At 41.3% G+C, this 144,179-nt stretch overlaps 4 protein-coding genes and 1 long non-coding RNA gene across 7 annotated transcripts; 4 read left to right on the top strand and 1 right to left on the bottom strand.

Annotated features, from left to right (window-relative positions):
* The first annotated feature begins 19,282 nt into the window (after positions 1–19,282).
* CIBAR1 (CBY1 interacting BAR domain containing 1) lies at positions 19,283–38,504 on the top strand. Of its 2 annotated transcripts, XM_032181834.1 has the most exons (9): positions 19,283–19,339; positions 20,276–20,510; positions 22,151–22,219; positions 26,704–26,805; positions 28,641–28,646; positions 30,981–31,085; positions 31,962–32,075; positions 33,325–33,444; positions 37,370–38,504. In XM_032181834.1, the coding sequence occupies exons 1-9, from the start codon at positions 19,308–19,310 to the stop codon at positions 37,451–37,453; spliced, it is 867 nt and encodes a 288-aa protein (XP_032037725.1). In that variant the 5' UTR covers positions 19,283–19,307; the 3' UTR covers positions 37,454–38,504. The 2 variants fall into 2 exon arrangements, with proteins under 2 accessions (XP_032037725.1, XP_032037726.1); XM_032181835.1 differs by lacking the exons at positions 33,325–33,444; positions 37,370–38,504 and adding an exon at positions 32,175–32,480.
* Positions 38,505–41,692: 3,188 nt separating this feature from the next.
* RBM12B (RNA binding motif protein 12B) lies at positions 41,693–48,193 on the bottom strand. The gene is made up of 3 exons (XM_032182490.1): positions 48,129–48,193; positions 45,447–45,492; positions 41,693–44,727 (listed from the first exon to the last, which is right to left on the bottom strand). Exon 3 carries the CDS (start codon positions 44,697–44,699, stop codon positions 42,585–42,587), a length of 2,115 nt encoding a protein of 704 aa, XP_032038381.1. The 5' UTR covers positions 44,700–44,727; positions 45,447–45,492; positions 48,129–48,193; the 3' UTR covers positions 41,693–42,584.
* Positions 48,194–50,242: 2,049 nt separating this feature from the next.
* Positions 50,243–78,132, top strand: TMEM67 (transmembrane protein 67). Its single transcript, XM_032181145.1, has 28 exons — positions 50,243–50,411; positions 52,414–52,502; positions 54,002–54,095; positions 55,555–55,654; positions 56,666–56,735; positions 56,827–56,901; positions 57,858–57,920; positions 59,080–59,234; positions 59,355–59,463; positions 61,901–61,987; positions 63,381–63,446; positions 64,211–64,367; positions 64,746–64,869; positions 66,124–66,229; positions 66,562–66,618; positions 66,713–66,811; positions 67,316–67,414; positions 67,771–67,857; positions 68,249–68,348; positions 68,449–68,588; positions 70,979–71,119; positions 71,605–71,685; positions 72,770–72,886; positions 74,110–74,226; positions 74,316–74,420; positions 74,776–74,878; positions 77,118–77,260; positions 77,677–78,132. Exons 1-28 carry the CDS (start codon positions 50,243–50,245, stop codon positions 77,755–77,757), a joined length of 2,934 nt encoding a protein of 977 aa, XP_032037036.1. The 3' UTR covers positions 77,758–78,132.
* A 15,817-nt stretch (positions 78,133–93,949) lies between these two features.
* On the top strand, positions 93,950–101,342 carry PDP1 (pyruvate dehyrogenase phosphatase catalytic subunit 1). 2 transcript variants are annotated; one of them, XM_032181469.1, is made up of 3 exons: positions 93,950–94,027; positions 94,378–94,412; positions 97,311–101,342. In XM_032181469.1, the coding sequence occupies exons 2-3, from the start codon at positions 94,382–94,384 to the stop codon at positions 98,960–98,962; spliced, it is 1,683 nt and encodes a 560-aa protein (XP_032037360.1). In that variant the 5' UTR covers positions 93,950–94,027; positions 94,378–94,381; the 3' UTR covers positions 98,963–101,342. The 2 variants fall into 2 exon arrangements, with proteins under 2 accessions (XP_032037360.1, XP_032037361.1); XM_032181470.1 differs by lacking the exon at positions 94,378–94,412.
* Positions 101,343–105,448: 4,106 nt separating this feature from the next.
* On the top strand, positions 105,449–120,434 carry LOC116486901. The gene is made up of 5 exons (XR_004253016.1): positions 105,449–105,536; positions 106,032–106,221; positions 117,295–117,434; positions 117,594–117,696; positions 120,269–120,434. It is a non-coding gene; the product is annotated as an uncharacterized LOC116486901 (long non-coding RNA).
* The last annotated feature ends 23,745 nt before the right edge of the window (positions 120,435–144,179 follow it).

The raw sequence follows: 144,179 nt of genomic DNA on the forward strand, positions 1-144,179 counted from the left end.
CTAAAAAGCAGTTCTGTATTCAGCTTATCCAATATCTTCACAAGTTCCTAAAACTAAATCATACCCTCACAGCTTTCTTGTCTCCTGTTTGAAGAGCCTTGTCCGTATAGTTTCTCCTCATAAAGTGTCTACTCCATCTTCTTATTCATCTTAACTGTCTTCTTTGTATCTTCTCTAATTCCACTGTTCTTGACATGCAGAGACCAGAAGTGCTTTCAGATGTGGGTGCTCTGAGGTTCTATACAGTGATAAAATATCTTCTCCTTTATTCTGAATACCCTTTCTGATGGTTTCCAACATTTTGTCAGCTATTTTTGCTGCTGCGTATCGATCCAATAAATATATAATTTTTCTTGAGTTTAGTCATTAAACAAAAAATAATAGTCCTACCATGCTGAATGTTTGTCCTTCTCAACTATACTGTATTCTTATTGTTTTACCTCAGATTTAGTCTTGGTACCATCAAATAGTGTCACATTTTGAATAAGTTTGCAAGTTCATTACAGCAATTAATATCTTTTTTTTATTATTATTATGAAGTGCCCATGATAATCTTGAGCATCCTTCAGAACTGATACAGCAGGAATAAGAATGAATGTATAGTATGAAATGTGAACTATGGTACTTTTGGAATAATAGCAAGTATTTTTGTTTACTAATACCAGAAGGAGAAAAAAATGATCTTTTTAACTGATCATATGGTTGATCCTAATCAAAGGCATCAACCCTGGAGGTGGTTTTAGAGAAAACTGGGATTGAATCAGCACTGCTGCCAGTGGTACATTCTGATTTAGAATGCTATGCATTATGTTGGTTCCCCTTTTTCAGGAAAACAGGAAAATATGCTGGGAAGGACTAAAAGAACAATTGGGAAAGAAAGCAAAAACAGCCAAAGACCTTAGATTATTAGTCCACCAAGCTAAAGATGAGATATGGTTACTTTCTCGGGATGTAAAAGGGGCAATGTCAGATTTGGAAAGAGCTACACAACTCAAAAGAAAACAGTAATATAAACAGTTCAGGAATAAATTTACATGGGAAATTGAAGAACATTTCTAAGCAGAAGGAAGGGGGCAATGGGTTGCTAAAGGAGGATTTAATGTGTCGTAACTTATAAAAAACTGTCCTCTCTCTTCAACATATTGCAGACGAAGTTGGACAGCTCCTGAGAGCAACAGTTTGCCAGCTGCCTTCCTCAGCTGGGGATAACCTAGCACGTTGACTCCCTTCTCTGTCATGACAGGTTTAACAAGTACACAGAGTTTTCTGCTGGGATTGCTGGTCTCACAAAGAGGCCCCAGCAAACATTAGACATCTAAAATTCCAGCAAGTAGATAGAAAAAAACTCTCCCACGAAAGATTACAAGAAGGTACAAAAGATTCAGAACAAGATGGATATTTTTAGCTTAAGGACTATGGATTTTGTCAATTTGCCAGGTTGCTGCTGTCTGTATCTGCCCTGAACTTGATCCTCTCTCTAAAAGCGATGTGTGGTAGAAGAATTCTGTTCAGCAACAAACCTGATAGGTCTCAGCTGGAGAACTTTGTTTAACTGCTTTTCAAATGATTGTTGAGGGAGTTCAGAGAGAAGGCATGCATACACACACAAACAGAAAATCAGGTTTGGAAAGTATTCTCTCATAACAGGTTAGGAGTGGTACACCTGCCCACCCTTGGGAGAAAATCTGCTCACAGCCACTGGCAACCAGGACATCACAAAAAGAAAAGCTCCTCGGCAGCAAGATGGCTTAACTTCTTCCTTCTGGGTGGGAAATGAGATGGTGACTTGCAGAATGTGCCTTCAGAGGAAGATGTGAGGTCGCTGAGAGGGGAAGAATCAAAGACCTGGTTCTAACAGTTATAAAGTTAGAGTCTCAGTGCATGTGCCAAAAACAAAGGTGAAGTCCTGCTTTTCCTTTAATTATTTTCTTACTGCCTGCAAGGATCATTTTTCATTCAAAGTTTTCACAGGTCAAGTATAGAGAGGAGCACAAAGTTTGCTTTATCCCAGCCCTCTCACTTCAGTGCTTATTCTGGAAACCAAGGAGTGCTTTAAATAAAAATTTTGTTCCTTACAGCTCCCAGTGATGTTACAAGAACTTTCTGAACACTGTGGAGCTTCTGGAAGAAACCAGGAGTTTCTGTTGATTCATTTTGCTCTTTTATTTCAATGCCTTGCCTTCTCATTAGAAATTATTGCTGCAAAACTATTTCCACCGCAAAACTGCTTCATCATTTTTTAAGCCCTGTGCCTGTGTGTCTTTTTGAACATAAAACAATCCTAAGATAAACATTGGGATGCCAACATTAGCCGGTTAAAGTCTATCAAGTGGCAATGTAACTTGATCGATCAACTTTTAAAAGACCTGTCTTCAAATTTTTGTTTATTTGGTATTGCTCTATTCATTCACTTCAAGAAAAGCATGAAAAAATAATGATTATACATCAGTGAAGTGCTTAAAATGACTCCTTCCCCATGGCCTGAGGGGGAAAGGCAGATCACTGTACTATGAAACTTCTCCAAAATCCTTCTTATTGAGAAACATAAAATTTTTATTGAGCATGCACAGAGATTCCCAGGAATCGGACAGTTCTGCCTCTCGGCATCTTTTCAAAAGTTACCAACATCAGGCAGAAGGCCAAAGTGTTATGAACTGGATTAGGACAAACCCTTCCAGGACAAGAGAAAAGCTTGAGAACTCACGTACATGACCTACAGGAGCGCTTTCAGATCAAGATCCTTCTGACTCATTTCTGGTGTCAGCTCAGAGCAAGCTAATGATCACTTTGACTTCTCTAAAGAAGCTAAAATTTCTCTCAGCTGATTACTAGAGCTACAGATTGCATATTATTAACCACATAAAGGCAGTGTGTTTCTACCTAAAAGTCCCAGTTCTGCCACTGGTTGCCACCAGCCTTACTGCTGTACCTACATCTCATAAAAGCCATAGGGGCTTCCTACAAACCTAGAAGTCTACTACACGGTCTGCACACGACAGGATTTGGGACTCGGTAGGCTCACTGACCCCTCAGGGAGCCAAGCTCAGGTGTGGTCTCCCTAATTGCACCTTCCCACTGCTACAGAACTGTGACTGACACCGGTCATAGGACACAAACTCAATGAAAAGCAAAAGCTCAACCTTCAATTTCAAAGTTATCCTACACCCTGTTGCCTTCAAAAGAATTCCCAGGAGCTGGATGTAGTATAGACTGTTTTCAGCTATAATTTCAACCATCAGCCACCTTTTGTTACCCAGCCCACTTTCCCCCTACTGCACTTAGCTGAAGACCATCGCTGCCAGCTAGGTCCTGCCTTCAGTTTGTGCCAGCCCAGTAACTGAGGAGGTAAATATTCACAGCCATGTCTCTCCTCTGAAAAGACATGTACATGTATACACAAACCAGGTGTAAGACTCTCAGGCTTGGGGACCTCAAAGAAACCAAGAGAAGCCCCCTAAAGCTGCTGCAGATATCTCTCCCTCTGATCTCCCTGGCCAGCTGGGACTTCAGCCTTGTGCCTACCAGCCTTGAAAGACAAAGTTCAGGGGGTCTTTTCTACTGTCTTTCTCAGAAACTTGATGACTGATTGGATTTGGAGCAGGAGTGAAACAGGAGTTCTTCTCTACCTGAAGAATAGACCCAGTGCAGAGTCATTTCCTATTATTTTATTATTTGTTGACGTATCCTCTCTATTTTTATTTCATACTATCCAAATAAAAGTTATTAACTTTTTAAACAAGGAAAATCACAGATTTGTGAGCTGAGGTGGTCAAAAAAAAAGTAGTATCTCCCACTGGCATTAATATGTTCCAGATACAGCAGGTCCTGGTCTGAGGATAAAGATTCTCCTCAGATCAACATCTTTGTGTGTGCAAACAAAACAATCATTTAAAAAATAAGGAGGACTGCTTCACTTTAAGGAACATTTTATAAAAATATGATTTATTTTAGCATATCATGCAGTTTTCTGTTAAGTATGCATTCCTATTACTATCAGATATAAGGCTAAATTAACACAAGCATCAATTAATTATTTAAATGATACTTTGCAGTTGTAATATATTTCATTCTCTTTTGGCTTTCTAATCATTTCTTAGAACTCCTTATGTATACAACCAAAATTAACTTAATTGAAGCTCAGCTTTAATAGAATCAGTCTTTAGCAGATTTCTGTAAAGTGTCCAAGTATGTTTGCACTAGGAACGTATCCTCCTGCTGCTGCACTAGAGATAAGCAGGGACTCACTGGCTCCCAAAAACAATCATACACTCAACTGAATCTCCCAGAACCCAGTTCTATCAGTCTTCCATCTTTTGTGAATTAGCATTGCTCCAAACATATTTATAATTTATTAAAATGTCAGCAATTTTTTTTGCGACCACTTTCCGTTTTTTTTTTCTCTTTTTCTCTGAAGTGTGCTTCAGAGTGTGCTCTGAAGAATGCCTATGGCCAAAATTTGTCACAAGCTTTTTGTTGTAATTCACCGTTCAACTAATGAATTATGTCTTAAGCTTCAGCACATTAAAAAGAAAATGCTTTAATATTAAGAGTGTATCCATTAGCACATTTTGAAAGCAATGTAAGTAGTATACTATCACTAGAAACATCTTTGCATTTTCCTTATGTTAATTTTTTGGAAAAAAAAAAAAAAATCAGTTTTGCAGTCCATGCATAGCAGTAATTTATATAACCTGCAAAACATTTTAAGTTTCTTTCAACTGCAGAATACAGAATTAACCACTTTGTGGGGATATGCTCCATTATTTCCTCCTCTTCTTGGCTGACAAAATTATCCATTTGTAACTGGATAAAAAAATTTAACTTGTAACTCTTAAACTCTTGTAACTCTTGTAACTCTTAAACTCTTTGACAGATGCAGTAGAGTACATGAAAACTTAAATTACATAACCTCAAGAATAAGTAATAATGCAGCTATCAAAGAATTTTCTCTATTATGTAGTACATGAACTAAATAATTAGTTGAAAACAAATAGTCCTTCCGATTTTCCATAAATCTGTTTACATTTTACTTCAGTGTTATCTGTTACAAATGATACACTATCATGAGGATACATCATCAAAGTTCAAAGCTGGAGTATGTCTCTTAGAGCTGGAGACAGTACTAATGGAGTATTACTAATGTCTTGAAAATAATCATGCATATGGTGGATGAGTCTTCTTTAAAAGGTGTAATTAAAAATAATCACAGGAAATATTTTCGTATTTCCATGCTTTCGGTTGCAAGTTTAAAACTTGCCTATTTCAAAAGTTTTTGTTTTCTCAACTGAAAAAAAAAAATAGATTGTTAATGTACTAAGTATCACTTTAGTTAAAATAATCTTGGAAAACGACACTACTTTGTCATTTGGCAACACTTGTCATTACTAAGTGAGTTGTGTGGGTGACAAAAGTACTGGTGTTCATGGTCTGGTTGGTGCTTGAGCAATACCCTTCTGACTTTGTCAAGCTCTCCCTCACCTCTGTCCCCCTGTGGCTTGAAAAGGGCTGTAGCTGGCAGCCATGCAATTCCCTACCTAAGTTAAACAAAGCACAGAGGCCAGGCATACAGTGTTTTAAAGGGCAAAAATAAGCAATAATTTACATTTTTGGTGTGAACTTTACTGCAAACTTAGCTAAAGACACAAAGAAAATCTTCTACTAAATTTTTGTAGGGTTTGTGATTTTCTTCCTAGTTTTCATGTCGGCGTTTGTTGAAAGATTTGGGTTTTTTGGGCTGACGTGGTCACTGAAAACAAGTTTTAACCAACAGTTCCAGCACTTGCCATTGCTCTTTAGAGGTTTGCTTGACTGAGTCAACTTGAACATTACTTAAAAATTACATTAAAAATGGAGTTAAAATAAGGAACCTGCAGAAAAAGACAGTGCACTATGACTTCTTTATCTGATAATGGTATCTCAAGAAGAATTTGAAGTGGAAGCTCATAGAACATATAAAGCAAAGTTATTTTCAATGTAATCGAGTAAAAATGTCCACTTTTAATAAGTTTCCAATGTCTGCTTGAATTGGCAATTACCTGTAATAGTTCTGTGTGCCTGCCTGTGTGCATGCATGAAAGTTCAACACACACAAGTGGAGAGTTTGTGCACCATTAATGATGATGAGTTTATTGCAGCTCATGTTATACTACAGCAGGATCGCCTCCATATGTGCTCTCAGTGAGAAACTGGATGGGTATTTTAGCAAATTCAAAGCAGCAACAAAGTCTAATTTCACTGATTCAACTCTTGTCAATCCGAAGAGGTTTGTTCTTTTTTTTTTTTTATTGCCTTGTAAAGATGGCTGGTTTTATTAAAGTAGAAGCACCAGCTTCCTGCTTGTTTTCAGTTTTGTGCAATAAACTGGGAACCGATCATAAAAATTTCTGTATGTGAAAATGAAGAGACCTCCTGCCTAAGGAAAGGAGCCTGTTGCAGAGCCTTGCAGGTGAGCTGACCTCTGCACAGCCTGCTCACATCTGCCAGCATTTCCCAGCTGTGACACACCACATCTGGGGCAGCTCTCAGAGCCAGCACCGTGCCCTGCTCCTCTCCTTGCACTTCAGCTCCACAGGCTGCACACAATAAGCCATCTCATCGCCTTTTGTGCCCACAGCATAGCTCTGCCCTGATATAGCTGTAAGCGGGGAAGGTATTGACATCTCTGAACTCGGTCTCAAATTTTGCTTGGTTATCTCAGCCCTTAGCTTTCTGATTGCTTTGCGCTGGGGCCATCAGGCTGACTTATTTACCTGTCTGCTCAGGTCAAAATGAAAGCACAGCATGTTTAAAATGACTGGAAACAAAATCCCATTGCATGAAACAAAGCAAAACAAAACAAAGTAAAAAACCCTACCTCAGTATAATCATACAGAAAATGCATTCTATATCAGGAGAAAGAAAAACACGGCTGCAGTTCCCACATTGTTAAATTATCCATTTGGATTGTGTTGCTGAAATGGAAACAAAAGACTGAGTTGGTCTACCAAGATCTATTTAAAACTTTACTGAGAGTTTAACAAATGATAACTGTATAGAAACCTCAGCGGAGGCAGACAGCCTTAGATGTAGCTCCTTAACACTTTATCACATGGCAGTACACTCACCCTCAAATACACCACATGCTTGCATGGGCACTGGCTGCTGCTTCTGCCCTGCTAACAGGAGGACAGACAGCGAAATCTATTTTGGTTAGCAGTCAGTTGTGATTCAACTAGCACAAGGAACTTATTTGTTGAATTAGTAACTATCCTCTTAAAATCATCACTCTTCAGAGTGGAACCAGAGTTTAAATATGGGAAATGTTATTTGCTGTATATGCAACAGTTATTAAGCATAATTAAAATTGAAAGCCACAGAACCACACTCAATGCTACTGCAAGACTATAGAACATTTCTGTGGCCAACACAATAAAGTACCATATGCTGAAGACGTAAGCAGCCAAGAAGTAATACACTTAGTAGCCTAAACTGCAACATGCTGTGGGCCAGTATCTATGCAAATATTTCAGAAATGAGAAATGAATAATTATTCTGAGAAACAACCATGCCACTGCAAACGTCACCATTTTTAGATACACAGATTGCCAAAAACTAAACATAACCCTTAAGGAAGAACAAAAATCCTCTTTTTATGAGTGAAAAATTCTACAGTATTTCCCTGTTTGAGCCATCTCAAAGATATTATATCTAGCTAAGGTATTTCACCTCTTGACTTTTCTAGAAGCCTTGCTGTGATTTTTTCAGGCACTAAGTCACACAGAATATTCTATGTTCCCTTTGTGCACTTCAGAAGTAGACAACAAAAGGTTTTGTGTTTTTTTTTCTTACATTATGTCTTATTCATAACCATTGAAAAGAAAAAAAAAAAAATCAGAAAAGTCAGTCTTTAGACTTGTCTCTATTAGAAAACTGTATCAGAAGTGTAAATGGTTTCAGACACAGTCCGTTCCCCAGGACTAGCACTGAAAACAAGAGTTTTCTAACGCAGAACTGGAAAAAAGAAATTCCAGAGCAATTTTTAAAAATGTGATTGAAATGAGAACCGATTTGTACCAGGGTTGCCAGTGGAATCATTCAGTGTTGAAACAAGCAAACAATATCTCCGAGACAAAGAAAATAGCCATGGGTTTCATCAGCCTCCAAAACATCCACAGCACACAGTATGCACCTTCCTTCCTTGCAGCAGTCGTGGATCCCCAGCACTGGAAAGGAGTGAATTCACTCAGCAATAGCCAGCACTGTCAAGGGTGCTACAGGTGTGATCCATAATGGATTTACTATAACCACAGGCATCAGATCTGATGCTCTGAGATGTTTCTCAGCTAAAAGAGAGTTCCTCAGTCTGTATTTGAACAATCCCATTTCTTGACCTGCATAGGACTGAAATTATGACAGTCATGGCCTGCTGCTGTTACACTGACTGTTATTTATGATATTCTAATATTTGGGAAAAATGCGTTCTGGGCCAGAGGATACACAAACTGTGTTCCCAGCCAACAATGTAAATTTTGCATTATTTTTCACATACTGAACGATGGTTGTTTTCAGCCTTCTACTTTCATAAGTAGCCACGAGGAATAAAATCAATATTAGAGAAGCTCCACAATCCCATCAGCTCCTATCTGCAGCCAGGTTGTTCCCTGGATATATGAACAACACAACTGACCTTCTTCCTAAGCAAGGGGCCAAAGAGATAAAGAGTCAAGACTCACTCCCTAAAGAAGCTGCTATCTGATCAGTTCCCATTCCTCCAGCACAAATTCAACTAATATAATTTTGAGAATAAATTGTGATTTTTGTTTGTTTGTTTGTTTGTTTTCTGAGAGAAGAGGAAGAGGAAGAGGAGGACATCTAGCTGAAAGTAGCATGGGGGCTACAAAGTTAGAATAACCTTTATAGAGACAGACCATTGGCCAAGAAAAATAAAATGGTTATGAGATGTTTAGCTAATTTATCACCATTTTTACAACATTGCTGGTAGACACTTATATGTGCTACTGTAAGGGGGACTATGGAAAAACTGATGCATAAATAAAAGTGAATTACATTTAAAATAAAAATTTTATTTGGTCTTTTACTTTTCTTGATCACATTAAGAAACACGTGAATTTATCATTGTTCTTTTTTTCCAGAAGAGGAGAGCACCTCACACTATTCTCACTTACCATGTGTGGGCAGAGGAAAAAATAACATTCACATTCCTCTAAATACACCACAAGACAAAACAGGTTAAAAAACAATGAGTTATTATTTAGATATATAATATTATAATTATGTCATGTACTTTTTTATGTCAGGTGAATTGTAGCCATAGGAAATTAATAAAAAACATAATGCTTGCACCCATAGATCATTTTACTCTGTATTAGAAAAATATAAAAATAAAAAAATAATGGCTGATAGCAGGAGTCAATGCATTTTATATACCATACTTACCCGCTTATAAAGTGAGGTGGAAAGAGAGCAAGGAAAGCAACAGGGGCCTGATCCCGTTCCCACCAAAGAAAATAGGAAGCTTGCCATTAACTACAAGATGCTGGATTGTGCCTTTGGTTTGCTGGTAAAACTATGTGAATTTTGAATTTTCTTCTGTGGCTAAAACACAGTCATTTGCTGCCCTCTAAAAGCAGACTACGGCATATGCTTCAGTATTCTCCAATACAGGCCTGTTCCTAGACACACTTTTTAAAAATATATATATATAAACAATGCAAAGAAACGTTGAAACATTTTACTGCCCCTGCATAAATGTTAAAATACGTGACTTTATATAAACACAACAGATTGATTTAATGATCATGTATTTCTACGTTGCAGTTCACTCGGTACTATGATAACAGCTTTCAAATAGAACAAATAAAAAATGTGATGAACTACAAGGTACTGAGAATTTTGAAGTGTTCTCTCGTATCAGAGTATTTTGATAACGTCTGATTATTCTTGTAGAAGCCTGGAATATCATCGTGTGTTGTTCCTGGGATTATCAAATAGAATTAACTTCCCAGAAGAAATTAACTCAGATTGTTTCTTTACTCTTTTTAATAAAACTGAAAATTAGCAAAGGAGAATCATTACTGTATTTTTCTAAGCATAACCCTCACCACACTGATACAAAGCACAGAGAAGAAAGGGAGATTCACCTCGTCATGCTGGAATCATCACCAAATGTCAGCAAATTTGAATTATGCGTAATGCGCTAATAGTCCATTTTTTCTTGCCCCCCAGAGTAGGGATCTCACTTGTTAATAATGACTATTTGATTATCAAGTTTTTAGATCTTTCTATGTTTTTGTGGGTTGTTTTGTTTTTATTTGTTTAAAAGAAAGTTCTAAAAGTGCTGGGTAGTGTCTGGTTTCTATCAACTCTCCAATGACATAGGAATGGCTAATGAAATTTCCTTTTAAATATAAACATAAATATTAAAAAAGACAACCCTCAAGTCTTTTAACCTCAGATCGAAGAAAAATTTAAAGAACCTAGGTGTGAAAGCAAAGAATAAGATTCAAATGCTATCTAGCACTCAGTTATCACACCATAATGCAATTAGATGACGTGTAATTTTTTGTAGGTGGAGTAACTATTTTTTATTTCTCTACCATCACAAGTGGATTTCATGAGTGAAATACTCAAAAGTAGGACTATTCTTCCAACACTATTCCACAAACTGCCAGTTGCCATTTATTTAGATCTTGCACCATGTTCATTATTATGTTTCCCAAATTGACCAAGGACAATGGATGTCTCTCTTCTTGTAGAGCAAGTCTCAAACAGCTGAAAAGTTTTTCATTCTCCTTACATCAGACAACACCACCAAGCACACTGCACCCAAGGATACCTCCACCGTGCTACTGAAAATCTGACAGATTCATAATTTACCAACCACATTAAAAAGTCTTGCCTTGCCTGCTTTCACAGTACTTTGACAACAAAGTACTTTCCCGAGACTATTTCTGAGAATTAAGCTCAACAAGATTCTCATGCCACATATAATTTTAGAAAGAGAGACCTCTAAAATTAAGATTTTGGTTAGTGAAATATGTTTTGGATTTTGATGTGTCACCTAAATGCCAAAAGTTATGTAAATTGAATCTGTAGCTGCTTACACTGTATCTCCTCCTAAACCTTATTAGTAATGTTAATGTTACACACTTCAGAATAAGCCTGAATATACTTCCTTTGAAAAGTGCAAATCAAAGATTCAAGAGCTCATTTCAAATACACTCTCCTCCTAACCAGATATATGTTATTTTTGTTTCTAATCAATTTATCTAAAATTAAAGCTTGTTTTAAAATAAGGTACATGACAAGGGCAGGACCAAAGGATCAGGAGTTTCTGCAGGTTTTCTGTGAATAAATAGTTGTCTTCCAAAGACCAATACAAAGATAGACTTTGCTAACTACTTGAATTATTTGATTCAACTGAAACGTCCACAAATGTGTATACTCCCATAAATACAAGCAGAGGGTGGGTTGTGCATATGCCAAGTCCAAGGCATACTGGTAAAGGCTAACATAAAGCCGGCTATTTTAAATCCTCACAAAGAATGCCAAGCCAGGAATTCAGAAAGTTTTCTGAGCTTATTGGTTGTAGGGCTGTCAGCTAAATAAAGCATGGAGTGGATGCCACCAAGCGGTGGCTGTTATCACATACCAGTATGTTGAGCATTATCTTGCTATACGCTGCAGGAAAATATTCCTGAAGCAGCACTTTGTTGGAAACACAAGAGCACAACTGTAAAAAGATAAAAAAAGTTTGCTGAGGATAACATTTGATTCCTACCGCTAGTGACAAAATTGACAGAGACTTAAATTAAACCAGTATCAACTTCCTTTCAAAGCGTTGTGTTTATAATATTCTGTGACCAACACCAGGACACACAGAAAAACAGATCGGCAGTCCATGTAGACAGCAAACCCACAAGAGAGTCCCTGAGGTGTATCTGGAAGCATCCCTTCCGAGTGTGAAAGATTGTTTGGGTATATCTGCACTGCTAAATGGTATAAGGCCATGAGACGGAACCAAGGGTTGCTGAATTATTTCATTATTCCCTTACTCCGGTCAGTTCCAAATTGTTCTCTCTCAGACAAAGTATGGGCACAATTCTGGGAACAATATTCTCCAGAGAATGATCACAAAAGTCATTGTGGTTGGAACTGCATCAGGTTTGCTTCTTCCACTCTCCAGTTGACTCCCTTCATTCTTTACAATCCTTCAACTTTATTGCAGCAAATTTTGCCCCTCGAATATCTCATAAACCACATCCCAGGACGTATATAGCCTCGGTTCCGTGCTATAAAAACACTCAGGAGGGCTATTTCATGCCTTTGCATTATTTCAGCCACAGTGGCGCCGCAAGAGGCCCAGAGGAGACATCCAGACATACAGTACGGATGCAGCCAGCCTGCTCTAATACCAGAACTGTGCGAGTAATTACACTGAGGGCATGAGACAACCCCTGCCACTTGCTGTTGGGATCTCTGGGAAGCAGTTGCTTATATGAGTTGCAATTTAGAAACATGCCCTGAGTAGAATCACATTCCTAAAGAGCAGCACAGACACCACACAGGAATCCTGCCACAGACACCAGCATGAGCCTTGCAGAGAAAATATGAAGAAACCTCCACCAAAGGTATTGCACCTGGGATATGTTACAGATGTCTGGTCCACTCAGGTGAGTTATGCTGATCTCACAATTCTTCCAACCTCACTCAGTTCAGTTTCAAAGGATCTAGGAGAAATGTCCTACCTGCTGAATGGGGCAACAAAGAGCCCTCTACTCTCCAATCTGTTTTTAGGCAACAAAGGAGCTTGCCACAAGTTTCATATTATAATAAATGTGAAATTGAGAAGGAAGAATTCTGAGTTGCTTGTTGACTCACACTCATTTCAATAATAAAATTTTTGTAAAACTACTTATTATGGTTATGTCCCATGTTAATAATACAAGTGCCTAATTAACATATTATCACAGTTATCTGGAGGCAAAAGACAGTTCAAATTGCTTCTGGCACCAGCCTAAGGGGAATGGCAAAACAGCCTGGCTTCACTGCCTAACTTCATAGCCCAGAGCCCTGGAAAGCCAAGGGGGTTGCTTCAGTGCCACTGCCACTGAAGGTACGAGGGAAGATGTGGCAGAATGAGCAGTGCGCTAGATTTCTAGCACTTCCTTTCCTCACCATCCAAACCTTAATTTCAAATAAATCTTTTGCTTCTCGGTACAGGTTCCCGTGGAGAGATGCAGTACTAGTCTCCTTCCAAGGCTCCCCTCTCCCTTGTCTTTCCAGCAACACAAGTAGATTGGAATAGGCTCTTCATCTTCAACATCAAACATGTGCCTGCACTGCTCAGGAAACTTGAACAGGCTTTGGTAAAGCAATTTGACTGCCTAATCTAGGATTTCTACAGCGCTACTAGCAGTAACATTAACTACAGATAATAATGTATAAGAACATTCAGAATAATCTAGACCATGACTCCAGGAAACAGATATTTAACAACATATTTTACCTGAACCAGTACTCACTACACGTAACTGAGATTGTGATCTGCATCACAATCACTTGCCACAGATGATGATGATTTTAAACAGACTATCAGACATCATAAAACAGCATCAATATAGAATATCTTCATCCATCAATATCTAAGCAGTAGGTCCATGAAGAACTGGTTGGTGACCTGCTACGGCACTTAGATGTGCACAAGTCGATGGGGCCGGATGGGATCCACCCAAGGGTACTGAGGGAACTGGCAGAGGAGCTGGCCCAGCCACTGTCCATCATTTATCAACAGTCCTGGCTATCGGGGGAGGTCCCAATCGACTGGCGGCTAGCAAACGTGACGCCCATCTACAAGAAGGGCCGGAGGGCAGACCCGGGAAACTACAGGCCTGTCAGTTTGACCTCAGTGCCAGGAAAGCTCATGGAGCAGATCCTCCTGAGAGTCATCATGCAGCACTTGCAGGGGAAGCAGGCGATCAGGCCCAGTCAGCATGGCTTTATGAAAGGCAGGTCATGCCTGACGAACCTGATCTCCTTCTATGACAGAGTGACGCGCTGGGTGGATGAGGGAAAGGCTGTGGATGTGGTCTACCTTGACTTCAGCAAGGCTTTTGACACCGTCTCCCACAGCATTCTCCTCAAGAAACTGGCTGCTCTTGGCTTGGACTGGCGCACGCTTCGTTGGGTTAGAAACTGGCTGGATAGCCGGGCCCAAAGAGTCGTGGTGAATGGAGCCAAGTCCAGTTGGAGGCCAGTCACTAGTGGCGTCCCCCAGGGCTCGGTGCTGGGGCCAGTCCTCTTTAATATCTTCATCGATGATCTGGACGAGGGCATCGAGTGCACCCTCAGTAAGTTTGCAGATGACACCAAGTTAGGTGCGTGTGTCGATCTGCTTGAGGGTAGGAAAGCTCTGCAGGAGGATCTGGATAGGCTGCACCGATGGGCTGAGGTCAACTGCATGAAGTTTAACAAGGCCAAGTGCCGGGTCCTGCACCTGGGGCGCAATAACCCCAAGCAGAGCTACAGACTGGGAGATGAGTGGTTGGAAAGCTGCCAGGCAGAGAAGGACCTGGGAGTGATGGTGGATAGTCGGCTGAATATGAGCCAGCAGTGTGCTCAGGTGGCCAAGAAGGCCAACGGCATCCTGGCTTGTATCAGGAACAGCGTGACCAGCAGGGCTAGGGAGGTGATCGTCCCCCTGTACTCAGCTCTGGTGAGGCCGCACCTCGAGCACTGTGTTCAGTTTTGGGCCCCTCGCTACAAGAAGGACATGGAGGTGCTTGAGCGGGTGCAGAGAAGGGCGACAAAGCTGGTGAGGGGCCTGGAGAACAAGTCCTACAAGGAGCGGCTGAGGGAGCTGGGCTTGTTCAGCCTGGAGAAGAGGAGGCTCAGGGGTGACCTTATCGCTCTTTTTAGGTACCTCAAGGGAGGCTGTAGCGAGGTGGGGGTTGGCCTGTTCTCCCACGTGCCTGGTGACAGGACGAGGGGGAATGGGCTTAAGTTGAGCCAGGGGAGTTTTAGGTTAGATGTTAGGAAGAACTTCTTCACTGAAAGGGTTGTGAGGCATTGGAACAGGCTGCCCAGGGAAGTGGTGGAGTCACCATCCCTGGAAGTCTTCAAAAGACGCTTAGATGTAGAGCTTAGGGATATGGTTTAGTGGAGGGCTGTTAGCGTTAGGTCAGAGGTTGGACTCGATGACCTTGAGGTCTCTTCCAACCTAGAAAATTCTGTGATTCTGTGATTCTGTGTAATACAATCCTTCAACATAAATGAGAATTTAGAAGAAAAAAGTCTTGAAACTCATATACGTGATATTAAAATATGTCAGTAAGACAACACCTTACTTTCTTACAGATCACAGAAAAGAAGAGACATCAAAAAAACCTTGTATAGCACCATGTTCCAGACATATTTTGCATTTCACCTTTGAACTCAGTTTGCATACAGAGAAGCACAGACGCAAAAATACTTACCCAAAGGTAAGCAAGGAAGCAAACAAAAGAATTCCTCTCAGCTTATAAAACATATAACTTCATAAAAGCATGAGTCTCTGTAATGAATGAGATCAAAGATCCTGCTAGCCTGCTACCTCTGACAGTGGCCAAAGCTCTTTTAAAGAATGAAGGACACAACAGGCAAATGCATAAATCATCAAGAGGCGGATAAACTCTAACCAGTACTGACAAAATGGATGACAGAAGGTTATACCTGCCTACGGGTATTAGCCTGAGGAAATGATGTTTTACTGTTTTTTTAATTATGTTGTCATTTTTTTTTCTCTAACTAACTGATTTTTAATTAAGATATCCGGAACTTGTTATTGGAGAGTTGTGCATTAGGGAACAATGGTTCCCAGAAACTGCCTCTTGTTCTTGAGAAAAAACAGAGAATAAGAGGTGGCCTAGTTCCTGGATTAAGTAAGGGAACTGCAGACCCAAAGCAGTGAAATTACAGGAAAAGAGGAAATGTTCCAGCAGAAGAAAGCTCTTGAAATTATTAAATCTCAAAGAACAATCCCCAATCCACTATGAGCTAAACTCATATGCTAAAATTAATGTTTGACATCCAAGAACTACAGTGACTGCCCTTCTAATAATGGGGTTGGATGGCATAGGTGGAAGTGAACATGGAAAGTTATTTAAAAAAAAAATGTGAAAAAGTGCTATAAAGTAACAAAATATGCTAGAAGAAAAGAACTAATCACACAAACATACTCAGCACAGATGAACCTCTGAACTGGTGTGGATCAGTTTGTAATTAAACAAAATATGAGACATCAGTTAATTCAAATAAAAGTGGCTGAATATTCTGCTGGTATTTGACATATATACCTAGGATAAACGCATTGTTGAAAATTCAATCCAGAAAAAATGGCTTTAGTTTCAGTTTTATTAATCAAGTTCATTTAAGTCGTGAGGACTCCTTTTGAGAGGAGAAAATTCCATGGAGATTTCTGGGTGAGAACATTTCTAAACAAGTTAAGACAGACACAAGCTATCATGAGATAAACAGACATCATCATAAACCCTGCTATTTGATTATACTCAGGAGAAATATTATAAAACACTGTCAACTGGATATTCCAGAGCTTTCTTATCTTTAGAATTTGCCATTAATAAGATATCATCATCTTTAGTATGTTATTCTGGAAACTTACTTAGAGGTAATAAGCAGGAAATTTGACATTATTTTCAACATCATCCTCCGTAATTATTTCTAAGTCATAGTATAAAAATATTTTTCCACTCCATGATTTGTGCAGCTTGTGCTCTTGTGCACACTCTGATGACTCAAAATTTCAATAGACCCTCATGACATTAATTTTTTTCAATGTTTTATGTGCAGCTGAGGCTGCTGGGCTATACATTCCAGGAATATCTGTAGCATCATATTAAGAACCATTAAGTCAAATCACGTGCAAAATCAGCATTTACAAATTAAGTTTTTAAATGTCTATGCCAAGTCCTATACTTTAGGATTGAAGAAGATTTAATTTGCAATAGTTGAAGATTAGCTGTCATTCCTCTTTTGTGTCTTGTTCCAGTAACAACCACTTCTTTGGTTTTAATCACAAGTAACTTTTCCTTATTTTGAAAGTATTTTACCCGCTCATTAAATGCCAGCCTCTGCCTCTCATGAGCTAGTAATTTGAAGCAAATATTTTTTTACTTTTGCTTACCATGTAGCACTTTATACAACAGCATTCTGTCTTTAATAAGAATTTGAGGGTATTCTGGCACTTGCTTTGCTTTAGTTTTCCTGGGTGACCACGTTTAAATAGGCTTCAGATAGCAGAATAGATGTTTTCAACTTTCAGAGTTCTTAATGCAACAGAACTAGGTGAGAATTTGTGAGCTAGAGATCCAGCTGGAGTACAAGTGCTCATGAAAAGACAGGACGTCTGCAGGAAACCAGGAGATTGTCCAAAGATGTCAAGGACAATGATTTGCAATAATGCACTTAAAAACAGGAAGCTATGTGAGTACAAAAACTGTGAGGGGGAAACAAAACAAAACAGGATAAGCCTTGTTGAGGTATGTTGTATGCATATAGGATAGTGGTCATATATAACTGGAGCTACATAGAGGAATGAGGACTAAAGTGGCAGGAAAAGTTGTAGAAGGTGTACAAGATACACGAGACATAGACAGTATGAACCAGATAAATGCAGGAGAATTTGGGGAAGAAACTTTACAAGGCGACTAGTACCTAGGTGATCATATCAGTAATCCTATATAAAAACTCAGATTGCCCAAGTAATAGTATCAAAATCACCAAATTTGTGTGCAGATGTAGCAAAATCAGGACCAATAAAGAAAAAATAATTAAGGATGGATCATTTATTTTCAAGAGGATTGGGCAGAGAAAGGGAAGCACACGTGATTTCCAGAAGACTTGGTATGAGAGAGTAGAACAATGACAGATAGAATTGCACCCCAACAATAAGCAGGGTGATAGCATTGTAATTGTGTGTAATTAATATGACTTAATAGTGAAAAACTCAAAAATTTCTATAAGGTGAGAAATCGTGGAATTGTACATTAATAATAGTGATGTAATTATTAGCTAGGTCATTTAATGGATTTATTAGATTATTAATAGTGGGATGATTAACCAATAAATTCTATAGCCTCTCATGTCAAGCCTGCGGTCAAAAGGAGAACAGTCAGGCCTTTAGGTAACAGCTGATCTCTCACCCCTGGGTCCTCCGAAGGACATTTTGAGATGATATGTTTTAGTCCATAAGGGCTACAAACTTTGGCGGTGAGTTTTACTACTGATTTCACAAACTTAACAGCTATAAATTGATGAAGTAGCCAAATCCTTAACTGGATCACTTTCAATTCATAGACTCAAGGACTCAGGTAAACCTGTAGAATTTTCTCATATATGAGAACATATGTAAATGCTTAACACTCACGCATTGCTTTATTTTGGAGTGGGTTTACCCTGGATACAGCACAATTCATGAGTTTCTTCTTTTAGAGCCTTTTCTGCACTTGTTTAGCACAATACCCATTGGGCCTTTGCCGTCTCTCTCTTTTCTCCAGCAGTGAGCCAGGGCAATGCCCACACAGCCCCTCTGAGTCACGTTTCCATGATAGCAGCTTTACAGAAAGGGTTTTTGTTGCTGTTTTGTGGGTTTTTTAGACCCTTCTTGGTGACCCACACCATTTCTCCCCAGGCCTGCCTGTCATCAGCAGCACTCCCTGTGAGGCTGCAAGCAGGTGGGCTGTTTCCACACTACTGCTGGTGATTGCCAAGCCTAGAGGTTCAAAAATTCGAGAGAAGGGAGAAAAAGAAGAAAGGAAGGAGGGAGAGAAATGATGAGAGGGAGAGAAATGATGAGAGGGAGAGAAAGGAAAGAAGGAGAGAAAGGAGAGAGAAGGAGAGAAGGAAGGGGAGGAAGAGAGAGACAGAAGGAGTGAAAGAGACAACAGTGCACACAAATGAGTTTATTTCATTAGCTTTTATTTTTAAGAGACAGCCCCGACCCTTTGTGCTCTGCCCATGCAGAGGCCGGGCCCTGCAACTCCCTGAGGGCCATCCGGGCCGGCGGGCTCGGGCCTCAGGACCCCCGGGGCACGGTGGGGATCGTTCCGCCGAGGGGGACCCCGATCCCTGGAATACCCCAAGGCTCCCGAGCGGACCCCGGAGGTCCCCGAGGCCTCAAGGCCCCGCCATGGGCGGCGAGGCGGAGCCCGGGCGGGCGGTGGTTGGTGTCCAAGGAGACCGAGTGTACGCCGAGCCCGCCCGCCCGCCGCCCGCCCGCCGCCCGCCCTCCTTCCCGCCGGGCCGCCGCCGCCATGATGATGCTGGGCCGCGGGCTGGACGCCAGGTAACGGCGGCCTGAGGGAGGCAGGGGCGGCTCTGGGGGGCCTGTGGCAGCGAGGAGGAGGAGGATGAGGAGGAGAGGAAGGCTCCGTTGGGCCTAAGCGGGCGGGTCCCGGTGCCAGGGTGTGGGGTTGGGGGTCCCTGGGGCCGGCCCGAGCCCCCAGATTGCAGGAGGGGATCGGCTGCTGCCCTCAGCCGCCTCACGGAGCGCCGGTCGCTGGTGTACAGGGCGGAGAGGTGAATAATTTGGAGATTTTTGTCGTAGTGTGGAAGAACAAGCTCTCTTCTCAGCGGTCTGATGGGGTGCTGGCTCTGAAGCAACATATCTGGGTTTTTGCCCATAACAACTTTTTTTCTAAAATATTTTTTCCTGAAGAATTCCTGAGGAATGCTGTTCGCTTGACTGCATTGCTATTAAGTCTTAAAGTATTAAATTGCTTCCTATTCTTCTGATTTTCATGCGTTGCGATACAAAGATTCTTTAATACCTTTACAGATTTCCCTTCTGTTGCCTGGTTTCTCCAACCACTGACTTGTTTCTGTAGATTACAGGCACTTGCAGGAAGCTGTCTAATCCTGCCTTCTTTGAGACCTGCAGATTTTGGTAGTGTTATGTTAGTAATTAACCCTAACGGTAACAATGAGCTTTTACAAAACCACAGTATGAAGACTTCTGAGGTGATTTTTGTGATTCATGTTTTCCCCTATTGGATCTTTAAGTATAAATCCTACATTTTTGTTGTTGTTACTTATATAAGCACATGCTACATTAGACCATTAGGACTCTTAACTTTATCTTTTTAAAAGTAGGTTTGTTTTGCACTAAAATGAGATGTTTAAGTCACTTACAAATTATCCACAATGTAATTATACGGGTTTTATGCTGTGTGTGTTGTAAACATTTTTCCCCTTCTTATTTTTCATTTTCTTTGGTATCTAGGGACAATCAGACTAGACAAATACAAGATGCCGTTTCAAATGTGGAAAAACATTTTGGTGAATTGTGCCAAATATTTGCTGGATATGTACGTAAAACTGCCAGACTACGAGACAAAGCAGATCTTCTAGTAAATGAAATATATGCATATGCAGCCACAGAGACACCAAACTTAAAAGTTGGACTGAAAAACTTTGCAGATGAATTTTCCAGACTTCAGGATTATCGCCAGGCAGAGGTACAAAATTAAAGCTGTACATGTTGTGTTTGCCATCTGAACTTTTCAGTTACTTATCTGTGATTAAAAGGGGTAAAATACGCTCTGTAATCTTAAGAGAAGCATGGAAGAAATCACTTTTAAATGTATCAGTGGCAGAGCGGGATAGGTTGCCAAATCATTCATAGTTTACTCTGCTAATAACTTTAGTGAAAACTGCCTGCAATTAACCCTGTTGAAGTCAGTGAAAGTATGCACATGAATGCTTACAGAATTTGAGAACAGGGCAAGCCATTTATCAGTCTCGCATTCTGGATTACAATATATGGTTAATTAAGTGTTCTGGTTTTAGTTTCGTGACTTGAGTTGTGTAGCAACATTTTCCTTTTGCTGAATCTGTTACCAGAAACAGTGTGGAAGAGAATTGTTCACAGGGCACTCTGAGAGCCAGTCTCAGGTGCTGTCAGGGACCATGGTCGATTTCTGTGAAGTTGCATTTCAACACTTGAAGCACAAACTTGATGTGGATGTGTGTCAACATGGCCATTCATAGTTTTGAGAAGCTAAGGAGTGTTATAATTACGTATACAAAAGGAAAAGAGACTAAAGTGTTTGACATTCTTGATGTTTTCACTTTTTTTCAAAAAAGGAAACAGTTCTACTCTTTCTATATTAACAAACATAAATTAAGACTTTTTAATTAACTTAATCTGTGAACTATCTAGTCTATTAAAGAGAGCATTTTTAGAAAATAACCATGTGTCTTTCACATTGTACTTAGGGATGGATATTTAGGAAGTAATACGAAATCCAAGGATGTAGATAGTGTGGGGTTTTTGTTGTTTTTTCATAAGCTTTTATGCTTCTGGCTCCAACTGAGCCACAAGTAAGCTATTATGCTTTAATGAATAAATTGCTATCATACCAATCTATTAATAGGGTAAATTTATATTATGGCTGAGGATATATATGAAGTTGTAAAGCATGATTTCTTAATCTGTTTTCACCTTTAAATGATGACTGTATTTTCAGTCAATGTTAGGTACCTATGCAACAATTTGAGTTTGCATCTTTACATTTCTACGTGTGTTTTTACAAACTGGCAGTTGGCCTAAATCCTCCTACTGTCCCTGTTCTCAAGCCACCACCACGCTTCAAATGAAAAAAGGCAGAGGAAGAAATAAGAGCTTTTAGCCATTACATCAAGTTCTCATTTGCTGGTGGAAACCAGCTCAGCAATCTTTGTCCTGTTTCTTTTGTGCGTCAATGTAACACTTTCCATATGCATTAACAATGTAGGCAAGAGAAAATCAGTTTTTAAGGATTTTCCATTTCTGGTCTTCAGCTGCAGTGCTCTGTACGTAAATGTGAGGTTCTTACACAACAGGTGAAAGCACAAGCAAGTGAGATGGGCAGATTGTTTGGTATGTCTACGTTGTGTGCTTCATTTAGAGACTCTTCTGCTATCCCACTGGTAGTTTAAATTACATTGTTTGACAGTGCACAGGTAGAATGGAGTAAAGGAGGTATGTTTGCACAGCCAACATAGATTTTGGCTGACAACATTCCTAATGAGTCTAGTGACTGGTAAATGAACCATCTCCTGTTTCTGCATATCACACGTGCAGATGGTTTTAGTGCCCTTGTGTTTTCTTTTGTAGGTTGACAGGCTTGAAGCCAAAGTTGTTGAACCTCTGAAAAGTTATGGGACCATAGTGAAACTTAAACGGGTAGGTTAAGCATGTGTTTTCTCTCAAAGTACACTGTGATGCTCTGGCCACTCAGTTAAAATTTCTACTCTGCACTGGGGGAGTGGTTGTGATTTTTCATATTGCATTAACCAGTGTAAATAAAAAATTATATGAGGATACATCTGGACTGAAGCTATCTATGTGCTGGAGGAAAAAAGCTTTGATGTGAGGTCAAGGATATTCAGATTACTTGAGCCCAAGCAAAGACTTTGGAAAAAAATATGGGTAGTGTGAATGAAGCTTCCTGGATAGTGCAAATTCATGTGGAAGATGTTTTCTATATAAATACTGTCTTTTTTTTTTTTTTAAATCTTAATATTTTTATTCACAGTTCCAAATGATGGATTATGTGTAATGCTTTTGGCTCCTAGTCATCTGTATGCTGCCCTTAACAGCTTTTCTAAATTAGAATTGTGCACGGAAGTCTGTTACATAGAAAACTCCTTTTGAAACTGAATAAATAATAAAAATAGGAAATAGGTAGTGGTGTGAATCTTGTTGCCATCGTGGGGAGTCATCAAGATGACCTGAAGAATCAAAAATAAGTGAATTCTCTTTATTCTGAATATAGTGTAGCCACAAAATGGCTGTAAAGTTCTTTCCTCTGGTTTTCCTTGAACAAGTAAATTTTAATAAGCAGGTACTAGCTTATGGGACAAAAGTAAGTTCTTTGTAATATTTGTATACTAGATACATTACATAGAGGTTACCTTCATCCTGTAAACAATCTATAATTGACATGTATATCTTTATCATAGTCTGTATAAATAGAAAAGGATCAACATTTGATGGTATTTTATGTACAAAAAAAATCTTAGTGTGCTCATCATATTTAATCTGAGCACGCTGTGGCATTCCGTCTCAAGCTGTAGTATTTTTCATAGGTTTTTGTTCTTTGTCATATGGTGAAGAGGTGAGCACAGTGATTCCTTCACTGCCTAGCTATCCAGCTTGGTCGGTAGAGAAACAGTTGTGAAGGATACTTCATGCACCTGTGTGGTACTGCTTGTGGTCTGTAGGAAAGTTGTAGACTACAGTGAGAGACATGTGACGTGCAGAACACCACTTGAAATCCTGCCCTCAGGTGTCCTGCATTGCCACTGGTAGCCTGTAAATGCTGAGGACAGCACCAACTGAAGCCAGGTCATGCCTCAGAACAATGAATGGCATTTCCTGTTGTCTTTGCCATTCAGAATGCTAGAAACTATTACGTGATGTTTGTCTTAGCTACAGTGAGGAGTCCAAGAGCATTCCTGAGCTGTAAGTGGGGTTAACAATTACAGCAACGCACCTTTGAACTAAGAGACACTTTGCTAAAGATGTAGGCCATGCTTTTGTTTTTCTTCCTGCCCATTACTGTAAACTTTGGTTAAAACCTCAGCCAGCTGGTCTTCTATCATCCAACAGTGGGACATTTTTAGTGAAAAAAAGAAGTTTTATTACATAAAACTAGGTGCAGGACTGGTTTACATTCACTGCTCAAGTAACCGAGGCACAACATATCATTATGGCACTTCTTATGGAGGGGATGTTCTTGTTGGATGTGTTCCACGGTATACACAAACTACTTTCATGCTGTATCTTAAAAAGAAGTGTTGCTATTTCCTAAGGTGCTATTTGCTTTAAAGAGGTCCAGGTCAACCAGAATGCATTTGTCCTTTAGCTGCTAAAGCAGTAAAATTGTTTGAATTGCATGTTTGTGCGTTTATAATGTTGAGTATCTCTTTGGGGAAGGTTTTGGCAGCCTCAGTGGAATTTAGTGTAGTATTGGCCTGTAATACAGCTTCAGTATAGGATTTTAGGATTTGTTTCTGTTTCATTGTTCTACACATCAATCTTCATTTTCTGCTTTTTGGCAATTCTGTTCCTGGTTCCTTTTCTCTGTATAAAACAGGACAGCCTAAAATCAAGGTGCTCCACCTGCAGAAGAAAGGACTGGTTTGCTTTAATAACCTCACTGACTCAAGCAGGTAACAGTACAGTGGCGAGGATCTGCCAGCTCATTGTCTGGTGGCTGTAGCTGTACTTCTGAATGGTTTGAAATGAGACGGCTGAACAGAGTGACTTAAATGCATAGTTTAAAGCCAGTGGAACTATGAGCAATTTAATATTCTCTGTATCCAACCTGTATCACCCTGGCAATTACATTCCATCCCATTTCTCCTTGGATGTAATTAAAGCATGTTTTCCAAAAGCACATCCAGTCTTAGTCTGAAGACACTGGGGGAGAACGTAGGATTGTTTGTGGTATTTAGTCAGAGGTTCGTTGATGTTTGTGGTGTTTTGTTGTAAATGAAAGATTTCTCATAATCTTTGGTGTTTATGTTCCACTAAGATTAAAGAGCTCTATGATACCTTGTTTTCTTCTGGGTGAAGGTATTTAGATGATAGTAAAACCATTTTTTCATTCTTTTCAGTTAGCTAAACATCTCAACTCCTGATTCTTTCACCATAATGACATCTTCCCCAGCTTTTGAATATTTCTATGGCTCTTTCTGCACCTTTTTCAATTTTCCTACATCCAGGATAAAATATGTATGTAACCGTGCCCTACCTTTGTATATCCAAAACATCTGTAAAGCTGTGCCACAGCAGCACCACATCTTTGTCAGTCTCTGGTAAGCACAAAAAAGTGTATCTGGTAGCTGTTCTTGCTGCAGAGAACAGAGGTAGAGAAGAGAACAGTGCAGTCTTGTAGGCATTTCCAAAGCTATTATATGCTAAAAAAAAAAAAAACACTGAATTTTATAATGGTAACTAATGGTTTCTTCACCATTCTTAAGTCTGCTTTGGAGTGAGGTCAGAGCCCTTTGAGCCTAGTGTTAATTCGGAGTGGCTGGTGTAAACAGGCCGAGGCAGTCAGTGCTGGTAACAGGGCCCACTCATTACACAACACCAAGCATTCAGCTGTGACTATGGGATTCAAAACGTCTGTGTTCTGTGGCAAAAATACACTTATTTTGCCTATTCTCTTTCTGTACCTTTAATTTGAAATGTAGACCTTTAAAAATATATTTATTATTGCTTTTCTTGCAGCTGCATGGTTTTCATAAAGGAGAAAGCCCTTTCCAGCAGTCTTTCAGATGACCCAAAAGGTGCTGTAACTTCCCTTTTGCACGAAGAGAAGCAAAATTAGTTTTGATAGTCTAAAGTTGTGGTTGTTTTTTATTATCACAGACCAGCTTTGCGTCCCTAAAGTTAAAGCAAACTAACAGTTGTATACATGAGGACATACGAACAGGCAGGAAGGATAAAAACTAAGAATAAACTGCTTATTGTGATTCTGACCTCATTACAGACTCGTTGAAGAAACACACAGCACTTTGAGATGTGGCAGGCTTGTTTTTGTCATTGACTAGTGACCTGGTCACAGGATCCCAGAACTTCGAAAGAGAGACATTCCTGGTCTTCCAGGCCCTGAGAAGGAGACGTGCAACCATAATAAAATTCTGGAATCCCAGGAAGGAGCACAGACAACTTCCTGAGATGATAGATTTAAGAGCATTAGGACACTTCAATCTACTCCATTCTGGAGGGCTAGATTAATGGGAAGTGTTCTTTTTAGAGGAACTGATGGCCTAAAACGTCCATCCACTGGCTGCCTCGGGTAGATTTGGTTAGATTGATTCCTTTGGGTTGTCTGCTTGTCTTAAGGTACAGTTCCTTTAAATTAGGGTCACCAAAATTAGTGACATCTCTCATACCAGGGCAGTGGAATGATACGTATCTGACTGAAAATTGTATTTTCCATGTATGCCAAACTGTTTGCAAAACAGACTTTTATAGCACAAACAAGAATTTCAAAGCTGTATGTAAGCATTCTGAAATCATCATGTATCCTGCTTCTCCCTCAACAATGAAGAGCAGAAATATTTTTCAGCAGTGTGTGCCTTTCCTATATCAGTGTTTCTTCTTCAGCTACATCATTACGTGGATGTATTTTGTTCCAAATGTATTTAAACACCTAGCTCACTGCATATGGAACTATGCAGTTGAACCCTTTCAGCCATGGATTTTCTAGGGTATCTTAAGCTCTTTGTAATGGTTTTCTGTTCTTTATTTCTCCTGTTTGTTTTTTTCCTTACTGGTTTGTTAGATGTTGCTTTTTAGTTCTGGATGCCAACTTTAGTCCATTGCTGAACTAGAATAGCCCTGTCTTCTTACTGCTTTGGGGGTCTCAGCTTTTGACTATGTACTGTACTTTTTCTGAAAAGCTGCAAAATTCTTTTTCTTCACTTTTAAATTGTACTGTGTGCTACAGAGAGTTAGGCAAGGCACTAAACTCTTGGTCCCCACTGTCTTATCTTTTAGGGGATCATTTAACAGGGTAAGATCAGTAAAATCTGGTTTTGTTCAAAGCACAAGTTTTGTTCATGTTTTCTAGGCAATCCCTGTATGATGAAAAATGCATTTCATGTTTTTCTAGATCTATTTCAAACATATCTAAACCATTGTATTTCTAGGATGATCTTAAAGCAACTTTAACAGCAAAGAATCGAGAAGCCAAGCAGTTATCGCAACTGGAAAAGACGCGTCAGCGGAACCCGTCAGATCGACACATCATTGTATCCTGCATTTCTAGTGACTATAAGAAGTATCTCTAAAATGTTACAGCAATTGTATTTAGAAAGCAGTAGAAAATTGCTTTTCAGAGGGACTATTTCAAATAATATTAGAGAGACTATGTTGATTTTGAATGTAAGTAACTTTTCTTAAACTTTGTGATAACGAGGTAAAGGTTATGATGGCTGCTTTGTTACCCAACTCCGTTTTGACTGAAAAGAAACTGAAGTATTTGATACGTTTATGCCAGAGAGGTAGTCATAGATTGCATCTAAGACATTGGCAGGTTTTAAAAGTAAGTGGAATCAGACACCTTTTTCACTTCTTTGGATTTTTATTTTTATATTTACATTTGCCCTTTTGGTGGTTGTGCTTCCTTGTACCTAGACAGGGTGCGAATTTGTGTAATGGGAAAAGTTGTAATTCTGCTGGAACAATACTCAACCAGACTACTCTTCCTCTCAAGAGACTGGTGACCCTCCCCAGTACATTATTCGGTATCACAGAGGGAAAAATTAAGCTTCTACAAAATTTCCATTAAAACATCACTGATGTTTCAAATTCTGAAACAATCAGCTTTTAGGAAATGACAATTTCCTGATCTTTTGGGGCAATCCTAGTTCAGTCCCCTTGTGCCTTTATATTATGATACAGCATTTAAGTTCACGACCACGTGCTGTTTATTTTTTCTTACGCTCTGGGGTTGGACTCAGGATTGCATAGTGAAGCAGTGCTATTCTTTGTAGGATTTCATCAACTTTATTTCAGAAATGATGATCTTTCTAGCAAGCGGGGCATGGGACAGCAGAAAAAGAGAAATGGTTGTGATGGTCAAACACCACCCAGGAGAATTGCGTTCTATTTTTCCCTTCTGCTGAAGAATTTCTATTTATTACTAATCAAATCAGTTAAATCAAGTGATGACTAATCAGAGTTCCTCAGGAGATAAGGACACGTGCGTCAGCTGTGGGGTTAGAATTTGAGCTGTGATGCAGAGTTCTCTTCCAGCAGGATTAAGGAAGTAAATCTTAGCAGTAACATATTATCCCCGCAGGGAAGCTGTTCCCTGTTTTCCTTCCTCTTGCACTAATTCCTAGTTGATTTCACATACATATTGCTGGCACTTCTCTTGTTTCTTCTTGTCTCTTTGCTACACCCTTCCATGGCCTAGCTTCTTGTAACACCTGTGGGTTTTGTACTTAAAACTTTGCCTGAAAACTTCAGTCTGAGTAGAGCCTATTTTTGGATATGCCCAAAGGCATGTGCCTTCCAAACACCGTGTGTTTGCATTTAAAGTGATCAGCACAAAATACTGGGAATCAGGAAGACATCGTGCAACTTTCTTCCTGGCCTCACAGGCTCAGCACTATAAACATTCTTTGCCTTGGGATAGAAAAGAACAGTACAATAGAGTAAGCTAAGTGTCAGACCACTGGTAAAGAAATGCTTAAAAACCAGGGGGGTAGTACAGCTTTGCAAAGAAAACCTTCTCAGATGTGTGTATATAATATCTCTTTTAATATAAAAATTATTTATTTTTTTTTTTCTGAAATGATCTAGCTAGGTTGTCTGAATAAAAAAAAAAAAAAAAAAGTAACTAACCAAAATGTAAGTCCAAGACAAACAGCTGTCCTGTTTATAATACAAAAGTCATGATAAATTGTATGACTTGTAACAGGAAGCTTCAGACAACATAATAGTAACATCCTCCAAGTACACAGAAGTTCTCAAATATCTCAGGTAAATATTTCACAATGTATAGTAATTGGAAGTAGAAACAGGTACTTTAATGAATATTTATTATTTTGCCATTTGTTTCCTTTACTAATATTTCCAGTCACAGGTAAGTGCTTCAGAAGAGGCAATTCTAAACTGCTGCTGTACAGACTGTGCAGGTTCTGCGAGTTTAAACATTTCACTCTACAGCAAACAGAATTCCTTTCCCAAATCATCTGCGCACATCTGGCCTGTCTAAGATGGATCAAGAAGATATATTTGATTATCATAGAAATAACGTAGTGTGTTTGCATGTGTAATGGCTGCTCATGCATAACAGCTGCCTTCTTTTACTGAGAATGAGTGATTGCAGTAATTGGGAAAACACAGTATGTCTTTTTTTACTCTGTTTCCCTCCTGTGCTTTGGACAAAATCAAGAAAAGGAGATGAGTACATGACCTGATGGAATACATTCAATGCAATACTGTCCTGGGCTACATCAAATGAAGCGTGGCCAGCACGTCACAGGAGGTGATTCTCTGCTGTGATGTGACCCCAACCTGGAGCACTGTGTTCAGCTCTGAGGCCCCCAGCATAAGAAGGATGGGGACCTGTTAAAGCAGGTCCAGAGGAGGCCACGAAGATGCTCAGAGGGCTGGAGCACCTCTCCTGTGAAGACAGGCTGAGGGAGCTGGGGTTGTTCAGCCTGGAAGGCTCCAGGCAGACCTCCTGCAGCCTTCCAGTACCTCAAGGGGGCCTGCAGAAAAGCCGGGGAGGGACTTTTTGTCAGGGAGCGTAGGGATAGGACAAGGGGGAATGGTTTTAAATTAAAAAAGGGGAGATTTTGATTAGATATTAGGAAGAAATTCTTTACTGTGAAGGTAGTGAGGCACTGGAACAGGTTGCCCAGTTAAGTTGTGGTTATTGAACACTCCCTGGAAGGGTTCAGGGCCAGGCTGGATGGGGCTTTGGGCTACCTGATCTAGTGGGTGGCATCCCTGCCTATGGCGGGGGGGATGGGCTGGAACTAGGAGGTTTTTAAGGTGCCTTCCAACCCAATCCATTTTATGATCACTACCAATTTTATTTGCCAAGTAATGGTAGAATTTTATGTGTGCAGACTTAACTTGTTTCAAGTTGATAAACCGGTAATAAAAGGTTAGCAGATTTTAAAGAAAAAAGTGACAGAACATGCATGTGTTTTTGATAGATACGTAACAGTGAAACCAGACTGTGGGAACTGGGCCGGTGATGTCTTATTTCCATGGCAGATCACTCAATTTAAAAAAAAAAAAAAAAAGTTCCTCTGAAGATACAGTATTGGAGAAATGGGAAGAGTCCCATTCTTCCCAATGGGAAGTCTTGATGATAGGACACAACTGGTTAATCCATTTCCAAATCCCTGGACAGAATAGATTCCTGATGATACTCTCAGGAAAGTAAAGACTGTAAGTAAAGGCTGTCTTGAGTAGTCCATGATGTTTGACCAGTAACTTATGGAAAATAAAGTAATTTTAGACCCAAATGTTGCAGTATAAGTGCAAGCTGTTAGATCTTTACATATTTTTTTTGTAATATTACACAGTTCTAAGACTTGAAGGTACTTATCCAGAATAGTTCAAAATATAATTATTTAAATGGTACTGCACGTTTTATGAAGTTCACTTATATCTAATTAAAATACACATCCTAAATGTTTTTTGTAGTAACACAATAAGAGGAACTGTATTTATGCATTAGTTCTTGGCTTGTGTGATCTTTTCTAACTGCCCAGTTGAATATATTTTTATAAAATAATTATATAAAATACATTTTGTATTAAAGATACACATGAAATGCTTTTTAACCTAAAAAATATATTGGCTCTAGTCTACAGATTGAGATACTTATGGGAGAAGTGCATTAGTTCCAGTTGCTCCTTTGCTGTCTAAAGAATTTATAAAACCTTAGACAAGGTTCAGTGTGTGGCAATAGAAGAGATTTGTTCTAGACACAACAGGTTGATCTGCACTGAAAAATAAAGGGTAATATTGTCTGCTTTTCCAGCAATCTGGCCTGTGCATTCCTGTCTTCTCCTTTATTATTAGCTCTAAAAAATTACCTTTTTGTGAAGTGTAATCCCTTGCGGGTTAACCCATCTGGGCTAACTCCCTGAGCCCAGTCACTGTGTGGTCAGATCATGTCTGGGCTGGATTTGCAGAATTAGCAGACAAGCATTTAGAAAATGGGTAGGGCAGTGAGACTTTCCTGATTGCCTGGAGCTAGTCATTTCTCATGTTTCAGATCAAAACCACAACACTATAGAAGACATCTTTATTAAGCTACAAACACATTTACGGATACAGTCATCCAGAAATGTAGTATTTTGAAAACCCAGATTCAAAGGTTTCAGAGCAATTAGATAGCAAATAGCTTTGTATCAAATACAGAACTAATTTCACCTTTGTGTTCCTTTACCAGGCTGAAAGTGAATTGCAGAGAGCTTCGCTGGATGCAACTCGAACAACTCGGCAATTAGAGGAAACAATTGATAATTTTGAGAAACAGAAAATAAAGGACATAAAAGTAGGTGTGCTTACATTTCAGGATATAACATCGTCTTCATCTTGCATAACATTTACTATAGTTACTCTTCAGCAAGATTAAGCAACAGTTAGTATTAATTTATGCTTACATAAATACAAAGCTTGTGATATTGACTATTTCATAATCCAAACATCCACAGCTTTGCAATTTGAAAATCAGTTCATTATTTTTACAGGTTCTCAAATTCCAAATTTTCATATATTAGATGGTGTAGTATCTGCAGTTTCCAACAGTTGCTGTATTCTACTTCACTGGTAGCTGCATTTCGTAGTAGAATGATGTGTGGATTAATATCAGCAAGATTAACAGAAATAGTGAAAAGTAAATAATATAGTTTACATGCCAGAATTTGTGTAGGTTACTGCAGCGCAGAAACCATCAAACGCTTAGTGACTACAAATACAAAGCTTTCATTTCTCTCAATCTCAAACGTCGAATGGCTCAAGTCCCAAAAACTACAGTAATTGAAAAATATTTAAATTATGTGATCTCAAATTCAGTTATAAAAATGAGATAGTTTTTATTGGAAAAAAAAAAAAAAGACTAAATTAGAAAGAATGGTGAATGGGAATAGGAGAGATTGTTGGGGGGGAAAAAAAAAACAGCCAGTATTTGATGTTAGATTAATTCGAAAAAGATTGTGTGAGTTCTGAACGTATCAATAAAAGCTTTTATGTCTTTTATTACAAACCAAAAAACACATAACTATCTGTAAATTATAAATATGTATAAAGTTTACAGTTAATCTTTCCCCATAAGTTAAAAAGATACCTATCAATAAAGAAAAAGTCCCTGGCATTTCAACTAGAATGTACTCTATAGCATTAAGAAAACTTTGTTCTTATTTGTTTTTAGAACATATTTTCTGAATTTATAACCATTGAAATGTTATTCCATGGGAAAGCTTTAGAGATTTATACTGCTGCATACCAAAATATCCAAAATATTGATGAAAACGAAGATTTAGAGGTAAGAGTAATTTAAGATTTGCTTTTCAGTTTACTTACTACATAAAGACAGTTTTCATACTTCAGTGGTATACATGTCCCATGCAACGTTACTTTTCAGGTTCCCAGAACAAGCTTCTCGTTCACACTAAGCCATTTTTTGCATTTATCCAAAAAAATAAAGGTCCACGGGTTTATATACTGTGAGATTTTAGAAGCAGACAAGAACCATGGTGACCATCTAATCATTCTCACAAAGACAGATAAGAGACTTCTCCTAAATTAATTGCCATTCCAAGCTCAGCTAGTCCCACTTCTTAAAGAACACTTCTGCAGTGAATCTTGCTGTAAAGATGCACAGTAAGACAGAATGTTATACTGCTCTGATAAGATCATCTAAAGACTAATTACTCCATTAAAAATCTCTATCTTCTTTCTGTTCTGAGTTCTGTTTTCTTTTTTCATCTTGCAGTTGTTATTTTTCATTACACTGTATGCCATAGCAATCTTGTACTGCTGTAGTTTCACAATTAAAAGGGCATGTGACACCACTTCAGAAATATTCCTTAAGTCAGTATTTTACCTTTCACAGCCAGGTTTCTGGTTTCATATTAGAGTTCTTGCTGATTTGACAAGATACGCTTTCTATACAAATACTGACTTACCATAATTCTACTCTCCTCCTTCACATTATTAATAAGGTCCTGCATGAATAGTTCTATTATTTTTAGTATCAGGCTGATAGTCCTACGATTTACTCTTTTTGGCTGTTGGAAAGAACTTGTCAGTATAATGGATACCACATTCTCCCCTGTGTTCTAAGGGTTTTCCAAAATAGTTCTTGAGCTGCAGATCACTTGAACATTTCAGACAAAATTCCTGACGTAGCTGTGACTGGCAGCAAGGATTTGCTTGTGAAGGGGCCAAGAGCTCATCTTCCCAAGAACTGGAGAGCCTGAGGTGGAGCTGCTGCAGTTTATAGCTCTAGCTCTGGGTTAGCCTGAAGCTCAGCTCTGTATTTTGATGGGAAACCACTGCAGTTTTTCACTTGTGAATCCCCTCAGATATCTGAAGAATGTTTACATTGACCACATAAATGTTTTGATAATGTCTTAGGTTGAGGAAGGATGTATTTTCAGCTAAATCGCTCCAAACTACAGCTGGTACATCTATCTAGAGCAGGGCTAATTGCCCAATGCTGAGTTTTTGTTAGCTTCAGTCTTGGTGAGGGTATCATGACACCAAAGTAACAGCTTTCTTCATTTGAACAGGTTTTTCGGAGCTCGCTTTACCCACCAGACTATCAGTCTCGCTTAGACATAGTTCGTGCAAACTCAAAGTCCCCCTTGCAAAGAACCGGCTCCTTAAAATCTTCATTGAAGACAGTACAGGTAAGAAAGAAAGATTAAATGCCAGCTCACTATGTTCATTAAAAGAATGTCTTAAGGAGAACCTTAGCTAATGTAAATGAGTCTGCTCTCTTCAGTGAATTCAGGACAAAGTGATTTCCAGTGATACCATTTCTTTCATTAGTGAACTCTGGCATCTTGTACAGCAAAGATCTAGGAGCTTCTTGGGAACAGAAGTGCTGTTCTTTAAGTAACATTTCCATTTTCTTTGTCACAGTGGATTCTCTACCACGTGGTGACTCAGATTAGCGATCCCTCCTAGAGCAAAGCAAAACACTGACCTACACACCTTCAAATTCAAATTCAAAGCAGATGAAGGAAAAGGAAGATGATTAAAAAAAAAAGGCAAAACAGCTAACAGTGTTACTGCTTTTGACCTAGCTACCTTGCAAAAATCTTTGACTGTTGTTTGCAGCAGTAAGCTTACAGACATCATCACAAAATGACTGAATTTTTTCTTCATTGCAGCTTTAATCATGTAACTGAGGTGATTCGTTAGCAGTGGTTCAGTTACCGAGATGGCCAGATATAAAATGTACACATCCCGTCTTCCTTCTTTGGATGCATTGGTTTTGTAACAGTGGAAAGTTTTCTTCACTGCACTACCCCTTCTCTGCTCCTCTCAACACTTAAAGGATCATTACAGTTGAGTTACTCTGTTAATGAAAGTGTGAGTCATGCCATTTGAAAAGATAAAAGAATCCTGTATTTCAGGGCATGGAGACCAATGTTAGCATTAAGATTCCCTACCTCTTTACCAAACAACCAAATTTCAGGTATTTCAGATTCGTGGGCTGTGTTTTGTTTTGTTTTGTTTTCCAGAAAGTATTTAACCATTCATTTTCTGAAGCCCAGAGAGAGCTGTCAGAAATCCGTTGCCACGTTCCTTGAGAATTCCCTGTGGTACCATAAAACTGTCCCAGTGTTACGGAAGTATTTGTAATTACTTCGAGGTGCCACAGCTAGCTGTATTTTGGGACTGTCTTTAGAAAAACAGAAATCTGAATGTGTGTATGCTCAGAGGTGGTGTGGGCTCCATTTTGACTAACTTGCAAGTTTACCTCTCTTTCAGCTATATTTAGGTGTTCACGTTCTCTTAACCTATTAATGAAATATCTGAGAGAAATGAGACCTAGGGGGAAACAATGCCATCTTACTGTGCTAGGCAACGGATCCAGAGCAGGGGTGGAGTGCCTTAATGCAGTCACTAGAGGGCAGTAAAAAGACGCAGACATCTTGTTGGGCACCCACACACACACACGTTGCCCTTTTTGGTTCTGTAGTTGGTATGCTTGCATCAGAACCGGCACCTTGAATTACACTAGGGGCTGCAGTCTCTTAAACCCACCTCCAAACATTCACTAGCAAAAAACGCTGCTTTCAGCAGAGCCTTCAGGTGAGTGGTTTTATCTTTCTGGGGATCTTCCATTCCCAAAATTTTCACATTTGTTTGATTTCATGCATCACAACGATATTTTACTGACTACATAAAGCAGTAGTTTGGAATTTACAATTTAAAGCAGTATAATATACTATTATATATACTATTATATATATATTTCCTGTGTCAGAAATCTGAAGTACCCCTAGAGCTGGATTCACTTTGGAGAAAGTACCGCCTCCTTTTAAAATTCTAGTGCCTTGATTTGAGGTCTAACTTGGTCAAGCAACAAAATAATTTGACATGTGTCCCATCACTTACAGGATGGCTCCCCATCATGAGAAGAACTTTTCAGAGAATTTTAAATATATTTTTTAAACGGGAGTATTACAGATATTTAGTTTTACAAAAGTGCTGAAAAGGCTATTTAAGTTTTTATAAAAATCCTTAGTGAATCCCTGCATTTTGCCCTTTCATCAGCAGTTTTTCTCTAGTTTTCATTGTCTTGATTCAGGTTGGTTTGCTGTATTTTAGACAAAACTATAGCAGAAAATAATGACTTCTAGGTACTTTATTCAGATTTAGCTACAAGGGTTTTAGGCACATGCATTTAACTGTTTTGCACCTGTTCTTCTAGGGCAGAAAAATATTTTAACCATGGCTGAAACTGTACGCAGCAAAGTGTTCCAACACTGCCCACTGTGTAAGACATGAAGAGAGAATGGCATGAGTAGAAAATTGCCATGCTTTCTGTAGCACAAGCAGTGAAGCATGCGGCTGAACAGCATGAGCAGGGGGACAGCCATCACCTACATGCAAACTTAGGAGCATTCATTTTCACATAAAATAGCTTAGGACAAGAAACAACAAATTATCAAGTTCCATTACATTTTTTAAAAGCAAATGAGTTTTTCAGGTACTGGTACGTTCTAGCTTTATGGCAAAAATAACATGCGTTTAAACTGCCTCATTTCCTTTCTCATTCTCCTTACTCTGATCCATTTTGGTTCTCAGGTTAGCCACCAGCTTACCTCCATCAGTGAAAGTATTTAGTTTGCTCTTTATTTAATTACAGAGTGGTCAGAGATACCTGACTAGCGAGTAGAAAGACCCCAAACGAGCACCTCATATTCCAAGAGAGGGGAAGCTTTTATTCAGAAATATGATTGAAGTTCTTGAGAACTTCAGATGCTCTTAAATAGAGGAGGAAGAAAAAAAAATAAAAAGAGGGGGAAGAAAGAAAAAAAAGAGCTTGGAAGATTAGTCTGTTGAAATGAAGCTACCTTACCAGGCTCAATTTGTGGCACTCCTTTATCTTCAATTCCAAATCAGTGTCATTGTCTCTGTCTTCTTTCCCAGAACGAATTGCTGCATTAGGCATTCACACTCAAGTTAACCCAGTTCCATCTAATGATTAACTCCATTTTCTGTTAAGTTCAAAAATTTGCAACCAAGTACTTGCTTAAAGCTGAATCATGTATTTCGTGAGCATCAACACCACTAAGGATTCTTCTGCTTTCGTTAGTTCACTAATTACACAGTTTGCTTTATGCACACACCAAGTTTTTTTGTTATGTACATAGCTGTATAAATTAAGAGATCTCACAAGTCTGAATTTAATAACCGGTTTTTAAGAACCCTTAAAATAGGAGGTTGAGAATAAAAGGGCAAGTTTTGTCTTCAGTACTGAAGTTTGTGTATGTAGCCACATGTGAGAAAACTCAGGAAACATTAGAGCTGCAGATGCCCTCAGAGAACTGCTGAACCCAAAATCATTTTTGAAAAGCATTCTAGATGATTCAGATAGCTACCTTTCTTAACGTTCCTTTTTCAGGGGGGAAAAAAGGTATTCTACTTTAAATTGTAAATGTTCCATCTTCTATGAATACTCTCTCTTTAGTAGGAATTAGAGCTCTCATTAGAAGAAAGTACTGATGGCAGAGCCTTTCAGATAAGATGAAAGCTTAGCAGCTGGCATTTTATTATTATTTTTTAATATTTGATGAACCATAAAAGGACTGAAGTTACCACTCTGAAGGGCAAGCACTGGTGGTCAGGGAAACAAGTTCATATATGAACCAAGACTTCTGGTAAAGTCTCTAATTTATTCTCAGAAACAGTTTAGAGCAGCACAGTGTTGAGCTTTTCATTTAACTGAAGAGGTTTGATGTCTTCAAGATTATGCCTTAACACTCACCTTCAACCTGCCGTCTAGGGAGCCAACCAGCAAAAACCTAACACCCTGTTGCTTTTTAACATTAATTCAATTACTACATAGCTTTCCCTGCCATGTAATAGCTTTCAGGAGTATGGGGATTTTTAGCTTTCAAGATTCATCTACTGATTTTCTAGTTGGTGCTCCGTTACCTTTCTGTTGGCATGCTGCACTTTACCATAAATTGCAGGATTAAGGGATAAAGACCACCACCAAACACCCAACCTACAAGACTTGAAATGCCAACAGAGACGTTTTCCTTCCAGCATTAGATACATACTTGATTTACTTTTGTTGTATTTTCCTTTTAGATTTCCAACAGCATGCCAAGGAAAGAGGAGGAGGAAGAGGAGGAAGATGATGATGAAGACGATGATGATGAGGAAGAACTTTAGATGCTACAAAGAGATGTAACAAAACTGTTCCAAATGTCTTTTTTTCTTAACTGACTGGAAAACAGAAAAGACTTCCCTTTACCTAAAGGTTTTTATGTATTAATTACAATATTAAAAACTTCCCTGAGGTTGTATTTTTTTAAAAATTCCATCAGGAGCAAGAATTGCTACTAATAGTAGTGTATTCTACAGACAACAAATGACCGGTTTCAAAGAAATGGAATTAGGTTTGCTGCAAGTGGACAATTTCAGCAGCTAGGAAATGAAAACTGTAAATAGTATCTTCTATTAGATATGCATAGGTGCTATATTGCAGTCACAGTTGCTTAAACTTCTATGACAAATGACACTGAAAAACTGCACGAAGCTGACAAGCAGTTATGAACGTAAGGGTTTTGCTTGTTACTTTGCCAATATATTGCCACATTCTCTAGCTACACACCTCTCTGTTCAGTAAATCCTCTAGTGGTACCTGTCCTAACTGGTTTTATCCATCCTAAAGTAGCAATCCTGTTACATTTCATTTCATTTTGTTACACACCCTGGATTACAGAAGGCAGAGCGGGGCATATTGTTCTCTCATTATTTTCCTGAGACTTGTCTAAGATGACTTTTGATTCCTTTATACACGCACAATGAAGCATTAACTATTAAGGGCCTAGCCCAGGATCTTGTTTTAATACTGCATTGCTTTTAAATAAAAGTGCCTTCATACTAAAATTAGGTAATATTTTATATAGCTGACATTTATTATGAATTGACATTCTGTATATATAGTTTGTTTCCTGTGTTTATTTGGTTGATTCAGTTATCATTTCCATCCAATGCATCAGAAATTACACATTTTGAGTGTAATTTCCAGGTCTAGTATCTGCTAAATGTGTAAGATTTTCATTACTACAAAAAAAATGAACATTTTTAAAGGTTTTTGAGATGTTAAGCACACGTATAAAGCCAGAATTTAAACCTGTAACTGGGAAAACAATTTCGAGTTATAAGCAAATACTCTCAGTTAAGGAAATAAACTATGAAATGATTTTTTTAATATTGATGCTGTGTGTGTTCACTGATGCAAAGCATGCAACACAATTGTTTTAACAGGTGAGAAAACAGGTTTTGCCAAAAATTAACATGAGGAAAATAGAAGTGAAAATGTCAGTATAGAGGGCTCTGGTTTAAACCCAGAAAATAGTTTTACCAATGAATTATGTACTATCATCACTTACCTACCATTGACAAGAAGCAAAATGCTAATGACCAGAAATAGCAATGACCAGAATTGGTAATGACCAGAATTTAGCAGAATGCCAAAATGCATTTAGGAAACGAATTCCCTTCTATTTCAGCAAGTAGGGCACTTAGATAGATATTGGTATCGTTACTGATCATTGCCACTTTTCCATTTCATATTCTGTCAAGTCATGTAGTGCACGTCCTAAATACCTGGTTCATTTAATGCCTTTATCAGTATGCTCTAGGTATGTGCGAATAGGAATTATTTCTGTACCGTATCTTGAAAAAGGGATTCTTAATAAAGAATGAAATAGCATTTACATCAACTTCCAACTAAAAGATCGGTTTTAAGATACAGAAAGGGTTTTTCTTTCCTGAGCAGCTTCTCTACCTCACAAGAAGTTTACTTTAAGACCTACAGAAAGGGAGAAATATCAGTGTCGGGCAACTTTGTTCTCCTACACGTATGTCTAAAGTTTGAATGATGGACAGAAACTTTGTGAGCTCGAAACTAGGGACATAAAAGCCAATACACGAGTTAATGCATTTTAAAACCACAAGAATTCAGAATGTAGCTACAGAATGAAACATTACCTAAGGATACTTTTGCAAAGATTATTCTGATGAATTAAGTGCTTATTTCAAGACTCAGTACTCCCTTTGTTCATGCACATTTTTGTCCCGACACCTAGATGATGCAGGCTCTTATGAAGAGGTTTTTTTCAGACTGTCATAAGTTACGGCTTTCCTGAATGCCTCAAGCTGCTTCCTATGTGATCAGTATTACTAGTTTTTGAAGCCACAGACTGTTCTTTAAATATAACTTTTGGACAATGGTAGCAAAAGCAACCACAGATTAAGTGTAACTAAGGCAACTAGATGGATTCCAGATCAACAGCACAAACTGCAGCATTTCCTTTGTTCTTTTACTGGATGGATGGTGCTTAAAAAGGAAGAGCAATAATTCACACCGTGTAATTACACACTGCTGTCACTGATGTGTCCTTTACTCTGAGTGCCTCCAAAGCTTAAACATGTGAACTATTTGCAGCAGGGAACGCCATCAATCACCACACCATGCACTTGTACCAGCCTATGCAAGCAGAGACAGAATTCAATGCAAACTAGATACACCCGTCCCAGTTAAACAAAAATACTAACTGGAAAACGGGTAAAAATTGAGAATCAACTACCCTATTAACCTTACTAACTGATGTATTGGCATCCTTCTCTAATTTCCCTGGGCTTCAGATCATCTACACATCCTTTGAAGCAGAGCTTTATGTACCTCACAAAAATGAATCTGGCCTATCAATTAGACATTTTATAGATTAACCTAGAGCAGTCATAAACTCGCATCTGTAATTTAAGATTAAGTAGCCACAGGGCAAACAAGGAATGCTTTAAAATACCTTAATTAAGATCTCTGCCATTATAAGCTTTGGGACTCTTTTCATGTATCCACTAGGGTAAAAAAAAAAAAAAAAAAAAAAAAAAAAAAAGTTACCATTCCCCAAATTAATAGTTCTTTGTCAGCAGTTACTCAAAATTTCTTGAGAGCAGACAATGCCCTTGGAGTAGGCTTTTCCCAAAACAATCTCACACCTAACCAACGAATGACCCACTAAATTACCTTGTCCTTCCAGTCTCCAAATCCTGTTTCTTACAAAAATGCGTGTATGTGCACTTGTGCATGGAGCAACGCTGCTCTAGAGGCACAGTAAAAAATTTACCGATTTATATTCAGGATTTGACAACCCCCTATTTCGGTGTTTTTAAATTCTTCCAGCTACTCCACATTACCTGGAGGAGAAAATAGTCGCTTTCTTTCTTTACAAAACAACAGCAGGTAACAGAGGCAGGAATTAGTAGTAAAAATGTTAGCTTACAGAAAAAAAGTTTTCAACGGCGTGATTAGAACATGTAACTTTATTTTGAGGATCCCTTTGGCGTGCTATTATTTTCCCTGCAGTCTGTTGGCTTTTTGATCACTCTTATAGCAACTCTGAAGTAAAAGCAGCAGGTTTTTTTTTATTCCATTTAAATTCAGAGGAGCATTCAGAACAACACACTTCTAAAGTTCCTATCAGTCAGCAAAAAAGTATTCAGGCTTTTTTAATTTGGCCATATCAAAGTTCTTCTGCTGAGGAATCCACACCTACAAACTCAGCATTACCATTCTCATTTAAAATGCTTTTTTCTGAGCACTTCAAACAGAAGACAAGTCATATGCACAAGAAATGAAGCTACATTAGCCTTTTAACAATTACAGATGAAAAAGGGGGGTGCCTTGTTAATTTCTAAAGAGCTTACATGAAATTTAGTAATGATGATGACTTTACATAAAAGAACTAAGGTGTGACCTCCAGCAAGGGTGATCAGGAACTAGAACAGGCTCCTCCGAGAGGCAGTGATGGTCTCTGTCCTTGGATATTGGAAAGCTAAGGCACAAGACCTTGATTAATGTGTTCTAGTTGACCCTGCTTTGCGCAGTGGGGCTGAATGGGAGACTTCCAGGACCCTCTTCAACCTCAACTCCTCTATCAATCTATAATTTTTTTGGCATTGCCCACGCAAAGTTTAAAAGTAGTTTTTGTCATCAAGTAGCAAGTTTGCCATCTTCATTTCAGAGGTAACTACAAAAATGCCCTAAAATTCTTTAGTAATCCAAGTACTACCTCATTCCAGTTGCAATTGCCAGTGTATTCACACCAGTTTCCTACTAAGCCTGAATTTTGAAGATGCAGAGGATTTTCCTCAATCGGGATAGTTTTTATTTCTTACTGAAGTTTGTGTACACTGGTACCAAACCAGTCAAAGCATTCCAAACACTGAAAGTTTATTCTCTTGTACAAGAAAAAAATAAAAAAGCTCCTCGTGAGCATGGTTGCCAGGGACACATTAGTTAAAACTGATTATACATTGACCTGGAATGCATCCAGCCACCATTAGCAAGTTAATATTCATGTAACAAGCATGTGGAGATGAACTAAAGACCAGTGAAAGTTCAGGCTGAAGCCAAAATTCTTGCTGTAATTTTAGCATTCATTTTCTGCCTCAAAGGTACTACACTGAGAGAAGAGAACAAGAAAGCCTATCCACCTGATTCATGGAGATCTCGGAGTCTTTGTGAGCTGTGTGTTCACTGCAAAGTTGACAAACTTTGAACAGTTCAATCTTTCCACGGAAAGCAACCAGCATTGTTCTAAGACCCAGGTACGCTGCAGATAATAGTTGACGTGAGTAGCTAGACAAGTTTTAATTATAAGACACACACTTAATAACAATTTCATTTTTATTTAAAAAAAGTTGCAGAGCCAGCAAAGCCAGCTAATGTGAACAGATCTTTTTTTCTTCTAACAGGGATGCCTGCAAACACATGAAACCGAACAAAACCTGAACAGCTTACACAAAAAAATAAAAAATAAAACCCAGTCTTTTTTAATTTCATTAAGCTAACCTCAGTAAGAACGGTTACTGACTAATGCAGATTGCACTGAAGTTTTTGTCTGAACCGTTTGCTGGTTGGTCAACCAGCACTTACAATTTGATTTGATGCAAAGTCAGGGGACAGGGAATTAAAGCAAACAAAAAAAAAATAAAAAAGGAAAAAGAAAAGAAAAAGCATTAGAAATTCATGCTTTTATACCTTGCTGTAAAATATTCAATGTCCTCCGGAATTTCAGGCTCTTCTCTGCCACAGGAAGTAGGCACAATATATTTCTCAAATCTTAACCATCAAGGTATTTCAACCCAGAGCTAAACACCCAAACTAGGTATTATTTACAACCGTTGATGGAAACCATTTCTTCTTCAACTTCTAGTCATTAAAAACGTAAAAACAACTGTCAATACTGTCAAATCTAGAATGTTTTATTCTAGAGCATCTCTTCCTCCTTTACAGCAAGCTCAGCTTAACTTTTCTGGGACCAATCGGCCTATCATTCAATTCATTAATAGCAGCCATCGCTTCCTCATAGTTTGTCATCGCCACAATGGCATCACCCGAAGGCAACCCTTGTTCGTTATACTGCACGGAAACCGACTCCGGTATGACTCTGTAGCCATAGAAAAAATCCAGAATCTCATTGGGAGTCGCTTTAAAAGGTAAATTTTTCAATCGAATAGGAACAACCCGGTCAGAACCACCACCACCACCACCACCACCACCGAAATTTGGGTCCGGCATAAATCTGCCTTCTGGAACGTTTCCCATTTTGTTATTCCCAAACTCCATTCTGCCAAAGTGTTCGCTGTCACCACCAAAATCCATGAGGGGTGGCGGGCCTCTAAAATCCTTAGGAGGGCACATGAAGTTCTCAGGGGGGTGCCTAAATTCTGAAGGATGCCTGAAGTTCCCAGGGGGACCAAACGAGTGCATGGGTGGCCCTTGCGGTGGTCCAGGTGGGGAACCAACCGGACGGGAGAGCTCACCTCTGTCATACGTGTGCGAATGCCCCTGCATCTCGTTTGGGGCAGAGAACGGAACAGTGACACCAAACTTCTGCATCTGCTCTTCAGATATCAGTCTCAGCAACACCTCCGTTCCCAAGAACCTCCGACGATTTAAGTTTTCCGCTTTCATGGCTTGTTCTTCAGATTTAAACTTCACTAAGGCTTCTCCCAGCCCAGCTCCTTTGTCGTCATAGAGCAAGTAAATGTCATCTTCATCGATATCAAATCTCTCAAAGAACTTTTGCACTTCGACTTTTGTCACATCAAACGGAAAATTCCTCACATAAGCACACACCTTAGGGCCAGAATGACCTTCCCGGTAACTTTTTTCTGTCATGGCCTGGCCAGGAAGATCTCTTTCCTGAGATCTTCTCCTCTCGTAAGAATCAATTATTTTCAACATAGACTTTCTTGCAATTGGAAAAATGTAAACGGGACGATTGAGAAGAACCTTTCTATGGCACTCCAAAGCAGCCTGATAATCTCTCTCACTCCTTAACATCACAAAGGCATCTCTAGTCCTCCTCTGATGCTTGTCCGTTAGAAGCTTGATTTGTTTGCTGCCTATATCCAGATCAGGGAAAAAATCTCTCAGATCTCTCTTCTCCACGTTAGTCGAAAGATTCCTTAAGTGTATGTAATATTCCTGGCTGGGGGGAGAACGAGAACGCGTTCTTTGTCTCCTTGGTGATCTCGAATGAGAATGCTTCCTTGCGTGCATGTAGCCCGAACCTCTCGGGGAGCGTTCTTTGAAGAAGTGATCCATCTCATTCGGCACGTCTACCCGCCCGCCGTACTCGATCCACCGCTCCTCCGTGGTCGGACGGATTTCTATGAACCTCTGCCCCATGTACTGTCTGTGGCGTTTCAGTCCCTCTAAGGCATCGCCAGGCGTAGCAAATTTTACCAAGCAATCACCGTTATTTAAACCGTTACGGTGCTTTATCAGAATCACCCCGTCCACGCGGATTCCGGAAAGGAACGCCCGCACCGCATCTTCTGTCGCAGAGTAGGGAATGCCACGCAGGAACAAGTACAGATCATCTGGGTTAAACGCGTGGGAATCCTTTCTCGACTGATAGCTTGATTTAGGCATGCCTACATCACCGTGTCGCGTGCCATTGGCATGGAACCCAGCCTCCGGGTGATTTGGCGGACCGTAACCAGATTTATTTATTCCTTTCGTAATAGCCGCGACTAAATGCGAGATGTCTCCGACACCCGATGCACCAGAACCATTAGCACCTGCTCGTCTAGACCCAGACAGAGTTTCTCGGCCCCCACGGTCAAATCGTTTCCGGCTCATCTCTATGGTGTTCTGCATCTCCGCCTTGCTGCTGAGAAAGAGCTCTACGCGGGAGTCCTTGATAAACCCTCCCGAACAGCTCATGGCACGCCGTGCGTCTTCATCTGTTGCAAATATAATAAAAGCCTCCCCAATTTCTCCTCCAATAATATGCACACCTCCATCGGGAATATTCAATCCCAAGAAGAAACGACGAATATCTGCAGGACCCGCAACAACAGGAAGCCCCTGCAAACGGATGACTACAGCCATGCTGAGCTCAACCCACAGCAAAAATCACCTGCAGACAAAAAGGTACACATGATAGCACGTCTTTAGTACTCAGCTGTTACAGTATCTTAACACTTAAGCCTTTTTAATGAATGCCCTTGTCTCAATCAAGAGAGAAGGCACGAAAAAAACTCACACGTTCACAAGAATGGGATTAAAAGAAGATTCGCTGACAGTTGATTAGTCAGAACAATTATCTACTCCACCTGCACACGTGGACAAGTCTATCAGTATTCCCTATCCTAAGGGCAACAAAATCCACCTCAGTCACTCCTCACCATCCACGGTACCCAAAGAACACCTAAAGTCTTTCGTGGCATTGTTGCTGGATGCCAGAGATCTCTGCCCAGTCCCGAGGAACAAAATAAAATCCTGTTTGCTTTTGAACAGGACATTTGGGAACATAAACACCGAAAACGCTAGATGATAAAAGGAGAAAGGAAAAAGACTAATTGCGACACTGGGAAATGAAGTAATTCACCAACACTGATGACTTTACTGCTTTGACAAGTTGCTCTAACCAGTGATCGGTTCTGATCAATACCGTACGTTCTCTCAGTGTTCAAAACTGTTGTCTCTTTCACGTAGTCAGAGTATTAATTGCAGCAGCCACATGCACTCAGGAGAGCATATCCTAGCTCCCAGCCACAAGACTGTGAGAAAAAAAAAAGGCTGTGTACGATCTCGTCACAATACTCAGTGAGAAGTGTTAAGCTTTGGGCAGCTTACCTGTTTCTGCTTGGAAGACCTGATAAATTCTGTAAAATCAACTTAACTGTGGAAAGAAAATGAAACACAATTAATGGCTGATATCTGTACTTTGGTTTACAAACTGTGCTACATTGCTGCAGCTCATCCATAGCAGTGGCTAACATTAAAGCCAGGCATGTAATGAAACCACAATCTGGGATACAATGAAGAACTCCTTCCGCGTTCCAACATGTTATGCACCGCATCCCTGTGTTGCCATTTTAGAAGCAAAAGAAATTCAAAAGTTAAGTTGACTTCTGCAAATGATGAAAACACGATGAGGTTATTTGGTCATCGATTGTGCCATACTGAGCTGTTGAAATCAAACAGACTGACAGTGAATCGAGGGGAAAACCCTCAATTCTTTGAGTCCTTGAAAGACGTTCAAGTCCATCTCAAGATTACAGTACGTGTCCGTTCTTCCAAAATTCACCTGCTTTCAAAGCTCACAACAGGAGTACACTACTCACCAGTCCAGCACTGCACTTAACATCCACAGTGAAGACTATCAAAAGAACAAAATTAGGCAGCGAGGAGAAACTACAGGGCTTCAATTCACAAAGCAGAAACTGTGTTTTCCCTAAATGTGAACTGCCTTTCACAAGTAAGAACAACTATCGCTTCATCTGCTGACTTGACCACATCCAGATTTTCAACATGACCATCTGATGTCACACAACACAGAGCACAGTACCCTCAGAACAAAGACAAGCTCCCAGAACAACTAACTACATCCCTCTAAAAAAACAAAGAGTCCAAGGCCCTGATGACAAGCATTTGGGAACATGCCCCATACAAAACCCTTGCTCAATAACTGAAGCACTAGATCCTGATGCCAAGTTACCTATTGATCACAGTACCTAGTCACTCTGCGTAAGCCCAGCAAAACGAGAGCAAAGACCAAGTTCTGAGTCACTTCTACATCAGCACTTCGTAAGCACAAACCCAAACCAACTGCCTGGTTAATACCTGCACTGAAGACCATCAGCTCTCCGTGTGTTTTTGGGGAGTGTTGACCCCAGCCAGCACCCACATAGTTGACTCTACCCAATCCTCACCAGCAGGATGGGGAAGAAAATCAGAGGAAAGGCAAGAAAACTTGAGGGTCAAGGTAAAGAAACTTTAAGAGGTGAAGAAAAAAAGCAAAACAAAGGAAATCACTCACCACCTCCCAGGGGTGGGCCGATTCCCAGCCTGCCTCCAAACAACGGCCACTTTAGAAGCCAAAAATACACTTCCCTCTACAGAAACCAAACAAAAACCTTCTTCTTCCTCTACCTCAGTTTGACGTTACGTGGCATGGAACATTTCTTTGGTCAGTCTGGGTCAGCTGCCCTGGCTGCGTCCCCTCACAACCTCTTGCCTACTCCCTGCCTGCTGGCTGCAGTAGCTGAGTGGGGAAAAGAGAGCCCTGACGCTGGGCAAGGGCTGCGCAGCAATAGCCAAAACACTCGTGTGTTGTCAGCACTGTCCAGCCACCAATCCAAAACACAGCACCACAGAGGCTGCTACGAAGAAAGTTAGCTCCATCCCAGCCAGACCCTCTGCACCTTTTAATCTATCTTCTCAACAGATGAGATGGCCATGCCAAAAAAGCAAGGAGAGAATTCAAGGGCAGGATTTTCTTACAGGGCCTTCGTGTCTTGCGAAGTCAAATCCGCTGCCCTGCTACTTGATGATGCACTTTATCTGTAGTTGTTCTGAATTTCGCAATTCTGCATTCTCATCCCCATTTTTAAACAGCATTCAGAACAGATCTCCTCAGTACTTCTTCGGTGACAAACGGCAAGTTCTCCTCGATGTGCCAACATACAACCTCCTGCGTTTAAAACCAGGCACACTGATTCCAGATCCTAATGCGATATTCAAGAAATCCACAAACAGAAGCGTAAGACCAGGCAGTAAGCTTTTAGGAGCCATATATTAAACAACCAAAAAACGGTAGGAACTGCAGACAAGCCATCCAACTGTTAAATGAATGACCAAAATGAGTGGCCTTTAGGATGCACGTTCATGAACTGAGCAAAGGCTTCAGAGAACAAAGGTTTACGTAATGAACAGACTGGCAACCTCATGGCAAGTTTAAAAGCAGAGGTGTGCATGTTAAAGCTTTAAGAAATTCTGCGTTTGCCTCAGTTAGCCGGAAAGCAGTACTACACCTATACCTCCACAGCCTCAGTGAACTCTGAACACCATTAGCGCTTCGCTCCAGAAACACCTCCCTCAAAATACAGGTAAATAACTAAACAAATAAACACTTTACGGAAGCTAAGCCTGCACCGGACCAGCACTTTGAGCACAACGCAGCGAGGTCAGAGCCGCTCGCATGCAGCAAACGGCGCCAGGAGGGGCACCCCCGGGAACACCCCGAGCGTAAAAGCGACCGGGATTCACCAACCCCCGGCGGTTCCCAGCAGGATTTATCCTTCCGTCTGCGGGGAGAGAAGGAGAAGAGAGAGGGAAGGAAAGGGGGGGGGGGGGGGGGGGGGGGGGGGGGGGGAAGGGGTTGCCGTGACAGGGCCGCGGGCCCGGCCGCCGCCGCGCAGCGCTCCACGAGGGCCGAGCTGCCGTGAGGCGGCTGCGTGGAAGCCCGGCGGCCCTCGGGGAGCGGAGGCCGCCCGGGAAGCCGCTCAGCCGCCCCTCACGCCCTCCATCACCCACCGGCCGCGCCGCTAGGACAGGCTCCGCGCCCAGCCCCGCCGCCCGCAGCTCCCGGCACGGCTCCGCCAAGATGGCGCCCGCCGCCGACCGCCGGCGGAGGAGGAGGCCGAGTGCGCCTGCGCGACCCCCGCAGCTCCTTCCGCCGCTTTGGCGGGAGCGGGCGGCGCTGAGGGGAGCCGCGCGGCGGGCTGCGCATGCGCATAGCGACCGTTTGTCCGTCCCTCTTCTCTTCTTGGGGGGGGGGGGGTTAAGTAATACAATGGGTAAATGATAGCTGAGGACATAGGAAATACAATGCCTTGTTGGCTGAACAATCCTCTTTTACAACTAAAAACCACACCTCCTGGGCAGAAATAGCCCCCTTCTCGCTGTGAGCCCGCTGCTCATGGAGCGTGCACAAGGAATTAAAGGGTCACAGTGCCTTTAAAGAGAAACAAGAAAGAATTAGCTGACATTATGACATTATGCATAACTCATTATGCTCCCTTAACCACCAATTGTAGTAATTTTGTGTATAACTGGAAAGTATAAAAATGAATTTTCAGCGTCGAGAGGTGTGCTAGCTTTGTGGAGCTACCACCTAGCACCCATCTCTACACAGATACATAAATAAATACATAGATATATAAATATATAAATATAAAAATACATAAATATGTAGATATATAAATATATAAATATATAAATATGTAGATATTTAAATATATAAATATATATATATCTTGACCATTAATCAGCTCGTTACACCAGATAAAGAACAACACTTTGGCTAGACAAAAATAAATCTTTATGGCAGATTCACCCTCTCAAGTGGCCCTTATCTATCTTTTCTAAGATTAACTTGAGCTTAAGAAGTTGAATTTGTGCCAGTGTTTTTGACAGAGCCGTCCCCAGAGCAGTGTTGAAAGCAGACTGCCTGTTCTCTTCCAGAAATAAATTTCCTGATAGTAAAAATACACAGTGTAACTGAGACATCAGTGAGACATAGTTGAGCAACTACTGTAACAAGGTCCTCCTGTCCTTTTGCTTTGAGTTTTGGGAAGCCAGTATCCATGCTGTGTTAGAAAATCCCTAGAAAACAACAGGTGGCTGGCCACAAGCAGTGAAGCTGCCTTCTCCTTAGGAGCCAGCAGCTTGCTGGTGGTTGTAGGACTTTTGTGAAATCATTAACCCTTTAGATTAAAGGGCTTTAAAAGAAATAATAATATTATTTCTTTTAAAGGATTAAGATATTTGAGTAATAATTTTTGCACAGGAAGAAACTACTTTTTCTCTGTATTTTTTTTCTCTAAAACCAACTTTTATGGCACCATTGCCTGGGCATGTCTTGGTACAGAGGAAGCTGTCTGTCCTGACTAAAAACACTGGAGATGTTTTAAAAAAAACACGTAACATTGTGACGGGAAATACCTATGACAAATGTTTGCTGTCCCTGGGAGGGGTGTTAGAGACCAAAACATAACATGTTTCTGTTGTGGTTTAACCCCAGCAGGTAGCCAAGCACCACACAGTTGCTCTCTCACTCCCCTTGAAAAACCTCATGGGTTGAGATAAGCACAGGGAGGTTGTGCACCATCTACCACCACGGGCGACATGATTCAATATGGGGAAGATCAGTGTTATTTGTTGCCAATTAACACGACTAGGGCAGTGAGAATTGAAGGAAACTAAAACCACCTTCACCCCATCCACCCTCTTCCATCTCCTCCCCGCAAGGGCTGCAGGGGAACGGGGGCTGCGGTCAGTCCCTGATGCTTCATCTCCGCCACCCCTTCATGGCGTGGGCTGCCCAAAAGCTCTTCAAGAACTGCTCCCACATGGGTCTACACCACGGGGTCCATCCCCCAGGAGCAAACTGCTCCAGCACGGGTCCCCCACGGGTAGCAGCTCCCCCCAGCCCCCCTGCTCCTGCAGGGGCTCTCCATGGGCCGCAGCCTCCTCCAGGCCACATCCACCTGCTCCAGCAGGGGCTCTTCCACGGGCTGCAGCGTGGAGATCTGCTCCATGTGGGACCCCTGGGCTGCAGGGGGACAGCCTGCCCACAGGGCTCCCGGTCCCTCCCTCCCTCCGTACGGGGGCGGCTCCGCCGTGAGGCTGCGCGGCCGCCGGTCCCCATGGCGCTGCTGCCGCTGCTGCTGGTGGTGATGGTGGCGGAGCCGCCGCCCGGCCTCGGCTTCTCGCTGCCCCTGCAGCGTCCCGCCGAGTGCGGCCGATCCCGGTACTTCGACGTCTCCCGCCTGGCCTGCGGGCCCTGCGGGCTGAACCAGGCGCCGAGCGCCGGCGGTGAGCGAGGCGGGGGGCGGCGGCGGCGGCCCCGGCAGCGGGACGGGGGGAGGCCGGGCAGGGACACGGCCCCCGGCCCCCAGCACCTCCAGGGATGGGGCATCCACAGCGTCTCTGGGCAGCCTGTGCCAGGGCCTCACCACCCTCTGAGCGAAGAATTTCTTCCCTATATCTAATCTAACTCCCCTCGTTCAGTTTAAAGCCATTTCCCGTTGTCCTATCCCTACACCCCCTGACGCAAAGTCCCTCCCCAGCTGTCCTGTAGTCCCCTTCAGGCACTGGCAGGCCTGACCCTAATACCTGACAGCCTCCTTCTTCAGGAGTGGGGGTGGTCAGATGCAGATGGCTCTCTCTGTAACTGCTGCCCCCCACCAGCACAGTATCTTACAAAAGTAACTCCATACTTGCTGAAAAAATACACTCTAATAGTTTTCAAACCCTTCATAATGAATGTGTTTAAATCCATAATGATCTTTTAGCCTTGACTCTTCCTTTAGCTCCAAGGCTTCAAGGAAAGGTAAATTCCTGGGGGAGGTCAAGGATCCAAGCTTTTCCGCAGCACCTGGCTGGAGCTGTGCAGGTAGATGCCACTCAGCCTGAGCCTTGAATCTTGCCTGAAATCTGCTTGGGACTGCACAAGTCATAGAATCATTAGGGTTGGAAAAGCCCTCCAAGATCACCTGGTCCAACCATCCCCTACCACCAATGTCACCCACTGAACCCTGTCCCCAAGCACCACATCCAACCTCTCCTTGAGCACCCCCAGGGACGGTGACTCCACCACCTCCCTGGGCAACCTGTCCCAGTGCCTGACTGCTCTTTCTGAGCAGAAATATCTCCTCATTTCCAACCTGAACCTCCCTTGCGGCAACTTGAGGCCATTCCCTCTAGTCCTATCACTAGTTACCTGTGAGAAGAGGCTGACCCCAGCTCCCCACACCTTCCTTTCAGGTAGTTAGAGAGAGCAATAAGCTCCCCTGAGCTTCCTCCAGATCAAACAACCCCACTTCCCTCAGTCTCCCTGGCCACGTGCTTCATGACAAGCTCATGGCTGTGGGTTCTTCCCTCAAGCAACAGCTTCTTACACCTCTTCCTTGATCTGATCCTACTGGGCTTTTCTTTCGGTATTGTTAAGAAACAGTTTGGTGTCCCCTGACTCAATCCCTGACCATTTTCAGAAATGCCATTTCTGTAAAACTGGTCTGGTGAGGAAGCTTTAAGGTGCTTTAAGGTTAGAGAACTTTTCACATAGTTTTACGTGATTTTTAAGTGCACAGTTCTATGAGCTGAAGTAATAATAAACATAGTTCATTAGTACTTAGAATCAATTTTATTTTGTAGTATGGTTTTAAACATACATTCCATGATAGTGAGAATGAAAAATTTTAGGAAAAAAATATTGTTGACCACTAACAGGTGCTGTAAAAGTAGTGTTGAGTTTAATTTCATAGTAAATAATAGGCATGTTCTGTTATTCATTGAAAACCAACAGAAAGCTTGATCCTCATGCAAAATTTTAAAGGCATTGAGTTTAAAATATCTTTAAAACTACATTTATATTTTGAAAAACTTTTACATACAAACATGTTTTTAAGACTGACTTCTTATTCAAAGGATAAAAAATGAATACAGACATTTAATGTTGGTGGCGTAAAGGGAATGGCCTGAGAATAGCATTGTGGCAAGATTTATACAGATATTTCTATCTGTTATTAGATAGAGCTAAAGAAAAAGTACAAAAACACAAGCTCTGTGGGTTCACCCTTGATGCCCCGGTGTATCAGCCAACCCAGTGACATTTTGTGAAAACCTTCCTACAAACGGTAACATGAACATTTTTTAAAAAGCTAGCTGATTTTCATGCCCATCTTACTCAGGTCTTTTAGTTGTGTATCTAAAAAAATATATTGATCTCTTGAGAACAATAACGGTTGTTCGTAGTATTCTGTGAAAAACAAAACATTTTTACATAGATTAAAACTGTTTTTGTTCTTGTTTTCAGGTAGTTCATGTGAATGTCAGCCAGGATTCAGGATGGTTTCTAATAATGGTGGGTCCTCTGTTGTTTGTGAGAAATGCCCAGAAAATATGGTAAGTATTTCACTTTTAATACTTTGCCATAATAATGCTTTTTTTTTTTTCAAATTCAAATTTCCGTCTGAATGCAAGCTGTTCTTCCTTAATTTTAAATTATTTTCCAAAATAGTCCTTACTTGGGATTTTTTAAATATTAGACCACGTTTATCTGTAGTATTTTTTTTTCTCTTCAGAGTTGTTTATTGCTATTATTTTGCAGGCATTTTTTCGTAATAAATTTGACCCCACAGACAAAGTTTATATTTTAAATGTTCAATATTTTGTTTGTTCAAATAAATGTTCCAATATTTATGTTTATATTTTAAATGTTCAGTTTTCTTCTACTGCTTTTCTATTCTGCCTCATGTTATGTTACCATTGCCCATTCTTTTACAGAATGCTAAAGTAGAAATGCAGCTCATAAGTATCTTATTTGATAAGTTTTATGATTTCTATTATTGGAGTACTTAATCTGTATCATCCTACTCCCTCATACCTCATCTTTTTATTTTTAAATTAACTGCTGCTTTTATGTTTCTTTAATTATGTCTATGTACCTTCATAGTTCGGTCAATTCTTTCTACCTGTCTTGGCAAATTAAGCTGTAATTTTGAGCCACATTTGCAGCATTGAACCAGAGACACCAGACTTAACCAACCAGCTTTCTCCCTCTGCAGTAAATAAAAAAATAACATTTCTCCAGCAAAAACAACTTGTGAAAAAGCCTTCTGGAATATTTATTTCTCTCCAATAATTGTAGAAAAACTCTCAAGAGGCCAGTTTATTTGGATCAGTTACGTATATAGTGGCTAACTGGGTAATGCAAGTAATTTCCCGCTTCTTTTCATCTTCTTGTTACACTAGACAAAGCTTTTGACAAATATCCATTGGTATTTTGGTCATTCCACTGTTTCTTTTTCTTGTAATGGTGGCATTTGTCTTCGATCCCATGGAAGTGGAGAAGGGAATAACATCCCTATCACCTGAGGATGAACATATATCTTCATTTTCATCATTGGTTTTGGTCTGTGGTACAACTACTTCATGATATAACAGAAGTGTGCATGTGACTGGTTTGGATACATGCAAAATTGCACACAGTTATGCAAACTGCTTGATGTCAGACTTCCATTGTTTCTGTATACCTATATGTAAATATGGCTATTTATGCATTGCTATAATTATTGTTTTTGTTGTTGTTGATTTTAAGCATAAAGCCTCTATCTTATTTAAACCTAGCACTTCCAGTAAACTCTTATCTTCACTGCAGGTGTTAATTAATGTTTCAGAAAAACTGAAGAACCCTTTTTTTAGTCTATCTCTGCATAGGAATCATTTTTGCCAGATTGTTTAGCTTTTTTTTTTTTTTTTCTTTAACAGCTTCATGAATTCTATCAATGTTGTTATACATGAACACATTTTCTAATAAATAACATCTGGATCAGGAATTCTTCACAGATGTTTGGTGATTTTGATATTTTTGAAAAATATAATAGCTTTACATTTTATTTTAGAGTGGAGTTACTCAAGATGGATGGAGTTGTATTAAATGCCCTAAGGGCCTAACTTCTGAAGGAAAATGTAAATGCCTCATTAATGAAGTACTAGGTAAGGAACATATGCAAGTTGTGAGATACTGGTGCTTATTTTAGATATTAGAGATTATTAAGCCAGGCACTTCTGTTAAATGAGAAAGGAAATTTAACATCTGTTTACATTTGTAACATAACATTTCAACATTGCTGTTGATTTCAAACCTCATTCCTCAAAGAGAGCAGGTAAATCTGTGCCACTGTTGGTTGCAATGATAAATACTATGCAAACATTCTAGAAATGAATGCTGTGAATACTGCTACATCGTTTCCTTTAAGCTGGTTGGCATTGGTGAGGAAGGGTTGAAATGGGCATAAAAACAGTATCAATATAGACTAAGAAGAACACATTTGAAAGTTTTGAAGGTTATAAAGTGTAAGTACTTCTCAGTACAGGGATTATACATACATAAGTAGGTGGAACAGGATAGCCTGAGCAAGCCAAGCAAGCTACTGTGCATTAAGGTCTGTGGATTTCATGCTTCCCTAAAACATGACTGTATCTCTGAATCCCTGAGACACACTTCCTTGTATCTGCAACGCTTACTTGATGCCCTGGGAAAGCTGCAGACTCATTTCAGTAAACACAGGAAATGATTTTTGCTGTTAATTTTAGTGGTGGTATTAAGTATGTTTTTGCTTATCTTGCACAGTAAAAAAACTAATAGCAAAGAATAATTTTCATCAAGGGTGTAAAATTACCTCCTTGGAGCTCTGATTTTCCTCATTTGCAAAGACACAGGACAGAAAAGACTTTCCATGTGCCTGTAATTCTTTGATTAATTATTTGCTAATGTCCAGTTTAGGTATTTATTTAACTGAGTGTGCTGGAGAGTCACTCTTTTCCAGGTGACTACTTATAAAATTTTCTAGGAATCTGTAAAAAAATTAATACCACCTCCTCTCCTACAAGCTTTATAAGAGTTGAAAAAATATAAATTCTGAAACATTTTGGTAAAATGTTGAGAGTAAAGCTCCTTCTGTCATTTAATCTCCAAAGCATCAGTGCTGAAATTTTTTAATGCTTTTTTTTTTTTCATGGTTAGACTTAAAATCTCTTGCCAAATGATTTCATTGCTGGAAGATGCAGTTTTGAAACTTCAAATCTGTGACATTTGCATTTCAGATGAAAATTAATAATTATTATTTTTCCCAGTAATTTGTAAACTTGATGTTTTGAGTTCTATATTTGCAATGAAACCTTGTTTTGAAATTTGGTTCTGAATAAATAGCAAAGGAACAGCAATACTGGACATGAAATATTGCGTGTGCACAGCTATAAACAACACATGAATATAGATATGTGCATTATAGGGATGTTTTTTGCAAGTTGTGCTCTCGATTTTTGGTAAATTAAATCTTTGCATTTATTTCAGAGATCTGCATAGACAGTTTCCCTTTTAACACTTTTTTAGCCATAGTGACATATTGTGCATCATACTATTATACTACACTTGCTTTTCTTTTCCACTTAGTGGAAAGAAGCGTTGATGGTGTTTTGCTAAACGAAGCTTTGTGCATACGTTGTAATGGAAGTGAGCCATCATTCTCTGCTTCAGATGTGTTAGGAAATAGGTAAGTATTTTTATTATCTCGAGATAATAGAGTATTTTCTTTATCTCGAGATAAAGATAAAAATTAAAGATATATTCTTAAAGATTAAAGATATATTCTTTATCTCGAGATAAAGAGTATTTTTATTATCTCGACACCCCCTCGTAAGGGGGTGTCGAGAGGCAGGAGACCTTTTCTCCATTAACACTAGTGACAGGACCCACGGGAACGGGGTTAAGCTGAGGCAGGGGAAATTTAGGCTTGACGTCAGGAGGGGGTTCTTCACAGAGAGGGTGGTTGCACACTGGAACAGGCTCCCCAGGGAAGTGGTCACTGCACCGAGCCTGTCTGAATTTAAGAAGAGATTGGACTGTGAACTTAGGCACATGGTCTGAACTTTTGGGTAGACCTGTGCGGTGTCAAGAGTTGGACTTGATGATCCTTAAGGGTCCCTTCCAACTCAGGATATTCTATGATTCTATGATTCTATGATTTTTGTTCCTTGTGTGCTGACAACTTTGAAAGTACCATATTCTGTTTAAATGGAATATTCTTGAGGTAAAGCCTATATCTCTGGGATATAAGTATTTCTGGATAATAGAAGCATTCTCTATTGCTTCATCTGTATACGTCTTGAAAGCTTAGTGACAGTTTTAAAAGCAGTGAGTTGGAAGTCCTCAAGCCCATATCAAATTCAATACGTATTGTGTTCATTGAAGTCCTTATATGATCAGCATTGTTCTTTTGTTTTTTAGTTGTTTGTTTTCCTTCAGCGTGACTACAAGCAGGATTTGGACTGGAAGCAGAAACATAATTCTTATTTTGATAATCACCTATTTCATTTCTTTACAACTTCACTGACAAGAAAAATTCGTAATGCATTTTGGATTTTAGTTTGAACTCTTGAAGAAGCTTACAGTATTATCAGGCCTTACCTCCATGAATTACAAACTATATAATCAATTTTCACTAAATACTTAATCTCATACTTAACTACGCTTTAAGTATTTTCTTCATGTTTGTGCTTCATAGGTGTGTAAGATGTGAACAAACTTTCATCAATGTAAGCAAGTCTTGTGACTGTAGCAGCCCAAACATTCTAGTAAGTAGAACGCTTATTTTAATGAAGTTCAGAAAAAAAATAAAAGTTATGTTGAAAAATAATAATAAAAAAATAATTCTTTCTTTTTCAGACTGGGGGATTATGTTTCAGTGCCACTGAAAGCTTACCTCCAAAGGCCATAGCAACTGTTCGGTTTGGACAAATAGTATGTATGCTTATTCTGAATCATTTTCAAGCTATCTCATTACTTATTTTCAGTAAGTCTTTTAATTCTGTTGCTGAAAACCGAAGGTGGTGGTTTGCTATCATGGTGATCGCAAGGTAATCAACATGGAGAGTGTAGACGTGGAGACCAGGCAGGCATTGCTCTAATGGAATAGGCTTAAGAAAATTTGTGCCCTCTTGGAAACTGAAAAACAGAGGTAAATCACATGAATTTGGGATCAAAACAAGTATCAAGTATATTGTATTTACTGTATGCATTTAAAACACATCCTTGTATCACAAAAAATGCTGAAGAGTTCATGAGAGCCTCTAGGCTTTTTTTTTTTTTTTAATATAAAATTAACATTCGTATAATGTATTTTAAAGGAGTTTTAAAAGATTGAGGGGACATTTTTAGTTATATCACCTGTCCAGAAAAAAAAGCAATTTTCAGTTTTCCTGACAACACATACTAGTGCTTTTTGAAAGTGCAATATTCTAAATAATATCTTATTGAAAACACGTCTTTTCAGTTGCTTACAGTAGGTATGAAACCCGTGTTTTCAACAAGTATGAGGAATTATAAAAGGCAAGTTGTGAAATAATGAATTTGGCAATTTTGTTTCTGAGTTAAATTTACCACCCAGTCGGCTTTTTCCTCTTGAAATCATTAGTACTTCCCTTGTGCAGTAAAGAAAACTCCTTTGTCACAGATTCTATTTAAAAAATGTCGGTATTTCCATTCTTATTCTGTGTATTCTGTCTAACTTGATGAAGTGAAACAAATTATTTCATAATGGTTGGGTTTTGAAAGGAGATGGTTTGGTTTAGACATTTACAAAGGACTGAAGTCTCTTAGAAAAAATAAGTAGCAGCTCTTAGTTGACAATTTTTCAGATTGTTTTGTGATGGGTTATTGTTCTGAACAAAGACAGTGAAACCATTCCTTATTTACAGGGTGTAACATTGACATCAGCCTGGTTTCTGAAAAACCTGCAAGCTTCAGCCTCTGCCTGTTGGGTGAGTTTCATTAATGTTTCCATTTTTTTCTTGTTCAGAAGTAGTACTCTGTATAAAAGCCCCTTTAACAAGTGACTTTAATTTGTGGAAGTTAGTTGTGCTTATTATTAAAGAACCTTATTTTGAGATGACAGAAGATAAGAAAGTAATATATATACATAACGCTTAGAAAGAGTAGTGAGCAGTTTTGTCAATGGTAATGCAAGTCTCTGTGGCTGGAATCTGCACAAAGATACTTACCTTGAGTAAACCTTGTGTTTAAAAAATTGTACTGGGTCTGGCTGGAAAAATATCCTACAATGGTCATAGTCACATGAACTGTTGAGTATATTGCATAAGGGACACTCAGAATTACTTTCTGACATATCCTGTACTGATTGGCATCTGGTCTTTATCTCTTAATTGGCTTTCAGTTGACAATTCTGTTTTGTGATAGAGAAGAATTATCACAGTACCATCCTTTTAAGGTTTGCTTTTTTTTATGTATGCAAACGTTATTTAACATCATATTGCTGTGGGTACCTCTAACTGTCATGGAAGTGTAGGTGCAGCAACAGAATCACGCACAATTTTGAAGCGGATGCTCATCTGACCCACACAAAGGCAATAGGTGATAATAATAGTTAATACTAGTGCCACAGTCTATCTGCTTACAGATTTGTTTCACATGGCAGCAGTTTGTTTGCCAAAACTGAACAATGGTATAAATACAGCATAGTTTAGTAACAGCAGGCTAGAGTAACTACTAAAACTGAAAAGAGAATATTTATGATACATACGACTCCATACATACTGTTGCCAGTCTTAAGTCTTTGTTGGAGTCATCTTTGTCCTACAGCCTAAGAGGTTTTAAACATTTTGATTCTGTGTTTTTCAAATACACATTTTGACATTTTTGTAACATCATATCATCTAGCTGATGCAGTGAAAATAAACTCTGAAAAAGTTTCTATTCTCGTGCTGCCATCTGCAGACCTTTAAAAATGTAGAACCTGAATAAATGGAAGAAAATATTAGATGTTGACAAAACAAAATCTGTTTAAAGTAAAAACGAGGGTTCAGGAATGACTTATTAAAGATAACATTAGTTTTATGACTGCCTCACCAAAAGGAGAGGTTCATAAATACTTTTCTGTGTTCCTGTGTTTCTCCACTACAGTTGCACTCTAATTTAACCGCGTGCCAAGCTCTTGGAAATATGTGTGTGATGAATATGAACTCACTGAGTTCTTCAAGTACGGATGCCTGCGGTTTATTTCAGTACATTTATGCCAATACAGCAAGGCTAGGCATCGTTCATTCGATAGCATACTGGTAAGTTTCCTTTTCCATTATGGTACAATCTGTAATAGTGTTTATGGAATTTATTATTCTAAGTGTTCTTTGATTTAAAATGTTATGTTTCTTTAGAGACAGCATTGTCATTTTTTTCAGGAGACACAATCTTCCATGGCTGTATTACGGTGATCAACCAGGTTTAGCATCCCAAGTGCTTGAGACAAATCATTTCCCCACAGTCTTCAGTTTTAAAGGAAAAAATAAGGTAAGTGTTTGGCAGTAGACACAGGGAAGCAGATATCAGGAAAAGGACATAATTGGATAAAAATGTTTAGTCTTGTTTCTGATGCAGGTCCACCGAAAATCATTTTTAGGCAGCTCATGTAAAAAAACTCAGAGATCTAATGGAAGAGGAAGGTGTATTTATATAAAACAAAATCTCTTAAGTAGGGTGATTTTACCGATTCACACTCACTTGCACACACGTTTCCTTCGTTCACACTTTTATACCCACATTCTTATAAGTCAAGGATGTTTGTGCCTGTGTGATCTGACCAGGACCAATTGTGTGTGACACAGGAACAAGGGATGCCAGCTATTAAGTCCTAGTTATGTCCACAGGATTCTTCTGGATTGTCAGTGATGAACGAGTATTCAGACAGATCATTTATGCTCCTTAGAAGTTAATAGTTGTTTTGGCATTGTCCTTTGCTTCGGGGTATTGTTTACTTCAGTTTCCATAAATCTGAGGCAAAGAGGTTTTGTGTGTCTTTCCTTTGTTCAAAATATATACAACCTTACAGCTTTCCTCAGTTTTCCTGGTGAGCTAATTGGAAAAAGAAGGATAAAAGGGATGTGCTGTAACTTTTCTGCCATTTTCCTGGTGCCAGGATGCAGGATTATTGCTGACAAATCGTCTGATCTGTGGTTTTATCACAACTCATTCCTCAGTTTCACTGCAGGGAACAGTATGCTTCATTCTTTCTGCACACTATTTAGCACTTTCCTTATCTTGTTTCTGGTGCTTATACACACATTTCTATTCATATTTCAGTTATACCAACTTTAATATTACTGTTACAAATCTCAACAAGCTGAGTTATATCAGAGGTGGATTCAGTCTATAGCTCCCGCCCAAAATTTTCATTTTCAGTTTATTTTACATATTCATTTAAAGTTAGTAGAACTGGAAGAGTTCGTTCAGATTAAGTTAATCACACAAAGTAGGTAGTGCTAATGCTAACCTGTTTGTCAGTTATATTGCAAAACATATCTTTTCTTCCTATTGGCTCAAAAATAAAATAAGCATTTTTTTTCAGACAAACTATAAAAGGTTGTGTTTTAAATTAAACTAAGTTGCGGTGTTGTAGTGCAGCTTCTGCTTTAACAATTAAAAAAATCATTATTCTCCCTAATGCTGAAGGTCCAAGGCTGGTATGTATTAGAAATCTACGTATATTTCTGATTAATTTAGGGCATGTCTATCTGTGTAGACATATACTTAATTTTAATAGATTATTCCAGTCCTAATAATTCTAATAACAAAGGCCTGTAAAATAAAATGCTTTTTATATACCTACAGGAAATGAAAATTTGAGGTTGGTGTGATGGACTAAATCCATCCCTCACAGATAGAAAAAGATCTGTTACTGCTAGGACCGAGCTGCCTCATCACTGCCAAACAAAATGTCTCGGTATTTGTTAGTTTGGGTAGGTTTGCCCTTGAGTACCAACACTGAGATAAATGTAGAAGGTCACAGGCCTCTCCTAGCAGAAATCAAGAACTAGGATTCTTGTTGTTTTTCACTAAGTTTAAAGCAGTGTTTTTTACACTCACTTGGCTACAAAAGCAGGATCCCTTGTGAACCAAAAATGACACACCTGGAACGCTGAATTTTTTTATCTCTTTCAACACCTTACTTTATGTGTCTAGTTTTTAAGCATCTCTTAAACATGCAAACACTTTAAGGTATAGCTCATACTGATAAATCTCATACCAAAAACAGGCATCCCTTTTGTCAAAATTGTCATTGTTATGATGTCGTTCCAACTTTCTTATTCCATTTTGCAGTAACATTTCCATATTAAAAAAAAAAAAAAAAGGGCAAACCAGGGTGATCTTTATTTCCTTTTCTGTTTCCTCTTAATCAGTAGCAGAACCAATTTTCTGGGTGTTAGGGTGACTTTTAATAATTAGTGTGTATGCCACTGTTCATTTGTGTCGAGCAATATGTTCAAATACAATTTTTTCTGTAAAATTAAAAAAAGCTCAGTGTAATCAACACCAAATGCTAAAGCAGTTGAATCAATATAGGCCAGGTGGTAGTACAGCAGTACTACAGTGCTGTGGCTTTTAGGTTGTAGATAATTTGTGTTGACTTTGAATTTGAGTAGAGCAAATGTCTGATTGTCTGCAATTGTGCATATGCACTCGAGTGAAACTAAGTCATCCTCTTAGAATCTGTCATTTTGGGGACAAAAAAAAATCCAAGTAAAAAGTGAGACTGTAGAAGAAAGGAAAACTAGGTTAAAAAATAAAATACCAAAAGCAAGATTAAAAATATAAAATCAAAGAGGGGAAAATAAAGCATTATGCTGAAAGTTTTAGGGATGTAAAGCATCAAACAATGAAAATGCATTCCTTAAAACGTGTATACACACTCTGGTTTTGTTGTTTCTTTGTCTTTTTTCTTCATCACCAGGATATAAAACTGCGATTTATTGCAGCTTCATATGATGCAGCAGGAAACTTTCTTCAGTGGCAAAGTTTGGAAGGAGGCATCCTACAGGTAGGTTTGATTTTAATTGCCTTTTTCTGGATAGTGTAATACTCTGAATGCCTTTAACCAGAGCCTTAAAAGAAAAGCCAAGTGTTTCGTTACTACAGTAATGACAGTTCATAAGATAATCATAGAGTTAGATTAGGGAACATAGCCCTAGATTCATGCTCACAATGATATCTCTAAATTGAAGAGTTTAAACTCAGCAACGTTGTCCTCTTCCATTAGACCAGTATCAGTTTGGAATATCAGAAAGTTCTGAGAAGCAGCAGTCGTTTAGAACCAACTGTCTCTTTCTTCCATTCAGCATCATACTGTTATCTCTGTGCATATTTATTACTAGCTTCCTTTTTCTTAATGAGAAATGTGTATTCATTAACTGTAAGTCCACACACATTTATAGAATGTCCCTGTGTATGTCCCTGTGTATTTCCCTGTTGGATGCTGCTACTGTTTTCACACATTATGGGATTGCAAAGCAAATCAGTGCTTATGTTATTGCCAAGAGACGAGGGAAAACAGATCTAGCACCCCATACTCTTTTGGCTGACTTTTGTTTGTTTGTTTGAAATACAGAGTATACACATTGGCCACTGTCTACCTGGCTTTTTTACAACATGAAGTTGTAAAAAGTCTCTGGGAGACTTCACAAAGAAATAGGGAGCATTGGTTAGAAGATTCAGAGTACCCTTGGTCATTCTACCCTCAGATTTCAGTAGCACAAACACAGATTCTACTTCAGCAGTACCACGCTGTATAGGGTGTGAAAAATGCAAGGAAGAAGCAAGTAAAAAGTGCAATAGTAATTAGCCTAACAGCAGAAACCAGTTGCTGTGAAATGTTACAGAGCAGAATTTGTTTAGCAGACCAGGGATGATCTAGGCACTCTCAGCAATTCCCTAGGCAGGCAACAGTATGAACACTGGCAAAAACAATTGGGAATTGTCCATCCACTTTTCTAGGCTGTTCATGTCACCCTTGGAGTATGTCACTTCAAATGCTCCAGTATCTACGGAAGAACAGTTGACATTCAGGGTTTAGATAGCGACTGCTGTTTCTTTTGTTATTGTCTCAGGATGAATTCTTTTGCTTCACCCTCTCAAATTCTGAGGACAGTAGTGTCTGAGAAAACAGGTTACTAAGCTAGTGATGAAATTGGAAAATACTATGCAAGCATGAATAAGTTAAAACAGCATTTTAAGAACACCTATATCGCTACTATAAATAATGCTGTTTACTCTTTAAAATTAATCCCTCTCTTCTTAAAAAATAGTATAGAATAAAGCTCAGTGTATCTTTTATGAGAACTGTGAATACATAAACTGCTTGGGGTACCCGTGAATATTTCATGTGAGAAAACTATAGCTTTGAATTACCCTAATCATTATTATGTTTTGTTCAGCTCTGTCCTGATACCCAGACTAAACTGAATGCAGCTTATGTGTTTGGAACAACTTATGAACAAAGTGTAAGTAAGAGATAAAATGCTTTTCTGAGTATTTGGATTAAGTTGTTTTATGTGTCACCAGTAACCCAGTGCATACTGAAGGACCTCTGGAGTTTAGCTGTAAGCTGAAGCATGGAGACTGCCTCTCTGGGAAACTTGTGCCAGTGCTCAGTCACCAGCACAGTAAAGAAGTGCTTCCTGGTGTTCAGACAGAGCCTCCTCTTGTTGCCTCACCAGGCACCACTGCAAAGAATCCTTTTTGCACCCTCCCTTCGGTATTTGTAGACACTGATAAGATCGCCCCTCAGCCTTTTCTCAGTTCTAGCTCTTTCAGCTTTTCCTCATAGGTGAGGTGTAACTGTCCCTTCATCATCTTTGTGGACCTGCGCTGGACTATATCAAGTAGCTCCATATCTCTCTTGCACTGATGAGCTCAGGACCAGACACAATGCTCCATGAATTTAGTGTTCGTGCCATTTCAAATTTTATGTCTGTGAAAGCTGCTAGGATATTTTTTCGGAATGTGTTGAAAAATAAGAGAAGAAATGTTAGCAGAGCTTCATTCTCCTCATTAGTTGTTCTGGTCAATTGCAGTCATTTTTCAGAGGTTTGTATAAAATCGTTAGTACTTCACAATCGCTTGGAAATAGCTGGAATGCCTTGTCTTTTGCAAAGGGCATAAGACAAATTTCACAGTAAGTTTATAGGGGAAGAACCCACAAGTTGATAAAATTACTAAATGGCAGAAAGTGGTCTTATTCTTTTTTTCTTTTTTTTTCACATAGTGTAAGATTTCTGTTTCCAAGATATTGCTGGATTTTCCTAATCCAATCTTCTATGACCTATTCCTTGAATATAATGGTGACAATGGACAACAATATCTTTGGGCTGTGCCAGTTTTAAATTTGGACCTTCAATACAGGGAAATGTATGTGAATCAAGGTACGAATATCACAGTAACATTTATTTGAATTTAAATAATCTGAATAACTTCAATTACAAAGAATTTGTATTAATTACAGACACTTAGTTGTTTTTTGGGATAACTCAGTTCACCATAACTTGTTTCTGCTCTAAGAATTTATCATTTTGTGAGCGGGTTCTGATAGTGGTATGTGCAAGTTTTGGTTGAATACACTGGCCCAATCAATACTATGCACGAAAAGGTTATCTAATTTTATTATACATTTCTTTAAGTTGAAAATAAATAATTTTACATCCTGAATACATGAATACATATTGCTTTTAGTAGATTTCATTCCTTCTATGTATTGAATTAATTTTTAAAATATTACGTGGCTCTGTCATGTTTTTTCAAAGGCAGCAATATGAACAACTGGCTTTTGACTCGTCGATTTTTTTTGGTGGATGCACTAAGTGGAAAAGAGAATGACATGGGAAAACTACCAAGAGTAATTCGAGTTGCTAGCAAAATTTCAATAAAGTAAGTAAATACATATAAAATATATTGTACATAGAAAACAAAGCCAATCTTGTGCAATCTGAATTTTATGGTCTCCTAAATGAAAGTTTGTTGTTTTTTGTTTTTTTTTTATGTTGTTTCTAGTATGTCCCATGCTGCTTTTTCCATTGTTTAATTGGAAATAGCAAGAGTTTCCATAGGTTGTTCTGATGAGTGAGAATACCTAACACTGACTCGTGAGGGTTAAGATTACCGTGGTTACTTCTCAGTTAAGATGGATCAGACCATGCAGGCATAATGCAAGTTAGAAAGCGTTCAGTAAACTCTTATTAGCAGTTGTCATCTGGCAAGACCTTCTTAAGGTCTCTAATCTAGTCTAAAAAGAGACCTTTTTAGGTCTCTTGCTAATTGTTTTTCGATGTGTATATTGCAGACTATACAAGGATGCTTTCAATATTCATATTCTTTTTTGAAGTATTTTAATAAACTGTTGCCTTTAAATGCTGTCACACAATCCAGAAGGGTTTTGTAGTCATTCAGCTGAAAGTGTGAGACTGCTTTTTAGGGTCATTACTGCTTGTTAATCTGAAGTGGAATATGTTTTAGAACATATTTTTTCCTTCTCTATATAACATCTTTCTCTAAGATCACTGTCTAAAGAAAATTGAGATTTCTCTTGTCCATCAGCACTTCTTCACAATTTATTGTGAAGCTGTAGTTTAAGAAGATTGCTGACTAGCAATGTGTACTCATCCATACAGGTAAACATCTTGAAGGTTAATTTAAAGTATTAACTCCTGTTTGCCATGAGTTACAGATTAGACTATTTCAAAAAATAAGGATTAGTTTATCTACCTTAGGAGAGCTGTATCATTCTCCGTGTTGTCATCTGTCATACCCCCTGAAAAAACAATGACAGAAATTCAAAATAAATATAGAAAAGGTCATTCTGCAATGTTTTTGGAAAAAGTCACCTTTTGGAATTGACTTCAGTTGCAACTGTTGTAATGTTGTAATAGTAGGTGAAGATTGATTCAGGCATTTTCTTACAAAGGAACAATTCTCCCGAGCTTCTAGTTTTATCTGTTTGTGTACGTCCCTTTTGAGTTGCTTTTAAAATGTGAATTGCCATGTCTCTGAGTTTGAAACACACATTTTATTGATCAGATTGTTCTCTTTGTTTAATATTTTCCTTTTAGTACAAGTTTCAGTCAATACCTTTCAAGCGGCTCATCCATTTTCTGTTTTTAAATAATATTGTTTGTATTTCTGCAGCGTTCGTTTGGTATCCCATACTCAGAGAGGAAATATCTACCCACCTCTAATTACTATTGCTTACACAGACGTGCTTGTCCAAAACCCTGACACCGAGAGTGTGATGGTGAGATCTTTGTGCTATCTTAATTGAACTTGTTTTTAATCATATTTTTAGTTTTGTTGGAATTCCACTTGAGTGAACACTTTGGAGGCTGTAAAAAAACTAAGCAGTTTATAGTTCAGCTGGTAAAATCAGCACTAAATGTAGGAAAACACATGCTAGTACTGCACGTACCAAGTGAGGAGGTATACAGTAAAAAATGTATGTTGCATCTGGATAGTAGCCCTGAATGGGAATCCTCACCAACTAAAACATGTGAAAACCACTACTGATTATAGTGGTTGTAGCATTTAAGACTTTCTGTAGATATTTACCTTTTGTATTTTAATATTCAGGTTTCCTTCTCGGTCAATTATGAGATGAATCAATCGGAGGCTCAGATTCAGACTGACGTAAGTTGTATTGCTCCTTAATTGTTGATGTAATGATTTGCTTATATCTTGTCTTTGTAAAAAATACCTACAAATAGTTTTCCATTCTCTTCAGATCACATTGGGTGTGTTAGGTGGGCTCGCAGTGTTATGGTCCCTTCTCAAGACTGCGGGCTGGAAGAGGCGTACAGGAAGCTCTGTTATTGACTTGCAGGTATAAATAGCTGATAAACCAGAAAGAGTCATGTTTTCCTCTCTTTAAGTTAGAGACCTTTGCTGTCATTCCCTGTGATATAACTGTTCTGTTTCTTATGGAAATTGAAGTAATTTCTAGCCTGTCTGCATGGAACTGTGTCCTGGAGTTGGGATCACTTGAGGAAGTAGTTTTTTTCCATTTTCTTAGATTCTAATGTTGTCATTCAGGAAATAGCTTTGCTTTAAAAAAAAAAAAACAAAAAATAACAACTCACAAGGAAGGGTATTTATAAATAGAGCTGTAGTTTTCATATTCATTCTTATTCATTCTTCTCTGAACAAAGGCTAGAGTAAGAGTTTCATATACTGAATATACCATAAATATGTGGCCACAGTAGAGAAATGTTGTTAGGGGCTACTTTTCAATAGTAGAGTCTCCTGTAGTATTAGCTGCATAACATTTTATAGAAGTGTGTGTATATGTTACTGAACTAATTGGTGCAGTGTGCTTTTATAATTGCAGACAGTTTTGAAGTTCTTACTATTTTATGCTGGAGACCTTGCCAACGTTTTCTTTATCATCACAGTGGGCACAGGGATTTATTGGCTTGTGTTTTTCAAAGTAAGTGTTCTACCAGATTTTGCTGTTATGAATACCTATTAATACTGCATTCATTTTTACACAAAAATTCATTTCTTTTTCTTTTTTTTCTTTTTTTCTTCGCCTTTCTGGTCAGACTGTTGAGGCAAGTTATACACAATATTCTGTTCTATGTGCTTAAAGTTTTGTGATCACTTCTTTCTTTTCCTTAGGTTTCATTATGCTTGCAGTCATATTAATAGATAAAATATTTTGTAATTTGAAACAATTACAAATTAAATATTGATATTTTTCTAAAAAAGGTATTTTCTTCTAATCACTTACTGTGTTGTTACCTATGCTTTCCACAGTGTTTCAATGTAGCTTCTCAATTACAGGCTCAGCAGTTTGTCTCTGTCTTCTTACCACTTCCTTCTCAAGAAAAACCTTTTGTTACATACATAGCATGTGCTTTCAGTCTGAAGGTAAGTATTTTTTCCTCAGGCATTAAAGAAATGTTAGCATATGCTCCTGTATATTTTCAGTAGGCTTCTTAAGCATCTTGAACAGTACATTTCATTAGCACATAAATGGGAACAGTTAGACAATTAAGAATTAAGTCATTTTCTCCATAGGAATTTATATATATTTTGTTAATAATTCTAGACATTGTCACATGATTTACCATTATTCCAGGCCTTTAATTAAAATGCATATATATTTATCTATCAAATCTTAGTGATGAAGTTGCAATTTCAAGTGTAGTCAAGTGTATTGTTATATTTAATGAATAACATGTGCAATGACAATTACTTCATTTTTGCCTTTATGCTCTTGATATTCCTATTTTGAGTTCTTTTCCTGTTTTTTCCATAGGCTCTGCAATTTTTGCAATTACTGGTTTCACAACTTACTATAGATATTTTCTTTATTGACTGGGAAAGACCTAAGGGCAAAGTTCTTAAAGCAGTTGAAGGTAACTCCAGTTACGCTTGTTTGTATAAAAAACTCTGTTAAATTCTCATAGTGCTCTCAAGTGTTAAATTTCAGAGCTTTATTATGTGTATTCTTCTTAGGTAAAGGTGCAGTAAAAAGCGCTGCTGCACCTGTGAGCATATGGAGAACATACTTTATAGCCAATGAATGGAACGAAATTCAGACAGTGAGGAAGATAAATCCCGTCTTTCAAGTGCTTGCAGTTCTTTTTTTCCTGGAGGTATTACCACTACACTTACAATTGTTATTTTTATTATTTTTTATATTTCACATCTGAATTGTAACATAATGGTCTGTATTTCAATTATTGCAGTTTTTGTGGTAATAGTAGATGACCTTCCAAGTTCACTTGATAAGATGTAGCTTGGTGAAATAACTATTTTGACACCTTTTTTATGTGTATGCATGTATGTGTCATTGCACTAGTTCATTAAGGAAGATTAAAAAAAACACAACTTTAATTACCTTATAGACCTTTGTTGGTTTTATTTTTTTTAAGCTAATGAGTTACCCTAAATGGCCTAAGAGGCTGATAAATTTGTGTACACACTCACATCTTTATTTGCCTACTTGCTCCCTCCTGCCACAGTCTGCAGCTTTATTTCTGCTTCCATATTTATCTGGACAGGAGCTTCCTTCCTCCTAATTTGCTGTAGTGACCTTCTATGAAGCAGGAAATGAAATGTGCCAGTTCTGTTTCTGATGTCCTAACATAAGGCTGTTGTAAGCCTTAGTCACAACTCAAGGATATCTGAGAAATTGTGCTTTAGCTTTTCAAAATCATTTTCTTTTATTTCTTCTGGACTGTTTGGAAAGCAGTTTAATTTGGCAAGCACTCTTAAAGTGTATAGTTGTTCACGTGAGGTTCTCTGACATATTTTTTAATACCTTAATTCATTTTAATATTTCTGGTTTTGAATTTCCTATTTTCTTTTAAATTAATGACAGTTAAAATATTAATTTCTCTTTAAATACTGCAGCATTTTCGGTAGATACAGCACAGGACCAATGTCAGTGCCATGACACAAGGAAAGAATGGGAGAAAAGAGAGCAAGTATTCCCAAAACTTAACTAGCATCCTCACATTAATCTTCTAAGGCTCCTGTTATTACTAGCAGGGAGAGTCTCATTTTCACATCTTGCTTAGTAATTCCTGCTATGAATTTACCTCTGGAAAAGTCCCTTTCTTGTCACCAATAGTAGAGGAAGTCATGAAAGATTTTAGCCTAAATAGTAGGCTAAAAATACTCCAGTTACCGGTTTTGATAATGTGGCAGTTCAGTTCTCATTCACCATGGTGACAGGCTGGACAGGAGTAAAAAAGAAGCCTGGAAATTTATCAGTTGGAGGAAGCAGGAAAGTGCAGAAGGAGTCTCCCTTGCCTTAGGCCTTATTTCTGGCACCAAAGCAGCCTCTGGCTGGCACTGGTCATCATTGCAGTGTTGACTGTAAGGGTAGAGAAGATAGCACTGGCAGCAAAACTGAGGTTTTGAACATTGCAGTGTGTGTGGCTGGAATGGAGTTAAATTTCCTCACAGCGACCCATGTGGAGCTGGGTTTTGGATTTTTTTGCAACAGCGATAGCACAGGAATGTTTTAGCTGTTGCTGAAGAGCACAGTATCAAGGTCTCATCAAGGTCTCCTCAGTCTCTCACTGTGCCCCCCTGCAGCAAGTAGGGGAGAGAGGATGACCAGAATAGCTGACCCAAACTGATCAAAGGAACTATATAACATCATGCTCAGCAAAAATAAAAAAATAATAAAATAATAAAAATGATTAGGGTAGGTGTTTTGGGTATGTAGCCATTGCCTGGGGACTGGCTGAGCATTTGTCTGCCTGTGGGAGGTAGTTAGTGACTGGCTTTGCATCACTTTTTTTTTTACTTTTGTAAGTGTTTGTCTTTTTTCCTTTCTCCTTCCATTTTCTTTGCTCATTAAATCTTTCTTTTGACCCACAAGTTGTCTTGTTTTTGTTCACCCTATTATTTGCCTCATCCTGCTGTGGTGGGGTCAACCCACCACAAATATCTATTGCAGCTTTAGTTCTGAATGATTTTCACAAATTTTCACCTCTTAAGTGTTTCAATGCCTAATTTTTCTTTCATCGTTTTGATTTGGGAACTTTTTCTAGATTGTTTATTTAAAATAGATTCAGCTATAAGGACAGTAGAGGAAAATATATTTATGTTCAATAAAAACAATGAAAAAAATCCTCAGTTTCTTATATATGAAAACAAAAAAATTATTAACTCTGGACTATCTAGGACAAGAAGGTAGAAGTTTGGCTGAAGTAAGATCCCTTTGCAGTCTAACAGGAGAATCTTTTGGACCTTTTCAGCAAAAATCAGTGTTAACTTGTCATGAGATTTAGCTGTGTATGTTAGTATATTTATACATCAACATAGGTATGTACAGTTTGGTTTTAATTATATTTTTCAGTAATAATACTGGATCCCACAACTGGGCTGTATCAAAATGAACATGCTGCTTTTCCCAGCTCTGTTTCTCTCGATTTTTTATTCTTTTTATTTCCTGTTATGATGGAAACAACAGAGTTGTAACTAATGCTATTCATTGCCTCATGCTTTTGTATTGACCTTATCTCTTCAGGTGGTGGGATTTTCAAACCTGGCTTTAATGGATTCTTCCTCCAGCCTTACAAGAAGCAGTGATAGTTACATTGCACCTTGGAGCCGCATTTTAAGATTTGGTGTGTCTGCTGCACTGTGGTTAGCCATTGCCTTCCTACAGGTATGACATCTATAGGTAACAGTTTTCAGACTGCTTCTTGGAAACTAAAATGTATCACTAAGCCATCCATGCTACCTACAATAGTGTTGAGTAAATCCTTAACTCTTTTTTCTTGATGTAGACTTTGAGCTTCTTTAGTGTGGTACAAAATTAGAATCAAAAATGAATCTTCTGAGCTATGACAGATCTTGCTTTGTTAGTCACAATTTTGATCACCCGAAGGGGAGAATTTATGCAGCTGCTTTGTTTTTTTTAATCAACCATGGAGCATCTCCCACATTTGAAATAAAAATCAGGTTATTGCTACGATTTGATTTCACAGGGGAAGGATGTCAATCCCATTTCATAGACCCCCATGCAATGATGGCCACTACAGAAGTCTTTAATTTATGGGTATTGAACTTTGAAGTTAATTGCTTTGCAATTCATAAAATAAAGTCAAATCTGATGAACTAATAAAATAAAATCTGTCTGGTTTATTTCAGATTATATTTTTTGCTGTGTTTTATGAAAGATTTGTCGAAGACAAGCTAAATCAATTTGTTGATTTGTGTTGTGTGAGCAATGTAAGTATTTCCTTGTTTTATTTGTACAGTGACGTTTTGAACACAATAAAGCATAAGATAGTTTAAAGAATATTAAATAATATCTATTTGTGTAATTTATTCAGAGATCACTAGCTAACAGCCAAAGGTGGTGTTTCTTTCAGCTCACTTCATTGGTGCAATCTACAAGAAAATTTCATTTAAATTTTAGTTGAAAAAAGATCCTGGAATCTTAAATATCGATATGTACTTCTAGACGTGATTTTTAGGTTGTTATTTCAAATTATGTTAGTTATATGTGCTCATACAGAATGAAAAAGTAACAAATTGTGACAGAAATTTGGCATTGGACCATTTACTGCCATTCTTTCTACTGGTATGCTCTTTACTACTTATCTTCTAGGCACAACTGCATTGGCTTTGTTTAATATGTAAATGTTCAGTTTCTGCTCTTAATTTCTGGTTGTCCCTCAGATGCTGAACTTCATGGTTATCCCTCCTGAATAGCTACCACTTTTCTCACGCACTTTCATTTACAGCTGAACTACTTCCATTAGGTTAAATATGAGTCTTGGAGCTCTATACTGCAAGAAGAGTACAGTTAGAACAGGATGAATTAGTTGATTTGGCCAGAACTTATTAAAAATACAGGATTTAACCCCTTTTATCAGCCTTTTCAGCCTTGGTTATTCCTTTCCCATGGAAAGTCCATGTAGTGCATGGGTTGTATAAAGAGCTAATTTCGTATTTTACATGATATATAAGCAATAAATCACACTGAATGAAATTCTATTACATACAGTCTCCTAGGAGCTCAACTGAAATCATGCACATGTGTTATGTATCACAGAACTGAAATAAAAGGTAATACCTTTGTTTTAATGTTTTTTGGTTCTGTGGAATTAGATGCTGATCCTTGCTGTTGATAAACTAAACTTGGAGCTGTTGTTTGTCTCTGGTTAAACACAGATAAGTTTCTAAATACTTTTCTGTGGTATGTATTTTGCTACCTACTTATTTTGTGTTCTAGAAGGGCTGATATTACCAATCTCTGTGAAAAAATAGTATTTAATGACAGTATTCTTCTCTTCACCACCTCTTTTAGATTTCAGTGTTTATCCTGTCTCACAGCTGCTTTGGTTATTACATCCATGGTCGCTCTGTGCACGGACATGCAGATACCAATATGGAGGAAATGAATATGAACCTAAAGAGAGAAGCAGTAAGTAAAAGCAGCAAAATTTTACACTTGGTCTGTTCCTCTAATTTAATTCTAACTGTAATTAAAAAAAAGGTTTCCATTATGGATCAACTCTTCTTGCATTACATAATACCAAGTTGTACTTCAAAGATACCAGCTGTTGGCTGGCAAATAAGTGACCCAGTAGTGCTTTTGATTTAATAACTAGCTCTTCACCTTTCTTCACTACTTGCTGTCTTCTTCACAATTCTTAGATAAAAAAATCCTGTTTTTCTAACATTTTTTTTCATGTATTTGTACATGAGCTTTTTAATCTTGAAGCCTTTCATAAGCTCATGGCCACATGCAACAATACGTGTACAAAGAAGATTTCATAAAGAGACAAATCTGAAAAACTCCTAGTAAAGAATCATCTACTCTTCAAATAAATTGTTTTATTCTATCTATCCTCTTCTGGTGACATAACCTGACCTTTACAGAAATTCATTTGAATAAGTATTTTTTTCTGGTTTGTTGTATGTTGCATCTTTTTAGCAAGATCAAGCAAATGTCTAATATGATTCGTGCATGATGGGAGCACTTTGCACGAAATTTCGTGACATCTTGCACTTTTGTATGGACAAGTAGGAAGAAATTACTTTAGGCAAAGGATGTGATTATTACTGATAACTGAAAAAAGGCTGTGTGAAAATTAACATTGAAATGTCAAGGAATCTTTTAAATATAATTTTTGACTTAATTGTATTCCTGTGTTTTTTTGTTGTTGTTGTTTTTGTTTGTTTGTTTGTTTCTGAATTGTTTATTTTAATATAATTTTGGGAAAAGGTGTTTTTTTTCCCTTATGGAGATGTTGAATTTTCTGTTCTTGGTTTTCCTGAGATCTATTAAGAATGATCTGGTAAAGATATGGAAAAGTCAGAAATCCAAAGCACAAGAAAAAGCAGAAAAATACAGAACAAATGATAAACATGAAACAAAAGGCTTCAGAATGAACATTAAAAGATGTTTTAGAAGGTAATGAAAAGAACATGACTAAAAAGAGCAATGACTTTGTGACAGCAGGGGTCAGGATTTCATGTTCTAAGAAAATCTTGCTATAACAGAGCCAAGGTGCAATGGATTCAAATATTTAGAGATATCAAGTACTTTATATACATGAAAGAGAGGAAAAGAAAAGCCTTTGACTTTTTTTGGTCTATGTATGACATTAATTATGTCAATTAACAATTGTTTTAATTGTGTAGGAAAACCTGTGTAGTCAGAGAGGTTTGTTACCAAACACAGATGGCCAGACATTTCAGATTTCCATCTCAAGGAAAATGAGACTGCAGTACGATAGGATTCATGAAACCCTAACAAGAGTAAGTGAGACGTTTTTATTTTGTAAATGTTTTTTTAAAAAAGGTAATTTTTTTCCACTGAAATCATGGTCATATTTCTTTTTTTTCAGAGACGTGGTCCTGCTAGGTTTTTGGACTCATCTGCAAATACTTTTGAACAAAGCACAAGGGCATACAATGCCATGAACAAATTTCTCAGTTCTTTTATTGATCACGTATGTATTGATATTAATATATTCAGGAAAATTATATATATAATAATTAGAGACTTAAAATTGTAAATCAGAAAGACAGTAATTTCTCTTCAAGCATTTGTGCTTAAAAACTTCTTGTTAAAGGCTTTATGGCAACCGAAACAGTGGTTCATTCAAGTAAAAAATTGGAGTACTGTCCAGCAGTACAGCCTGCTCTTAAAAAAGACAAATCCTTTTTTGTTATGTGTTTGGTTTTGTCTTGAAATAAACTGGTGCTTTTTTCATTTGTACAGGTCTAAGTAGCTGTACTCCACTTTGTAACAAGTACATTCTCTTTGTAATCATAAAACAAGTTTTGTCTTTCCTTTTCTTATAGGTTCATAAAGAAATGGATTATATTGTTAAAGATAAGTTGCTGCTTGAACGGATTCTAGGCATGGAGTTCATGGAGCCAATAGAGAAGAGTATTTTTTACAACGGTAAAATTGTGACTTGGCATTTGTACTTCTATAATACGTAGGTTTCAATGTAGATTTACTTCACAGGATTTACAATATAAACTGGATTTTACAGCAAGAGGTGTCATTAAATGATAGTTTCTAAGGGAATTATTTAACAGGTGTTCTTATTTTCTTATTCTATTTCTATTATGCAACTTAATTGCAATTTTTTATTCTTTTAGACAACTGAAAATACTGAGTAGAGTTGTGTACGTGTTTAGGAAGTGCTACCTTGACTTGCTATCTAGATCCAATATACACTTTGTAAATGGAAAGAAGAGCCACAATATTTAAATAGCTCAGTGTTTTGTTTTGTATAGAAATAAATTGCTTTTAAAACAGCTAAACATCCAGAAAGACAATTTCTCTAAAGAGGATATTGATCACAGTGAGGACGCTTTAGTGGAATAGTTGATGTTAATGTACCACACATCTTTGCAGACTGTACGGAGTAATTGAGGTTCTTGAATATTTTATTTCAAAGCTTTTTAAGTGTTGCCAATATCTACACCAAAACGAGTATTTCAGCAGGCACAGGGATGACACAAGTTCTGATTCTGGTCCCTGGGGCTGTTTGGAATCAGACACTTGGGTTCTCCAATGCATCATCCTGAAGCCCAAGCCCATGCTAAACCTAGCCATAAGTATTTCCAACTGCATGTGGTAAGAATAGGTTTAATGAAAGCTCTTAACCATGTTTCAGCCTTCAAGGTTCTGAAATCCTGAGTTGTGGTCTCCTCTAACATACAGCCTAGGGATCAGCATCCACATTGCAATGCAATATGAGCTGTGAAGCAGTAGGAGTATGAGCCTGATGCCAGTCTGTTTCCTCAGTCCCTGAGCTGTTCAGAATCCATCAAAAGGCTTTCCAAGCTTCATCTTTGAAAGACTTAGTTCAGACCCTTATTCTACCCCTAATCATAAATATGGCCATCACCTTTGTGAAACCTAAATATTAACTAGTGATCTGTGACAATGCAGCCCCTCGTTTTGAGTCCCTTAGGTCCTTGGCTCTCCAGCCTCACTGTTCAGAATCTTTAAACTCTATCAGAACCATAATCCAATCCTTTGGTATTACCAGATGACCATCATGCATCCTAAATATGTCGTTGTCTTTTATAATAGCAATCCCCACTTTTGATTATTGAGCTGTGCAGAACTTACACTGCTCTCTCAGACACCAGGGCTGCAAAAGCTGACCCCCTTGTTTGAATCAAAAGCCTTGCTATATAGTCTGGAATGCAGTACATGCTTTCAGACGAAGTAGAAGCCATGGCTGTAGTGTGAGGTCTTTTCTCATCCCAGATGTCTGAGCTACACATAATTCAGCAAAGGATCGGGCTCTCCTTCCCTATTAAGGCAAAGCACAGTATTTGGTAATGTATATTACCAGATAACCAGTATCTAGGACAATCATATAATATTCAGCTTTAGTTTCCTGACTGCCACTGTTTCAAACATCACCATCACAAGATTTGCTCTGAATATATTGTGAGATGGCTTAGACAGCCATAGTTCCTAGAAGGTTAGATACAAGTCAGGATTTCATGGAAGTCAGGTGTATTCAGGTTGTAATGAAAATAAACTGTTGCCAATAAAAGTTGCATTAAACATAATAACATAAAAAAGCAGAAAGAAATAAAAGAACCTATTTTCAGTAGTTAAGTGTTTTATCTTTTGAGAGTGGTGCTTGGTAACAAAGCAAAGAAGTTGATAAGTGGTTTAAACTGTTTTGGCAATGGAAAAAGGTAATTTAAGCTTAAAAGACCCATTTTTTGGAAGACTGTTTAGCAGATGAGCAAAGATAACACTAATCTCTGAAGCTCCTCATGATTAAGGTTTTAAGCATGTGTGTCATTGTTTTGTTGAGTTGGGCACAGAGTTTAACACTTGTTAAAAATCTCAGTGATGAGGAAGTTTTGTCTGCCTCTTGTTCAAGGCCACTTTTTTTTTAACAATTTGATTGAGACTTCTGGAGTGCACAAAGTTGTGTGTGGCACATGAGCTTTTCCTATTGTTCTTGTCAGTATTAAAACCATTTCATAAGTGAAAGGTCTTCTAGTATTTTGCTTAAATGGAAAACCATAACTACCTTACAAAATACCCTTGCTGTAAGTTTACTTTTTCTTACCAGCTTTATCAGTGTGGACTGATGAACTTCGCAAACCTGTAATTCACAGAAATAATCCTTTTTTCAAAAATTCCTTTCTTTCTGTAGATGAAGGACACTCTTTCGATGATGTTCTCTACTACGGCAATGAGACAACACTGCTCATCTTTGATATCCTGTTTTTCTCCATTGTGGATCTGGCTTCCCAAAGTTTTGTTTTAGCAGCTATTCTAACGTACTTGCAACAGGAGGTAAAATTCAATTTAAGAATACAATTGTATCTTTAAAATGAGGTTGGCATGAAAGCTTATATAGTTAGATAACTAAACCCTGTAGGCAGTATGTGGTGACAGAAGATTATACTGAGAGCTTATAAAGTTATTCATTATTTTTTCTTTTTGGAAAACAGGCTTAATTTTATTCACATGCATGTCATGAGTAAAGAGGCTACAAGTAGCTTTCAGTAGAAAACACAAATATCTGTTAAAATTAATCACAATTTTATCATATTTTGAGGTGAAAAGATATCGGAAGATACTTTGAAATTGCTAAAGGCACCTAATTCACTATTTATTATTTAAATATAATATGTAGTTATTTTATGTTGGCTATTGAAACCTGCTGTTCTAAGCACTTCTTCATTAATACAGTTTCTCTGTGTTGTTAGATATTCAGGTTTATTCGTAATACAGTTGGGCAGAAGAATTTGACATCCAAAACCTTGGTGGATGAGCGATTTCTCATTTAGTTAAAAAGACTACAGACTTTGGTGAGGAGTTAATCATGGAAGTTGTATCCAGGACCAAAGCATCTCTTCTCACCTACAGATTAATTCTGGTGTACTTTTCAATCATAATGTAATGGTTTTGCAATTTATCTTTTTTTATATTGTCTGGTATTAGATTTTATTTTTGTATATTTACAAATGTTTTTACGTTGTGAACACTAAGCCATAGGCCTTTAAAAGGAAAGATAAATTAAAAAAAGACAGAAGTAAACTTAACGTTGTTTTTATTAGAAGAAGGTAAAGATTATTTAATGTCTTTTGATAAGATATGGACCACTAATTTTGAGTAAATAATTTGAGCATTCTCTTTGGCAAGATTGGCTGTCAACTCTTAAGTTTTCTGAAAATACCTTAAATGTTGTTTTTTGTTTTGTTTTTTTTTTTTACATTTTGTTGTTTTTAATTTATTTTGAGGTATAATGTTTAGCAAACATATTTCAGTTTTATTCAGCACAGGCCTTGTTCTGAGTTGAATTAATATTTCAAGAGGACTATCTAAAAACCACTTATTTATAGTGACTCCATCTTGAAATTTTAACTTTTCTTCATTGTGTCATAGTAGTAAATGCTTTTGTCTCTTTTCTTTATCATTGTTTTTTTTGTGTGTAGACTATACATGACAAAGTTTCCTTATGTCTGAGATACAGCATCACTACAGCAATGCAGAAAAGCAGGCTAGTCATAACTGCACGGAGGAGATGTTTGTAGGTATTTTGGGTTTGATCCTGATCTTCTCTCATCTGATGTGAGCTGCTCAGGGAAATAATAATAGTACTAATTCTGTGCTGTTTCCACACAAGTGAAACACAAGCAACTATTCATATCTTCTTAAAGTGTTCTTCACAGGTGCCTATATATGCTCATATGCTTCAGGCTCTCTAATTTTCTGGCTTTGTTATCTTTGGACTTAACAACCATACCTTTATCATATTTTTGAAATTTAGCCAAGTTAATCATTGTTCAAGTGCCATTTGTTAAGTATTAAGGGAGATTACGAATGGCCTTCGAAACACCTCAAAGCGAGGTGTCTACCTCCCATTTGTATCTTTGAAAAGTCTCCCTGCTTTTTTAAAGTAATATTTTTCATTAAATGATTAAACACGAATATTGTTTGCTGTTTTTGTAACTGTCATTTATCTTTAGATTATTCAACAACGGACTCTCACCAGCAAAAACACCATAAAGGAGTAAGTCGAGGCTAGCATCCTTATTCAGAACAGAGATTAAGGACATGGTTAGTTGCACCTAGCAGATTTTAAATGCAGGCATGCTTATCAGAGTTGGAGCAGCATTGTTTTTCAGGTGTTTCTTGGTTTCACAAAGAGAAAGGTGTTGTTAATGTTAATACCATATCATATCGTAAATTTAAACTTATGTCCAGGAATATGGACGTAAATCTCAGGGTCACTTGTTCTGATGCATTTGCTTTTGGTGTTGCAAAAATAGTGTAGCTTTCTTGTCCAATATGGTTTCCATTAACTGATAGGATGTGTATTTGCCAAGTAAGGCTGTAAGGGAGATAACTGAAAGGTTGATTTTTCAGCAAGACATCCATTTATTAATATGCAGCTTAGCGTAAGCATTTCTATACCATGCTTTCTTTATTTTTGTCTACTACTGTGTGCAATTCTTAGTTTGTTGGTGCACCCTATGCCACAAAAAAGTTGAGAATACATAATTTGCAGCAGCAAAATGTCCACTGCATAAAATCAAGGTTAATGCCTTTATAGGGAGAGTAGTAAGTAGAAGTGTCCTTTAGGTTCTGGATCTATAAAAACAGCCCCAAACCGTATTCCCACTGAGGACCATGATGTGACTTCACTAGTTGTGAGGTTTCTATCATATCACCTGTCAGTGATGTACTGAGTGCCAAACCTCTAAACTAAGCTATGGAGCCATCTGAAAAATGGTCTGCAACAGGACATTTGCAAGGCAAAGTTAGTCTCCTATGATGCCCATGCATTTCTCTGGGCAGTATCTTTGCGTAGCTTACCCACGTGTAACTACACTTCCCAGATCTTACAACTCTGGCACGTCCCGTGATAGAACTGAGCATCGTTGTCAGTGATAACAGAAGCTTTTTCTCTCTGTAGATTCCGATGATGGGTTCGTAGTCAAGAAGTTAGTTATTTCAGGGAGCAGAGCCGTGCATCAAACACACCTCCTCCAGAGTGTCCTGGTTTGTGACTGACTTCAGTCAGAACAAGTAAAGGTAGTAATCAGACCCTGCTAAACCAGGGAATGTCTGCAGGCATAATGCAGATGTGATTGTGCCATCTGCAGACACAGCCACGTAGCATTAATTTAGTCAGTCTGGGAACAGCAGAAATGGAGACGTGGCAGCATGTGGGCTCTCCCTCTCTCTACCTTATTCTCAACGCTTTTGCTAAGCAGGTACATCTTTCCATGCAAAAATTACACTTCAAGTTTGCCTTTGATTAACTGCTGTTCAGAAGGGCATGTGGAAGCTTTTAATGGCCTTGTGGTTTGAAAGAACTACTGGTAAAGGCAACTCCTGTTGCAGATAAATGATAAATTAACCTGAAATTGTCCTGTCAAAACAGTTGAGTCACTTGCTCCCCTACTTCTCCTCAGTGCACACACTACTCTGTTGTGTTTTAGTTTTCCAGGCCATTTATCTAAAATGTTAATATAGCTAACATGGTTGCTGTACATGATTTAGAAAATAATTACAGGAGTCAAAAGCTCCAGGAATTCATAGATTTTCTTCATTCCTGATGACTATTGAATGCTTGAAATGGGTTAACTGTGCTGTGTTCTCCTATTGGTTGGTATTTGTTCAAGAAATAGCTCTTATGATTGTATTTCCAATTTAATGTGTGTTCTTTTTTTCTTTTTTTAAAATTAGTCAGCAGCTACAATGTGTCATCCGTGTGTTGAGCGTCTTTAACTTTATAAATGTTTTAATCCCACAGGATTGGGATTATGGATTTGATAATCCCATATCAAACTTTCATACCCGTCCCTCTGAGCAATAAAGAAGTTTTCAAGGATTGGAGAAGTCTTTTTGCACTCATTCACTCAGCTGACCCAAGTCTACAACACTCTTTTCCTTCCATAACCACAAGAGGTTTCAGAACAGGGCAGGAGGTGTTTGCTCGTTCTGTGGTTTGCTCGTTCTGAAGCTCTCTTGGGACAAGGGTAAGAAAGGGACATGGCACGGAGGTAAATCATACAAGAGGGGAGAGGTGCAGCTGGCGTGAGGCTCAAAATTCCACCCTGCCTGTCAGGTTGCTGCAGCATGGGCGAGGTGGCAGTGCCACCAAAACATTTCTCTTTGTTTGCAAATGACCAGTGGATGACTTGGGGAGGGTGACGTTGCAACGTGCTCCTAAGAAAAGCATGAGGAAGCTGGGATGGCGGAAGAAGGTAACCAGCAAAGCCCTCAAAGCCAGCCTCCTGCAACCACACAAGCTTTCCCGTGTGTCTCTGCTTTTCTCTAGCCAGTATCGTGGCCTTTTCCAGTGTGCCTTCTCACCATTTGAAAGCACCGAACCCCTGTCCCTCTTTCCTGCACCTCATCCTCCACCAGCAGTGCCTGCCGCAGCCTCGTACTTCACCCCACATCGTCAGAAATGTCAGGCAGGTGCCCTGCTCGCCTTTTTCTCAGCAAAAGGCATTAATAATTTAAATGAACACAGCCGCTCTGCTGTACCAGCTGCTGCTTGTGCAGGAACTTCATAGCCTGGGGACTTGGCACTTTGCTCAAAGCTGGCAGCTTGCTTGGGGAATCAGCTGCTAAGCCCTGTTTCTGCAGGGAAACACACGCAAAATGGTGCTTTCAGCAAGAGCAAGGCCGTGGCTGTGGCCCTGCAGGCTGGCATCTGTGCTCTTGTGCCTGCGGGGAGACCTGCTTGAGGCTACGGGTCACAGATGAAGTGATGTTCCCCAGAAACCCCACACAGAAACCCCTGCTATTATAATAGATATTGAATTTCCAATTTACAGCTCTCCGTCAGGGTGGCAGAAAGCCATCGAATGAGGTTGGTTGGTTGGGTTGCTTGGTTGGTTTCAATCACTGAAAATAGTGAAGGAAGAAGTTGGCCAGCTCACGTGGTGTGGAAGGAGCTGAAATGAAAAACAAACAAGCTGTAATGCCATCTTCTTCGTGACCTCTTCACCCCGCTTTACAACCAGGGGGAAATAATTCCCCTCTAATCATTCACAAAATCAGTCACTGGTTCTTCCTGCAATGCTGAACTAAGGTATTTGCATTAGGCTTAGCCAGATCCATGGGCCAAGCAGTGCTGCAACAGTTTTACTCTTTTCATAGAGCTCTTTTCAGAATCATTAGGGTTGTACAAGCCCTCCGGGATCACCTGGTGCAACCATCCCCTACCACCAGTGTCACACACTGAACCGTGTCCCCAAGCACCGCGTCCAACCTCTCTCATTGCGAGGCTTTCGTAGCTGCTCATGGTCACATCCCAATCCCAGGGTCTGGCTTTGAGGCGCAGGGCCCAGGCTGGCAGAGGAGTTTAAACGAGACAAAGGAGCGGAGAGGAGCTGATCCCTTCTGGGGAACGGCTTTTATTTCCCGAGGCTTTTAGCTCTCAGCTTCTGCTTTCCGCGCTGGCCCACTTCGCCCACGAAGGGCTGCTGAGGTGGAGCTGGGCAGACAGCGGTTCTGCAGGCCCCGGGAGCCAGCAAGTGGATTCCCCCAGCCCAGCACCACTTCATTTCCACAAAAAAATGGTTTATGACCATCAGCCCAAGAGGCAGCAGGGCCCCGTAATCCCTGTGGCCCCAAGGTGTTGCTTAAGAGTTTGCAGACAGGTTGTAAGCAACCATAAAAACCTCCCCGAGCTCACATCTCGGTCCAAAGGCTTGCGATGCTGCAGCTCCCTGTCTCCAAGGATTGCTGCTAGCTCAGGGAGAGGGGAGGAAGAAAAATCCTCGTGTTTGCTTTGGCCGGGGCCGCTGGTGCCTGTCAGCACTTCAGTCAAAAAAAAAAAACCCACAGCACCAAGCCCGTGCTGAAACCCCACTGGTGGCCGATTCCCATGGCTGCCTGGTAGCACCGGCTCCTACCCGCTTTGCTCCCAAAATATTTACTTTGTGATTAACTTGGGAGCGGGGCCATCACGTGCGGTCCCGACGAACTCGGCGGTGAATGAGATGCAATTTTCCTTCGGGTTTGCACAGGCGTGATGAAGGCTGCGCTCGAAGCAAGCCCTGGACGGGAATGTTTCAAATCCCTTCCTGAGCTTCCCAAATGCAGCAGGGAGCTGGCAGGGAGGAAAAAAATGCAGGATGAAGGACCCGTTTCTACAAACCATGGGTGCAGGCTGAGGAGGGGTGTTTCTGGCAGCCCTCCCCCCCTCCTCCAGCTGCTGCTCCCAGCACAATCCCAGCAGCACCGCCACACCCCCCGACCCGCCTCCGAAAAGGCATTTTTGGCACTGACCCGGCGCATTTGGGTCAAAGATGTTGTGCAGAGGCTCAAAACTCCCCCCGTACAGCTGCTGCTGCTGGGCGGAGGAGGGCAAAAACGCCCAGGAACACACAGAAGGCCCCTGGTGCAAGCCAGCCTGTGCAGCGTGCTCATGCTCGAAGGGCAGCAGCACCGGGACCAGCCCTGGCTCAAATTTTGCCTTCCCGAAAAGCTGCCCCAGCGCTGCCAGCTGGGCTCAGCGCTGAGGCTGAGCGCAAGTCCCCTGCTGCCGTTTGAGGTTGGTGGTGTGGAGGGCTGTGCTGCCTCATCTCAGGAGCTTTGGTGCTCTGCACGGCCACGTCACGAGCTGCACCCACCATTTCCTCGGAGGCTGAGCACAAGCTGCAACACCTTGGTCAGTGTGAACTAAAACCACATGAGTTTCTTCAAAGAGGACAGAGCTGTGACATCCTCTGAGCGTCCCACCTGGCCCCTGCACATCAGGTGCTGTCACTGCTGGCTGCTGTAGGGTGATTTTGAGGCAGAAGCCGAAGAGCAAACCTCCCATTTCTGCCTGGGACAATCTCTGTGATAATTCCTTCAAAGGGCTTCAAAACAAGAAGCCTGGAACAGGACCTGATACTAGAGAGAGAGGTAAAAGTGAAGGATAACACAGACATCTCTGTGGCCAGAGGACAATGAAAAAATAAAAGCTGCAAAAGATCGGGTTAAAAAAATGTGTTGCTTAAACCTCCCCCTGCCAGTAAGTGACCTTAAATATTCTCTGTTTTACTTGTTACACATTTGCTTGTGTTTATTGAGTTCAGCCCGCTCCACGCTGTGCCTTTGGCGTGTCTTCTTCTCGTGGCACCCTCAGGTCCTTTTGTGCAGCCGGCGGTGTCACCCTGCTGCTTTCCTTCCCTCGGTGCCAAGGGAGGAGGCTGAAGGAACAAAGCAGCAGAGCTGATGCTTCCAGTGGAGAAAGCACGGTGGTGAGGCTAATCAAAAACAATCTCTCTGGAAAGATCTCAAGCAAACGTTATTCTTACAGTGCTAGGCTCACAATAGTCTGAGTTGTGTGCCCTATTGTATTGTTATACGTTCGTGTTAGATATGTTTACTCTTAGATGGAGAACCACAAATCACTCCACTGCCCTCAGCTCCGTGTTACTGCTATCTACGTCTTACCAGATTTAGCCAGAAAGTCTGAATTCTGTCAAAACAGGTAGATATTGCCACCCCCTCCAGTTATTTTACATCAATCCCGATCAGAAATACACATCCATGAAGTGGTATGTTGGGGCCACGCGCTCACCTGCAGGCACACGCATCCCCTCTTTTTGCAGTGTAATCACTTCACTGGTTAAAGTCTTTTTTTTTTTTTTTTTTTTTTTTTCTAACCCCCAGCGCAGCAAAATGGAAAAAGGCACCGTGTTTTGCTGCTCTGCTCCATACATCACTGCCGAGAATCGGCCACCACAGGGCTCAGGAATTAGTGCTTAGCTGGCAGTTCTGCTGATAACGCGTGAGGCAAGGCAGCCTGCTCGTTTTACGGCCGCGTTGTCCCTGCTGACAGAAGTAAAAACCTGCTTTTGTCACTGTCAATAAACAAATTGGAAGCTGGAGGGAAGTTTTCCATCAAAACAACAGCTTTTCGTCAGGAAATGCCACTTCATCAGAATCAGAGCGCTTCGAACCAGCCGAGCGGCTCCTAATGGACTTCTGAGGAAAGCAAAAAACAGATTTTTGTTCAGAAACCATCTCATTCATTGCTGCTTTCTTGAACTGCAGGGTTCCCACCTCTGTGTGTCTGGGGGACTCCTAATATTTCAGACTATTTTCCAGAGCTGGGGATGCTGGAAATGCCTAGCAGGAAATTGGGCTTGGCCCCCTGCAGTGCAGGCTGCAGTCGGGCACCCCACAGGACACCATCTCACTCCGAGGACAGGTGGGTTTCCATGCCCACCCCCAGGGAACAAGGAGCCTGGGCATATTGAAGAGGGCACAGGTAACACAAAAGGAAGTTAATGGGGGAAAAAAAGAGGGTTATAGGAACACCAAACCTGACATAACCGACCTCAAGCCCAGGACAGAAACACTTCCCAGCGCCCAAGGGGCAAGACACACGCTTATAACCTCCCTGTGAAGAGCTTCTGCTGCTGCTTCTGGTTGATTACCTGCAATTAAGAGTGCACTTAGTTATGAGCACAGAGCTGAATTCCTCGTTAACATCCATATCAGATGCCCGCACGTTCCTCCAGAGCACTGGTTTAGCATCAGACCTGGCATGGGTGCAAGCCAAGGGTGGCGGAGAGCAGAGGAGGTGCCCCATGGCTCTGGCTGCGTTTGAGGAAACACAATAAATATATTAAATACTTCTCATTTCTTTTGCCTTCAGAAAGTAAAAGGAGTGAGCGACACAGGAAAAGACAAAGGAAGATGAGGAAAGATGAGGGATTTGGAGGGAAAAATGTTTTCCCATTCTCACCACTGAGGCTTGGTGCCTACAGCAGGGGTTATGACTTGTGCAATGTCCCATCCTTTTCCCACCCTGATGGACATGTGTTTACTGAACTCAGAGACACAACTGAACAGTCTTTTACCTCTTTCTCTTTGACCTCTTTTTGCTTTTGCCGTATGTCATAGGGTCACAGAATGGTTTGGAAGGGACCTTAAAGCCCATCTAATTCCCACCCCCTGCCATGGGCAGGGACACCTCCCACCAGCCCAGGCTGCCCAAAGCCCCATCCAGCCTGGCCTTGAGCACCTCCAGGGATGGGGCAGCCACAGCTTCTCTGGGCAGCCTGTGCCAGGGCCTCACCACCCTCTGGGTGAAGAATTTCCTCCTATCTGATCTAAATCTCTCCTCTTCTAGTTTAGAGCCACTCCTCCTTGCCCTATCCGTACACCCCCTGGCAGAGTCCCTCCCCAGCCTTCCTGTAGCCCCCTTTAGGCACTGGACCTCTAGTTCCAGCGTTACCTCACTCTTAGCCTCATCAGATCTTCACTGCAGGAAAATTATTTCCACTACTTAGGTTTTAATTAAAAAATGGTTTAAACTCCACTCATTATTTAGTGGAACTTGAAAGGCTTTACAGGAGCTAAACGTGCCTTTATTCTTTTATTTTTTTATTTTTTATCTTACGGCTTTTCATCTTCTAATTACTCCATCAAGGCTTGAAAACTCACAGATTTCCTACGGTCCGCGTTTCAGACGCGGGCTCAATCCGGTTCTCCACGGGGTATTAAACACAAAGCAGAGATCAAAGGGAAAAAGCAGCGCTCGGTGTTCGGTACAGGAGCTGCCAGTGCTGTTCCGAGGCGTGTTTCAGACAGAGCCGTGCAAACCAATTTGCAAAGGAAAACTCGGCTGCAGGCTTTCTGAAAGGATTCGGTGCTAACTGAACCAATGATCTCCCTCACTCTTTTTTTTTTTTTTTTTTTCAAAAGGAGCTTTATCAGAAAAAGACAGAAACATCCTTAATATTCCTACCACAAACCAGGCTCGGTTCCAGAAATATTTTACCTCTGAGTAAGCGGGGAAATGAGCTTTTGTGCCGTCCCACTCCAGTGACTCACCGCTCGCTCGGCGCAGCCCGGAGCATCCTTGCACAGCCCCCGTCAGCAGCGGTGCTCAGCCAAGCATGTGCCTCCTCCACAGCTCCCGGGCTGCAAGCAAACGAAAGATTTATTGCGCGGTGGGTACGACATACGTATGCCTTACGTCCACTCGGCGACAGGCGTTCAAGCTCTGAGAGCTCTCAGAGTAAGATTAAAGCACGGCAAATGCTGGTCTTCCTCAATGCTGTGACAGTTTTGTATTGCATATCTTGTTCAGCTGCTTCGAGACAAAATCCTGGTCCCGTTGAGTGATGGGGGGTTGATCCTTTACAAAAAGGATCCACTGGCCATTGGGAACAACCCTACAGCAGGGGTTATGAGCAGCCTTTTGGTGCCACATTTATCTTGTCCTGATGTGCCATCCTATTTTCTCTGGCATTCCTCGATTACCAGGGCACAGCCCCAGGCGTGCCAAGCCCTCACCCACAGGGCGGTGTGACCTGGCTCACAAAATCTGCTCTGTGATGACCCAGGAGCCTAAAAAGCTCCCGAATCATTCCTGATTATTCATGTGTCACTTATGCAAACAGTCAGAAGATACCCTGCCATGTCTCACCTAGAGGAGCCGTTTGCTTCTCAGCAGGTACAACGTGAAGTCCTGGACGATTTCTTCTTACCAGCCACCATCTTCAGTCACCCCAAGCTCTTTTTTTTTTCTTCCCCAGTGAAAATAACTGCTCATACAATGCAGGTCTTTACACGCAACGTATCCTTTATAAAAGGAAGTCGTGGGTGTGCTTGTTTGCTTTATGGGCGATATTTTTGCAACAAATGAAAATACCGAACTAACTTTCAGGAAACAAGAGGAATTATGTACCAAATTTCTGCAGGCTGGGTGCAGCAAATGCCACGCCACTCACTGGTCCCGGTGGAAATGAGACTGCAAAACGTCCCCCCGCACACGTTTGCTCGAGCGTCGCTAAATGAGCAAAAGCTTTTGTATCGTGGTTAATTACAGAAATGGCAATCTGTCTTTCATTGTATCTGGGCGGGAGGAGAAACGAGAATTACGATATAATAAAGCCAATTTTGGGACCCGGCTGTAACCATGGCAACCTTCACTCACAGCCTTTCACTGGGAGTATGGGGAGATGGTGCACTTGGCAGGCCTGCCTGAATCATCTAAAACACCGGCTTGCAAATGTTGCAAAGATGTGAACTTTCACCGAAATTAAACTTTGGCGTTCATCACCTGACGTTACCTCTGCCTTCCCCTCTCTCTGCGGGCTGCGGGGAAATGTCCTCCCCGAACAGGCAGACGCTGGGGGAGATGCACTGCAGGGTGATGCACAAAGGGGAAAAAAAAAAAAAGAGGTGAATTCCAGAATTAAATATTAAGATTTTCTGAGCCACGTTCCCCTCCTGCTCACGTTTTTCCCTCCCACCTTCGCTGGCGTCAGCACGCAGGGATGTGAGACCAGGAGCTAGGTCTGTGCCCATAGCTCATCCTTCAGGATTTAAACCCAGCCTTTTTGGTTTTTTTTTTTTTTTTTTGGATGAAGACCTGGCAGCATTTTCTTTCTGGGTGTTGGAGCCTGGCGCTGGGCAGCAGGTCCCATGCCCCCGAGCACGGGCTGGGCACGGGGAGCTCACCGTGCGTGCGCGTGGGGCCCGAATTTATCACGAGCTGGAAGCACTTCAGAGCGGCCGGCGGCGCAGATTTGCTGAGCCAAGCCCCGCAGAGGTGAAGGACAACGAGGCGCTGACCTTTCCTACAGCCCTGGGAACGTGGCTGCGGCCCCAAATGACTTCCTAGAGCTGCTTGAGGCAGAGAAGCCTCCTTGCCAGCGCTGTGTCTCTGCACAAAGCACCTTTTTTGTATGTGCTTTCCACGGAGAGGGAAGGAATTATCTATCTGTGACTCAGTCACATCCAGATCCCCCTTCCAGGCTGCTGCAGTGCCTTCATTCTGCTACGCGGGCTTCGAGTTCAAAGTCAATGCGAAGCAGCAAACAGCGAGAGCCTACCTGTGAAGCCTTTTCCAGGAAGCCCTTTGCCCTAGCGTCCTCTTTTTTTGCTGTCATTTTCAGTGTCATGCCCCTGAACTCGTTTTACTGCGCCCTTTGCATTTCTGCCCTTCATTTTTGTGGTGCTTTATTTATTAATTTATTTGTTTATTAACCCCTTTTTTCCCCTTATGTGTGCATTTGTGACTCCACGGACTCACGGGGTGTGCTGTTGCCTCACACTGTGATACAGGTGCAATATTTTGGGTGCTGGATTGTACTATTCTGTTTTTTTGTTTGTTTGTTTGTTTTTTTTTTTTTTTAGTAATCAAAGAGTCCTTCAGCCGCTTCCTCAGGCTGAACCACCACGACGTATCTTACCTCATCACTTTGGAAACGCTCTTTGGGTGCGTTGGAGCACTTCCACTTCAAAGCACGGCCAGCCACGGGAGATGAATTCCTGTGAGCGCTGAAAATGAGAGAGCATTAAAGCGGTGCCTGTGATGGCAATATCTGGGAGCGAGTTTGTTTTCTGAAGGCTGAGAGCAAATCCTTTCTTCGCTGTCTCACGTGGGGCTTCATAATCACATCAGCAGCGCTTTTAGAAGAAACGGGAGCACTGCGATACTGCAGTTTGAGGAGGAAACAGAAACACTGACTCGGAGTCAATCAGCTCCCGATCACCAGTGCTGTCATTTAAAACGTAAATGCCTTTCCGAGCTCATCTATTCGAAGCTGGATGGAGCCCAGCATGCTTCAGTTTTTAAATAACTCATTCCCATGACCTTTGCAACTCGCTCACTTACACAACCGTGCAGAAAAGAGCCTCGCACACATGACTCAGGCTGCCGTAGGGTTGCTGAAATCCAAGAAGGCAGCCTACATAGCGTGAGCACAAGCAAAAGGGAGAAGAAAAGGCTGATTATATAACACCCAGCCCCATCGAACCAACCCCCCTGCGGTCACACAAAGCTGTGGGCTTCGGAGATGCAGCCACGGCTCCAAGAAGTTTCAAAGAAATCCCCTGACGTCGCTGGGGTCTCGCCCCAGCGTTTCGTATCGGAGCTAGCAGGAGAGAAATAATCCCTCCCTCGCAAAACCCTGCTCTGAAACACACAGCGTGCAGTCTGGACGCGCTCCAGCCCATCTGAAACACATTGAGTAAAGTGACCCCGGGGGAAGAGCAAGGTGCCTGGGTTGCTCGCTTGCAGGCGCAAAATCATCTGCGATTTTGCACCACCTCCCTGACCCCTGCCGTCGCTGATCCGTGCAGCTGAATATGCCGGGTATTTGGACTTGCGAGCTAAGCCCAGCACTGGGCTGGGATCCAGAGGCGAGGACGGCACCCAGGTGCCAACCTGCGGCAAAGCCAGAGCTGGGATCCCGAAATGCCCTTCTAAAAAACTCCCGAGGACAAGAAAGGCACTCCTAAAGCCGGCCTGGTGGAAATGGTCACAGTCTAGATTTGTCTTACAGCTAAAAGCCTGGCTCAGGAGCGTGGCTTTGTAGTGTTGAGATCCACGGGGTCTCTCAGAGGGAGGTGTCAGCTCCTCCAGTTCCTCAACACTGTAACAGAGCTTGGCTTATCTCCTAAGACACAGTGTTGTTCCCTCCACAGGTTCCTATTCCACCGTGTGAAGAGCCCAGTGGCAAAAGCTTATTCCCTGTAACTGGTCTGATTTTCCAGGAGAGCACCCCGAGTGCCCGGTCAGCTGGGGTGAGGGTAATCCCTACCCCGCGCCGCCGGCTGCTGTCCGACACACAGGAATCCTCCGCGCCTTGGCTCAGGCTCCGTGACCTTCTGCTTGGGGCACTCAACCCGGGAGAACGAAATGATTCCCTGGATCCGGCCCTAAGAGTTCAGACATTTTAAAATGTTTGTGTTAGTTGGAGCACATTCTCGGTTATTTGTCTGTGTCTGGACCGAAGGTGATCCTTTCGGTGGCCAACAGCAAAGTATGTTCCTTGTTTTGCGAAGCCCGCTGCCTGAGGACGGGCAGACAAGCCAGGCTGAAGGTGGGAGGACAAAACAAACACATTTTGGGGTTTGTTGTCTAAAAATATAACCTAAACATACCGTATAAAGCAAAGAGCAAATATTTATGTAGGAGGGTTTGCTTGAGATAGTAATCCTATTTATTAACCAAGGAAAACAGGACCCTAACTCATCTTTCTTCTAAAAATAATAATTTTTTCTCTGCTATTTCCCCTGGAGCCTTTTGAATCTTTTACACATCAGCCAGCACGACTGGAAATGCAGTTACCTTTTTAAATGCTTGCAGCAAATGTAAAAACTGCACACCAGGAGCAACAGCTGGAGAAGGGAACAGCCCCTTCGGAGCCAAGATTGCTGGAGCCAACCTCCCGATAGCCTGAAATTGTTTCCACACAGAACAGGCACCGATAATGTCAAAAGTGTCATTCTTGAAGCTTGCCAAAAAAGTCTTTTCCACTGACATTTTGGTGCAGTGTCTCCTTTACTTCAGCAAGTTAGCAGAATGCTTTGTTCCTGTACTGGGTCTGGCTGGGATGGAGTTAACCCTCCCTGCAGCAGAGGCTGGTTGTGGTGGAGTTTGGCTGCCTAAAGAGGTAAAAGCACCACAATTCCCCAAATTGGATACCAAATCCTGAAAGATCCACCCAGATGAAGTGTGTAAGCTAGAGCACAGCTCCTACCAAGTGCAAGAAAATGCATTTAATTATCTGCTAACGAGATTTGAGGAATATGATCGGATGGTGCAAGGAAGTCCTGAAGGGCAACAGGCAACAGACACAAGCTGAGCAAGAAAAAGTCTGTTTAAGGAAAATAATATCTTTGGAAAGCAGGTGGTGAAGCATGGGAACTGGGGCTCAGGCAGGCTGGAGAGTCTCTGAGCATCTCAGAGGTGCTCAGGACCAGCCTGGCCGAGGCCCTGGGCAGCCTCACCGAGCTCCTGTCCTAGCTTATCTTGGTTCTGGGATGCTGGCTCCCAACGGCTGTGTTTTGGAAAGGATCAGGGCAGCAGGATACAGAAAGGTGCAGTCAAAACCTGTCTTTGAAGCAGTCTGAATGAAGACTGCAGGCCATCGCTGTCTGCAGGTATGCTGTCTGCTTCGAGCTCTAACGACACATTTATTTTTGCCACGTAATGCATTTGATTTCTGCTAAAAATAAACGATGGGAACAGATTTACATTGCTGTCATTACTTCTGTGGTGCTTTCAGGAAAGGTGACAAGAGTAATTCAGTCTTGTCCTACCCTTCCTATATATTCAGTACGTGCCACGTTTCTCTGCCCCGTTTTCCCCTTTTTTAGGGTTTTCTTTTGGCTTTCCAAATTTTGGGACAGGTTTTATAGGCACCTGCTCTTTTCACGAGGCGCAGCAGCACGATGGCATTTGGGAAACACTGTGTGCAAAGACATTGTTAAAGCCTTAAGCAGTCAAGGGCTATAAAATCAATCGAGGCGTTACCCCGTAGTCCTGAACCAGCTTTCATTATAACTGAACCAAATCTCATCATACAACGATCACTTAAATAGACCCAGGCACAGGTCTGTCTTCCCACAAGCTTTTATCTCCTGATGGAGAATGAGGATGCCTCAGTTGTGCCTCCTTACGTAGCCTTAGGACCTTTCTAATCTCGGGACCTTTACAGTCACTCTTGCAAATACAAAATGATGTAGATGGTTGCTGTTACAGCACACCCTGCCAACCTACTTCCACCCATGTGCTACCGTTAAAAAAGAATGTAAATTATTCATCCCCCATGCCATTTAATGAAGTATTTTATGTGCAACGGTGTCAGACACCATTAACTTGCTTTTTACTCTAAAGTGGGCTGCAAAGAGAGGGATGATGGTGTACTTTTTCAGGTAAATAAATGTCACAAAAGTCGCCCAGAACACCGATAAACAGTCATTTTAGTATTTTGTGCTTTCAGATACCACTGTGGAAGACCTGTATATTCAAGGGTGGCATTATACCCTCCCAGCTGGTTTTCATATATAGGGTCACTGAGAAGAACTTTTTAATATAAGTAGGCATCTTGAGTCTTTTGGGTAATACACACAGAGATTTTCCTGTTTCCTCTCCTCATTTCTGTCTACATCTGTGAGCAACCTACCAAAGCTGGATAAAGGTGCAAATATAGTCAGAATTAAGGTTTATTTACAGCTGTTAAAGGAATGCTTGTTGCAATGTCTCACAGGTAGCTGCACATCTGCTGCCAGCACTGCACGGCTCAGCAGAGCCCTACAATTGGAGAGGCATGAGGGCACGAGGGCACAGGCACCTCTAAACAGAGCAAATCGAAACATTGCTGAATTTATGGTTTTGTTTTCAGAAATGCATGCAAAGAATCCAGGCTGGCTCAAAGCATCTGTTGCCCTGGAGATGTGGAAGGGGGACAGGACTGTACCTAACAAGGAGGGAGCTGCTTGTAGGGCACGATGGGCGCTGCTCCTTTGGGCAAGGGCTGCTGCTGCCCTCGGGCTGTTCCTCGCTGGCAGCAGCTGCCCAAACCCCACGTTCCCAGAAATGGGGCTGGTGGCAGTGGAAAAACAGGGCGCAAACGAGCAGCAGAAACCCCCAGTGCTGCAGCATGGGCTTCAGTCGCCTCCTGCAGCGTTAACAGGCTTCATAAAACACGAAGGCACCTCTGGAGCGTTTCAAGGGGGGACAAGAGAGCACATTTCGTTATTTTGAAGTTATTCGGGCTCAGAAACCAGCACGCCACACGGCAGCTTTGAACAACGCCCCTGCAAGCGGCTTTATTAACGGCTGGCAACGACGGGGCTCTGCCTCCCGACCCGGGAGGAAGCCACCATGCCTCTCCCTGCAGACACAGCGAGGAGAAGAAGAAAAAAGCTCTGGAAAGAGCCAGGGACAGCGGCAGGGGCAGCCGCACGGGCACCGCCAAAGGAATCGCCTCAGCCATGCCCCCCCACCCCCGCCATCTCCCCCTCCCTCATGGGGGGGGGGGGGGGGAGGGGGCAGTGGGCGTGGCTTCGCCGCCTTCCCGCCTTCGCGCCCCTGCGCGCGCACGCAACGTCCCCTCCCCCTCCCTCCACCCGCGCGCCTCAGCGGCCGCCGAGCCTCCGCGTCACGTGCCCCTCCTTGCCCTCCCCGGCAGCCAATGGGCGGGCGCGCCGCGGGCCGCGGAGCCTATATAAGGCGGCGTTGCGCGCGGCGGCCCCAGCAGTGAGGCGGCGGCGGCGGCGTGAGTGGGTGTGCGAGCGGGGCGGTGCCTGCGGCGGCTTCCCGGCTGCAGCCGTCCGGGCAGGAGCCAGGTGAGCCAGCTCTGGGGCGGCGCGGAGAGGGGCGGGAAGGGCCGGGAGGAGGCATGGAGGGCGGCTGTGTTAACCTAAGGGGGTAGCGGCGGCCGGCGGGGCGGGCCAGGCCTTGCCCTGCCCTGCCCCGGGGGAGCGGGCGGCGGCGGCTCGGTGTGTGCGCGGAGCGGCTGCGTGTGTGCTGTGCCTCCCTCCCGGCGCCCCCCCGGGCGCTCCGTCTTCTCTAACGTCCTCTCCGCCTTTGCTTCTTCGCCCTCTTTTTTTCCTACCCCCTTTTCCCTTCCCTTCCCTCCCCCCACCCCGCCCCGGGCTTCTGCTTTGTGGATGTTGGCGGCTTCTTGTTGTGACAGGAGAATGTGTGTGTGCCCCGGGCCCAGGCGGATCGGTATGTATCTCGCACCGGTGTTTGGGGAGGGGTTTGGGGGTCCCCAGGGCCGAGCCTGCCTCGTTCCTTCTCCCCTCTTCTCCAGCAGCCTGCTGCCTTCGTGTCAAGTGTCTGACAGTGCTGTTCAGGAGGTGTTTTGGAGGAGCAGCATCAAGTGGCCTTTGTAGGACAGTTGTAGTAAGCCCTCGTTAAAGGAAGGGGTGATATACTTCTGTTTAATCAGAATAGTACTACAAAATCCATAAACTGGCCATCTGGCTCATTGTTTGCCATGTTTGTGGCCTGAGAAGTAGTGTTTGTACCCTGTTCTCAGCCTGAAGAGGCTTTAAAATCTATCCTGATACCAATCAGCTGACAAATCCCGCTTGGATAGTAAAATTTCTTCTTAATGCCTTTTCCTTTTGTCCTATCATCTTCATTAACTCAAGGCCTTAAAGTACTTCAGGGCTAGCTGCAGTGTGCTTTTATTTTGGGCATCCATGTTGCAGGGTTAAATGGGAGAGACTTGGAATGGTTTCAGTTGATGTTGGTAGACTTGGAATTTCTTTGACTTGATCAGCTGGGTCTAAAATCAGGCACACAAAGCAGACTCGGAAAAGCTGGCAGGGATTCATTGTGAGAGATACAGGCAGTGGAAAATTGGAGGCTATTTTCTTCATGCATCTTCACAGGTTTCATTAAACATTTGCTAAACTAAGGATAAAAAATAAGCAAAATAACTTCTAGTGGCACTGCAGGGCCACTATATCAGCAGTATGCTTGTAATTTTGCTTCATCATGGGTTGACAGCAAAGCTATTGGAACAGCTGTAAACCACGCATGGGTCAGCACTGAACTCAAGCATGTAGCAGCCAGAGGAGCTCCCCTCAGTAGGGGTCTAGCAGACCAGCGTGAGATCTGAGGTGCTGCTGCAGACCTGACACATCTGTAGAATGCTGAGGATCCCATTCTGTAATCAAAGTTGTGGCTTTCAAATGTCATGTGAAGAAATGCACATAACTGTTACCAAAATAGCTCCTGTATAATTAGAAGGCAGTAATAGACTTTAAAATCTATATTTGGAGTTGCAGTTCACTTGTGTCATACTGTGTGCATGTGAAGTCTGGGCTGGAGAAAGACATTTTCTGGGAAGCCAGTGGCTAGCATAAATTTATTATGTGCCTGGGAGTTCAAGCCAGTGCACTGCTGCTGAGTATATGGGCAGCTGGCCGGGGTCCACAGGACTATGACCGAAGCTCTCCCTGGTAGCTGAACCACAGCAAATTGGCCTCTTCAGGCATCATAGCTGTCAGGAGGAGGCCTGGCAGAGGTCAGTGGACAAAAAAATCTTTGTGAATACAAGTTTGGATTGACGGGCGCTTCTTCAGGGAACGAAAGTACAATGTGAGAACGCCAGTGGAATGGTAAAACACAAATTCTACTTTTCTCAGTCACAAAATATGTAAAATGCTGAAAGCAACGGGGTCTACTCCTAAGAAGAGGCAGGCTTGCAGAGCATTGCTTGCTTCCTTGCCTTCCAACACAGAACGGGGTGTGTTCATGTGCTTATTCTAGATACTTCTTCGCTGATAGACTGCCACGGAATTCTGATCAATGGGAAGCAGAGAATAGGTGAGAGACGAGTGCCTAACAACAATACCTAGGGCTGCGGAAGCCTTGTACAAGAACTCTAATATTCTTTTTAGAAGAAGCAGTTACGCTGAAGCTTAATCATAAAGAAACTTGATCATAAAAGATGGAAGGAGAAAAATGAATTGCCATTAACTGTGCACACTTTGCATAAAAAAAAAAAATGCAATTCTGCTCTCTTCCCACTGCATTTTTTTCAAGTTTCACACTAAAACACTACCTGAAAATGAAGCATAATGAGTAAGAGGTTTAAGAGGTGCTTGTGCTAGTGTTGTGAATGAGTGTGGTGATGGGGACAAGTAAAGTGATGTTCGAGTAAGTTTTTTCCAGAGGAATGAAAAATTATTAGGGAGACTTACGCATGGCAAAGCATTAGTGTTTTTCTTGGGCACTAAATTTAGTTATTTTACTGTAGCACTGATCTAGCTTTGGGTTAGTGTGGCGCTGTTCTAGTGGTGGAAGAAAACCCAGGTTGTATGTAATCTTTCAACTAACTAGCTTTTTTTTTTTTTTTTGGAATTTATAATCCTAAAACTGAGGTAGATCAGCTGTTAGTAGCAGATGTACATTTTCTACCACTTATATTTTTATCTGATGAACTAGAAATCTATTGCCTAGACTCCTGTGGCTGCTTTGTATATATAGACACCGTGATGTCACAAGTGTGACAGTTTTGCATGTGAAAGGGGGGAGAAGGAACAAACCTTGCTATTGGCTTCTGTTTGCCTAAAATAGGTCTGCTGTCTGCTGCTTGCTTTTTATCATCTAAAGCATCTTCATCTTAGTGCTGGTTGTCTGTCATCTCGATGCTGTTCCTCGAAGCTCACTGTTACGTGTTATCTCTTCAGTCTCACAAAGACTGCATCTTCCTGTGCCGCATCCGGCTCTGCCGAGCTGGAATCTCAGCATCAGCAGGAAACCAAACCTCCATAGAAGCCTCGTGGAGCATGGCACTGCTCTGTTGCATTGCTGCGTGCTAATTGTTGCCTGAAATCTTATATGGAGCTGCATTGTCTGTCTGGATCGCTGTCACTTCCTTACTACTGTCTGAGTGGGTGTAAGAGCTACTGCCTCTATGCTGAGCTTCTGAGTATGGTACAGCTTCTGTTGTTATAGCCCAGCACTGTATAAACAAGCACTTCTTCCTCTTCTGTTTATTTCATGTTATAAGCAACTTTGTTTAGGGGCTGTAAAAGTCTTAACACAGTCTTCTGGGGGAAAAAATCTGTTAGCTGTCCCCCTAAGCACAGTTGTTTTCTTGTATTTCAGCAATTCCAGTCCGAAGCTCCAGGCTGCCATTGCTGTCTGATGCCATGCCAGCACCAACTCATCTGTTCCCATTGATTCGTAGCTGTGAGATTAGCAGAATATGCAGTACTGCTTGTTACTGCCACCATAAACATCTGTGTTGCTTTTCCTCTCATTTTGCTCACGGTCACTTCAGATATGCACCTCAGAAGAGATTTGCAGCACTTTATAGGCCAAAGGAGAACTTTAATCATTTTATTCACGCGAGGGATTACGCTTCTACACCACAGAGATTTTACCTCACTCCTCCACAGGTCAACAGCATCCTGAAGGCAAACGAATACAGTTTTAAAGTCCCAGAGTTTGATGGCAAGAATGTGAGCTCTGTCCTTGGCTTTGATAGCAACCAGTTGCCTGCTAACGCTCCAATCGAAGACCGGAGAAGCGCTGCCACTTGCTTACAGACACGAGGGATGCTTCTGGGTGTGTTTGATGGCCACGCAGGCTGTGCTTGTGCTCAAGCTGTCAGTGAGAGACTGTTCTACTACATCGCTGTCTCGTTGTTACCTCATGAGACTTTACTTGAAATAGAAAATGCTGTGGAAAGCGGTAGAGCTCTCTTGCCTATTCTGCAGTGGCACAAGCATCCCAATGATTACTTTAGCAAAGAAGCTTCCAAGCTTTACTTCAATAGTCTGAGGACTTACTGGCAGGAGCTGATTGATCTCAATAGCGGAGAGACTACGGATGTGAAAGAAGCTTTAATTAATGCTTTTAAGAGGCTTGATAATGATATTTCTCTGGAAGCTCAAGTAGGAGATCCAAATTCTTTCCTCAACTACCTAGTACTGCGAGTAGCGTTCTCTGGTGCAACTGCCTGTGTGGCCCACGTAGATGGTGTTGACTTGCATGTGGCAAACACAGGTGACAGCAGGGCCATGCTCGGGGTTCAGGAAGAAGACGGCTCTTGGTCCGCAGTCAATCTCTCCTACGACCACAACGCACAAAACGAACGGGAAGTGGAACGTGTGAAAACAGAGCATCCCAAATCTGAAGAGAAGAGTCTGGTGAAACAAGACCGCCTCTTGGGCCTGCTGATGCCTTTCAGAGCTTTTGGTGATGTGAAGTTTAAGTGGAGTATTGAACTACAGAAGAGAGTGGTTGAGTCGGGCCCGGATCAGCTGAATGACAATGAATACACCAAGTTTATTCCTCCCAATTATCACACTCCCCCTTACCTCACCGCTGAGCCAGAGGTCATCCATCACAAATTAAGGCCGCAGGATAAGTTCCTGGTTTTGGCTACAGACGGGCTGTGGGAGACTATGCACAGGCAAGATGTGGCTAGAATCGTAGGGGAGTACCTCACTGGGGTTCACCACCAGCAGCCGATAGCTGTTGGCGGTTATAAGGTAACTCTGGGGCAGATGCACGGTCTCCTCACAGAAAGAAGAGCGAGGATCTCTTCAGTATTCGAAGACCAGAACGCGGCGACTCACCTGATCCGTCACGCAGTGGGCAATAACGAGTTTGGCACTGTGGATCACGAGCGGCTGTCCAAGATGCTCAGTCTTCCAGAAGAGCTGGCTCGCATGTATAGAGATGACATTACCATTATCGTGGTGCAGTTCAACTCGCATGTTATAGGTGCATGTCAAAATGAAGAACTGTGAATTTGCACGTAGGGAACTGGTTACCAAAGCTGTAACGATGGCCAGTATGAGCAGCAGATGGAAAAACAGACAAATTCAATAAGTGAGCAAACTGGTTGCTTGCTAGATTCAACATAATCCATTGTTCCTGCCTTCCCACAGAGCTCTAGATAGAGGGGGAGTGCTCTTGACCTTAAGTCACTTGAAGAGGAAGTCACAGTTTGGGAAAAGAGGTTTTTGTAATAACTTTGCACTATTGATTTCATGAATGCTGCTAGAACAATGTCTTGAATTTGGCAGAGCTGCATGAGGGAGGGAAGGGAGGATTAAGAATTAACTACCAAACATCTGGCTGTTCAAGAAACGAAGCCTGTTAACATCTGTAAATATCACTGTCTTAAAAGATGAGTAATGAGGAATGTTGTTGAATTCTTACAGGGCTAATTCTTGCGGAGAAGGTGCGGTTGGTTATTTGTGAATATATTGACAACCTTTTCCTCTAAGTAGGAGGATGACTTTAACCGAGTAGGTCTTCAATGTAACAAAATTATCTCACTCATATAGACAATGTCATTTGCTTAAGGATATTTGTCTAAGTGTTGACTTTCAATGCAGGTCTAAGCCATAATCAATACTTGAGATTCTGTTCTGGTTTAATCATATCTTTATACGCAGTGACTTCTAAATGTCTGTGCATCAATAGCTTCTTGGCTTGTGGGTTTCTGCACAACTTGTAGGGCAATAATACATTACAACATGCAGTTAAGGTATCAAATAACTTCGTGGAGGACTTCTGCATGAAGAAACTTGCAGACTCCTCAGAAAGAGTCTGTATTGCTAGTCAAGACTGTGTTGGCTTTCCTAAAGGTCATGTCCTTCATGTACTCCACCCTGTCTGGTGTTACTTATCTGGTAAGATAAACCTTCACCTGAAAAGATCAGGAAATCATTACTAACCTCATTGTGGCTTTGTAATTTGCACTCGTTTTTACTTTGGCTGTTTCAAGTGGTCACATAATGAATGTCTTGCACTTGAATACATATTAGTAAGAATGTCAGATTTAAAAAACTACAAATTACAAAAAATGAAGTATGGCTTGTACATAGGGTTTTAGTTGGGAAGCTAACTGGCATGCACGTGTATGTTTAGTGGCTTTTTTTCTAGCAGCTTTATTAGCAGCTCTGGTTCTCTGGACAGCTGGTGTATGCATGTTCTTACAGTCCAGAATGTTACCACATGGCAGTCTCCTAAATGGGTCTGTTTGGCTTGTAGGGGTTGAGTTTGAACTTAACAAGTAGTGTCCTGGACTAAACTTGGGTGCCTCGAGTTGTTGGGCTCTAACTGTAAAAAGGAGGGACTGACAACTAACTAAAAGGTCGTCATTGCATCTGTTTGAGATATGTCACATTGTACAGATTCCTCTTAAGCTGCCCTTAATTTAAAAACTGAGATGCTGGCTAAAATGCCAGTCCTTGGTGACTGGGAGAACACTTGTAACTTGAGTCATGTGTTCTAGAGAAACTCTAGATCAATCATAGGTCAGCATACTTCATTTCACAGAGGTGTTTCAGCTAAAATAACTTCCTTAAGCCTTCATTGCCAATACGAAAAGAAAACACAAACACTTAGGAAAAAAAAAAAGCCCAGCTTAGTTTGGTTAGTTGAGTAATGTGGCACTTTCCACTAAATGCAAATATTTCCAGCTAAGCTTACTGTTACATAGGGTACACTTAGCTTGAACAAGGAACCTGTGCTATAGTAAACATTGGCTCCTCGGACTCACGAGTGCTGGGTGTACTTAGTGGCCTGCAGCTTTAATCTGCCTTCCCTTTACCCAGCCTGAAAATACCAGGATCAACTTTGCTGGAAGGTTAATGCTATCTTCAGTTTGCATCCAAGATGTGAACAGCCCTTCTTTATTCGAAGGGAAAAGGGGAACTCTAAAATGCTTAGACAAGTACTGGCTGTTGACATTGCTTCTGTATGTTGTGTTTTGGTGCCTGTCTTTAGCTAGGTCAGTAGACTTCATGTTCTATCATTCAAATGCAGTATGTATCTAAGCTGTTACAGTATTTAACTTTCTTACTTTTTTTTTTTTTTTACTGTTAAAGCTCTATTACATGTATTGATGTATTTAACCTATGATTCTTGATATGGATTTGGTACAAGTCATGGCTAGAAGAAATGAATATTGGTCCCATGTACACAACTTTTGAGGAGAAGCTGCTTTTTGTAGAAAAGACGCATATGTATGGGGTCAGACAAAATAGTATTTATGTCTTGCTTGGAGACTTGCTCAGTATGTATGCAGTGAACAGAAACAGCGGAACTGCCTGCTGAACAGGTGATCTGAACAAATGTCTTTTAATAGAATAAATAAAATGATCAATTATGCAGAAATCCTTGTGTATTGGCTTGATACAGAATGCAGCAGTGGCTCTGCCAGGGGTGGAGCTCATGGAGCTCTCTTCATTTCAAGCGTGTTCTGTTGTGCAGTCACAGTTATGAATAGACCAGATGGCTCAACAATGCAAAGCATAAATGGAAACAGGCTGGGAACTGGGCTTCAAAGCTTCCAAATGCCACGGAGGCTTGAACCCTACATCAGGTGTGCTGCTGCTGCCGCCTGCTGGCAGTAGAGCTTAAAAAGAGCCTAAATCCTCTCTGTTGGTACCTCCTGAGCGTTCCCCTTCCCTCATTGTTCTCTCGGGAAGGGAGATGGGGGTGCTGGAAATAAAAACAGGCGTTATCAGTGCACAGAAATCCGAGGCAACAACATAAGTTGTGGACTGTGCCCTATACAGAGCAATATTTCATAAGCAAATGATCTATTACACATGCAGATCAAAATGACTTGATGGTGAGCTAAAAAGGAGCAGCTCGTGCACCACAGGCTGAGAATGTGCTCTGTTGGGTTGCTCACCAAGCCTGTTGCACTGCAGGGAGCATTGCTATGCTCTATGGGAGGAGGGTGCAGCGATTGCTTGTTACACAAATACGTGTTTCACAGCTGCAAGTAGATGGCTTAACCCAGAAGGATGGCTCCTAAGCCTTCAAATTCATCTTTAAGCCAATATCTTTAAATGGTTCTAGGTGAATATGCCAACAGAACTGTTTTGCAGTAACAATCCTAGATAAGGGGGGAGTGGCAAATCTTCCTGTGATCTGCTTTCATTTTAAGGATTTAATTCCATTCCCTTGTGTTTAAAAAAAAATGGTATGTGTTATAAAATTCTGCCAAAAGCAAGTATAACGTGTTACAGCTGTTACTGTGAGAGCTTCCACATTCTCATTTTGCCTTTTGTATGCAAGACTTGAGTTCAGAATTCATTTTGTTTTTCCATTTCCTTACCATAGGGCAGAGTTCTGCGTGTCATGCTCCTAAAATGTGACGCATGCTGTAAGAGCATAGTCTCATCGTGATGTGCTGTTTATAGCTGGACTCTTAGACTTGGGTTCCTGTACTTTGAACCGTTCTGGAGCAAAAGGATGTCTGGTAACTGCTTCCAGCGAGTGTGCTACAAAACAGTTAGGCTGCTCTGGGGGAAGGCATATCTGTAATGAGATTACCTGGCATTGATGGACAATTCAGGTTTTCAGTCCTGCCCATCTGTGATATCCCAGGCTCCCTGATGCAGATAGTGTCTGTTTTCATGGCTTACAGTAACTCCCTGCCACCTGATGTGCACCGGTGACCTTTATCAGTGTGGCTGCTCAACAGGCAGCAGTGCTGCTGCATGGCAGTCCAAGAACGGTACCTGCACGAGGCGTTTGGGCATGCCAGGGGGATAGTTCTTGTAGTTAATAGTTTTCTTCCTATGCAGGAAGCTCCTCGTTGCTGTTCAGTAACATGTAAATAGAAACAATCTGTGGAGATGGAGTATCTAGTCAAAATGTCCTGTCTTTAATTTGGGGAAGCTGCGAATGAAGCCCATCCTGGGGGTGGGATGAGAAGGAGCTTTCTTGCAGCCTGCCAGCTGGCACGCTGCAGGTTGATGTAGTTACCCTACTGTACGGAACAACGAAGAAGTTAAGCTAAACTTATTGAAATGAGCCCAAAGTGATGGTTTGCAGAGATCTGCATCCTCCTGAGAGGTGCTTCAAGTGTGATAGTGCTTTGGTAGATGCTTTATTCTGTTATGTTCAGAGGCTTAAGTGTAGAAGCTGATGAGATACTTCATTGCTGTGTATCGGTTCCTGTCTTAATACAAAGAAGCTTTAAACAAAGCAGGCTTCAGAATGAATGCATTCATGCCTCAAAATGGTGGTTTAGCTGTTTTGTCCTTTCTTCTCTGTTTTAATTTGAAAGCCTGCCTTTGCCAAATGGTTTCACTTCCAGAATTTTGCCATTTACTCAGCAGTGAATACAGAAAGTCGTTCCAGTGATATAACTGTCTACCCTTAGGTGTTCTTTGTGTAGGAAAAAGGCTCGCTGATGCCTTCTGGATTAAATTATTCATTTAACAGCTACAGCATATTTAATTGTTCTGCAAACAAGTAGATGTCCCTTCATCGGGAGCATTATTAACTAAATTCAAGCTCATTATCACTATTTCTCAGTTGTATTAACTCGATTTACCGAATCTTGATTAGGGGGTTATTTCTTTTAGATGAATCTCATAACATACCCTGTTAATTAGTCAGTAGTTCAGAGATAAATGTTATACCTGTGCAGTGAAGTTCTTTTTTTTTTTTTTTTTCCTATCCTAGCCAGCTGGTATTAAACACTGATGACTGATTTTAATTCTTGTCTTATGAAAGCCAAGTCTGGACCTAATCCCAAGCTGCCTGTATCATGTGAAGTATGTTCCTGGTGGAGGGGAGAGAAAATAGACTAAATTTTGTAAGTACCGCATCCTTTAAACACACAGTCCAGTCTGAATTCTGATCCTTTGAACCCACATCAACTGTGCTTGAACAAAGGAAGAATCAGAAGAACTGAACTCAGTCACTTGGCAGATTTCAGTAATAATAAATTGTCCCCCATGTTAATGCCCTGATAAATCCAGGGTCATATTTGTGATGCAGTAGATTAACCTGTCCTCTTTGCTTTTCCTTCTGCTTGTGTCTTCTGTCTTACTTCTGTCCCTATGTATGTGTTATTTAAACGATAGATGGCAGGGTAATGGGCAGGGATAACCTTCATAATTGGATCACAAATGGAACTTGAGTTGGCAGCAGCACTGCATTGTGAATACAAAAGCAATCTGAGATGAATAAATGCTCATCTGTTTGCTGTGCTGCAAGGCCGTGGTGTTAGAAACCTTGTCTCGTGTGCTAACGTCAGCGTGCAAGTCTTCTGGAAAAACTGCATTTATTGCAAGTGACTCACCTAATCGCTTGTGAAACTTTCTCAGATTACATAAAATGCACCATAAGGAAGTTCAGGCACTGGACTGATAATGGCAAACTACTTTCTGGTGGCAATTACCAGGAAATTAGGGTTTTTGGATGTGAACTAATAAAAGGAGTAGACTAAAAAGTGACTCCAAAAAATAAATCAGGCCCTTTCAGCAACAATGTGGAGGATGGCCTTAGACTTCTGATTGTTTTGAGATGGTTCTGCCTTTATCCTTTCATCTCACTGGGCAGGGAAAAAAAAGATTGAAAACCAGCTGGGTGTGTATCTGTTCCTGTCTGAATCAGCTAACTGGCTTTACAGATTGCAGGTGGTGTTGTGACTGGCTGTTTGATGTCATGGTGGGTCTTTCTTTCTGACCTGGAAAATGGTCCTTGACTTCTCATTCTAAATTTCTTAACTAGTAAGTTCTGCTTGATAGAACTTGCCAAACTATTTATGTGGCATCATGATCAAACAGTCCATTTTTAATATCCTGTATCTGTGCTTAAGGGTAGCATTTGTTAGTGCCTCACATAATCGTGAAGTTAATCCAGTTCAGTCTGCCTGTGTGCGGTGTCACATGCCTTTCGGCTAGCTTTCAGAACAGGAAAAACCCAATGAAAAACAGGGAAATGGTGACGTTAACAGGAAAACACCCCAGGAGCTGACACAACCACGCGTTAAGCCCAGCTCTTTCCAAAAACTCTGAGTTCACAAAATGAGTCAGCCCCCGATGACTTTCATCTGACAGAACTGCTGCAAGCCCATAACCCTTAATTCTGCAGGTGCTCCCTGTTGCCCATCCCTGGTGCTGCCTTGCCATGCTGGTGGCTACCACCTGGACTACTGTTTCCCAAGATTTTATGGATTACGTGCAAGTTTTGTGGACAGATCCATACCAGCTTTAGCTTAAGACCCCTATATCTGTGTGCACATGTATGTACAAATACACTGAGTGTCTTGAGCTCCTACTGCAGGTGGTGGAGCTGTATTGAATACAGGCCATGGAAGTTTGATGTGGGAGCTGTTCCAGCCCACTCCAAAACACCTCTGTTCAACTCCACTGACTGCACCAGCCTGGTCACCTTGTTCACATGCAGGCAGCTCCATCGGGTGCTCGCTGGAGGCAAGCCTCAGCCTTCCTTTCCAGGGCCTTCAAGGATACGGTCAGTCTGCGGATCCTGCATCTGCCCATCCTGCACAGCAACACACACATCTTGGTTTTTGAACTCAGCGTTGTACCTGATGTACCTGTAAGTAGCCCTATTCTGCCTTTGCCCTTTGGTCTGTTAGATAAATGGAAGTGCCTGTCATGCCCACTGCCTTAATATTTCTTATGTTGGCCTACACAGATGTAGGACATGGCTCTCCTGGGCTGTAGGTTTTTCATCCCTTTTCCTCCTAGGCTGCTATTACATCGAACTCCCTTTATTTTCCCTGCTAAACAGTTTTAAGTGAGGAATACATGGCTTCCTTGTAATCCCTAACGACAGTCCTTGACTTGTAGTTAATAGTACAGAAGGGAGTCTTCTAGCAGGGAGTTGCCCAGAAGGGCGGGCTTGCTGGTGAAACTGCAGCAAACACTGACATGAAAGAGTCTGAGGAGCTGTCTAGCTCAGTGTCAGAAAGGCAGCTAAGTATAAAATACATAATGAGTGTTTGTGATGAGCTAGCTGGCAGTATTTCTTTTGTGAGGTTTGGACCACCTTTATGTGAACTTCATGCTGTTTCATCTGAATCTTTTCCAGGCAGGTGAAAAGAAGCCAGAGGTGCTCATTTCTGACATCTGAGGAAGGCTACTGACTGCGCCTGGTACTTTGACAAAAGTAGATAAGAAGCTATTGTGAAAAGCCAACAGACCAGAAAGTACAAGGAGGAAAGAAAACAATACAAGGCTAGGTCCCCAAAATAGCAAATACTTCCCTCTCTCCCCTCCAGGTTGGTAGCTGGCAAGCATTCAAGCTGATATTCCTTGCATTTTTAAAGCCACCTTAGCAAACAATATTTTACGAAGGAAAATTGCCTGAGGTATGTCAAGGGTTTGAACAGGTGGAATGTGTCATTACTGAATTTGTTCAGTGATGATTCAGACAACTTCGCCTTCTGAATTTGCTAACCTGTATGGAATAGAAATCTGAAATAGAGTGCTGTGCGCCCGATTTCCTGACGCAGCTTCTTGCAGGAGCCTTTGAAGAACGTCACAGCTGTGAGATTAAAAGCTCAGTTCCGAAGTCAGGCAATCATGAAACTCTTTGATATGAGATCAAGCCTCCCAGTGTACGAACACAGAGGGTGCTTGAAAGCTCTGACTTAGAGCCTTATTTACCTTTAAAAATAAAATAAAAAAAAAGTCTAGCTAATGAAGAGACAGAAAAAGCACATCATAATCTCTAAGGCAGTGAATGAAATGGCAGCAAGTAGTTAGGTGGCTTCAGAAAAGCAGCAGAATGTGTGTTTTTTCAATAGTACACAAATATAGTGAGAGCGAATCCTTAAAAAAGTAAATTAGGCAGACCTAAGGGGGGAAATAACACCATAGTATGTCTTTGAAGCTGAAATTATACACATGAAATAAAATCTGTTATAAAACAAAAGAAATGTAGCACAAACTATAACAATGTCAGAAGAGATTTTATCAGTTACAGTGGTGACATGGTCCTGCTCAAAAAAAAAAAAAAGAGCAGAATGAATGTATGATCAGAAATAGCTGAATGGCTAAGGCAAAGACTAAAAAGCTGCTGTTTCCAACCAAAACAAAACTGAACAAAACACAGGTGCTGCTGTTTTAATTTCTAATGAGGCTTGCATTACCACTTTTGTCTCCAGAGCTGAAACCAGACAAGTCAGCAAGATGAATTTATGAGTGCAGGAAACTTAAAAAAACAAGGCTTGTGCAAATCAAGGAATAATAACTTTTTGGTTTTTATATTGCTATGACCCTTCAGTGCAGAAGGGAGAAAGAAAGCTCAGGGGAAAGAAGAACAACAGACTAAACAGAGAAAAGAAATCCCAGCTGGGAAGCACCTGTAGAAAAGATGGAAGAAAAGTAGAAAAGCACATACAGAAAGCAGCTGGCACATGAGAGTTCATTTAGCTTCTTTATTGCGTTGTCAATGATAGTGCGCAGTCGATAATCCGTCATATCTGTCTTCGTGTCACAGCCTGGTGAGGGTTATTTTTCTCCATTCCCTGTTGTTTATCATCTTGTCACTTCATTTTCTTTTTCCATCAGCCTCCAAAGTCTGATAATCTGAATGTTTGCAGTATATTTCAGATGTTTGTGCCTTTACGCTGTGCTTGTAGACCGTTAAAAGCTATGCTTGGCTTGCAGTGTAGTTAAAAGCAGCTATTCACTGACATTTTTACAGTCATAATGCAAAAACAGAGGTTTTTCTCTTACATTCTCATACCAGTTGCTGCCCAAATGAATACTAATTGTGGCATTCCCTTGTTCACCAAGTTTTTCTACTTCTCTATACCTTGGGTGAAGCTATTGTCCCGAAGACAAAGTACAGAAAGTTAATTTTGTCCATCTTGAATTGCTTTAATACAATGGAAGTGCCAGCTCATGCTCACAGCATGTTGTCTGTGGGCGTACTTCAAACAAAATCTGAGGGCACTGAGAGACCCTGCCAGTCCCACAGAGAACATCAAACGACCACGTCATCTACTACCCCGAGGGCAGTAAACCATCAGGTGACAGCATTGTTTGCAAAACTGGGATCATCACATGATTCCTGGCAGCTGGGATTTCCCAGAGGAAGACCTTCGATATATATCATAAGGTAGCTTTCTGTGACATTTTGTTTCCAGACACACCCTCTGAAATATATTTAGTTCCTAAAATACTCCACTAGTGAGTGTTTGGCAGAACAGTGTGTGTAAGTCTGCACTGAGGATGTGATAATTTGGGCGAAAACTGCAAGAAACTCCAACAACAAAAAACCTCCAAAATACATTTGGACTTTGCAGTAGTGAATCGTTGAATTATTAAACTGACATTTCTTACTCTGCAGAAAGGAAAAATGACATTTTAGAATATCAGATCAACATGGACAATATGCCAAGAGCTGGCAGCAAGGCAGAACAGGAATGCAAAACCCAGTCAATAACAAAATGGACTCAGATCTTAGACATAATAACTTAATGGGCAATGCTATATACATATAATATGTCAATAAAACACTGTTTTCTGGATGAAAGTTTGTAAAATGTGAAGAGAAATACCAATTCATCTGGAAAAAAGATCCTCTCTAAATTCAAAGTTTTTTTTTATACAAAGAGGAGTAAGAAGAGAAAATGAGGACATAGAAAATGTTTGATCAAACTGACATTAGTTTTGATCTACTCCTGATTTGAAGACACCAGACCTACCCAAGACATTGTTTCCGGCTGTTTTTATGGGAGGAAACTAAGAAGCAGCCAAAGTGAGGATGCTTGCAAAAGGCATCTTGGATTCAAAATGTGTATTCATTTTCATATGCTTAAATCCATTTGTGAGCATTCACATATGTGAATTTTCTGAGTCATTGTGTGGAGAAGCAGTGCAGAAGAACAATAGTACTTTCACATTCTTTTGTTGCCATTTTTTTCTAAAACACTCAGTCAAATTAAAACAGTATTTTGTCATTAAAGAATTTGAATAAATGACCCTAAATCCGTAAGCTCCTCCCAAACACTTTATAGCAGCTCTTTACCATTAATTCCTTCATGATTTGTAATTAGTCACTTGAAGGAAGGTCAGAAGAAGGAGGAAATTGTGGTTTGAAATGTTCTTTAAAATTCAAACAATAAAAAAGAACTGTCTTTGCTGATCGTTAACATGAAGAAAGCTCTGGGTGTGTTTCTTTAGGCTTCATTTTCATGGAATCACAGAAAGTTGGGGTTGGTAGGGACTGCTGGGGTTCATCCAGCCCAAATCTGTTCGACCCTCCCATGTCAATTAGACAAATTAGTCAAACCAAATAAAGCCAAGCTTCAGGCAAGTCAGGAGTAGTTTAGAGAGAGCAAGCCTCAGCCTGAGGCCTTGCAAGCTCAGTACAAAGCTTATGGGCTATTTCTATTACCAATTCTGCAGTATTACAGGGTTTGTGGTTACAAAATCCATGCTGACTGCACCCAGTCACCTCATCCTTCATACACTTGGAAATGGTTTCCAGGAATATTTGCTCCATCGCCTTCCAAGGCTGACCAGCCTGTATTTTCCTGGGTTCTTCTCCTTGCCCTGCTTGAAGATAGAAGAAACATTTTCACTTTTCATTTGTTTGGGAACCTCTCCTGGTCATCGTGACCTTTCAGTGTCATATAATGTAGAAGGATTTGGTTTGGAAGGGACTTTTAAAGATCATCTAGTTCTACCATCAGCCAGCTCTCTCAGCTGGCATGGATGCATCCTAGCAGGTCCCATGGACTTGTGTGTGTCCCATCTTTTCCAAGTGTTTTTTAACTTCACCCTACTCAACCCCTTTTGCTTCAGTCTTTCTCACGGGCTCCAGGAGCCTGGGATTACTGAAAGCTGGTTTTACGAGTGAAAACCAACGTGAAGAAGGCGCTGAGTACCTTAGCCTTCTCCATGTCCTTCATACTCCATTCAGCAGCAGGCCTGGCTTCCTTTTGCAGCTGATATACATGTAGAAGTCCTTCCACCACACTCTAGCTTGTTAGTAATAGGCAATAAATCTTACTGCCTCCCTGCTCTGAGTCTGTTTTGCCCATTACAGTAATTGCTGAGTGATCTCCCCATCCTTATCTCAACCCTTGAGCACTTTATGTCCTATTTTCTCCCCCTTCAAGAAGGGAGAGTGAGTGGTTGTGGTGGAACTTGGCTGCCCAACCAAGTAAAACCACCACAACTGGCTCCCATGGTCCCTTCGCTCTAGGGATGGATCCTTCGCACAGGATTTTTCTAAGCAGATACCTGAAGAAGCCAAAGTCTTCTGAAAAAGTCTTCTGAAGCCCAGGATGTGAATCTGACTTGTTCCCTCCTTGCAGAATCCTCCACCAGCTCATGGCTGTTGCAGCCAAGGTTGCCCCTGACCTTCACATCCCTGATGAGGCCTTCTTTCTTTGTAAGTGTGGGGTCCAGCAGGGTGCATGGTCACCTTTGTTAGGGAATTCTCATCAGTGCACTCCAGTAATCCTTTGCTGTGTGGGCAGCAAATTAAGAAAAGAGAAAGGTAACCAGCATAGTAACAGACAGAAAAAAAAAAAAAGGAAAGAAACCACTAACCTTGTTCTGAATTCTATAAATAAAATATCTAAATAGGAAGGAGAAAACATGCCATTTCCAGAGAAGGTGAGTCAGCTGAGACCTGGACTAACACCAGTTTACATGAAACGAGTCTTGAGTGAAATCCTGGCTCAAGTGAATTCAAGAGAAATCTTTGCTGGTCCTCTTGAAGACATGTGGCAGGGTTTTACTCATCTTTAACATCTTTACTCATCTTTAACAGTTAAGGATTTTGTTCCTTATTCTGCCAGGCACAACTGGGTAACCAAAGACAGTTTGCCTAGGGTGAAGTTTTCAGACATGACCACCTAGTTTAGTCCTCAGGTTTTGGATTTTGGTTTCAAAAGCAAATGCTCAGAGTGCATGTGCATCTTTTTGACATTGTTTGGCTCTCTGAAGGCTCACCCCATCTGAAAACCAAGCAGGAGAGGTCACAACGAGTAAGCACTTTGCATCCTTGGTCTTACGTCTTGATGTGTGTCAGTGCTACAGATTTGTATAGCCATAAAATAGTAACAAGTCTATTTACAAAGGCCGTGCAAAGTTAAGCTAAGCTTTGTAGGTTATAGTGAAATAAGCCGAGTAGGTTCAAAATGCAAACTGTTGTTATACATTCATAAAGAAACTTTATTTTGTGGTGTAAAACTTTCTACCAACCTTTGCAGTTTTCTCAGCATCACCCAGCAGTCCCCAGGGAACCAATTTCTCTTAATCACACCTTGCTGGCCGGGCAAAATGTGGTTGGCATTGTAACTAATTGAGTTTAACAAAAAGCCAAAGCAAGCTACAATAGTGCAGTGATTGGCCTGTTTAATTAGTTAGATGCTTTTATTTGATTTTATAGACTCTTGTTACAGGCAGTTTGTCTTTGATGTTCCCTCTCCTTGTGTTTGTCTCCAGCCATAAAACATCTGTTCCCCATGTAATTGGGAGAAGTCAGGATAATGTAATTAAGGAAACATCCTTTAGCTGCTGAATCTTCTTCCTGATGGGGCTCGAGCTGAAAGCAAACACTGCTTATTTTATCAAGCAATGATTACTCACTAATCTGTTTAATCTGGGTATGGGCTAACAGAGAGCTGCAGCCGATTTTTTTTTTTTTAAGGAATTATTTGTAAACTTGGCTCCTCCTTGTGGATGATCTTTGTAACACACCCCTGGGCAAACGGGCTCCAATCTGAAAAAAAACCAACACACTGGACCTAAATTTTCAGGTTGCCTGGATTTAGAAACAGCAAGTCATTAAAAAATTAATACCCTAAAAGCATTTCGTCCATGCGCCAACACCAAATTCCCGTTTTGTGGTGGACCCCTATTGCAAAGCCACAAAATGGTTCATGGTTCATCTACAGATGATTTTGTGAAGATGGAGGCCTTGGTGGTGCAAAGGGAGATGCTTTCCTGAGGAGACCAGCAGGCCTTTTATTCATGGCTATGGTGTTAGCAGCTGATGAAATCTGATGTGTTTTCAACCCTAAAAATGTCATATCTGAATGTTATCCTGAGTTGAAGGATCTTTTTGAAGTAGAAACTCTGTCTATTCAAGCCTGAAAAATTCCCTTATTTGATGGTTGTAGAATTTTATAGGTCCTTCTCATATGAAGTTTATCTCTGCTATTCTCTGTTCTGCTATTTATTCCCAGTCATGAAACGTTTGTTCTCCACATAATTACGAAAAGTCAAAATAAAATTACGTCCACCTGAAATAAAGATTTAGATTTTCTTAGTGCAGGCCTTCTGGGGAATTTTTATTTAAATTTGAGCATTTCTTAAAGGCAAACACTCTTTAAAAGGAAACTGACACATTCTTTACAGAAATGATGGGAAAAAAAATATATTTTCTGTGATTTAATAGACCAAATATTGCATAGTTTAGAATGCCCAAATGGACAGTATGGCTGGAACAGATGTTGTTGTATAATGGCATTTGAGAAACATTACCAAAAATATGTTTTTCATGTCTTAATGGTTCTCCCGCTCTTGTACATTAACTCGGTTTGTTTGTTTTTACAGTGCTTTTAGGAATTACTGCTTCTCTTTGTACCTAAGAAATACACTTCCCAGGCAGGAAAAGCAGTAGGATCAGAGGATGGTGCTGTTCCTGGTGGTGGTGTTTCTCTGGCTCCCAGCTTTGCAAATAGAGAGTGCAATATCCACAGTCACGTGGCGAAGACTACAAAGCAGTCATCCATCTTCATTTCACTTTAATACCATTTTCCTTTCATGTATAAAATGAGGGGAATGAGGAACAAAGCTTTGTCTCCTTCCATCATCATGATTCTCTAGCAAACCCATAATCAGAGGATTCATCACAAAACTTCTGGGGAAGGGATAGAAACCTTTTAATATGCAGATGACTGGACGTGGTCCAGAACAGGGAATAGCTCATGCAGCCTTTCTTTGCTTTTGTTCTCATTCAGATTTTCAAACACGAGCAATGACATTTCTGAGAAGCCCGCATTGTTCCCATTATGGCTGTGCTGAGAGACGCACCTGCTCCTGTGAGTGCTGCCAGCCACAGGACTTGTGAGGATGCTTGGCAGCATGGTCATGGTCCAGGAACTTCTCCTGTCCCTTTCCCCATCCCTAGAGCAACCAGAGCAGACATCCAGACATCTTATTCTCCAGTGTGGATTTAACTGAGGATGTCCTTAGGACGTAATGATGATCACAATGCTGTTGTGATTTTCCTAGCAGCAAACAGCTAGGTATATTGATTTTTTAATTAAGATTAGGATTGTAACAACAATAGAGAGATGGCAGGAAAATAATTAAAAACTCATTTTCCTAATCTGGCTAAGTGATCTGACTGATACGTTACTCACTATTCAGGCTACTGGATGCAGAAAAAAAAAAAAACTATGCAGATATGGGAAGCTTTTTCTGTACCAGTCTTCAGATAAAATAACCCAATTTGTTTCCTCCTTTTATTAGAGAAGATGACATTCAACAGCCATGAAAGTCAGAATTATAAAAGAAAGTTTTTCTTATAACCAGCCCACTGAATGTGTTGTTAAGAAGGTATGAATCAGTTGTTTGTGTGTCACTGTCACCGAGATAATGAGGGCATAAACAGCTCAAGTACTTGCAGCCTTTTTATAAATGCATTTGGAAATTGGAAGGACTTTCATACCTTCAAGATAAAAGCTATTTTGAGCAGGCTAGGGAGAACATTGTTTTACTGCCAAGTGGATTTCTGACCACGTGGTATGGACTTCTTGTACCTTTCTCTAAAGCTCATGATGTTGGCTGTGGAGATGGCGTAGAAGACAGAATCTTGGAATATGGAAAATCACAGGATCATTAAGGTTGGAAAAGCCCTCCAAGATCACCTGCTCCAACCATCCCCCCACCACCAATGTCACCCACTGAACCGTGTCCCCAAGCACCACGTCCAACCTCTCCTTGAGCACCCCCAGGGACGGTGACGCCACCACCTCCCTGGGCAACCCGTCCCAGTGCCTGGCTGCTCTTTCTGAGAGGAAATGTCTCCCAATTTCCAACCTGAAATGATGTAGTAATTATATGAATATGATGTATGGATTTATTAATTGTAATAATTTGGTAAATGTATTCCTGGCTCAGTCAGTAATCCAAACACACATTTCCTACAGAAGCTAATGTCACTGTATTGTAATTAAAGCAAATTCCTTGTTCTGAAACGCTAACACAAAGACACCTCCTAAAATTCAATGCACAAACTATTCCTTGAAGTAAGAGTAAACTAGTCTGACCAAGTTGAAAAGAGCTAAGAAGGTAGAGAGTTGGAAAATATGTCAACTGACAGACCTGATTTAGGAGAGAGATATTGATATATGAATGGATAAGTGTGAAATGATGACCAGCTTGCCCATCTTCATGCAGAGCATGAATAGGTGCTTCATGACAAGGCATGCTTAGGTGTTTCTTTTAGTATGAGGTTTGTCTCCATGAATAATTCTGTGTTTTATGAGACCTTAAACTCTCATAAGTACTAATACTGACATTTATGAGTCATTAATTCTATTGTTGTCCTGAAAATAACAGAACTGTGGGCACTAAATTCAGTCAGAGATGTTCAGATGAGTCTGTAACCCAAGATTTCAGCATAGGAAGAAATACTGCTCCCCAGCTACAGAGACTGATTTTTGAAAGGGAATTTATTGAGACAGGTACAACTCTTTCAAATACCGATGATTGTCCTGGTGTTTTGTACTAATTGGATTTCTAACTGGACCTATCTAAAAAATATCTTGCTAAATTTGGTCAGTAGCAGTCATTCTTCCTCTGGGTACCTTACGAGAATCAGGTTCACCTGTAAGGACGCCGAAGTATTTTTAATTTACTGCTGGTATAACTTGCTTCCTGGCAGAGTACTGGTACAGCACCTAGTAGGGGGCAGCTTCTCAGGTTTTATTTGGCAGCTCACAGCCTTTCATCTAACAACAGAGCCTGCATCGGAAAGACACGGCAGTTGTAACCTAGGAGACTCAATTATTTCAAGGCTGAAAAAATCTCAGATACTCTGAATTATGTGCAAGTTCACAGATTTGAAATAAGCCAGCACATCCTGAATTTTTCTAAACTTTTTTTTTTTTTCTGGTGTTTGCAGTGCTTAAAAAAAAAACCAGCTGTGTGTCAACAATAACGGTAGGTTTAGTTTTACTTAGTCTAGGTGCTAAATGCAGTGCTAGGGGTAAGCTGGAAGCACTTTGCTCCCTTTTGCTGGCAGCGTTGCTGCTGGATCTGTCTACTTGACATAGCCTAAATTCAGCCACTCGACTGGAGGTGAAATGCACATCATCCTTCTCTGAAACAAGAACCGTGTTTGCTTGCGTGATGCTGCTGTGCTGCCCTTCAAGGCTTGGGCTCCTGGAAGGAATGGGTAGGGGCTGAGCTGTTGGAGTCGTTGGGTGGCTTTATTTAATTCTCCTTTGAATTTTCAGAAGATATTTGCAGCTTTTTGAACTTGCTCCACGTGACTGCTTGAGAGCAGCATCTGAACGGCATTTCTGTCTGCTATTTGTTGCGTCTGTCACAACGTTTGGCCCGGCTGCAATGCTACCAGCAGGGGCTATCTGGAAAAGCCTCCCCAGCTGGCAAGCCTGAGCAGCGTGTGTGCGCCCTGGCTGGCACCAATGGCGTGACTCATCCCTCAGGAACACCCCTCCAGATTCCCTTCAATGTAAATTTTGGCATTGTGTTAGGATCAAGGCCTGAGTCTTTACAGGTGAGGCCTTCATTTTGCTCTCAGCATCAGTCTCCCTCTCTGCCCCCAGCAGCATAGGTAGGTCCCGTGGGTCTGACAGCTCCAGGTAGATCTTCAGTCCTTCCAGGCACGTAACGGGTTCAAACCAAATTCCAAATTAATCCTTAATTTCTAGTCGGGAAATCCCAAGAAGTTCCTCAGCTACAATGGAGTTCCCCATTGTCGCCTGGGTGCTATATTGACACTTGGTTCTTGTTGGTTGTCACAGAGGTGGATGTTCTGCAGATAATCTTAATGAAGATAATTTTATTATTAAATAAGTGGGAATGGTTTCTTATGATTTATTTGAAGGGTCACTTGTTTCCACCAGTACTGTTAGGGAATCAGATCCATCGCTCATGCAGAGTCTGTCACAAATTGTTAAGACTCGGACCTGGTCACATTTCCCTGCCCACTCAGACTTCATGGCCGTAGGCAACTGCCCTGCAGTTTGGGGATTTAAATCCTTTTCCCAGCATAAATGGGGATATCCATGTGTGCACGGGGCAGTCGCTGTGCCCACCTGGGCCAGTTGCACGTGAGGAGTTTAGTGCAGCAGGTGATGTCTGTCCCATTGGACACAGCAGGGTAAGAGCCCTGCCCAGTGACCTAGCAAAAAGCTCTTTATCCAAAAACAAACTGCTCGGTTGCCTACTGACTGTTTTGGCAGGGATTTTACCTGGGATTGTTACGTAAACAGGCTAAAACCATCAGCAGAACCATGAATTTCAAGTCCTGCTGGCAGCTTCTCGTAGTGAAAGGCTGGCTGCAGAACTGCCAAGGCTGCTCAGAAGTTCACAAGTACGATCATTTTACACTCAAAGGTGCTGATTTCTCAAACTGTGTGTTGGAAAAGAACAGTTTCAATTAAATGTAAAAGCCTTAAAAAATGCCCTAAAGTTGTTCAGATGTCCTACTTCAACTCTTCTGAGTGAGGTTTTCAGGAGGCCTCATTTTTAAATTGAAATTCATTTTCAGTAAAATTAAAGCCAAATTGAAAGAAATATTTTGATATTTCAATATATCAAAATATTATATACATGTATATAATAACAATATATATTATTATTATTATATATATATATTATTTTCAATATATCAAAATATTTTTAAATGAAAAAAAAAAAGATAAATCCAATCTAAAGTTACTCTTTTGCAAGCTTTCAGTGTTTAAGCATGCTTTTTTAATACTTTTTGTTCTAATTTTGGATGGATATTATGGTTCAGAAATTTCAATATTTTTTCATGGAAGAGGAAATAATTTTCAAATTGATTCTTACTGATTGCTCTGTTGCACGGATTTAGCTAAATCCTACAGAATGCCCATCTCTAAGAATGCCCATTTGTAAGACACAAAATAGGATAATTATTTATTTTCAACTGAAGAAAGTTGATCAAATCTTGACTAATTCATGAAGGTGATGATGCTTTGATAGTGTCAGGATTTTAGCATATCTCTAAATAAAATGCTCTCCTACTCTTTTTAAGCCATTAAGATGTCTTTATATGCCTGTACAATTATGCTTAGAAGTTAGGTTCTTTCTGTTTCTCCCAGATGTTGCTTGTTTGGTCAGTGCAAAGGGGAAAATAAGCTTGAGAGCATTCTCGTCCTTCAGCAGCAAGGTGACAGCAGCACTCTGAGCTGCAAGAAGACACTTGGTGCAGCCACTTGCTGGAGAAGCTGTGTCTTTCCAGGTACACTTTTTACCTTTTGGTCGCATGATTAGATGGTCCTATTTCCCCTTCTATCATCAAACCCTCTGTTACCCTTCCCTGGACCCGAAATGGCTGGTGTATCTCCCTGGTCCTTCAAACTACTAATGCTTCTCTCAACTTTCTTTCTCCACTCCTCAGCTTTTGTTCATGTGGAAGCTGAACTCACAGGCTCTGGCAGAGACACCTAGGCATGAAAATTCATGTGTGAAGATGATGAAGGCTGGGAGCACTGTGGCTACAGGTATCAGCAGCTGCCGAGCTGGTTACTGGCCTCTTCATGTTCATTGCAGGAAGCATTTGAATTATAGTCCATATTTATTCAGCATTAGCTAATATTGTTCATGCCCACAGAGTTTTGTTAAAGAAATTCCCCAGGAACAGAATTTGGGTAATGCCTAAGAAAATGGGGCTTGGACCCCTAAAAGAACCACTTGTAGCCATTGCAGTGTAAATGCTCAACACTACTAATAGCAATCAGTGCAGAGTCCTACATGGCAGTCATCCTGCCTCTGTTTTTAGAAAGAAAACATCCAAAATCAGAGTAGGGAACTGCTGGAAGCCTTGAAGAAATGTCTTATAAAGATGAAGACTAGACCATCTATTTAGGACGTATATATGTCAGTTGGGATGCTCAGGGTAGCTCTGATTGCCATAGAGATGATCACAGCTCTCCCTAGAAATATTTTAGCTAAACATAGGAGCAGGGCTCATGGTGGGAAGTTTCTCTTCTGGAGTGCCTTGACACTTCTAGCAGAGCTCAGAAATATGGAATGGGCTCTTGTAAAATATATTTTATGTAGAAAAAGTTAAATCCATGTGTAAGCATTCCTGATTGTTCAGGGTCTTGTCTACAGCATTTTAAAATGACTTTGATCGGAGTTTTTGGAAAAGAGACCACGTTACTTCTGGAAATTTAGCTGCCCCTGGAAGGAAGCCAGGGGGATTTCCAGTGTTCGTTTTTATTGCTGGAAGGAGAGAAGCAGCAAAGGAACTGCACTGCAGCTCACCTACCTCGGGTACAGTTCCCTCCACAAGCCGGAGGTCCCAGTATCACAGGCCTTTACAGACTTTGGAAAGCTTGGTTTTCAAAGCAGCGCATGCAAGAAATGAATGAAGTCCTCCTGAGACGCACCTGTTACCCTGCCAGGAGAGGCAAAAATTTCATTTCCCTTCCCCAGAGCTCAGCTGGGGCCAGGGAAGGAGCAGCCAGACAGGGGGCAGCATCTGCTCAGCCAGCAGCTGGGCTGCGGCTGGGGGGAGCCTGCAGGGGAAGAAAATGAGCTCTGCTCGCTTGGGTGCAAGCCCAGGGGAGAAGTTGTGATGCTTTTTTGATAAGCTGCGGTGGCGGCCAATCAAAGTATAGGCCTGGTTTCTTGGTGATAGACGGGGCTGTTTCTGTCAGGACACAAAGAGCTGCGGATTGCTGTGAATACCTGAATAGCAGAACGCCCGTACAGTTATATTCTGCTGCTGCTGGCACAGAAAGCAATAGGTTAAGGCTTGAATTGCAAAAAGAATCGAGCCGATTCCTAGGCCTTCTATAACAGAAATTATACAAGGGGGAACAGTGGCAGCTCCTTTTTAGACTGGGAGCGCCTAAAAATTAGCATCTAACAGTCCGTGTCACCAATCCTCAGTGCCACTGTGGAGCTGAGCCTGTGCAAAGTGATCAGCAACTGTCAGATCACTCTCACCAGACAACCTCCATCGTTAGGCAGGGCCACCTTCCTCTGTCCTGCTGGCTGCCAGCTGCTGAGAGACCTGGCAGGTTGTTGCTTGCAGCATTAAAGCCGTTGCCAGCTGCAGAAAGGTCCCCATCCTCCTGTTGGCTCCTGAGCTCCTGGGCTGTGCTGTGGAGAGCTCCAGAAGCAGGGGAGGGGATTCTCTGGGAAGCCAGGGTAGACCCTGCAGGCTGGGCGCTGCTGTGCATGCAGCAGGAGCTGTGCAGCATGCCTTGTGCCCACCGGTGCCTCCTCCCCTGTGTTCACACACCGAGGCTCGTAACGTGATGCACTGTTACAGCCCGGCTGTTTCTTCATCCGGGGTGCACAACTGATAGCATCCCTTCCACGGCCCTCTGGCCTGCAGGAGAGGGCTGTCATTAATTGAGACTGGAGCAAGATTCGTCCTTGAGGGCATGGTAGAATGAATTCAGAGATGAATTTAGACAGGTTGGAGGTACCTAGTCCAGAAGCAACCATCCTAGTCCACAACCATCACATTTTCTTTAAGTCTTCTCCCCCCCTTTCTCTCCCACATCCCACGTCTCTCTCATCTGATCCTGAACTAGCATCCAGTTTTGACAGAAGGAGGGGCTGTGTCCCTGTCTCTTCTTCCCTCCCCTCCTTTAGCAGTTATTCTGGGAGCTGGCAAATGCTTTGAGCCCTCATCTCTTGCTTCCTGGAGGAACACTGTCATCACTGGTCAAGCAAATAAAATGGTGGGGACCATGTCAAAATCTAACAGTGAATCTTGCTTTGTTCTTTGTCACGATGCAGGTACCCTTCCTCTGGCTCTGGGTCTCCCAGAGCAAGCACCTGCCCACAGCCCTGAATTAATTCCCTCAGAACTTCAGCCTCCTTCCTCTGCCTCATTTTTTATTAATTAGCTCTGAGCAGGGGGGCTGAGGGTATTTCTTTGGAGCCACCTGACCCTATCCAGCAAGATGTATCCCAGCTCATAGCAGGGAATCCTGCGTGTTCCTCAAGTTCATTATTGCCTAAGATCTTTATTATTTTGCTGGGGATTTGTGTTATCATTTATATGCATTTTTTTCATAGGTTATCTCTTTTAAACTATTTTTTTGGTTACAGACCCAGTCTACAGCTGCACTAACCACATCACTGGGTTAAGCCAAGTGAAGCCAATGGTACCAAGGGATGCAACAACTCAGTTTCTCCGTCCATCCTCATGGTCCATCCTCTGTCTCTAGCCTTTTAGTGCCTTCCAGTTCGTCTATCCTAATGTTCACATAAAAAGAAAAACGTAAGCAGAGATATGACTTATTCCAGGTTGTAGTTTTTATACATTAGATCCTTACCTATTCCAGTAAGGGTGGCACCATGAAATAAATGCTCAAAAAGATTTTCTCACTGAGTTAACAACTACTTTATGTAAGGATTTGTAAGATTTAAGGCTTGTGTCATTCTCTACAAAGGAAATTCAGTTCACATAGCTTACACTGCATGCATGATTATGATCTTAGACTTCGACTGCATGCGCTTCATTTTGTCACATATGGGCCAGGCTGAAAAAATTAATGAATACCCAATATTATCCTAGCAAATTGCAAGCATGTTTGTTTTCACATTCAATTTTAATTAGGCCAAGACTACCATGAATCATTTGAAAGGTTCTTGGGACCCATCTTAATGACATCCTTTTGTTTGTTTTTTCCATGCAAACTTTAGCTGGTGTACTCATGGAAAACATAATTAGCAATGTACAAATATACTCGTCAGAAAGCAAAGTTGTCTTTGTTACTTAGTAAAACAAACAAACAAACGGGGCTCATTTAGGCATGGCAATTTTCTAGATATGAGGTATGTCATTGAACAACTGAAGCCAAATGGTTGGTATCTCTCTTTTTGATTTCTTACTCAGGTGTGACATAAGGATTTAGACCAAAAGAAAAGACAGGAGGGACTCCTTCCCAGTTGAGATGGGAAAGAAGATGAAAGATGATGAAAGAAGACATTTCCCACCTGCGGCTGCTAAAAGGGCCCAGCACTGGTACCAGGGCTGTCTCCATCACACAGTGGGTGCACGCTGTCCCATGCCTGTCTGCCCAGAGGAATGTCATCAGCCATTGCCCAACACTCAGTGTTTTAAACCAGAATTTCTTCTATCCACATTGCTAAAGTGTTCATAGTCATGACATACAGTGATGCTTTGCATTTAAAAAGTGTGCCTGTAGGAATAAGTGAGCTGAAACTGTGTGGAGTGGTCGGCTGCCTCCACTGTGTTCCCCACCATAGCCATTGCCCCATGCATGGAAGTCAGACATCAGATTATCTTTCACTCCAGTACTTATGGGAATGTTTTATTTCCATCCTAAGTATTTCCACCAAAGTATGGCCTTTCTTCGTCTTCTGTTAGAGACTTTACAGAATTCACAGAACTTAGGCATTTTTCTAAGGCTGTACCAGAAGGTGTTGCATTTCCACCCAGCAGAGCACAGTCCTGCGTCCTTCTGCTTTAAGATGTTGCACTTTAGTAATCAATTAATAATTTCATGCTAGCATGGTTACTGTATCTTTTCTGAGTTCATTTACAAGCTGGACTATTACCATGGTAAAAGCTAAACAATTCCCTGTAAACTGCTTCACCCACAGATCAGTTTTATTCTTCTCAATTAATCTTGAGTGCAGGGCCATCCGGATGGCTCTCCCTCCTTGTTTGCTGCTGATGCACTGTACTGTTTTACAGGCTAACTCCTCTCATTAATTCTGCCTCGTTGTTTTTGCCAGCGTGACTTGCTAGAATGCAGACAGTGCCAAAGTTTGCAGAAAAATTTCCATGCGGCTGAGGGGTATTCTGCAGGGAGGCGAAGGAGGAGACGTGACAGAAGTCACCTTTTATTAGTGCCAGTGTCTTGACTCCAATGTAAGGAAACGGTGCAGTAAGTGACAGCTTCTTTAGTTTCTGTTTTTTTTTCTGCAAGAGTAGCTCCTTTGTCAGCCAGTCAAAGTGAGTTTCAGGGAAATTTATAGAAACTTGTTAGCTCTTGGAGTGCTACAAATACCCTGTGAGGTGCATGAAAAACCTTTCTCTTCTGAGATTTTGCACCGCAGTAGATGTCCTCTGCGTTATGTATGCCACACATCTAATACACCAGCCCTTTTCTTCAGGCATCGAATCAGCCCTTCAAGAGCGATTCTGATGGAGCATCCTCCATGGCACAAATTGATCATCTGTGCAGGGTGGATCCTTCGAACTTGTTCATAATCAGATAGGAGCCTTGGTGGGTTGGGTGGGAGGCCTCCTCCTAAGCCCACTGAAGTCAGAGGAAAGACTCCCATTAACAGGCTTTGGATCTGTGCCTGTGGGAAGCTCTTTTATAAATCCCAGCTTGCCTCAAGCAGCCTAATGCCTCCAGTTCGAACTAGCAGGGCATGCTGTAACATAAAGCCATTCTGTACTGCAGTTTTTCTAGGATTACCTGGCGGGATAAGGTGGCCCTGTTGAGCTAAAAGTTGGGGTCTTGGAGACTGGGAGAAGAAACTGATGGTATCTCTGAGTACAGCTGGGATCAAGAAGGTTACAACTCTCTTGCTTCTGTCACCAAAATCTTTTTGCAACATCATCTCCCAGTCTTTTAACAAATGCAGTCTTATGCCCATCCACAATGCTGCTGTTGTTTGACCACGTAGCACTCTCTTCTACAGTCTGCTTACTTTCTCTTCCAATATAAATTAGATCCTCAATCACAGCATCTACCATGACTGACTATTTCCCTACTTACCACCTTCTATTCAGACTCTTTTTGTGCTGAATATTTATACTTACAGCATAAGCTTCTGGGGAAGAGACCATTTTGTGTTCTGTGTTTATTCATCAGTTGTCTCCTGGTCCAACACAGTGACAACAACAACAATAATAATAAAATAAACCATGTTGCTCCCAGTGTTCTGCTTTTCTGCCCACCTCCTCCTCTACCCAGTACTGCACTGGTAACTCTGTCCCAGGTGGTTTTCCAGCTGCAAAAGAGCTAAGGGGATGGCTATTCCCAGCACCATATATCCCAAATAAATGATTAATTTGAAGGTTTCCAACGGGTAAGGGAAGTTGCCAACAGAAGAGGAAGGGCCTGAAATGGTGTAACTGGCCATTTCTTTCCTGGCTTAAGCCTGCAACAGGTTGAGCCACACAATTTAGGTCTGGGGGCAGGTATTCATCAGGTTTCTTGTAGGGAAGGAGGCTAAGATCTGCAGAGCTGTCCCTGTGCATGTGGGCAGCTTGTTTTGAACAGTATTTTCCGAGAAGGATGAAGTTACTAATGAGAGTATTAAAAAAAGCAATGCTTGTCAAGGCTGTTGCTGACAGGATTTCCCATCTCAAAGCTGTGTAAGTAAGGGGAAAGACTTTCTGGAAACAAATGCTTTTACTTGAAGAACTACGTGGTATCAAGAAAAGAACTCCCTGTGTTTGCGCCCATCTGTCAGAAGATGAATTTGGAGTTACTGCTGTTGCTTATCCTGCTGGAGCATGGGGTTGATTAGTGAATGTGCAGTGTTTACAGGGGGGAACGTGAGCTGGGCAAATGCAAAGATGAGAGTTACAGTTTGTCAGCACAGTATCTCTAAAAAGGAAGATTATATGCAAGCATTAATAACGTAGCTTGGGTGTCAGCCTAATTCTGAAGGCCTGTGGTGTTCATTATAATGGCACATTGCATTCCTCAGTGCTGGGAGATCATTTTATCACAACATTTGAAATATAAACTGAAGTCAAAGTTGAAGCAGGCTTTTTTTTTAATTGCTGGCGGGAAGGCCATAATGTACCCTGCCAAAGGAGAGTTCAGGGCACAGCTGAGGGCATCATTAAATAGAGGCACCAGCCGACCTCCTGAAATGGCCGTGCAGGCAGCAGAAGTTAATTTCAGCAGGGCTGTTGCACTGATGCTTTGTGTATAATCACTGCGCTACACAGGGCTCTTGCTCCCGTCATTTCTTCTCACAGTGGGGTTATGTGATGTGGGACAGTGCCACGCTGAGACACCAGCTGAGTGAGCTGCCTTGGCTACCAGGAGCACTTCTAATCATGTTGATGCAATGCCTGACTTGCATTAATTGGGCTTTCTGAGAAACTACGTGCAGTTGTCCAACAGGCTCTGCGTTGACATGCCTAGTTTGTTTATAGCCCTCACATTACCTAGAGGGTCTTCTGCTGAGCCATATAAACATATTTCTGTACCGACTGTACACAAGCCATCCTCTCTGGTCCTGGGTACTGTGAGAGGTAGTTCTTATCATCACGTTGCAGATACGAATTACAAATAACTCACCTTCTGTTTATTTCAGAGCATTTTTGTCTTGCTGATGTTTTGGCCCATATTCTTCTGGCGTATTCAAAACTCTGAACAGGGCATGTAGGGAAGAATAAGGTTACACTAAAAATACAGGCCACAGGAGAACAGCTGTGTTGTGCCTATCTATCATTAAATAAAGAATAGAGCTCTAAAAGTGTTTACAGATTGTAAAACAAAAGCAGATTGAATATGTTTTAAATTCTAGGAACTAACCTAAAATTTGCTATAAAACAAATATATGGCTTACAGCTGGAAACCTGTCAAAACACACAAATGATTGCTCTGCACTGTCTGGAAAGAGTTTCTGTGCCCAAAGACTTCAGAACAGCAACAGATGTACTATTGCATAAGAAAGACATCCCTGTTTTGAATTTCAGTTTACACTACAGAGAGGCATATGAGAAATACAGTTCTTTCATCTTACCTAGGTCCTTCTGTTGCCTCCTTAACATCATGCTCCATGTACTTCTCCTATGTTACAGTGATTAGCAGAGATACAGAAAGATGAGAATATATATCATTATAAGAAGAGAAAAAGCCATCTGGCTCAGTGTTTGTGGCTGGCTCTTAATTCGACCATGTTGTTTTTTTTCCATGCCCCTCAAGCCCCTCCTTTTCCAGAAACAATCTATGTGATCCCACATCTCTTCTTCAGTAACTTGTTCCAGATGTCCAGCTTTATGGAGAATAAATTTGCCTTAGCTACTCAGTATTTTCCTAGTTTCTTTGTTTTTAGATTGCTTCCCGTTTCTTTGAAACTCCTTTACCCAATCATCTAGCTCTCTCTGGCCTTTCTTTTTTTTTTTTTTTTTTTTTTTTTTTTTTTCCTTCCTAGTTTTTATAGTGTAATCAAAAGATATTTGTGTCACACAAACGTTTTTATCAAACCCCAGTCCGTGCCACACAAGGATAATGAGGCTTCTCTTGTTTTTAAATGAAGATGTGCAAGAGGGGTTGTGGCAGGCTGTGCAAGTAGATAGCTTTATAGAGAGCATTCAATTATTCAGTATGAATTTAGCATTTTCCTTGACTGTTCTATTCAATCCATTAAATAATGGTTATAGTAACAGTCAGCAGTATCATCAATCGATAATGCACTTTAGGATGACACCTGCACTTCAATCTCTATCTCCTTGTCTCCTGCTTGCCCATGAGGCACAGGCTGGAGTTGACTCTAGACCTCTCTTTGGAGGACACCAGCTGGTTCCCTCTGAAACACGGCATGCACCTGGTTTTGGAGTTACCTCCTCACTTCTGAGACCCCCAAGTTTCCAAGAATTATGATGCTCATCCAGTTTGGCTCCCTCTGGCACTGTGCAGGCAGCCTTTGGACCCTCAAGCAGCCTCGCTTGCTCTCCTTTTACAGCCCAGGACACACAATATCTACCCTCCATTACGCGCCCTAAAAATACTTGGTATGTTGCTGGGACGTTTAAAACTGAAATAACAAAACCCACGAAAGAGAATTGAGTCCTTGAGCATGCCAGTGGGCCCAAGGGGCCTTGTCTGTGTCCATAAACAAAATCCGCAGGCTTTGCCCTTGTGGCCTGAGGCATGGCCAAAGCCTCGCAGCCAAATGCCCTCCCTGAGTGGAGCAGTGTTAGCCGTGCATGGTGTCCTGGGCATAGCTCCTGGCCATGCTGTCCCTCAGATTCGGATTCAGATTCAGATTCGGATTCAGATTTGGATTCAGATTCAGATTCAGGCCACTCGTGAGGGCACCTGGTGGCCTGGGCCAAAATGGCGCCAGGCAGCTGAGGGAACAGGCAGGCGCCAGCTGTGTGCCAGCGTTCAAGCCCTGCTCGGTTTGTTCGTGTCGGTGGAACTGAGGAGGCTGTATTTACAAGAAATTTTAGAAACTGGAAATAATTAGGAAAACATCCCAAGGCCTCATGGGAGTTCAATAATTTTGGAGATGGAAAAAGATGGTCTTTTATAATGGGAGTGTTGCACCCTCAGTCCTCCCTGCGAGGAAGCAGCCTGCTTTCCTGGACAAGAAGTAATACCGGGCTTGTTACGTTAGGGAGGTTTCCCACATTTTCCATCTGTCAGTGCAAATTTTTGAGGGAACAAATGTGTGACACTTGACAAATTCAAGAGGCTCTCTCCATCTATAGTCAGGGGCTACTCCTGTTCAAGAAAAGGTCAGGATTTAATGTATAATTTTCACAAGAGAATCAGTCTCCAGGGCAAAAAAGCCAGAGACCCCCATGCACAGCCTAACCCCAGCCCTGCCACGGCTCAGTGGTCGGCATGGGGTTCAGGCTGGACACCCACCCTTCACACACATCCCGTCTCTGCATTACCACTTCTCCCTGCCTTTGCATGAGGACTGAGGTGGCTCAAGCCAGGGATGGGGAGAAAAGTAGGCAGAAAAAGGTTCCCCAAACCCTTTTCCCCAAATGCAATGTGATCTCTGCTGAGGCAACCTGCTTTCCTCAGATGTTTTATTTGGGGCTGACCATGAGAAATGCTGTCACTGCAATCCCTCTACCCAGTCAGTCCTGGGTGATGTGCTCAGTGTCTCATGTTCCTGCAACAAGGTGGGGAATGCTTGAGGTGACTGAAGAGCAGCACTGGGGAACCACTCCAGTCAGTTTTGGGCAGCAATACACTGCAAAATATGCTGCTGAGCTCAGTAACAAAAGCTACATTAACCACTTTCAACTTACTGTATTGAAAACTATATCTTTTCTGTTACACCTTCTCTCTTCCACAGAATATTTAACATCAGTTAAAATCAAGAGGCTCAGTAAAATGCAGAATAACAGATTGCCTTCTATAAATACACCTTAAAACAAATAGGCTTTTTTTTTTTTTTTTTTTTAAACATGGAAAAAAATATTACCCAAAACAGTGGATATCTCACAGCTCTTACTGTTTAGAAACAGGGATTTTATTTTTCCAACTCTTAATTTTTCCATTCTCTCTCGGTTTGGAGTGCAGTGCAAATACAGTACAGCTACATTTCTGGTTTCTGTCCTACACCTTGCAGATCACATTGACAACAATTTAAGCAAAAGGATTGCTCAGAGTTACAAGGATCATCTGATTTACTGAAACTCCTAGACTGGAGACATACCAGGCTCTCCCGCAGGAGACCAGAAAAAAAGGAATGTTTGTGTGGATTATGTCGCATATTTTATTAATATATTTGTTGTCTCTCAGAGTTCATACCAGTTATGAAGGAGTAAAACTTTCAGAGTGAAGTCTTGCTTATCAAGGCTGTTAAGTAAGCCTCGTTCCACATCTTCAAGCACAATGACAAGAGCAATCAATCAAATAATCCTTTTACTTTTTCTTTTTATGTTCCTGGGTGGGGACGTCTCCAGAAAGCTAATTGTTAGTATTTGTGTTCAATGCAGGCATTAGTAAGACTGATAGGTACAAATATGAAGATTATTCACAGTAATTTCATGCTTTAGGGTATTCCATGGGCAAGGATATCAAGATAAATGCATTGTATATAAATGTATGTTAAGAGGGATTATCTCTGCTTTTTTTTTTTTAGATTAGTAAGTGAGCAATAAAACATTGCAGACGTTCATCTGGTCTGAAGTAGGACATCAACTGAACCACATTTTCAGTTGTTTCATTTCATTTACAACAGCTTTTAAACATCTGGGCTTACCTAGCCCAAATACCCAGGAAGTGTTAATGTTAACTTCACCTGTGAAAACAAAACCACAGGTTTCAGTTTTGTTATTAGCTTTTTCACCATATTGTTGCCAATGAGGATGTCTCCATTCTCTAATAGGGACGCTGTGGCTTTGCCCTTGGCTTCTCTTTCTCTCTCTGTATTTGCTGTTAAGAGTGCAACTGAGCTGTGGAAAGCCACTTCGCACTTAAAGCACTGCAGGTGCAGGCTGCAGTTTTGTATGCTCTGGTATCTAAGCACCCCTGTCATGATATGGTTGCTTTCCACAACCTAAGCCATAGCCATGTCTCTGCTGGTTGAATTCCTTCATTCGTAGTGTCCCAGGTTGAGCCTTTTCCTAGAACCATAGAACCACTCAGATTGGAAAAGACCTGTAAGATCATCTAGTCCAACCTTTAAACCAGTACTGACAAGTCCACCACTAAACTATGCTATAAAGGCTACATCTACAAGTCCTATGTACTGCATCTTTTGCCAAATATTGCCTCCTACACAGTGTAGCACGATGGAATTCACAGCTTGTAAAATGCCCAGGGCTAAGCTGAGGTCTGCTTGGTTTTTGATCTGCAATCAGTACCATGGCTTTGCTCTGAGGCCTTTGTTTTGTTACATATACAAGTGATTTTACAGTGTAAATACCATGGTTTTAAAGGTTACTTTCTCCATGTTTTCATAGGAAGAATAGATTTGTTCTTCAACCTGGCACTTATGCCAAAGCCTTGGGGACAGTTCTTGCCTGTTGGAATCCCTCCCTCTCCCTTCAGGAGAAGGAGGAGGAGGTGGAGGCAGGTAGATAAGGCTGGCTTGGTGGGGTCAGTATGGGACTGGGCACAGCCTGGCTCCAAGGGCTGGGGGTGAGCAGGCAGTAGGGGCAGCAAAAGGCCCAGGAGAAGGCACCACGCCGCAGCCCAGGGGTGCTCACAGCGTGGGGCTGCTCTGGTGGGAGCCGTCACGACAGCATGGTGGCTGCTCCCGCCTGGGAGCGCTACCAGATCCACGTGACATTCAGCCTTCTGGCAGGGAAAACTCTGTGGAAAAAGCAAAAGTTGCACTGGATCTTGTTTTGATTATTTGTTTCTAACCTCACTACAAACGGAAAAAATTTCTCTGGTGAGTGCTCGCTTGTTATTTTCCTATTGTTTTATCATCCTCCCAGCTCACAGTAGGGATGAATAATCCTCAAATGTCACTCCAAAGGCTGATCCCTAGGCCAGGTTATGGAGCTACAGCACTGAGGATGGTTCTTTTCTTTCCCTTCATTTATTTATTTTTTAAATTATTTGTTTCCTTTCACTTTATTCTGGTTCTGCTCCATTCTCCTCTTTTCTTTGTGTCTTTCCAGTGACTAATTGCAACCAGCAGTCCCTTCAGCAAACAAATTCTTCCTCTTCCTCACCCTTTACTTCTGCTTGGAGGCCAGAGCTGGGGCCTGGTTGTATTAAATGTGTCCATTTCCCTAACTGGGACAAGTAGGGCGTAAGGAGCACGTCCATACACAGGCAAGCAGTATAAACGAGGGCTGTAGGTGACTATTTTTCATGTTGGCTTTTAGGAGTATTGGTATGATTTGTAGTAAATTTGCACCTCCTGAATCCATCAGAGCCAAAGATTACGTTTGGAGTGGCTTTTCTCAAACACATACGGCCTTTTAAATTTCAGAGACTGAGCAGAAATTGCAGGAAACCATAGGCCCAAGGAGAAAATTTGCTATCAAAGAACTGAAACATGGCTTCACTACCTGAAGGTCAAAATTTCACATCGAAGAAGATGAGTAATGAGGAGACAAGGAAAAGGCAACAGGAACATGCCAGCTTTTCTGCAACTTCAGTGACTACGGTGCAATTGGATGGCTCACGTCATTGGGCAGATAGATTGAGGGTGTTTTTGAGCATGGGTGAGTTTTTTTCAAAGACAAAGATGTTATTTCAAATCCTCAGGGTTTTGCATTAGGTAGCAAATTATTTTAAAATCACTCAAGCTATAACCTATAAAAAATTCACTTGACATTATCCTGAGAAGTAAATTTATTCCAGGATCATAGGATTTATGTTACAGAGAGGTATGAGATACATCAGAGCGCCGAAGTCACGCAGAGGAGGCTTATGCAATATTTAGCTCTATCTAGATCTAAACTTAGGCCTTTTCTCCCTCCCAGTTTAATGTTTTCATTTCAATGAAAACGCTTGTTACTGTACTTAAAAATACAGAAACATTCAAAACGTGCATTTGTTCTTTGTTTCTAGGATTAAAGCACAATTCCTCTCATTAAAGCTCTGTTGGAAAAAATCTTTTATAACTTGAACACTAGGAAGAGTGCAATGCCACTTTTAACCTCAGCTGCCATTACCTGTTCTCTACCTGTCTGAAATAGAAAATAAGCATCCAGCAGTGTGAGGAAATAACACTTACACCTGCTTATTGCTGGTTTTCAAAGCATCACAACATCACATGTAACTGTTGTTACCAATAGCAGCAAAAGCTCACACTGGAAGGAGGTGCCAGAACTGGAGGAGGTTAGGAGAAAATCTTCACTCAGAGGGTGGTGAGGCCCTGGCACAGGCTGCCCAGAGAAGCTGTGGATGCCCCATCCCTGGAGGTGCTCAAGGCCAGGCTGGATGGGGCTTTGGGCAACCTGGGCTGGTGGGAGGTGTCCCTGCCCATGGCAGGGGAGCTGGAATTAAATGATCTTTAAGGTCCCTTCCAACCCAAACCATCCTGTGGTTCTGTGATTCTATGAACTAGGATGCTACCCCAAGTCTCCCAGCTTGCCTGTCTGTTGGACCATACTGCTAACTCTTCCAAGAGACGGGCTGTTACAGTTTTGAAGGTTATCTCTAGTGCTTTTCCAGATCGCTCACCTGGCCCGCCCCCAAGCCCCGAACACTGTGCCATCTCTCAGCTGCCTTCTCTTCCAGCAAAGCAAGCCTGTGATGAGGCTGCACCAGCCAGCTTTGTCAAAGAGATGGAGATCTTGGCAGTCGTTCTGGATCACAAGTTCCTCCTTAATATCCAAGTCACAAAGACGTCAGATAAATATCAGTTTTTGCCATCGTTACACCTGACACTCATTTTGTTTTCTTTTCTGTCAGATGTCGGGTGATGCATGCTTTGTCACATGCTGTGACACTTCATCATGCCTTGCAGTGCACTCTACAGCTCATAAACCATGAGCTGGGGCAGAAGGGCAGAAAATTCATGTGTGTGTCTGGAGAAAGGATGGGGTGATATCCAGTAGGTGTTTCAAGAACTTTATTAAATCATCAAGATCTTTTCAGCCAGGTCATAAATTCTGAATTTCCCCTGCTTATGCCCACCAGACAGAGCAGGATCCATGCTTCCTCTTCCTTTTGTTCCCAAAGCAGCCTCTCGACACATCCAGTTTCACTTGAAGTTGTGCTGCTCCCCTCGCTCAGCTCTCCAATGCACTCAGGGTGATGTCCTGCCATGAAGACGTCCAGACCACAGAAGAGCCTGGACAGAAGACAGCTGAATTTCAGCTTCTGCCACTAATGCATTATTGTAGCAATATTTCAAAACAGAAAATATGTTTTTTGGTACTCATTTGCTTAATGGCATGAACAGTTCCCACAGTGGCCACCTATTTTTTATTTTTTTTTATTTTTTTGTGAAGAAATCTGTTTACTCAAAACCCTAATACTCCCAGTAATTTTTGGAGGTGGGAGACAATTTCCAAATCACGTCATATTTGTTTGCCATGGACTTCATTGCTTCTCTTTGATCAATTTAAGGATGAGAGACATTTGGCCTTCAAGATTTGAATTTAATTTCCTGGTTGGGTGAGGACTGTTGTATTCCCACCAGGTTTCTCCAGCCAGGGTCACTCAGCACAAAAGCTGGCACAGAGTAGATCACACACTGATGTTGTAGCAGGACAGAGTTGACCGTGGTCATCCTCTAGTTCTGCCGTGGAGACACCAACCAGTGCGTACCCCATCTTATGTCCTCCCTTTAGAAAGGCATTTTAGCTTGAACGTGGCCCTTCCTGTGTTTGCTAAGTGTCACACGAACCGATCCCTTTTCGACAAGGGATCTTAACGTCACACGAGAATGCCAAAGTCTGAATGATACCAAAAATCTTTTCTCCACTGGGAACAAAATACCTCCTCCCAGCATGCCTCTAGCCCCCTTGTTTTTGCTAGTTTGATCGCAGGAACTTTAATAGAACATTTTTTTTTTTTTTAAGCAATTCCTTTCTTTAAAAAGCAAACCTCTCTTTTTTTAACTTTTGCTGTGCACTAATCTTCGTAAAATCTAGTGCTCATAAAACGACAATGCTGCCTTAGGAATTTTTTTGCAAGATTGAGTTATTCCTTCCTGCTGAACTTTCAAATTACAAGAAAAATATACTACCCTTTTCTAAAAATATATTCTCCCTGTTACACTCAGAAATAAATCTGTCAGTAGGTGTCCTGACAGATGCAGACTTTACTATTGCTAGTTAATAAACAATGTTTGTCTTTCCAAATCTTCCTGCAGTAACTTATAAAAGATCTGTTTATTTTATCCTTACCTGAGGTTCATTGTTCTGATGGCAGATAAGGAGTTATAATCTCTGTATGTTTTCCCTTGTAGCATATTGGCTTTTGACACCTTGCTGCCCTAACATATACCTTTAAAAAAATATGGCTGAAGCAGTGTAAATTATATCTATAAAACGCATATTGCTCATTCAATTTACATTTGCAAATTGCAATTATATAATTGCCACTTAAAACATTGTGCTGTTTGAGCATTACTATGCTTTTATGTATGGGCAAACAGTTTTAAACTTGCATCTGTTAACATCTATCAGCTTCCCTTCCCTTCTCTTCCCTAACACCACAGAGCTGTCAACACTGCGTGGCTTTATTCCATTTGGGGATTACCAACAAGAAAATGTTCTCCTGTCCATTTAAGGTAATTTATCTCTTTCTTTACAGTAAATATTTAATGTATTTTCTTATGATAGGAAGGACAGAATCAGGCTAAGAGATGCATCTTGTCTGAGGTGAACATAAAATGGCACTAAATCACATTTTTCATCTTAAAAAACAACCTCTTTTTTTTTTTTCTTTCTTTTTTTTTTTTTCTTCTCCTTTGTTGGATGATAATTGACCTGAACAACTTCACTGATTCACTTCACCTAATTTTTCTCCAGTGGTAGGACTCAATGATCTTTGTGGGTCCCTTCAAACTCAGGATACTGGATGATTTTCCTTAAGGGTTTTTGCAGAGTTCATAAACTGCAAAATGTTTCACAAAGAAACAGGAGAAACCTTGAAAAATCACTAGTCAGTAAAACTGGGCAAGCATAAATATACAGTAGGAGGCTTAATGACTGGGAGGAGATGCCTCCTTGGATCCAGTGAGACCCCAGAAACACAAAGTGCATTAAGGCAGCCTCCTGAGAGCTGAGCCACCCTTATTCCAGCTGATTTTACAATTTGCCATTTGTTTAGATATATTAAGCAACAAATGCTCACTTTTAGTGCAAGACCTCCCTTGGGGTTTTTATGCATTTGATTCAGGTAGTTGAATATGCCTAAGTGGAAAAAAAAAAAAAAAAAAAAAAAAGCCATTTTCTTTAAATAGCTAAGGGATTTTTCTTTTTTATTATTTTTTTTTTTTTTACGATTGTTTTTTAGGAGCTCATTATGGACAAGATTTCATTTAAAGTATTTTTCTTATGAAGTATATGGCTGTAAAAATAAATACGCTGTTTGTGATACATTTCCTGCTCTAGTCCGTCAATATAACTCAGAACTACAATTTCACATAGAATTATATATTACAAGGAAAAGCATTGTAGACACAGACACTTTTTATACAGACCAAGTAAGGATAGAGATTCTGATTCTCAAGGTGGAAAGCTGGCACTTAAAAACCTTATCCTTTTTTTCCATTTTGCCTTCACTCACTTCCACAGCCACAGTCAAGATCAAGATTCATGGCTTCCCCCATGACTGCACAGGGAAGCATTATATTTTTCATCATCTGATAAAGCTCATTAAAATGTTGTCTACAGCACTTCTCTTAGGTTATTTGTTCTCAGTGGCATGTTACATGATTTTAAATGATTCCCAAGGGAAAGGGCCTTTTCATTTTTCAGCTGTTGGGATGAGAGAGAGAATGTCTCACATTCTAAACGAAGGGAGATTTATTAGCAAGGAAACAATGAAAGAGTGGTCTGATTTTCACTGAAGTAAGGCCCCTCTCCATTGTTCTTCTTGGGAATAATCTTCAGTTAAAGACTGCAAGACTTGCTCCAGTGAATTTGAATGTACATTTTCACAGCCAGTGACATCTAACTGAATCTGTGTTTCTGAGTATATCATAGCATGGGTAGAAGCAGTGAAGTGGAGAGGTAGCCCAGAGTTGTGTGGCTGCTCCGATAGGCATCCAAACAGCCCGTGCATCCTGGCCCCAGACAGCTGGAGACAGCAGTTATTAAATCAACATGCTATGGCAGGAAGTGTTGCTGCAAGAGTCCTGCACAACCATCAATGTATTAGTGACAAAGGAAGAATCACAGAAGCATTTTTGGGTTATCAGTCACAACAGCACGGTGACTGGGTCCCGCTACTGTCTAAACGGCAGTACTTGTTTCCGGATTTGAGAGGAAGAAGCATGAGAAATAAGCCAGCGTTTATCCAGGATAAGAGGTCTGTGACTGCTTCTGATTAATGATCATTTGTCCAAAAATCCAGGAAAGCTACAAAAGAGCAAGAAATACTTTATTCTTGGTCTTTCAGCCAAGGGGGTCACTACAAGCGGATGCAGGGGACCCTGCCAGCTTGAACACAAGCAGACTCCAAATGGGATGGGTGGCAGAGTGGGAGGAGAGGGGGTTGTCTTGAAAACTCTTTTTTTTTTTTTTTTTTGGTTTGTTTCCTATGTAACTAAGCCATAATTTTGTAAAGTTGCGTCTGTCTGAAGTGGTGCCTTCACAAGCCAGAAAACTTGCATCTCAGGTGGCTTCCTAAAAACATGCAACAACTGGGGGTGAGGCAGCCCTGAGTCTGTGGCCATGGCCTTGAAACTGTAGGACCTCATCACTACGAGGACTCTTTAGGTGTGTCTGGAGCCCCCAGCAGGACGAGGGCACGCAAAATTAAGCATGTCTTCTTGCAGATATCTCCGAGAGGCAGGAGAGGAGGAATGGGGGGGCCTCACGCAGATCTCTGACAAGAGGCTCGTTGGTTCGAGCTAGGTTTAATAAGGACGTCTACCAATGTTGTGGTTTTCATCTGCGAGTGTGTCTCAACCCTGGAATACATTCGGTATTGTCAAGTTTTAATGTCAAATTAACTCGCCTGAAGTTGCAGCCAGGCTCTTGCGGTCTCTAAGCAACTGTTCCAAAACAGCGGCCAACAAGGGGCTGGGATGAGTGAGGCTCGAGGCAGATCCCCCGTCTCCTCAGGCTCTGTTTCGGGCTAGGCCGCTGGTGGACATGCACCTGAGGGGCTGCCTCACCATCCCTATAGTTTCCCTGAACCAGAGGAGCCAGAAAATACCAATAAACTGTCCCTGACCTTGAAAAGCCAGCTTTTACGTGGTGGCCTAGCAGCAGGCACAGAAGCCGACATATGTTGCTTGTGTCAGCATCCCACTGTTCGCTTCAGGGGTGATCGTATGGCTGGGCTTGCAGTTCCCAAGTAAGGCCCCAGAGAGAAGAGCTATATTAATTAAGGGGATCCAAAGCCCTTTGTGTTTTAGTCGAGAAAGAAGACGCTTGCAGAGGGTAGTCTGGGAGGCCTAAGTCAGGCTCTGGTGCTGAATCCCCCTCTGAAGATGCCTGTCTCTCTGCATTACTTGTGTAGGATCCCTGATGTGCAGGATCCCCGATGGCCAGATGGGTTTCCCAGAGCTGCAGATCCTCCTTGGCTTGCAGCTGCAGAGGCACACATTGTTTAGTTCAAATAGGTCATCTTCACAAATTCACGATTGCAAAATATCCTGATATTGCCGAATGCATACCGGGACACTTCATCTGGGCCCGTAAGCAGTTCAGAGCTCGGCCTAAATGGAGGGAGTAGCTGCCATCAATAAAATCTTTCAGGATCATTTAGGAAGAGCACAGGACTGAAAGCTGCAGGCTATTGTGCTTTCTGCCGAGCCCGCAATAACTCTTTCAAATAAGAATATTGAGCTGAACTGGCCTGACTTGCATCCTGTGCTTTGCGCAACACACTATTTTGCTGCCTGGCATTTAGATGAGAATATCACAGCTCTGCAGCATGGCATGACGGCTGAACACGACTGTGAGCCTTTCCTCACTGCTTACATTCAAGTCACCCACTTGGATGATGCAGCGCTGCGCTTTACACCACAGACACCCCCAGCAGTAATTCCTGGGGATGTGGCTCACTGGTGACCGTCGAGGCCACGATACGCGGTCCGTGAATCATATGGGCCTGCGTTCGGGGAGGCATCGACTGCCTCTGCATTGCTGCAGGGGCCCAGCTGGCAAGCCAGTACCAGTAGCCCTGCTGAACGGTCCTAGAAAAACAGGGGAAAACAGCAGTTTGAGAATAATGTGTTTCTGTAGCATGTACAGACCTGGCACAGGCGCTGATCACAAAAGAATAAAGTAGTCAAGGCATAAAGTAGCCAGCCTGAAGCATTGCTGTATAACTACTGCTTTTTCTTCTGGAAATCAGAGCTCAGATTTTGTTTTTGGTTCTGATTCATCCAAAATAGCTGACAAGGGCAGTAAATCCTGTATTTATTTTTTTTTCCTCATGTATTCCCAATGCTGCTGAGTAATTCCCTTTTATAGAGCTGTCTTGTTGAGATACTCATCTCGCTCTTTATTTCAGCTTCTTCCTAATTCTCCATCTGACTGTTTTCTTGTAGAAGACACCAGCAAATGGAGGAAAAAGAGGGGATGGCTGGGGACACGACACACAGGCACAGGTTCAATGCAGAACAATCCCCTATGTGTTCTGAATGAAGACAGCAGGAAGAAGAGACACAAAGCTGGATTTTCCACAGTATTTCTCAAACGTTGTTAAACTCCCACTTGTCACAGTTTATGGCTGCATTCTTTCTCCTGCTCTGAGTTGAAACAATTTTCAGTGGGAGTCCTTTGCAGTGGATACTTCAGAATTGTTGGCTCTGGTTTTGCTCTCTTATATCTTACTCTCACAAGACGACACCATGTCCTCAAAAAATGTCCATACCAACCTAGAAATCTCTAATGTTGGCATAAATTGGTATCATACTCATATATTTTTTGTATTCTTTCTCTTTGTTTCTAAGATCTTACTCTTGCCCGACCCTAATCTGTGCATACTTGAAGTTAGGAATATAAGTAACCCCATGGAAATGCTAATGTTTGCGGACCTTGCTTTGTAAATCAAGAGATCTTTTTGTGTGTGAGTCTTGTAAGACATTCTCTTTGTTGACATTACTTATAACATCTGGGGACATCACGTCATTGTAGCTCATTAGATCTGCAATTGGCATGGCAGAAGTCAGCCTAACAACTCTGAAGATGTGTTACCAGCAGGGTAGGGATTGCGTGGCAGCCATCAGAAGGCAAAGTTCAGCTGCCCGAGGCTGTCCTTAACATGATACTTGTGTTACCGCAAGCTGATGAATCAAAACCACGAAGAGAGCAATGGGGAAATTCAAACCCCTGCAGCTGGGAGGGTCTCTGGCTCCAGCCCCTTCCCAAAAACCCAGCCCATGGGCAATATTTTTTTTTTTTTTTTCTCAGTGAAAATGTCCCAGGGCCATTTCACAAGTGGGTTTGTAGCTGCAAGTAGAACAGCAAGACCTTGGGGTCTGAACTCTCAAGCAAGTAGCTTTAATTCACAAGTTATTACATTGCTTTTAGTACCAGCATCATCCTCTTTTTTTTTTTCTTCTGAGCTTATCCATCCAGTCTCTCTTTAGCTTTGTCCTGTGTTTCGAACACCAATAATCAGGTACACTCTTTAAAAACAGAATTAGTTGTCTATATCCCAGAGCACTGAAGGCAAGCTTCATTTTTTCACCCTTTCCTCAGAGGACAAAGAGTTGTGCTAAGCACCGTAAATGATGTCAGAACCAGAACTCCACAGATAATGCATCACGTGAAAGTATAAAGCACAAAATCTACCGAGGACTGAGACTGAGCCTGTTCTGGCCAAGGTTGGTGCCTCCCAGGACTGTAAATCTGCACCCTCCCCACTCACTCTTTTCAGATGATGATATAAAAGGCCTCATAAAACGTTCTTGTTTGAGTTAATCATTCCTTCAAGCTCTCCCAGCCAAGCTGAGCTGAGCTCCACGAGGTCGGCCTGCTCCTTGTACTCACAGCCAATGTTCCCTTTTTTTATTAGTGTATCGACAGGGAGGTTTACTCCAGTAATGCAACAGTGTCGGGGCCTCATTTTCCATGGCATGAAACTATTCCCACTTCACCTGCTAGCAAGCGGAGCTCTGCTTTTTTTCTGAGCAGACAGACCGTTCCTGACGCGTGTGCCTTGACTTTGTCTTGAGAGCTTCTTCAGACAACCTGCAGGCCAATCCGTGAGTTATTACCCAGTCCCCCCGAGGAGCTTAATGCCTTTCCCACGGTGAAGAAGGGTAATTTAGAAAAAAGAAACACGTTCTCAGAGCCATCTGAGTTGTAACTGAGTTATTATCTACAATCTTTATTATTAGTTTGTTGTACATGGAGACTGTTAAGCTAACAGCAAACTGGGAGGAATGAGTTGAAAAAAAATGTAAGTATTGCCGGTGTCTAATGATTGCTAAATTACTGTGATGATTTTGAAAGTTTTGTGACCCTCTCCAGTCTGCAGAAACATGCTAATTATGGTGGCATTGCAAATTCAGAGAAGCCTTCAAACTGAGGGGGGAAACTCCCCCCTCCGCAGTTGTCAGCCCTGGGAAGAGTATCTTAAAAAAAAAGGACTCTGAAGAGTGAAACAAAGAAATGATGCAGATTTGTTCCATCTTTGACAAAGGAAAAGAAAAGAGATGAAAACAGAAACAACGGGGGCTCCAACTAGTACTGGAAATCGTAGTGGAAAAGAGAGATTTGAGCCTATTCCCTGCAAACTAAATAAAGAGCAACTGAGGAGGAGCCGTGCTGCTGAACACAGCCTGCAAATGCATTTTCTTACTCGGTGCTTTCCTTTTGTAACACTGCTTGCAACTGCGTGACTCAAATGTCAGTCCTTGCTTGCTGACGTAGAAGAAAACCTTGCAAATTTCTGCTGCCACACAACCAGCATTAAAAGCAACCCCAGAGAAATGTGATATGCATAAGGTGCCCAGGGGTGACGCACCCCAAATGCCAGCTTCAGGGGCACTTGCAAATCAAGTCAAATTTGAGCTCCTCAAGCTGCCGTGTGCTTCTCCCTAAAACTGTGTTTGCAAACTGAAGTCATCAGATGTCAGGGGCAAGGACGAAAGATGAGGGGTTTCCTGATGAGGGTCAGAAGCAGGAGGTCACTGCATCCTCCTGGCTCTGCAGCTGCATTCGGTAAATGCAGCAAAAATACAGAGAGTGAGCTGAGTTGGAGATAGTTTCAAAAGCTGGAAGATTCAAATGGTGCAGAGGGTTTACAGAGCTGAATAAAAATGAAGGCTGAAAAAGATGACAAGAATAATGAAAATTAAAAAAAAATAAGAAAACTGGGGAAAAAAAATGAAATTGAAGAAGTTTGATATCTTTAATCACAATTCCTAATCAGAAGGAACACAATAAACTGCCTCAGAGTTTATTTGGCCAAATCCCCCCAAAGGAGAAAGATTTTGTGTTTCTGCCAGATTTAAGAGCATGGAAAATACGCAGGTCCCACGGAAAGGCATGGAAATGTTACCTCGGAGCAGCCTTGCTTTTATGTCTTCCTTCGAATTTAGTCAAGCCAATAAATATTAGGAACAGAAAGCAAAGTATCCTTATGTTTCCAGAGAACACAGAACTAACAAGAAGTGCACAGCAACTTTTTCCTAAACTAAACAAGCAGTGTTGAGCATTTTTCACATGCTAGATAATGAATCTTGAAATAAAGGATAATTCACGGACGAAGCGTCAGAGCAACGGGTTGGAGGATGGATGGCTGTTTATTCTGTTTTTGTTAAAATTCTTTGTATGGGTTAAATACGTCTCCCTTGGCCCAGTTCCTGCCTGGAGGGAAGCTGAGAGCAGAGCATGCTCATGCAGCCTCTTCTGGGAATGTATTGTCAGCATTGGCAATGCTCCGTTTAGGGAAAGATGTCACAAAAGGTGGCAAAATTTATCAAGATGTTAAATTTGCAGTCACCTGACTTTTTTCAACTCCCCATACTGCAAGATGACACACATCAGGAGTTATTCTAGCGTGGAAGGTCTTAGGCTGAAGCTCATCTTTTTGTATGGAGAGCCCTGCTGGTAAACATGGGAATCCCTTGGGATTTTATGGGGCGGATGTGGAGGGATCCAGCCCCATTCTGGCATGGCTGGCACTGAGCTGGGGCCAACAAGCAGCGGAAACCCGGACTCCTCTTAATTAAATGGAGCAGTTAGCTTAATTTACCTGTGTGGCCAGAGCTGACAAGCCTCACCCCTCACCACACAGCAAATAGTGTGAGCCAGACCAAGAGCTGTGCTTTAAAGCGATGTGAAATAAACATCCAAAGCCGTGCTTACATGACCCTTCAAGAGCAGCTCTAATCAGTGCTGTGTTGACAGTGGCAGGTCACTAGTTTCCATTGAGATTTCACAGTTGATCGGTGAATGTACAGACTAGCCAGGGGGCAATTTCTCCTCCTTAGTTAATCAAATGGAAACTTCCAATCCATTTTTGCATCCACACAGCAGCCATTACGGTCTATTTAAGCGGGTTAAATATAAATCGGCACCAAAACCCACCCCAGCAGCCTAACAACGCCTTCCCTTCCCTTTGCAATATCATCTTTATTTTTCTCAGCCTTGTGAGTGCTCGGTAGCATTTCCTTTAGTGCTGGCTGGTGTCTGTTTGCACTGAGCCCTCTGCTTTAAAGGCTTTGACCTAGTGCTGAGGTTTCAAGGGCAGCAGCCGCAGTTGTGCAGGGGCAAAAGTGGCATCGCCCTTTCCACATTAAAAGCCGCAGCGCTGGGTTTTAAATGGAGCCTGATGAGGACAGTTTTATCTTCTTCACTAAATATAGGCAGCATATTCTGGCCTTCAGCTGGCGAGAACCAGGCAGAAGGAAAATGTAGGTTTTATACAGCGGGACCACAATATACGGTGTGTTTTCCAAAGGCCCTGGGCAGCACCATGCGTAGGCCCCAGCCCTCCACGTGCGCCTCGTGGGAGGGGAATCTGCAGCTGCACAAAGACTTTGCCAGCTAATTGCCACTTCTTGCTGTGGAAAAGCAGCACGGGGAGGTGGCAGCTGAGGTCTCCGAGTGCTGGATCATGGTGGGGGCACCAGCACCTCCCCACCACCCCTTCCTCCGGGTAGGCTGCGATCAGAGATGCTGTGGATATGGGACTGGGGTGCAGGCCCCCCAGGCCCATGTGGGTCCACACTAGGTTCAGCTGGAACAGTTCCCCTCCAGACATCAAGGCTGGGGATGTGGTGCCGTTTCCCATTTTAATATTCCCTGTTACATCTCTGCACAAAGTGGGAAAGTGAGAGGTGGCAGTGAGGGAGCAGCGGGGCTGTCCTTTGCGCGAGGAGGTCTGGAGAAGGTTTCTGTCATCACCTGACGCAGCTCGGCTCCTCGGGGGCTGTGAAACACAGGAGATGGGAGTAAACTTTGCCTGGCTAGTGAAGGCTGAGCCCTTGCAGAATGAAAAGCAAGTCAAACAGCTCTCGGGAAGATGTGATTGTTTGATAAACAAGAACATTTTATGGTAATCTCTGTATTTACAAACATGAGGATGGGTCAAATGCCTGCTCCTCGGAAATTTGTTATTTTCCTAACAGAAATTTCCTTTAAAGTCTAGCGGTTAGAAAAGGCTCGTGCTAAAAATAACTGATAAATGGGCTATATCCCTGAGTGTTCTTTCTCTCAAAAAATAAGGGTTATGAATGTATTGCCTTTTTTTAGGATTCTCAATATTTTTTTGCAATATAATGTAGACTCTTTCTTCATTCAACCATATAAAATGCAGGGCTCAGATAGCACTTAACTTCAGGCACGCTCAGGAAAGGTTGCTAATGTAATGTGCAATGCTGTAAACTCAAAGGCATCAAGGAGAGGGTGTTAAACATGTCTCCCTGCATAGCTTTGGTGACAATATGCCCAAGCAGTCACACAGAACAGGGTATGTGCTGACTCTGAATAATGTTCTTCTCGAATACACGATTTTAGCTAGTACAATGTCATTCGTGAATGTTAGAAAAAGTGTATAAAGCCATATTGCTGAAATGTAGTGAAAGAATTCAATGTTATATCTGTGAGCTGGGGTTGTTTAGCTGTCCTGCTATACGAAGGTAGAATTTAAAAATCAGTGCTGATTCCTATAAAATATTTATACACTACAGGCTTCCTGCCTGTGAAATATTGCATGCTGCTTGGCATTTTTCATCATTTTAGAAAACACACATAGATGAAAGACACAAGCAAAAGCCCCAAGATAGATTTCTCTTTCTAATTACTGTGGTAAACATCCCGTAGTCCCATTTCACTCAAAATTCTCATTGGCTTCAGTTCTGCAGTGGAAATTTCGTGGAATTACAGGGAATTCTGCCTATTAGAAGTGCATAAAAGCCAAGCCACATGTGTAGTGTTTGCCTGTTTTGTTTGCATTATGTATTTTGGAAAGTTAATGTTATCAATCTAGAAGATCTCTACAAAAGTTACTGCTGTAACCAGATGCATTCGAGTCCAGCTCGGAATCCGCAGTGCACAATAGCCTGTGATAATTAGGATTTAATATCCTCAAACATTTGACATTTTGTGTAGCACACTGGAAAAATCCATTAATATAGAAAAGCACCAAACAAGACTAGGCACAGCAACCTCCTCACATTTGACACAACACTTTTTATTTAAGAAAAAGATATTTTGGGTTACCCTACTCTTTCACAAGATGTTTTTCATCCAACTGCTTAGATGCTCATTGTCAGCTCTGGTATTTTGTAATGAGGATTCTGTGTATACTTTTAGTAAGATTTGCTATTAATTTGCTATTGAAACAACAAATGATGTCATTAAATTGTTATTAAAATAACCATATCACATCTTGATATATGTTAAATAGGTTGATTTGTTAAAATATCTAATGTATGAGCAAGTTCAGAAGTGAAATGTTTTGCCGGAGGTACTCTCAGTGAGATTAATGGGATAAATGAGATAAATGATACGCAATTCCAACAGCAAAACTTTCACGCTTTGATGCAGCTGATGACTTGAGAATATTATCACTCATTCTAATGCTTTGTGTAGGCAAAAATAATTATTGTTCCAAATCTAAGACCTCGTGAAAATATAACCCATCTGAAAAGTGACTTACTGTATGACAAGATGGATGATTTGTATTTCCTCCCGGTGTTTTTCCATAGCAGCAATGCCAAAGTCTAGGGACACAGATCTTGCACTCACTTTTTTGGTAATGTCAGATGGAAGAAGGGATTGAGAAAGAGACTTCTCATGTTAGTTTGTGAGCCCATGGTCAAAGGAACACTTTAAGGCACTTTGTAATTCAGCAGGAATTTGAATACTTGTGCTGGTGTTACTCAGCTGTGAGGAAAAGATGAACCTGTCTCAATTAAGCATGGGTTTAGGAAATCTGGAGATAACCTAGAGCGATGTCTCTATCCGTTCCCTGCTTCAGACTTTCCTGAGCACTGTTGGGATGTCAGCAAAGGACTCTCCTTCCACTAAGATGAGTCCAGCTGAGCTCTACCTTGTCCGCCTGCAGTCACCTCCTCCAGCTTCCTTGGACTTCAGGCAGCCATGCCACACAGCCTCTGTCCTAATCCCACCAAGCTTCATCCTGCCACTAGCAGCTACTTGGCCAAACACCATCCAGAGCATAACGAGGTGTTTCCCAACCCTAGCAGGCTGAAAATCTCCATCTGGGGAGCTCCGTCTTTTTCCCACCATTCAGAAAAGTGGGGAAAT

This window comes from Aythya fuligula, chromosome 2 (assembly GCF_009819795.1).
Source record: "Aythya fuligula isolate bAytFul2 chromosome 2, bAytFul2.pri, whole genome shotgun sequence".
Lineage (NCBI taxonomy): Eukaryota > Metazoa > Chordata > Aves > Anseriformes > Anatidae > Aythya > Aythya fuligula.

Excerpts from the sequence above, each read along its gene's own strand:
- CIBAR1 (XM_032181834.1), top strand. The coding sequence starts at position 19,308 with ATGATGATGCTGGGCCGCGGGCTGGACGCCAG. Across the intron at positions 22,220-26,703 it reads CCATAGTGAAACTTAAACGG|GATGATCTTAAAGCAACTTT; the intron begins GTAGGTTAAGCA and ends TTGTATTTCTAG. Across the intron at positions 33,445-37,369 it reads CTTCATTGAAGACAGTACAG|ATTTCCAACAGCATGCCAAG; the intron begins GTAAGAAAGAAA and ends TTTTCCTTTTAG.
- RBM12B (XM_032182490.1), bottom strand. The coding sequence starts at position 44,699 with ATGGCTGTAGTCATCCGTTTGCAGGGGCTTCCTGTTGTTGCGGGTCCT.
- TMEM67 (XM_032181145.1), top strand. The coding sequence starts at position 50,243 with ATGGCGCTGCTGCCGCTGCTGCTGGTGGTGATGGTGGCGGAGCCGCCG. Across the intron at positions 67,415-67,770 it reads ATTGGCTTGTGTTTTTCAAA|GCTCAGCAGTTTGTCTCTGT; the intron begins GTAAGTGTTCTA and ends TCTCAATTACAG. Across the intron at positions 72,887-74,109 it reads TGAACCTAAAGAGAGAAGCA|GAAAACCTGTGTAGTCAGAG; the intron begins GTAAGTAAAAGC and ends TTAATTGTGTAG.
- PDP1 (XM_032181469.1), top strand. The coding sequence starts at position 94,382 with ATGTGTGTGTGCCCCGGGCCCAGGCGGATCG. Across the intron at positions 94,413-97,310 it reads CCCCGGGCCCAGGCGGATCG|CAATTCCAGTCCGAAGCTCC; the intron begins GTATGTATCTCG and ends CTTGTATTTCAG.